The sequence below is a fragment of the Brienomyrus brachyistius genome, chromosome 4 (genome assembly GCF_023856365.1).
Source record: "Brienomyrus brachyistius isolate T26 chromosome 4, BBRACH_0.4, whole genome shotgun sequence".
Lineage (NCBI taxonomy): Eukaryota > Metazoa > Chordata > Actinopteri > Osteoglossiformes > Mormyridae > Brienomyrus > Brienomyrus brachyistius.
The window spans coordinates 10,120,107-10,242,002 of record NC_064536.1 but is presented as its reverse complement, the minus strand read 5'-3'; the positions used below and the strand labels follow the sequence as shown (position 1 = coordinate 10,242,002).

The 121,896-nt window shown below is 45.6% G+C and overlaps 3 protein-coding genes and 2 long non-coding RNA genes across 16 annotated transcripts; 3 read left to right on the top strand and 2 right to left on the bottom strand.

Moving 5' to 3' along the window:
- Positions 1–8,032: 8,032 nt before the first annotated feature.
- LOC125739800 (CMRF35-like molecule 5) lies at positions 8,033–18,985 on the top strand. The gene is made up of 3 exons (XM_049010259.1): positions 8,033–8,075; positions 15,635–15,934; positions 18,238–18,985. The coding sequence occupies exons 2-3, from the start codon at positions 15,754–15,756 to the stop codon at positions 18,588–18,590; spliced, it is 534 nt and encodes a 177-aa protein (XP_048866216.1). The 5' UTR covers positions 8,033–8,075; positions 15,635–15,753; the 3' UTR covers positions 18,591–18,985.
- A 991-nt stretch (positions 18,986–19,976) lies between these two features.
- LOC125740256 (uncharacterized) lies at positions 19,977–24,515 on the top strand. Its single transcript, XR_007397486.1, has 4 exons — positions 19,977–20,115; positions 20,599–20,693; positions 23,717–23,788; positions 24,291–24,515. It is a non-coding gene; the product is annotated as an uncharacterized LOC125740256 (long non-coding RNA).
- Positions 24,075–89,421, bottom strand: LOC125740248 (tripartite motif-containing protein 16-like). Of its 10 annotated transcripts, XR_007397480.1 has the most exons (8): positions 88,790–89,421; positions 84,350–84,445; positions 83,548–83,781; positions 83,217–83,376; positions 82,672–82,731; positions 73,665–74,805; positions 73,122–73,295; positions 25,674–25,889 (listed from the first exon to the last, which is right to left on the bottom strand). XR_007397480.1 is itself a non-coding variant. In XM_049011155.1 (7 exons), exons 1-7 carry the CDS (start codon positions 89,378–89,380, stop codon positions 30,219–30,221), a joined length of 1,677 nt encoding a protein of 558 aa, XP_048867112.1. In that variant the 5' UTR covers positions 89,381–89,421; the 3' UTR covers positions 29,906–30,218. The 10 variants fall into 10 exon arrangements, 9 of the variants coding, with proteins under 9 accessions (XP_048867115.1, XP_048867112.1, XP_048867113.1 ...); XM_049011155.1 differs by lacking the exons at positions 25,674–25,889; positions 73,122–73,295; positions 73,665–74,805; positions 82,672–82,731; positions 83,217–83,376 and adding exons at positions 29,906–30,754; positions 40,323–40,382; positions 40,913–41,072; positions 41,244–41,396 and having other exon boundaries at positions 83,701–83,781; XM_049011158.1 differs by lacking the exons at positions 25,674–25,889; positions 73,122–73,295; positions 73,665–74,805; ... (3 more) ...; positions 84,350–84,445; positions 88,790–89,421 and adding exons at positions 24,075–24,299; positions 40,323–40,382; positions 40,913–41,072; ... (1 more) ...; positions 45,041–45,136; positions 48,766–49,410.
- On the bottom strand, positions 29,906–120,912 carry LOC125740250 (tripartite motif-containing protein 16-like). Of its 3 annotated transcripts, XR_007397482.1 has the most exons (7): positions 120,281–120,912; positions 114,682–114,777; positions 113,881–114,114; positions 113,550–113,709; positions 112,944–113,003; positions 103,058–103,664; positions 29,906–30,145 (listed from the first exon to the last, which is right to left on the bottom strand). XR_007397482.1 is itself a non-coding variant. In XM_049011162.1 (6 exons), exons 1-6 carry the CDS (start codon positions 120,869–120,871, stop codon positions 95,247–95,249), a joined length of 1,209 nt encoding a protein of 402 aa, XP_048867119.1. In that variant the 5' UTR covers positions 120,872–120,912; the 3' UTR covers positions 94,386–95,246. The 3 variants fall into 3 exon arrangements, 2 of the variants coding, with proteins under 2 accessions (XP_048867119.1, XP_048867118.1); XM_049011162.1 differs by lacking the exons at positions 29,906–30,145; positions 103,058–103,664 and adding an exon at positions 94,386–95,314; XM_049011161.1 differs by lacking the exon at positions 29,906–30,145 and having other exon boundaries at positions 102,697–103,664.
- Positions 65,257–79,711, top strand: LOC125740254 (uncharacterized). Its single transcript, XR_007397484.1, has 4 exons — positions 65,257–65,334; positions 74,756–74,811; positions 75,093–75,147; positions 79,260–79,711. It is a non-coding gene; the product is annotated as an uncharacterized LOC125740254 (long non-coding RNA).
- Positions 120,913–121,896: the final 984 nt, after the last annotated feature.

Sequence of the window (121,896 nt, the reverse complement as noted above, 5' to 3'; positions counted from 1 at the left end):
TGCAGCACGGCTTCTCTCCCTCACAACTGCTTATGGGCAGACGATTACGCACAACCCTTCCCCAGACGTCTGGTAACTTGGACCCTCTGTGGCCAGACATTCAGGAGTTCCGGCAAAAAGATCGTCAGGTACGGCAGAAACAAGCACAGCACTACAACTCTCGGCATGGATGTCGTCCACTTCCCAAGCTCCACTCTGGGCAGACGGTCTGGCTGGCGGCAGAGAAACTGCATGGATCTGTCGTGGGTCCAGCTCACACTCCAAGGTCCCACTTTATGGAAACTGAAAGTGGGGGATTGTTTAGAAGGAACCGTAGGCATTTATGGCCCTCGGGTTTTGTTACTAGATCAGGGTGGCATAGTAAAGCTCCTGAAAGACTGAACTTGTGAAAAAAAAACAGAAATAGGAGAAGTGTGTTAAATGATTATTTCTCTGGATGTTATTGATGACTATTCCTGAGAGGGTAGGATGTTTTATTGGTTCTTTTCCAATTACTTAGTTACATGTTCTTCATGTAATTCACATGTTTAGATACAAAGGAGAATGTAGGATTATATATTCTTTGGGAATAATCACTTGGCTAAAAGGGGGAGGTGTAATGAGTGATGAGTACTACAATTCCCAGGATGCTTTGTAAGGGTCTGGGGGTTTTGCAGAAATAAAATGGTTACCTGCATGTTGGCAGTACAGGGTCTCTGGTCTCATCAATGCCTAACATTACAGGAACCACAGGTACAGCAGTCCTGTCAGACCCCAAAACAGGATGGACAGGTGGAGGGTCAACAAGAACAGGGGCACAGGATGCAGAAGACAAGGAGAGATACAGGCGGGGCAGAGTAACAAGACAAACACTGAGGTACAAAAAGGAATAACATGGGGCATCCAGGGAAGCCAGGCAAAGACTCGGGGCTGGGGACCCTCCTAGGCCCCTTTCCAGGTGAGGCTGAACTCCGCCGAATCACAGGACCAGAGGGTCTGAGAGGGCCAGCAGGGCTGGAGGACGTGAGGGGTTGGGGGGCGATGAGAGAACCGCAGAGCAGTAGGGCAGCAAGGAGACAACAGGACAGGAACAGGAAGATGGCAAGGGACATACAGGGCAAGAGCAGAGACTGGCAAACCCTCTCTGGGAGATAGATATTCAGCCTGTTGCTTTCTTGGACTCCTGTTTATACTGGTGACCACCCCAGAAACTGGGACCAGAGTAACCGGAGTCTGGGATGAAGGAGGGACCCGAGGGCAAGTCCAGAGGGTTGCAGTCCAGCAGGACTTCCTCTGGATCCATCTTCTCTGGGCTGGTGGCAGCCTGCAGGCATGTGCCAGTGGGACGTCAGGATAGAAAGTGGGCACCAGCAGGCCGTCAGGAGATGAGGTGGGCGCCGGCTGGACGTCTGGGGAGATTGAGGTGGGTGCTGGCCAGGCATCAGGGGACAGCGAGGTGGATGCTGGCCGGACATTATGGAGCAGTGTGGCAGGTGTCGGCTGGTTACCAGGGAACCGTGTCAGATTCTATGAGAAGCCTAGAGGCAACCAAGGCCTCACCTGTGTTGGACACTGTGGGTGCGGCCTGAGCGGCCCTCTGGGCAGGGAGCCTTAAGTGTGGATGTAACGACTGCAACGGCTGGCTCTCCTGGGCCAGATACTGTAGATGCAGTGTCTTTCAATCACGAGTGCGCTTCCCTAACCATTAAGTCACCACTGCTCACTACTATGTGTACTATTAAAAGAGGCAGTAGTGTCTTCTCCAGGCAGCTGACAAAACGTTTCCACATTTAATTGGACGAAGGACGGTAGAAAACATCTGTATTGTGTGCAATACAGATAAAACCATGTTGAAGCAAAGTCCGACCTCTACTGTGGTCCAGCACTCTGACAACCATAGAACTCGGAGTGAAGCCTGTTCTTCTGTGTTGGAGAGCTTTGGGGAGCCAGCGATCACATCCTCAGCGAGCAGGGGGACCACAGTAAATCCCGGAGTAGCATCATGTTGTCAGACTTCAAGCGACAATGAGGAGGCAGGTCGCCCCACGGCGAGCGACATGGGGCAGCTTCAAATCTCCTCCTGCAGGTGGTTTCTCCCCCCCTTTTGTTCCGCTGTCTGCCTCTCCAAGGCCCGAGCTTTCACACAGGTCACACAGTATTTAAAACAATCTCTTCTTGCCTAAGGCCTAAGACATAACAGACCCAATATGCCAACCTCCCGGGCTGCCAATGTCCAATTTTACTTCCACACAAGAAACAGGTGTCCGGCGAAGTTGATCAAAAGGGGGAATGGAGTCCCCTAAACTAACACACAAACACACACACACACCTGTGCCCCACCACACTGATCCCCACACAAATATACTGCACAAGGTGAAAGTGTGAACACCACCACCCCAGACCAATCAAATCTTAGTCAGACAGATCAATAGAGGCAGCCACTGGTATGCAAAAAAACGGAAAACAAAAAGAAAATACCCCAATCTAACCAAGAATCAGAGTGTTGAAATCTATGAAGAGGGCAAACAATGAGTAACAGAATACAGGCCGTCACTCTGTATCAGCCCCAAGCAGAAAGAAAGGGCGGCCCAAAGTCTGTTAAGTCGCAAAACTAGGGAATGAAACGGCTCCAAATGCAGGAAAAGGGGCGGCGATCCTTGTCCAAGGTGACAGTAACGCTGCCTTGTCTTGCGAGAGGAAGTAGCATGAAGGTACGCTGCTAACGTTAGCATTAGCAAACCTAGCTGCCTAGCAATGTTAGTGTAACGCGTCAGTGTGATTCCACTACTTTAATGCGCTGTTAATGTGATCACTATGTAACCTTTAGCCCACTGTTACTTTCCTTAATTATGTTATTATACAGGACAGGTCTGGCCGGGGGAGCAGACGATGATGCAGCACATTGCCGCAACAACCACACGTCCAAACTGCTGGAAATCCCGGCCGGCGACCCCCCAGGCAGACACACGGTCGAATCCCACCTTTATTATAATTACTTTTATATGCAGTAATTAGTAATTAGTAATTTTTAGTAATAACTTGCACAAGGTTGCTGGCTAGTAACATTATCCGTTGGCTGAATCAGAAATAGCTGTAGTGCTACGATGCTGGATTGTTACAGGGACTGTGATAAATGCAAATGCTTACACCTCTATTCTGATTGCGTTAAAAATCAAATGTTTTTACTCAGATTTCATCCATTTGGTGATGTGCTCTTTATACTATACCAAGTTTTCCTAAAAGCAGATTTTTTAATGTCAAAAATAGAGCAGCGCATTGAATTGTAATGCCTGTATCTTGAAAGGTAGCGTGTTGCTAGACTCTCCGATACACAGCTCTATGGTCCATACAGAGGAGATGAGGAACATGCAGTCTGCTAAGTCACGTGGTTACCTTTCGTTAGGTGGCTACGTTTACATGCCTTAACGCAATTAAGATGTTTTCATGTAAACAGAATAATCGGGGAGCTCATTTATAAAGGCGTCGTGTGACTGAAAAAGACGAGAAGCATTCATACATACATTTATAGGGAGATTTTGGGATTTACAAAGAAAAACATTTTCTGAAAAAGATGCACATTTTGTGAACGAGGTTGAGAGATGCTGTTTCGACAGGATCCTGTAGAGGGCACTGTGTATGCTAAATCGAAGGCTCCAGGAATGTATTCGGCATTTATAAGCATAAGCAATAATAATTCAAATATTTGTGGCCACATGGCAATTGGCTCTGAGATTAAACAGTTATTTAAAATGAATTTGTTTAAATTTGCAAACTGAGTTGTATGCTGTGTTTGAATGTTCAGATTATTATTATTATTAGATATTTCACTGTGTATTTTTCAACTTAAAGCCCTCTGAAATAGGCACTCTTTCATTAAGACTGACTTACAAACAGGGACGGATTACGGACCGGGCCAGCGGGGCCGCTGCCCAGGGGCCCTTGGGGTGTAGGGGGCCCGTGGGGCCCCTAGCCCAAAACAATTTGCAACGCTTATCAACAATGCATTTTCGTTTGTCTATTTTAGAGGGCCTACATTCTTTGATCCTCTGTCTACAAGGGCCCCTGACCCTATAGGGAGGGCGTTTGGCTGCCAAGGGCCCTTGAATCGTGGTCGTGGTGCTGGTGGTGGTGGTGGTGGTGGGGGGGGGGGGGGGGGACCCTCGCGAACGTTTTGCCCAGGGGTCCACACAACCCATAATCCATCCCTGCTTGCAAACAATGTATTTTCTGCCCAGGTTAAAGGCTTCTTCTCCACACTTCCTGTACGGGGGATAGTGCTCACAGCGGCACATGCTGTGCAGTTTACAATAAAGACATTTTTTTAAAAAAACAAAATAATGTATGAAAAAATGATTAAGCTGTCGCACCTACATTTATTTCAAATACGAGTTTCACAAATATCCCTGTAATGAAAACAGTGAAATTACCCAGGTTTAATGTGATATTTTATTTGTAACACATTTGTTCTCCAAACTTCTACATTTTGAACCTTTGGCCACAAGATCTTCTTCTTCCTGCCAGGATCTTTCCTTTCCTTTGATCCTTGGTTGTTGGAATCTGCTCTGCTGCTTGGAAGTTCCCTGGGGAGTTAGTGTTGGGGGGTTCTGGTGGAATGTGACCATCGGCAGCCATGGGCTGGATAGCGCTGTGGTGCTCAGCCTGGCTCTGTGCCCTTCTAGTGGCTCTGTGCCCTTCTAGTGGCTCTGTGCCCTTTGTTAGCACAAACATTTTGCACACATGACGTCACCATGCACATAGTATTTCTCGTATTTTACAAAATACAAAAACACTGATCAAAGTCTTTAGAAAAAAACATTTTATTTCATAAACTGAGTCAAATATGAATCATAAAATACAATTTTACAATTAAAATACTTTTTTTGAACACATGCCTCAGAAATTGGACAAGCACTTAAATGCAGCAGACAACCGAACTAACAAAGAGGCAGATGTGACACAAAAGACAATTAACCAATAACAACGGTGCAGGGAAAACAGGCAACAGGTGCAGTAACTTATACTAATGAATACAAGACTAGGGAAACTCCCAGAAACACTGAAAGTAAGAAACATCCGTCCATCCATCCATTTTCCAAACCGCTTATCCAACTGGGTCACGGGGGGTCCATAGTCTATCCCGGAAGCTATGGGCTCGAAGTAGGGAACAACCCAGGATGGGGGACCAGCCCATCGCAGAACACACTCACACACCATTCACTCACACATGCACTCCTATGGGCAATTTAGTAACTCCAATTAGCCTCAGCATGTCTTTGGATTGTGGGGGGAAACCAGAGTACCCAGAAGAGACGACATGGGGAGAACATGCAAACTCCGCATACATGCAACCCAGGCGGAGACTGTCAGAGGTGTGAGACAACAGTGCTAACCTGCTAACCACTGCACCACCATGCCGCCCCGTTCTGTCATACAATCTTTTCTTACCCTTAACTTATCCTACCTTAGTCTTATGCACTCCTATGGGCAATTTAGCAAGTCCAATTTGCCTCAGCATGTATGGACACATGTGTGTGGACACATGTAACCCAAGCGGAGACTCAAACCTGGGTCCCAGAGGTGTGAGGCAACAGTGCTAACCACTGCACCACCATGCCACCCCCTTGGACATTTAAATCACAACTTGTAAAGCAGACCTTCCAAATAAGGGATACACAGAAAAAAGGGATACATTTCCATTATTTATTCAATGAAAGTAATTTCTCTCTCAAAAAACAGAAAATCTGGTACAGTATGTGCAAAAGTATGTAGCTTCTGGCACCTCCTTTTGCAGCCATTACTTCAACCAAACGACTTCTGTAACCATGAACCAGTGTCTCACATTTTTGCCCACTACATCTGGCATGTACAATGGGATTGAGGTCCGGATTTTGACTGGGCCAATCCAGAGTGCAAATCTTCTGTCTTAAGCCATTCCTTGGTACTTATGCAGGAATGCTTTGGATCGTTGTCTTGTTGCAAAGTCCATTTCCGTCCCAGCTTCAACTCCCTGACGGATGGCAGGAGATTCAGCTCAAGAATTTGCTGATAGGCTTGGGAATTCATGGTTCCCTGGATAACATGGAGTCGTCCAGGTCCAGAGACGGAAAAGCAGGCCCAGACCTTCACATTTCCCCCAACATGCTTCACTGTTGGGAGGAGGTTCTTTTCTTGATATGCTGTGTTGAATTTTCTCCAAACATGGCATCTATGATTGTGGCCAAATAACTCAATTTTGGACTCATGTGTCCAGAGAGCGGACTTCCAGAAGGCTTCTGGTTTGTCCAAGTGCTCTCTGCCAAAGTTTAAATGGGCAGCTTTGTTCTTTCTTGAGAGCAGAGGCTTCGTTCTAGCAGCTCTCCCATGAATGCCATATCTATTTATTTTTTGCCTGATTGTAGACACATGTACATTTATCCCAGATGCTACCAGAGAGGTCTGCAACCCTCTGAAGGTGATGTGTAGGTTGGCCTTTATCTGAATTATTATTTTTCTGGTGCTTCTTGGTGAAAGTTTTGATAGCCGTCCACTTCTGGGCAGAGTTGTGGTGATGCTGTGGTGAAGAGTGTGATGCTGAGTGCCCTCCATTTGTAAATGATTTGTCTTGCATTGCATGGATGGAGCTGGAGTCTTTTGGAGATGGTCTTGGAGCCTTAACCAGACTGATGGGCTGTCACCACCTTATTCCTGATGTCCTCAGATGTCTCCTTTCCTCTCAGCATTGTTGATCTGTGTGCTTTATGCTTTGGCATGACAGTAGTTTGGGTTGGTTTCTTCTCTCTTTTAATCAGTGCTGCTCAAAACCTGTCCTAATGATGTCTCATTTGATTGGTCTGCTTAATTGACTACTACAGTACCCACATGTGCCTGAGTCTATTACCTACACATACTTCTGCACATACTCTGATTAAATGTTTCACGTAGTCTGCTGGCTATTTACACAATTCCCTTAAAACAGGTTCATTGGAATTGATGAATATAAACCTAATATTTCATATATAAAAACTGATGATGATAAAACAAGAAAATCATGGTAAAACAATAAAAAATCTAAACTACTCAAGGGGTTCACAAACTTTCAAGCACCACCATATTCAAGCAATTTATATACTCATTTGAAAAAAGAAGAAGCTGAGGTCCTCCTGCTGTAAGTTTGAAAAGCCTTTGCTTGTTAACACTTGCTACATGCCCACACTTTTCGATTAGTGCTACAGCCAAGCAGACCATTCGGCTGGTGCTACAGCTTACAGCAGGAGTGCCTCCACTTCTTTAGTGTTTCTCAGATGACATTCAAAGCCCCAACTTGGTGAGCACCCTGCATGTTTATGAGGATTGGTAGTATTTCTCTGAGCCAGGGAAGCAAAACCTTTCTCTTTGTTTAGTATCATACAATCATTTGTTACATTTATGTCTTTAGAAATGCACAGGATGCAGCAATGGAAAAATTATTCTACTAGTGTTAAAGCACATATACTAGGTTTAAACCACATATATAGGTATAAACCAGTTGGGAATCCTAAATTTATTGTTAAATTTAAATGGATACGTTTTAATAAAGTAAAAAATTTTTGTTAAAAATATGGCATTACTGTCAAATGAATTATATAATGTTATTATTATATATATTGTATTATATGCTTATATACACTTAATGTTCTCTTTATGTATTGCTTGTGGTAAAAAATAATCTAAATTGTATTTAGATTTAGCTTATATAAAATTATATTTTCTAATAAATGTAACAAAGAAACAGATAGACGTTGAATTACTAAAACAAACTGTCATGAATGAAGGCAGTATGCTGCCGAGTTTTTAGTTAAATTTGGATTTTCATGTCAGCTCCTTCTCTTTCACTGGGATCACAAGAAAAATTGTTTCATATTACAGAGGTCCACTGTTTTATTCAGTATAATTCAAGTGAAACGGGTTAAATATTTATATATGCATCTTCAATATAAGGCAACGGGAAGTTTTCCTTTATGCACTCATAGCGTGTGAAAAACACATATTCTCGGAGGCTCATAATAGGTGCAGGAGACCTTCCTGTTAATCTTTTCTCTTTTAAAAAACATGTAACCATTTCTCTTTTGTTTTTGCAGGTGTAACCTTGGGCTGCAAGGTTACGTAACCCCGACTACGCCACCAGAGGCCCTGCCCCTCAGGACTTCAAATTAACCCCACGACTTCCCTTCGCATGAACACACAGAGACGCATATCCCAGAATTAAAACAATTTATTAACAATAATTTAAAACTGAACCCTCCCAGTCAGTAAACAATTACCAGCATATGACACCACTAAAACACACAAACGGGGTTGAGAGCAAAACTCAGGTGCTGGTGGTCCAATACTATAATCACGCCTTAACCCCTTAGCCAGCCAGGGAAGGTGCTTACCTGGAAGAAGAAAAAGAAGGAAGGGGAGACACCACACACATACCCCCCAAGGGCACACACATCCAAGTGGGAGTTAATATCAAAATCACAGCAAACCACATCCTGGAGTTAATACTTCTCACTCACCCCACATTCACTCCATGCAGTGCAAGAATACAACCTCCAACCCCCAAACTCCAGCACCACATTCACTGGCTCTCCGCTGTAAATGGGGAAGAGACTAAACTACCCTCCAGACCTCCTACTATACCAGCCAGCACCCAGTTAGCCCCGATAACCACGCCCCCCCCCTTATTCACAACAATGCCGGTACAACGCACATAATCTTACAAAACGAAATCAAAACCAGGCAAAACAGCAGTGACCAGCTCCTGAGCATCAGCATGGACCCGGACACACTTGTCACCCCGAACCCAGCCTAGGAAGAAGATCAACAGCCCTTACATACCCGGAAGAGAACAGAAATGCACTCAGCCACCCCGTCCAACCCCTATTACTCATTACCTTATGCCGCAGCCGGGACACGGAACCAACCGCTCACCACCATTTCCGTCGCTCGCAGAAGTATCGCGGCAGCAATCGAACCTCCCCCACTAGCGGCTTCCCACCGCTTTTATCCACGCTGATCCCAATTAAGACGCCATCATGAACCGCCCCCATTTACCTAATCAGCGTCTCATGCATACCGCCGGATACGGGATCCGCGGATGACGTCATCCCTAGCGATCACCGGTTACATTCTACCCCCTCCATTTGAATCGACGTCCCGTCGTTCCCACTCCCGTAGCCACCCCGGGAGACAGACAAGTCAATCCCTAGAAGCCCCAAGACTCCCCTCCGAGGGTTCCCCCGCCAAACCCAGTGCCCCCGAGGTTACAGCCCCAATGCTAGTGCTCACCACAGAAGCTGGAAGGCGATGTGGATTAGAATGTTGCCCCGCCGTTACCCGAGTGCTCCGGCGCAGGGCTCCAGCCTCAACCCTGGCAGATGGACTATCCAGAGGCCAACCACCTCCTCCTGCAACCGAGCTAGGGTCCTCAACCCCAAGGTCAACTTCCTGTACCCCAGTGGAACAGGGCCTAGGCAGTGCCCTTGTCGACTCCCCCTCAGACACCCCTGGCACAGTCACGATCACCCCCGAAACTGACCCTTCATCATAATCGGCCATGTCTAGCCGGCAAGGATCCCCAAGCCCCGGTCCCCTGGGTTCCTCCCTGGGCCCCGGGGGCGGATGCCTGCTCTGCAGAACACACTTCATCATGATCCGGTGTACCTGCTGTACTTGTTCCAAATCCTGAAGGGGTGCCACAGTATACACTACTCCCCCAGGCGCAGGCGCTCGCAACACTTGGTACACCACTGGGGACCAAACATCCTGGATTTTATTCCGGCCCCGCACTGAATGGTTACGCAAATGCACCAATTGACCCACCTCCAAAGGTGCACACAGGGCCCTTGAATCATGCCTTGCTTTCCGATGGTCGGCTGCACGTTTCAACTTCCCCTGGACGCTACTAAATGCCACCTCCAGGGGCCTCTGATGTTCTTGCACCCACTCACACATCATACCCCTCCACGGGTCCGACCTCCGACCCAAGAGAAAATCCACAGGTAACTGAGGTTCCTGACCAAACATCAGGAAGTGTGGAGACTCACCAGTAGTCTGATGTAGGGTCGTGTTATAACTAAACACCAACTGTGGAAGATACTGTGGCCAGTGGCTCTTCTGTTCTGTCGACAGGGTGCGTAATAAGTTATGCATTGTGCGATTGAAGCGCTCGCACTGACCATTCCCTTGTGGATGATAAGGGGTAGTGCGAGTCTTCTGGATGTTATACAGATCACACAACTGATGAACAATCGCACTCTCAAAACACCGACCCTGATCAGAATGGAGCCTTGCTGGAACTCCAAAACGATAGAACCATTCCCTGAGGAGAACACCAGCCACCGTAGAAGCTCGCTGGTCCCGAGTGGGTATAACCTGCGTGAACTTGGAAAATACATCAGTTAATACCAACACTTGTTCCAACCCATCCCTAGAGGGCTCCAAAAATGAGAAGTCTATGGCTAACACTTCATTTGGCCTATTTGCTAGCAAATGGCCCATCGGCGCTCATCCCTGTGTCTGAGAAGACTTAGCGAGCATACAACGCTCACACTGCTCACACCATTCCCTAATGTCCTTGGCCATCCCTGGCCAAAAACACCTCTGGCGGACCAAAGCCGCTGTCCGCTCGTTGCCCTGATGTCCCTGGGCATCATGCAACTGGTACAACACCTCTTTCATTAAAGATGCCGGGAGTAGGAATTGCAACCACCCCTCTCCCCCATCCGGCCTAAAGACCCTACGGTGCAGGAGACCATCTGCCACTGTGAGGCGGTCCCACTCCCGCAACAACAGTCGTGCGGCAGGCAACAAACCCTCTCGTTCTGCTTGACTCGGCTTACGTCCTGCCTCCCAAAAAGGAAGAACAGCACTAATGGTAGGATCCATCTCCTGAAGCTTCCTCAACTCAGCCGAGGAACGCTGCGGGAGCACTGTCATAGCTGATTGCGTCACCGGTGGCACCCTTCCCGAAATGGCCTCCTGTAGAGGGGATGGCAACACACCTTCCGGGAACAGGGATACCAAACTCTCAGAATTAAGCTCTAGTTGTTGCCGCGACAGCGCATCAGCATTTCTATTCGTCCTGCCAGGCCTATAGCGAACCGAAAAATTAAACGCTGCCAGCTCAGCCACCCACCTCTGTTCAGTGGCCCCCAACTTGGCAGTGCTCAGATGGCTTAAAGGATTATTATCGGTCCACACTACACACTGCTGGCCCCATAAATATTCCCGGAATTTGTCGGTCATTGCCCACTTCAACCCCAAAAATTCCAGCTTCATAGAACTGTACTTCCTCTCAGCTGGATTGAGGCTCCGGCTAGCATAGGCCACAGGACGCACCTTTCCCTCCTGCTCCTGTGAAAGCACAGCCCCTAGTCCATGATGACTAGCATCCACCTCCAAAATGAAAGGCAGAGAAAAGTTTGCAAAAGCCAGAGTCGGAGCATTAATCAGTCGTACCTTCAGCTGCTGGAAGCTCTCCTCGCATCCGTCTGGCCACACCTCCGCCAACCTCAATTTCTGGCCCCTACGACCCCTACCCCCCCCTTGTTCTGCTACCAGGCGATGTAGGGGGCCCGCCAGTCTGGCAAATCCCTCTACAAAGCGGCGATAATAACTGGCGAAACCCAGGAAAGACCGCAATTCCTGGATGTTCCTCGGCCTAGGCCAATTTGCTACTGCAGACACCTTCTCCGGGTCGGTAGAGACGCCATCCCGGGAGATCCGATGGCCAAGGTAGCGCACCTCCTTCCCAAAAAAGCAACACTTCTCCAGATTAGCCTTCACTCCCTCCCTCTGTAGTCATCCCAACACCAACTCCAGACGCTTCAGATGTTCACCTGCATCAGAGGAAAAGATGATAATATCATCCAAGTACAACCATAAAGACTGCCCATTCTGATCCCCAAAAATCCGTTCCATCAATCGCTGGAATGTACTAGGCGCATTACACAACCCAAAGGGCATTCTATTAAACTCGAACAGCCCAAAGGGGGTACAAAAAGCTGTCTTCGGACGATCACTCTCGGTTACAGGGATTTGATGGTATCCACTCGACAAGTCAATAGTGGAAAACCACTGAGCCCCGGATAGAGAGTCTAATGTCTCCTCGATGCGAGGCAGGGGAAATGCATCCCTACGGGTTTTGCTGTTCAACTGCCGATAATCCACACACATCCTCAAGCGGCCATCCTTCTTTTTCACCAGCACAATGGGAGAGGCAAAGGGGCTGCAACTTTCCCGAATAACTTGACTATCTAACAATTGATGAATATGAGCCCTCACAGCCTCATAATCCGACGGGGGGATACGTCTAAACCTTTGTCTGACCGGCTTATCATCCATAAGGGGAATATCATGTGACAGGAGCGTAGTACATCCCAAGTCACCCTCCGATGACGAAAACACTCCAGCATATTGCCTCAACACACCCCTAACACGTTCCTGCTCTACTGAGGGCAATACTGACAGGTCAAGTCCCTGAATTTGCTCCAACACTGAATGGTAAGCACCCATATGGGCATTCACAGAAAGGGTTACCCCACCCAAGGTACTCCCCTCCCCAAGGGGCTGATCTACCGGCCCCACCTTCTCTGTCACCCCGGGAGGCAGACTTACTACTTGGGCCTGTGTCACTATACCCACTGGACAGCGCGGATAAAGAGTGGCCATAGTTTTGTTGACATTCAAAATGGGAACATACACAGTCCCCTTGGTTACTCTGAGGAAAGCCGGAAGGGGCAACAAACTACTTGGAAGCTGCCGAGCGGCACTGGTGGGCTCAAATACAACTTCCCCTAAAGCCCCACCCAGCTTTTCGGCACAGGTTGCTGCCACAAATTTAACTGTTCCCCCAGGTATATAAATAGCCTTTCGTCCTCTTACTTTTACCAATCCCCTGGAGGGAGGATCATTAACAGGAGCTTGCTGGCAAAACTGGAACGCCTCCTTCCACCGTTGAGCCTCTAGGCCAATGGTGGAACCATCAAAGAGGGCTGAACCATGCTGGACAAATAATTCAGTATAACATTCCCTGATCACATTCATCCCCAGCACCCCTGGTGTACTAGAGCCACCTGACCCAGGAGGATCCCTAACCACCAACCAGCCCCTCTTTGGTAGATGTTTACCCAAAACCTCAACTGCCAACTCAACATAGCCCACATAAGGTATTTCAAGACCATTTGCCGCCTGTAAATGCAACCAATTACACTCCTTCAATTGGCCCTGCATATGCTCCCGGAAAAGACTCTCCGGTAGTGTTGACACCATTGACCCTGTATCTAACAAACACTTCACCCCTACCCCCCCTACTTTAACAGTTACTGTAGGGCACTGGCCTACCAATGAGGAGATGGCCTGACTTACCGGGGTAGGCCGACAGGAGCCAATGTTGCCCCCTTCCAATGAGTGGCTCAGCACATTGGAGGGGCCTAGTTTTCCGGAGGCTGGGACGCAACACCGGCCTGGCCAGCAGAAACCCGGAAACCTGACAACTCAACCTGCTGACACCTACGACAAATAACAGTACCGGAGCGACTCGGGCCCCTCGGCTGCTGCGAACCTGATAGGGCCGAAACACTTTAGGTCAGGAAATTCAATTGCTCCTGGTGTTTTAGCAACATTCTCTTTAGCTCTGCTAACTCTACACCAGTAGGTGCAGGAGGTAAAGACTCAACCTTAGGTGGGGGTCGAGTGTAATGCATGGCACACAGTGAGGGCACAGAATGACTCCTACCCCTCCCACATTCACTGGGCCTCCCCTCCCGCTCCCATCGGATGGCTTCGGCCCGAACATCAAGCATGGACAACTGGGGGGCCTGGCGGACAAAACGCTTCAACTCCCTACGCAGAGCTGGATCATACACATACTCCACAAACTGATCACGCAACAACATATCTGAATTAGGGACAGAATCAGGAGCACGTTGTAACACTTTATCCATCAATGAACAAAGAGCATGAGAATATTCCTGCAATGATTCCCCCTCATGTTGTTTACGTGAAAAGAAACCCTCCTGTAACTCAACATAGGACTTAGCACAACCATACAAGTCCTTCAAAATGGCAGCGATCACAGCAGGGTCCTCCCTTTCAGCCCTACTCCGATACCGAATTTCAGCCTTAGCCTCCCCATCTAGATGATCATACATAAAATAAGCTTCCTCCAATCCATTCAGATGTCGGGCCCTCACGCTAGCCTTTACCTCCTCCAACCATTCATCCACCCCAATCCCAAAAGTTCCCCGAAACACTGGGCACCTCCGCTCCCTGGGAATATACAACCGTTCCATCCCAGTGTTAACCAAATGCCCGTCAGTCCTCGATGACCCGCTGGTGCTTGGCTGTACGGTGGTATGCTCCCGCCGAAGATGTTCATTCTCGGCCTGCAGCTGTTGCACCAAGTCCTTAAGTCCTTGAACCTCTTCAGACATGGCTCCTCCCCACACTGCAGGATATAACACAATTCCAGCCCCAGCTGGTACAGGTAATGTCCCTCGATGGGCCACTGCTGTTTTGCCTACCAATCTCAAATCAATCCACTAATAACAAACCAAAAACTGGAATACTTGTCTCTGGTAAGAAGATGCAAAATCCTGCCGACTACGCCAGATTGTAACCTTGGGCTGCAAGGTTACGTAACCCCGACTACGCCACCAGAGGCCCTGCCCCTCAGGACTTCAAATTAACCCCACGACTTCCCTTCGCATGAACACACAGAGACGCATATCCCAGAATTAAAACAATTTATTAACAATAATTTAAAACTGAACCCTCCCAGTCAGTAAACAATTACCAGCATATGACACCACTAAAACACACAAACGGGGTTGAGAGCAAAACTCAGGTGCTGGTGGTCCAATACTATAATCACGCCTTAACCCCTTAGCCAGCCAGGGAAGGTGCTTACCTGGAAGAAGAAAAAGAAGGAAGGGGAGACACCACACACATACCCCCCAAGGGCACACACATCCAAGTGGGAGTTAATATCAAAATCACAGCAAACCACATCCTGGAGTTAATACTTCTCACTCACCCCACATTCACTCCATGCAGTGCAAGAATACAACCTCCAACCCCCAAACTCCAGCACCACATTCACTGGCTCTCCGCTGTAAATGGGGAAGAGACTAAACTACCCTCCAGACCTCCTACTATACCAGCCAGCACCCAGTTAGCCCCGATAACCACGCCCCCCCCCTTATTCACAACAATGCCGGTACAACGCACATAATCTTACAAAACGAAATCAAAACCAGGCAAAACAGCAGTGACCAGCTCCTGAGCATCAGCATGGACCCGGACACACTTGTCACCCCGAACCCAGCCTAGGAAGAAGATCAACAGCCCTTACATACCCGGAAGAGAACAGAAATGCACTCAGCCACCCCGTCCAACCCCTATTACTCATTACCTTATGCCGCAGCCGGGACACGGAACCAACCGCTCACCACCATTTCCGTCGCTCGCAGAAGTATCGCGGCAGCAATCGAACCTCCCCCACTAGCGGCTTCCCACCGCTTTTATCCACGCTGATCCCAATTAAGACGCCATCATGAACCGCCCCCATTTACCTAATCAGCGTCTCATGCATACCGCGGGATACGGGATCCGCGGATGACGTCATCCCTAGCGATCACCGGTTACACAGGCACTAATGGTGAGAAGAGACGTATAAAGATAACAGTTCAGAAAGAAGAGAATGTGATCATTCCATGTTTCTATGATAATAAGTACACTGATTATCGGAAAAAAAGGTGCAGGGAATTAATGACAAATTGTATTTCTCAAGGAGACGGTTTGTCAGTCACTGATTCCCCTGATCAGGGTGTCTTCACAGTGACCATGAGGAGCCTGCAGAGTGATGATTCTGGCTTATACTCATGTGCTGTACAAGCTGATGGGGAAATCAGAGCAGTTGGCGATTCATATAGCATTACAGTCATCAATGGTAATATGTTCTTAAAATGACATTTAAATTGTTTTAGATATGGAATAGGCATAAGGGGGGTGATCCTGCCATCAAGCACTTAAGTCAAAAAAGCACCTAAAAAGTTACGCACTTTTGAGTTACGCGTATTCTCCCCTCCTCAGCGTGGACATGCCCACCGCACTCAACCTGAAGGAGAAGGCACGGCAGGGCAGGAAGCATAAATCTATGCTTAATAGGGTAGAGGGGTGAGATTTAAGTGACAGTCACTAAAAACCGGTTTGGAATAATACATCGCAGAATAAGTATATCAGCTTAAATTTAAGCTTGTTTTACCTATGCAGTTCACTGCATTATTGTTCTATCAGCCAGACATTCTAAACTTTCAGTCCATGCTATTAATGATAACATGTTTAGGCATATTTGCTTGTTTATTTCAGAATTGTTCTGAATGAAGAGGGGAAAAAGCTGAAATATATGGATTCATTTTTACAATAAGGGTCATTCCTCTCAAACTCATTACCGTCAATTTACCGACCAATTTTTTCTCATTTTTAAAATTAGTTTGATGTCAAACTCACAAATTTTTGTCTAAAGTCTTGATTGTGATTGAATTATCAAAATTGAGTGATTTTAAAACATTTTTGTCACAGCATGAAATGGGGAAGCGGGCACAGGAGTCCAGGGAATCGGGTGAAAACAGGGTTTATTACGGAGGACCGACTCGGGGATACAGAGCAAAATGCAGTACTGCCCTCAATGACCAGACTGGGGAGACACTCACAGAAACTCACTTAAATACACCACAGCAATTAACATAACTTGAATCCGCTTATTACAAGAGGATTCCTCATGAGGTAAACGAGGGGGTTTGGCACAAAGGAGGATCAGAATGATCAAGGCATGAAAGTTTTCATGAAAATATCAGTTCTAATGGGGACGGCATGGTGGTAAGGTGGTTTGCACTGTTGCCTCACACTTCTGGGACCCGGGTTTGAATCTCCGCCCAGGTGACGTTTGCGTAGAGTTTGAACTTCCGGTGAAACATTTACCAGCAAAGAATAGCAAATAAAAATATTACAAATATTGATTTTTGGGGCGGCATGGTGGCGCAGTGGTTAGCACTGTTGCCTCACACCTCTGGGACCCGGGTTCGAGTCTCCGCCCGTGTCACATGTGTGTGGAGTTTGCATGTTCTCCCCATGTCGTCGTGGGGTTTCCTCCGGGTACTCCAGATTCCCCCCACAGTCCAAAGACATGCTAAGGCTGATTGGACGTGCTAAATTGCCCATAGGAATGCATGCGTGAGTGAATGGTGTGTGAGTGTGCCCTGCGATGGGCTGGCCCCCCATTCTGGGTTGTTCCCTGCCTCGTGCCCATTGCTTCCGGGATAGGCTCCGGACCCCCCGCGACCCAATAGGATAAGCGGTTTGGAAAATGGATGGATGGATGGATGATTTTGCATGGCGCATTCATAATATAAATGGAGTCAGAACCAGACAAGATAGTGATGCAACAACGATCCTAATATCTCACTTTCAGAGCTTTCAGGCGTGTCAGATTGAGAGTTATTGTAATAAAACGGAGTATGCTGTTTGTAAGATGTGCAAAATACTTACAATGTGAATGCATTGCGATAGACCGGCCATGTGCACTGAGTATAAGGTGAACAGTTGTATATCAACAGCAATATGTACTTGCTTGTCGAGTTAGAGTTGTACAGCAACAGAAGACTGCTGGTGTGTTTGGTTAGAATACGTGCCTGGTGAGTGTGGATTCAGTTACAGGGAGTGTTGCTGCATGGTTGTAGTTGTGTGTGTGTCTGGTCTTATTGTGACTTGGTGGAAAACCATAGCCTAGCTGATTAGCTAGGTTTGCAATCTTAAAACCATCCCTTCATTGGGATGAAATGGAATTTTTTTTTGTAAGAGTGGGACAGGACAGGAGTGAAAATCCACTCTAATACCTCTAATACAGCCCTCAAGAGGACATGCACTTACGTGTACTTAAGTCAGTGGCTGAATGCACTTAAGAGTCATTTACATGCAATATGCCCATATTTTTGTGTTCATCTGGCCAAAATGTGTAAATCGCCTAAGTGCACTTAAGTAGATGGTAGAATACGCTGAAGTTAAAAAACACGCAGCTTTGCACTTTTTTGACTTAAGTGCATAGGAGAATCAACCTCAAGATAAATAATTCCATGTTAAACAGTACTGAATTACCAAAAGTAGTCATAAATCCACATGGAGATACAAACAAAGATATACAGACACATTTTAACCGCTGCAGATAACATGTATCCATTCTGTCTCTCCGTTAAGGTTCTCCAGATCTGTCAGTGAGGGACATCATGGTGAATGGTGAGGAGGGCGGTACTGTCACTGTACAGTGTCTCTACAGTGACAAAGACAAGTACACCAGGAAAACATGGTGCAGGAGAAACATGGAGAAGCCCTGTTTACAAACATGGAGCAGAACTTTCGACAGAGACAGAACTAAACTGCATGTCAATAATGTACAAAGAATAATGACTGTGACTCTGACCAGACTGGAGATGAAGGACACAGACTGTTACTGGTGCGGTGTGGGAGACTTAAACTTCCCCGTTCATATTACTGTTTCTCATCAAACACAGAGTAAGCTAAACGCTGAACAAAGCATGACTCTCAAATAGATATGATAATAATGTTACACTGATTGACTATCAATTTAATACTCATAAATAATATTCATATTTTAAATCTATGCTAGGGTTCCTTCGAGTTGTCCAGTTTCCCCCATAGGCCATAAAGTTGTCACAGTGAATTGGAGTTACCATATTGTAGGTGTGAATCTGTGAGTGAGTGTGTGTACATGTGCCCTGTGATGGGTTGGCACTCCATCTTGGGCTATTATGTGCCTTGCGCTCTTAGCTTCTGGGATAAGCTCCAGCCTCTGCAACAGGGCCGGCATCAGAGTGGATCTACCGGGCTGGCATCTAACTAACTATGGGGGGGCACTATCGATCGTGAACTATATTCATATGAGCGACACTAGAGGTTGACAATTTTTCGTGACTCCCGTGGGTCACGGGATTCCCAGCAATGTTCACGTTAGCTGCCATCAATAACAAAAAAAGACCCAGACAGGCGGTCAGTCATCATAACAGCTCCCTACACTGTCATGCCAACCTTATAATCACAGGACTAATGAAAAGTAAACAAGCACCTTTCATATGCATCCCTTGTGATGCATAAAACGCAAACGCAGTGCAATGATTCGTTCAGACTGAACGCAGGAACATCTTACCGTTGATTAGGCTTCCCATGAGTGACGCAGTTCAAACTCCATCGGGGTCTCAACTTTGTTATTTATTTTTTTACACACCCTTATGAAATGAGGTTGCGCAGTTGGATGACTCGCCACCCTAATATGACCGCTGGCGGCTGAAAATTCTATTTTATCATATTTTCCGTGCGAAAGTCAAATGCCGCACCAAAGCAACATCCAATCAGCACCAACTAGCCTACATTCTTTCAAGTGAATTTATAATATGACAAAAATATTTGAAACCGCTCTTTATTAATTTTGTGAATGTTTACGTGTTTAATATCTGAAAAATAATTAGATATAAAGATTAATATTTTGGAGCCTGTGTTGGTGGGTGCTGGAGCGTGTGTAGGGGGGTGTGGCGACTCGCTAGGGGGGGCAATGCCTTCAAATGCTCTACCTTGACGCCGGCACTGCCCTGCAATCCTGCATCACAAAATGTGTATGGAAACACGGATGAAGAGAAATTCCACAGTATATCACCGAAAAACTGCTCTTTCATAGGACGTTTTTTGCATTTATCTCAGCATTGACTTGCTGTGGGAATAGCAGGGTAATGCTCTTATATTTGCATCGCACTGACACATTGAGCATCCATCTCCTGCCTCCTTATACTGATCAGGGGTGTGAGGGAGCCTGAAGCCCATGCCAGACAGTGCACATATAGGGCACAAAGCTGGAGTGTTTCACTAATTCTATGTAATCATGTCATATTGAATAAACTCAGAAATACTGAACTGTGTTACAGCTACTAGAGGTCCAACGACTCTGATCACATTGACTACAAACATGCCAACAACATCACCAACAGGATCTTCAGCAGTTCCATCTTCAAATGACTTGATACCTACTGGAGCCAGAAATGGGAAACACACAACGCATTTCACCAGGTGCAGTGAAAAAAATACGAAAATTAATCTTATGCCAATATTCAAGAAAAATATAATGTATGAAATATAAACAATGTGCGTAATCTAAGTTAAAAGCCAAGATTATGCCTTTTTTAAGTTATGCAATATTCATACCATCCATCCACTTTCCTCCATTCAACCTGGTCTGGGTCACAGTGGCATCGGTCTAAACATCTCTTCCAGCATTCATTGTCTTTAATAATATGAGTGTATAGTTCATAGGCATAGACCACAGTCAAGTGTATAGTGCATAGCCACAGATGAAGCCCATCCCTCGACCAAAGTGTAAGGGAACAGACCCACAGCAGGCCAGCACCTCTCACACAAGGCAACTACAAATGAATAACAATAACTTCAAAGACCCAAACACAATGTTCTACAAATATTCACATATTGATAGAAGAACCTGTTAGCCTGTGAAGCTAATTACCCACCACGGACATTTATTTAAACATTTTGCAGTTTGTCTCTGCTGAAAATTCTCCTACCATCATGTGGATTTCTACTGCTTCTTCTGCTTGATGTGATGGGAACCTGGAAGCTGTGGCAAATGCGGAGTAAGTATTTCCATCCATATTTTACACTTCTTACCCAGTACAGTGTCATTGAAAGCCTGGAGCAATAAGCCATGCAAAGAGTGATAAAAATATCTCCACCCAAGAAACAGAAATGTTATGGGCAATATTTTTCTATTTAATTAGATACAGATGATGCAGATTCACATTATGCACTTTAATCCAGGCCATTATCCACCAGAAATATCAGCCACAATAGACACAGAAGTTGGTATGAATTTGTGCAGAATGATTCTATTAACTTTATTACAGAGAGAAGAACAAGAAAAGGCAACAGAGTAAGTTAACATCTCACTGTGATACATGGATGTAATTTAAATTACAATAGTTGTGTGTTTTGAAATTTTTAATAAGTTTATTTAATTTTTACTGCCTTTACTTCTGATATTATTATACTCAGCATCTTGTTGCTTGCTGTTCAGCTTTACGCATTAGCATCACTGAAGAAGGCTGTCAGTGACAATGGCTGTAACAGTATTGTTTTCTGAACTGTGACAGTATAATTTTCCTTAGATGGACACACACCATAGTGATGAATTTATATTCAGCACTGTTGCCATTAAAGGTACCACACAAAGCAATTTTTTGTGTTTTTAATTATACTCTGGTGTCTACAGCCATGGCCAAAAGTTTTGAGAATTGAGTTTTGAGAAATTGAGTATTGGTTTTCACAATGTTTGTTGCTTCAGTGTTTGTAGATCTTCATGTCAGATAGTGTGGTAAACTAAAGTATAATTACAGGTATATCAGAAGTGTCAAATTATATCATAAGTGTCGAATTATATTAAGTTTGTGCAAAAAGTCAATATTTGCAGTGTTGGCCCTTTTCAAGACCTCTGCCATTCACCCTGGCAGGCTGTCGATAAATTAACAGGACATAAATATGTATAACACTAGAATATGCTATGTACAGTGCATAATACTTGATAATGATAGTATGTTACTGGTTTATGTCATTACAAAAATGTAGTTTTCATCATTATTTTACAGTGTATTCTTACTCCTTCTACTTTGCCACATGTAACTGTAATACTGTCACATCAGCAAACTCTCAACATCGTTCTTAGCATTGTAGCAAGAGCATTGTACTTATTTTGTATTTCGGTCAACAAATGATGTTAAAATCCTAGCTTCATCCGGCAGCTTTTTATCAAGAACTCCAGTGAGCAAACTGAGCAGCTCATAAGTGCACAAGCCTCTTGCCAATTTCAGTATCACAGTGTGCATAATGTTGTTTAGTACTTCCCTGCTAACCTGGTCTACAGTATGTTTCCTAAATGCATAGTTGCTAAAAATGTTAGCAACTTCCATAGTTGGAACCATGCAGCCAAATGATTTCAACTATTTAAGTTCCTAATGGGGGCTTTTGGGAAACATACCCCTAAATAGGATTTATATTCTTAGCCTACTAGTAATAAATAACCTTACATCAATAGCTGTAAGTATATATTTTTCTGCTCACTGTGGGTGCATGCCCCTCGAGAGAGAAAAAATATGTTGCAGGTTGTGCAGAATCAATTGGACTTGAAAGTGGGGTGTATATGTTAAGTTTGGGGGTGTAGGTAAGACTGTGATGCAACTGTCGTAACCAGGCTGGATGCAGGGAGCAGGAGCACGTTGGACTGGGTAGTATGGGATTTAATGGGGAATTGGAGCAGGAACATGGAAACAAGCCAAAAATACACAACACCCCAGCAGACTACACACAAACAAACAAATTTATTTTTGTATAGCACAGTATCACGACATAACATCGTCTCAAAGCGCTTTACAGCATCCTCACCCAAAGCCCCCAGTGAGCAAGCAAAAGGCGACAGTGGCAAGGAAAAACTCCCAAGAAGGAAGAAACTTTGGGAGGGACCAGACTCAAAGGGGGAGCCCATCCTCCAGGGGCCGGCAGGGAGAGTCAAATAGGAGAGATGGTTAAGTGCCAAGTCACACTGTCCAAATCATAAGATGTGGAAGATGACACAGGCAGAACGGCGAGCTAGATGCAGGGACGTCATTGGTAGTGGCGACGTCACATGTAGCAGGGTGTGCTGGACATCTTGGTAGATTGAGGTCTCCAGGCAGCACCCCCCAGGAGGAGTATGGGAAATAAAATGTACAATTAGTTAAAGTAGAGGAGGCTATAGGCAGTGCTAACAGCTAGGTGAGTGCAATATGAAGTCCAATGTACAAGCTCCGGCAGATTTGGCTATGGCAGCATCAGTAGGAGGGAGAGGCAAGTGGGAATGCAGGCATGGGGAGTCCCTGAAATGTCAGCACTCCAATTCCACAAGGGATTCTGAAGCCAGAGTGACAGCACTGACAGTCCAGTTTATCCAAAGCCAGTGGCACCGATCCCCACCCAGCTCTACACCTCACACTATAGGTCTGACTGGGAGTGAGGAGTTAGCTGGAGCTAGAACTAGTGTCCCTATACGCTAAACTAAACAGGTGTGTTTTTAGTTTAGACTTGAATATTGAGAGTGAGCCTGAAACCCGCACATCTGGTGGAAGACCATTCCACAGCTGAGGAGCTCTATAGGAGAAAGCTCTGCAGCCTGCCGTGCCGTGCTGTAGACAATCGGACTTCAATGGCAGACCTAGGGAAACGTACTCGAATGCGGAACAAAATACACAGAACTAATCGGAAATTACACGAAACGACTGGTAAATGCGGGGATTTCACACGAGGTTAACGAGGGGGCGTGGCACACAGGAGGATTGGACGAGCAGGGCATGACAATAACAGTCTAGGATTTTTGAATCAGCCTGTTTTACTACCTTCTTTTGCATGCGTGGGATTCATTTTTGAAAAGGACAACAACAGTGTTTGAGATTCCCAATATGTCAGTTCTATGCACTGAACCCTCCTTATTCAACTATGCCGAGGTTAAGTCATACTTTCATTGTATAGCACCTTTGTGGCAAATTGCCTATCAAACATTGCAAGCACACTTTGATTTGTCCTTCATATGAATTACATAACAAACCAGCTTCCTTCTTTTCTGCTTTTCCAGCCAAAACCACAGCAGCGTAATGACTCTGGAGATGAAGTGAGCTACAACTCTTTAGCAATCTAACTCAAATAGGTGAGTTAACTGCACTGCCCTCTAGCTGTCAAGCACACGATCGCACTGATGAATTAGTATCATTGTATTTAAAACTTGTGAATGCTACTGTCCATAAATGCTGGTGAAAATCAACTTTACAGTGAATGAGCCAGAAAATCCTCAGATACACACAGAGTCAGGTTCCGATATTATATGTAATCATACTGTAACCTGTGTAGCATCAGCTTTTGTCCTCTGTCTTTCTTTTCCAGGCTTTTTGGGTGATTTTATTGCTTTAATCTTCTATTAGGACAAAATTGTCTCTGACATCTTCTTGAGACTGACTTAGATGATGCTGCCTGTTTTAGGTCTCAAAGAAACAGAAAAATATTTAGATAATGTTCAATTTATGTATAAAATTAACAACGAAGGGAAAATGGACTTTCACGAGACACCATGGTTTAAACAGTGATGTAAGTGTGTTACTTTATTTGTATTTCTGTGTCCTTTAGGTGACCTTTAACTCCCTGTCTCTTCATAGGAGTCGTGACTGAAAAGAGGAAAATACAGAGAGATCATGATTCACCAAGAAGGAGCCTCACCTTATGTATTTTTTTGATGTGGTCATATTCCAAAGTTGATTATACATGTACTGGGCACAGTTATGGACCCCTGCATGTCACTCCCCCAACATGCTGACCTTGTGTTTAAAATGGCCCAACAGCTCCTGCACCTTCCACACAGGCTTATGAGTTTTAATTTTGGTCATTTATTGGTTCTGTCCTCACCATTAATCTGACATGCTGGTAAATCTCTCTTATTGTTAAACTCAAATCAAACGTTTCTCAGGTTGTTAATCAGGCCAGATAACAGAAGCAGCTCAGCTTTCACTGCCTGAGTTGTTCTCCCTTGATCAGTCTCTAGGAAAGACACCCTTATGATACAGGACTCACTGCACAACCCAGTTTTATGTGTGAAAAACGGCAACAAAACCATGTGCAGGTTTGGCAGGAAATATCAGGCGAAACATCAACACAAGCAGATGCCTTACATATTAAATGGATGGGAGCAGAAAGAGCTGTGGGCATAAACGGACTCAGACCCGGGATGGTTGGATTGTCAGGGGTGATTTATTAACAAAGAGCACAAACAGGAGAGAACAGAACAGAAAAGGAGAATGAAACACTGATGCAGAGCCGAAGCCGGCGTGGTGGCTGCCACAGGATCGATTCCTCCCCCCTTAGCCGGCGACCCACCTTATACACCCACCCCCAGGGGAACAAGTGCACCACGTCTAAATTAGACAGGGGGGAGAGAAACAAACACGCCGCCAGTAGAGGCAGCAGCACAGAATGTGGAGCTCGTCACTAGAGGGAGTCAGAATCCACCTTCCCATTGTGTTCGGGGGTATATCTGTATTACTGCAGTGCCACTGTGAGTGTATTGTGGGTTATATTGTGGCTGAGAATCTTATTCCTAAACTGTGTGGAATAAAAAAAGGACTATATATATATATATATATATATATATATATATATATATATATATATATATATATATACACACAGTACTGTGCAAAAGTCTTAGGCAGTCACATAAACTTTAAATGATATCCATGTTTAAACGTATGTTATTATGTCTGTGTTATTATTTGCTCTTAACCATTTCAAAATCTCTCCTAAAGTCATCCCAGTATTGGCAGTATTTTCAATATACTCATGTATTTTTTGACATGACCACTAGCACACCTCATATAGCTAATCAATACCTCAGTGACTTTTCAAAACTAGTTTCATTAATTGAGCTGGTGGTGAAATTGAACAAATACATGAAATGGCCGAGGTGAACCTGAGGAGAGGTTTAGGAACCATATTGGTGTTCATCTAGCCATCCAACAAGATATCAGTAACTTTTTTGAAAACATAAGAAATTCCTTTTAGTTTTTTTGTTTTGCTCATAATTTGCATATGTTCTAATATTAAATTTTGTTTTTCATACTGAGAAAATATAAATTTACTACCCAGATAAATAGCTTTAAACATTTCCTATGACTGCCTAAGACTTTTGCACAGTACTGTATATATCTCAGGATTCCTAATGAAACAGGATGTATGTGTTTTTTCTGATAAATGGTAATCACCTACACTATTTCATGATGATCAGGTGCTTTTCTGTTGTTGTTGTACTAACGTTATTTATTAAGATTTTATGTCATTTATGTTTACTTAGTTAATGTATGATTAATTTGATTATATCATTATCTTTACTAAGTTACCTCAGGACCGCTGTAGGTTTTTAGTTAATAAACTGGCTGCCGTCTGCCGCCCCCTGCTGGCCAAAGCGTCGCCGCTGCGATATCAGGCTGCTGCGCTCAGTGAGCAGAGAGAGCGGATTAAGTCTGTTACTCAGTTACGTTCTGGGCAGCGCGGAACCGGGACATTAATGGGATAGAATAGGAAGCCTTTATTGTCAGTGTACAGGTAGCACATACAATATATAGATTAGATTAGATTAGATTAGATTCAACTTTATTGTCATTACACATGTATAAATACAGGGGCAACGAGATTCAGTTTAGCATCTAATCAGAAGTGCAAAGAGCAGCAAGTGCAATAAATATAGTATGTGATATGTATGGTTAAATGCAGTATGCACAGTTAAATGCAGTATGTACAGTTAAGAGCACAGTGAAGGTGGGAATAGATATATAGATATATATAATAATAGACTATAATATATATATATACACAGATGTACAATATACAGACATACAGATGCGCTATGTATGTGCTGTGATACTATAGGTACTATAATATATATATACACAGATGTACAATATACAGATATATACAGATGCACTATGTATGTGCTGAGATACTATAGGTACCATAATATATATATACACAGATGTACAATATACAGATATACAGATGCCCTATGTATGTGCTGTGATACTATAAGTACTATAATATACATATACACAGATGTACAATATACAGATATACAGATTCACTATGTATGTGCCGTAATACTAAGAGTGCTATAATATATATATATATATACACATACATAGATGTGCAATGTACGGGTGTGTTGTGTGTTTAGCGGGGGACTGAGTTCAGTAGTGTGACCGCTGTGGGGAAAAAGCTGTTCCTGAACCTGCTGGTTTTAGTCCGAAGGCTCCTGTAGCGCCTTCTGGAGGGGAGGAGCTGGAAGAGTTTGTTGGCTGGATGAGAGGAGTCCTTAAGGATGTTGCGTGCTCGGCGTAGACATCTCTTCTTGTGGACATCCTCAATGGCAGGAATTGGAGTCCCTATGATTCGTTGGGCGGTTTTTACCACCCGCTGCAGTGCCTTGCGGTCAGTTACAGTACAATTCCCATACCATGCTGAAATACAGTTGGTCAGGATGCTTTCTATCGCACAGCGGTAGAAGTTGCCCAGTATGTCAGCAGACAGTTGGTTCTTTTTCAGTGTCCTCAAGAAGAAGAGGCGCTGATGGGCCTTCTTGACCAGGCTGGAGGTGTTGGTTGTCCAGGACAGGTTCTCTGAGATGTGTGTCCCCAGGAATTTGAAGCTGGAAACCCGTTCAACAGCCATGCCATTGATGTGGATGGGGTGGTGGGTGTCTCTCTTCTCCTTCCTGAAGTCCACAATGAGCTCCTTGGTTTTGGAGGTATTCAGGAGCAGGTTATTATCAGCGCACCATGCAGCTAGGTGTTTTACCTCTTCCCTGTAGTCAGACTCATCGTTGTCACTGATGAGACCGATCACCGTGATGTCATCTGCAAACTTGATGATGGAGTTGGATCCATACATAGGCCTGCAGTCATGGGTGAAAAGGGAGTAGAGGAATGGGCTCAGCACACAGCCCTGTGGAACGCCAGTGCTGAGTGTAATGGTAGTAGAGCAGTTATGGCCTGACCTGACATGCTGGGGTCTGTCGGTCAGGAAGTCCGTGATCCAATTACAGATAGAATTGTTAATACCAAGATCCCCAAGTTTAGTGATCAACTTAGAAGGGATGACTGTATTGAATGCTGAGCTGAAGTCAACAAACAGCATTCTTGCATAAGTGTTCTTATTGTCCAGGTGTGAGAGTACACAGTGAAGCGCTGTGGATACAGCATCCTCTGTACTCCTATTGCTTCGGTAGGCAAATTGGTGAGGATCCAGTGTGAGGGGCAGGCATGTCTTGAGGTGTGCCAGGACCAGTCGCTCAAAGCACTTCATAGCTATAGGCGTGAGTGCTACAGGGCGGTAGTCGTTCAGGCACATCGGTGATGAGTGTTTCGGCACTGGCACTATGGAGGTGGTTTTGAAGCATGCTGGTACTGCTGCCTGGGCAAGGGACAGGTTGAAAATGTCTGTAAAGACCCCTGTAAGCTGTTCAGCACATGCCCTAAGCACACGTCCAGGAATGCCGTCAGGGCCAGCAGCCTTACGAGCATTGATACGGCTCAGTGCATCATGTACCTCTGTGTGGGTGAGTGTGAGGGTATGGCAGTCATCAGAGTGTGGGGTTATGGTGGACTTTTCCTTATTGTCCTTGTCAAAACGAGCGTAGAAGTCATTCAGCTCATTAAGGGAGGACACGTTCATGGCTGTCTGTGTGGAAGTGCTAGGCTTGTAGTCAGAGATGGCCTGGATGCCCAGCCACATGCGACGGGGGTCAGAGTTGACAAAGTGCTCCTCCACCTTCAGTTTGTAGCTAAGCTTGGCCTTGTTGATGCCCCTCTTCAGTTCTGCCCTGGATGTACTGTAAGCCTGTGCGTCACCTGATCTGAAAGCTTTGTTACGTGCCTTTAGCAGAAGTCGCACTTCCCTGTTCATCCATGGTTTCTGATTTGGATACGTTGTGATCTGCTTCTCTGTAGTAACACTGTCAATTGTGGTGCTGATGTATTCCAGTACTGAGTGTGTGTAACAGTCAATGTTTATATATGAGTCGAAGGTGGCCCGAGAGGCAAACCTGCTCCAGTCCGTGTCCTTAAACCTGTCCTGGAGTGTAGAGTCTACCCCCGCTGGCCACACTTTGATGGTCTTTACTGTTGGTTTCACACGGTTGATTAGTGGTGAGTACTTGGGGGTGAGAAACAAAGAAAGGTGATCTGACTGTCCCAGGTGGGGGAGGGGTGTAGCTGTGTAGGCCCCAACAATGTTTGTATAAACATGATCCAAAGTTTTATCCCCTCTGGTATGGCAGGATACATGTTGGTGAAATTTAGGTAGCACTGTCTTTAGGTTGGAGTGGTTGAAATCCCCTGCTACAATAAATGCAGCCTCGGGGTGAGCAGATTGTTGTTTGCTAATGGCTGCATATAGTTCTTTCATAGCAAGCTTAGCATTAGCATCCGGTGGGATATAAGCAGCTGTTATTATAGTGGAGGTGAACTCCCTCGGCATATAAAATGGTCTACACTTAACCATGAGATACTCAAGGTCAGCTGAGCAATGTTTTCCAACAATGACAGAGTTCGTACACCAAGCCTTGTTAACATAAATGCACAGTCCTCCGCCTCTTGTCTTACCGGAAACATCAGCTGTTCTGTCCGCCCGGAGAGTTTGGCGTCCGACTAGCTCAATAGCATCGTGAGGTATACCACTGTGTAGCCATGTTTCCGTAAATATTAGGATGTTACAGTCCATAAGTCTCCTGTTGTCGGTGATCCAAAGTCGTAACTCATCCATTTTGTTCACCAGGGACCGCACATTAGTGAGGAAAATAGTGGGTAAGGAAAGCCGATGTGGTGATAGCCTTAGCTTAGCTGTTAGTCCTCCGCGTTTCCCCCGCCTTTGTTTACGGTCTCTGCGCCGTCTTCGAGCACTTCCGGTCGGCCGAGTAGCCTGCAAAGCGTCGGGTGTTCTTCTTATCTCAGGGATGAGACGAAGGCTACTGATAAAACAGTCGGAGTTGTGCAGATCTATATCCAAAAGCTCTTGTCGGGTGTAAGATGTAAAAGCGAAGCTGTTCTGAATGAACTGACCCGAAATGAGCAGAAATATAACTGCTATTTTGCAAAATCTGAAGAGACGCTGAGCCTCGCGTGACGCACGCGCCGCCATCTTGGTCAGAAAAAGACAGATATATAGACAGAAATATAAAATATACATATAGAGGGGAGGGGAAAAGCTCCCCCCACTCATCAGGCTTAGATTTCATTAAATTTTATTTTATTCAGAATCAGAATTAACTCTATTGGTACAACTGCATGTACTATGAATTTGTTTTGGCAGTTTAGGTGCATTTACAGACAACATAGAACATAAGTCAGAGAAAAAGAGTAATTTTCCATGTTTGTTCAGCTTACAGAACCCAATTACTTATTTTATTAACATACGTCACACTTCAGACAGAGTAAAAATGGTTATACTGGTTATAAAGCAGAGATTTTAGCTTTTTGCCACGGAGAAGCAGCGACATGTGACACTCTGATACGGTAAAAATGATTCCTCCAGCACACAGTGAGCTATCCCAGCATGCACAGCGACACAGAGGAGTTTCTATAATTAACCCCAAACCCAGGATAGAGGGGTTCAGTGAATGAGGAGGTGAAGCTGTACAGGAGGGTCAGTCCATTAGAGGAGACTCTGTAGAAGGACAGAGTACCAGCCGCCCGGTCCAGATACACTCCTACTCTGCGGGAGCCTGAGGGCTTTATGCGTATGACAGTCTGTTTATTATTGTGCCAGACAGAGTAACTGTCAGGAGAGCTGAACAGACTCCATGACTTTTCATTGGCTCCAAGCAGACAGTCAGCACTCCATCCTTTCCTCCCGATTCCTTTATAAGTCACTGCTATCCGGACTCCATCTCCACTCCACTCAGCCTCCCAGTAACAGCGACCAGTCAGACTCTCTCTGCATAGAACTTGGTGATAGTAGTCAAATCTCTCTGGATGATCAGGATATGGCTGCTCTGCCCCCCGTGTCGCCTTCCTGTTCCCCTCTGACAGAGACAGGACTCTGTTTGCTGTGTTGGGGTCCAGCGTCAGCTGGCAGGAGTCTGTAGGCAAGAGGAAGAGCGATTAATCCCATGACGAAGCCCAGCATCTCCATCATTATCACTGTCACACCTCACACACTCACTCACACAGAACTCGCTCCAATACACACATTTTATTCCCAATATACTCATGTAGCCGCCCGAGTCTGCGGCGCTCCGGCTGCCCCCTGCGCTGTGAGACAAGCCGCGCTGAGAGACTCGCTGGGGCCGAACTGCACTTTAGCCTGCGCTCTATTATTCTGTACGATGCATAAAATATAAAAAGTCAAATATGTGAAATACCTCAGGAAATGTTGGACGCCCGCGCGACGCCGGCGGGAAGACGCGCCAAAATGATGCGCGTGTTAAATAGGCTTAATTACAGGTAAATAAAATTACAAACAGCATTCATCAAACATATTAACCATAAAATTACACAACAAAGATTACCACTAAAAGTGAGTTTGTTTTTAGGTCATAATATGAATTTCTTTTAATCCACTTTGGACACACACCTCTCTCCAGCAGCGCGCCGACGCGACGCTCCCAACGCGGACGCATCTCGCTGGTTCTCCGCAAAGCGCATCACTCGCGTATTACACCGCGTATGCGTACATGGAAACGTTCATATTTCTCTGGTCAAGCTGTGTACTTTGCACATGCGCACGTGTCCTATTTAAGTATTATTAGTAAATTATTATTCTGATATTCCCTGCACACGTACTACAGCCGCGAGGTCTGTGTATGTTTCCCTACGTTTTACAAATTCAGAGCGGCAGTTCACGGGGCTGCCAACTTTGATCAACTGGCTGGCGTGAGATTGTCATTTCGGGGCAAGTCTGCACACATATGCATACGCATTTATATGTATGTAACAGTTTTATTACCTTGAAAATTGGCTGTAGGGTTTGCAAACTACCCCAATCCTCATCAAAATCATCTATGTTGGCGTTTGAAGACAGATCTGGAGTGCGGCAGGCGGTCGTCCGCGGAGGAGTAAAATGCATCATAAAAGTTCAGACACGCACGTCCGCCTGTACGCGCGCGGAGAGGTACCAGTCTGGCCGCCACGTGTTTTCTGTGTAGATTCCGGCTGAGTCTGCGCGCCTACATGAAGATTACAAGACGCATGCGCGATGTGCAGTACCACCAGAAATTGGGGTGGCAGTATGGTCACGTTTTGTCACGGAACATTGTCTTTACATGCGGTACAGATAGTATTAAAGTAGCATCTGATTTTTTTAAGAATGAGTGTCCAGAAGAGTTGTATATTTTCAGAGACAAGAAAAAAAGTATTCCGAACACTATTGTGTCCTTCTGTTGAAAGCGTCTTCAAAATTTAATGGCAGTATAAGTTCCATGTGTCATGTGTACAAGGTACAATGAAATTCTAACTTGAAATTCTTACTTGCCCACTTTCATAAGCAGCGTTATTTTTCAATACAGTTTCATTCATTCATCCATCAATTTTCTGCCACTTATCTAATATATAACATATATTCTATATATAATGTTGTATATATTATATATAATATCTCAGGGTATATTTAATATATAATCTCTGGCTTTCCCCCCTGGCCTCCTCCAGGTTGGACATGCCCTGAAAACCTCCCCAGGGCGCCGTCCAAGAGGTATCCTAGAACCATCAACTGACTCCTTTCAATTCGGAGAAGCAGCGGTTCTACTCTGAGCCCGGATGTCTGAGCTCCTCACCCTCTCTAAGGCTGAGCCCAGACACCCTGCTGAGGAAACTCATTTCTGCTGCTTGTATTCGCAATCTCATTTATTCGGTCATCACCCAGAGCTCATGACCATAGGTGAGAGTAGGAACGTAGATCAACTGGTAAATTAAAAGCTTCACCTTCCAGCTCAGTTCCCTCTTTTTCCAAATTGCTGCACTGTGATCAAGACTCCGAGATCAAAGTCAAATTGAACTTTATTGTCATCTGCACCATATATAAGTATAGAGAGAGATGAAATGGCGAAGCTCAGGGCCCACAGTGTAAACATAAACTTAGTCCAATATAGAAAACAAGACAAGACAATGTGCAAAGGACTTACAGGACAGTGCAACTGAGGAAGAGGAGTAGATGTGCAATATTGGGTAATGTGCACTATTGGGTAATGCACAATATTGTTAGAACTATATTAAATATATGATGTTTTTTCTGTAGTCAGTTAGACCTGAATTCACCATCATGTACACTGTAACAGCCTGAGTTCACAGTGCAAAACAGTGTATGATCATAGTAGTAACAGCAGTAACACGTCTAATATTTCTAACTACCGAAAATAGGAATAGAAGCAGAATGATGGAGCAGACAGAGAATAATGGGGATTCTTATTATTGCCCCCATGTCAGAGTGACAAAGTGTTAAGTGCAGTGCAGCGCTTATGGGTCGGTCTGTGGCCTTTAGTTGTGGGGTAAGGGGGGGTTCAGACAGTGATGAGGCAGAGTGAGGGATCCTGGGGGGCAGCCTGGTGTTGAGGAGCCTCACAGCCTGGGGGTAAAAACTGCCACGCAGCCTGGCAGACCCGGCTCTGATGCTGCAGTATCTTCTCTCAGGTGGCTGGAGTGTGAAATGACCATGTGAGGGATGTGATGGGTCCTGCACAATGCTGCAGGCCTTGCGGACACTGCGTTTGCAAAATGCGGCTTGTAGAGAAGGGAGAGGCATCCCATAATGTTCTCTGCTGTCTTCACTACTCTCTGCAGGCACTTGTGGTCAGATTTGTTGCTGCTGCCATACCAGATGGTGATGCAGTTAGTCAGAACACTTCCGATGCTGCCTCTATAGAACATGGTGAGGATGGGAGGGGAAGGTTTGCTTATTTCAGCGCCTCAGGACGTTTAGTCTTTGCTGGGCTTTCTTGAATAAGGATGTGGTGTTTTTTTGTCCATGTAAGTTCCTAAGTTATGTCCACACCGAGGAACTTGGTTCTCCTTACAATCTCCACAGCAGTACCGTTGATGCTGAGTGGGGTTTGGGCAGGTCATGTCCTTCTGAAGTCCACAATCATCTCCTTTGCCTTGTCAACGTTGACAGATAGATTGTTGTCTCTACACCTTGTGGACAGACTTTCCACCTCTTCTCTGTATGCTGATTCATCTTCTCTGTTTATCAGTCCCACCACAGTTGTATCATCCACAAACTTGATGATGACAGTGTTGGACGTGTTTCAGCCCATACATACTGACTGGGGCGTCTCTGTCAGGAAATCCAAGATCCAGCCGCAGAGAGTGGTGTTCAAGCTTAACCCCCTCAGTTTTTGAGGGACGTATTGAAAGTAGAGCTGAAGTCTATGAATAACATCCTGACATATGTGACTCTCTTACCCAGATGTATCAAGGAAAGGTCACGGGCAGAGGTTACGGTGTCCTCAGTAGACCTGTTGGACCGGTATGCAGATCGGAGAGGGTCTAGAGAGGTGGGAAGATTGGTCTTTATGTATTACTGCCATGACCAGCCTTTCCAAGCACTTCATGATGATTGACATGAGTGCTACAGGGCAGTAGTCATTCAGGCTAGTCACTGATGGCTTCTACAGCACTGGGATGATGGTGGTTAATTTGAAGCATGCTGGGACAGACCACTGGCTTAAAGAGGTGCATTCTGTGAGGACACCAGCCAGGTGGTCAGTGGTCAGCATTCTCTCAGCAAGTATGTTGTCAGGTCCTGCAGCTTTGCGTAGATTGACTCTGGATAGAAGACTTCTCACATCTGCTGTGGACAGACAGAGTAGCTCCTCACTGGGAGGGGCGGGGGGGGGGGTGTGGTGTTGGCTCCTTATTCTGTACAAAAAAGTTTTGTAGCTCATCTGGATGGGAGACATCACCGCCACTGATGTGTAGCTCGTAGATCGTGATTGGCTGAATGCCCTGCCATATACGGCATGTGTCTTTGGTGCATTTAAAGTGTTCACTGATCCTCTGTGCATGTGCCTGATTGGCTATCCTCATAGCTCGGGACAGGTTGTCTCTGGGCGTCTTGAGGGCAGCCTTGTCTTTAGATCTGAAAGCTGCATTTCTGATTCTTAGCTGTGTGAGCACTTCCCTCGTCACCCAGGGCCTTTGGTTGGCTGTCGTTGTCATCGATCACAGAGTTTATATACTCCTCCAGGTTGATGGCGTCACCATTTATAGCAGCCTCCTTAAAAATGTCCCAGTCAGTAGATTCACAGCAGCCTTGGAGAGCTGAGACGGCACCAGCTGGCCACACTCTGACTGACTGGTTTGTTGTGCTTCAGCAGGGATTTATACACAGGAACCATGAACACAGTGACATGGTCTGAGTAGCCGAGGTGGGGGGGGAAGGGCCTTGTAGGCCTCACAAACGTTTGTGTGAACATTGTCCAGACAGAGTCTCCCTCTAGCTGGGATGTTCATATATTGGAAGAATTTGGGGAAAATTGGCTTCATATTTGCCTGATTGAAATCTCCAGCAATGATGAAAAAAGACTCTGGATTAGACTGTCTGTTCCCAGCGATTTATTATTTTTTAAGCAATTTATTGCTGCAGACATCTCAGTTAAACCAACTGGGACGTCACAAAGTTCACGATCCACATCAGTTATTCCTGTGATGTTTGAGAAGAAATCAAAAATCTTCGATCAAGACTCCTGACATACAAATTATTGAAGAACTCAGTTGAGAAGTTGGCTATCTTGATGTCATCTGCGACATTTCCATAAATCCTCGCCCGCATAATGCTGTTGTTCCTGGCTTGCTGTCTTTCTAGCCTAAAGAAATAGGCTCACCTTGTTCAAGCCATGTAAGAACTTGTAAGAGTTCTGCTCACCTTGTTCAAGCCATTTTTTCCACAATCTAACAAAGGCTCCTTCTGCCTTATGTCTATATATAATCATCCAATTTATTCTGTAAGTCACGTCCTACATTATTTTCTGTATCAGTCAGACGACTGACTGGTTTGCAGGTTAAAGCAGTTAATCTCATTTATAATTTTCTTTTCTTCATCTCTTCCGATTCGCACCAAGTCACTACTAAACCTTCTGACAAATTTTGCTACATCATGTTATTATTACAATACTTTATTCTGTATTGGGTCTGTTCCAGTGTAAGTCAGTTAATTATTCTATATTTAAAATAGCTAATTTATTTCTCAAGATTGAACTGTTTAATATCCCGTTTGAAGATATTTTATATCCAGTAGATGATGACAAAGATTGCATGTTCTCCCCATGTCGTTGTGGGGTTTCTTCTGGGTACTCCGGTTTCCCCCCACAGTCCAAAAACATGTTGAGGCTAATTGGACTTGCTAAATTGCCCGTAGGAATGCATGTGAGAGTGCATGGTGTGTGAGTGTGCCCTGCGGTGGGCTGGCCCCCCATCCTGGGTTGTTACCAGCCTCGTGCCCATTGCTTCCAGGATAGGCTCCGGACCCCCCGCAACCCAGTAGGATAAGCGGTTTGGAAAATGGATGGATGGATGGATAGACGATGACAAAGATTGCATGTTCTCCCCATATCGTTGTGGGGTTTCCTCCGGGTACTCCGGTTTGCCCCCACAGTCCAAAGACATGCTGAGGCTAATTGCCCATAGGAGTGCATGTGTGAGTGAATGGTGTGTGAGTGTGCCCTGCGATGGGCTGGCCCCCCATTCTGGGTTGTTCCCTGCCTCGTGACCATTGCTTCTGGGATAGGCTCCGGACCCCCCGCGACCCAGTAAGGATAAGCGGTTTGGAAAATGGATGGATGGATGGATGGATGGATAGACGATGACAATATGGATATATGGATGTCAATGGCTCGGTGGTCAGAAAATGGTGAAGGTATAATGTTTGTTTAAATATTTCATAATTCATTAGAAAGAAGCCAAAAATCAGTTTGTGACTGATTTGAAAAGGTCCTATTGTTTTATCTCTTGTTTAATCTCTTCCATCATTTTTTTCTTTTTTCAGAACCTGTCATCATGACTATGTATAGTTATTGCTGTCACTGGATGATTAAATAAAACCAGACAGTAGTAAAACTGCATGTAGTTCACACTACATGGTAAACAAAACAAGTCGGTTTGCAGCTCTAATCAAAGCGTGTTCTTCAGAGCGCCATCTTGACTCCCTCCTCCTTCTACATTTAATGCCACAACCTCATACTAACAAGTGAGACTGGAAACGAAGGAACCGACCAAGATGGTTTTCTCACACTGCCCCCTGGTGGACATGACCTTCAATCCTCCAGATAGATGTAAACTACGCACGCAAGTGTAGTCATGTCATGTGAAGTCATGGCCCTAAAGCACAGACTTAGGAGATGTTCAGTGTCACAGCCAGTTTGGGGAAGACTGCGGGTGCCGTCTTAGGACAATATTAATGAAGCAAACGTGAAGGAAGCCCCCCGGACCTCACTGCCCATAGATACCGTAGCTCACACAGGATAAGGATGCAGATAAAAGGCCTTGATGAGCTCTTACTGTGTGATACCAAAAGTTCCTGCTACCCAAACAAAGCGAGGGCAGCTTTCAGCATTACAGTGCATGATGACATCTAGGACAGACTGGGCCCTTACCCCCCCCCCCCCACTTATTTTGTTTGGATCCCCTGCTGTAGCTACAGCCCACACTAGGCAGTGAGGAGCAGCCCCAGTGTCAGCCATTCCTGCTCTGACTGACTTCAGGGGGAACAAAGTGCATCAAAGCCCACAGCTACTCTCTCTCATCTGACTCCAGTTGTGTGTCACCTACACACTGGGTCAGACAATGTGTTTAATACATTAAACTGATCTTTACTGAATATCAGGTCTGTGGCTGGAAACTCATTATTAATGACTGATTTTAATATCAAGATAAACCTTGATTTTTATGCGTTAAACTGAAATGGGGTCAAATGAAAACTATGCAGCAGCCCTGATCAAACCAGCTACTCCTACTTGCCCTTTATCAGTGAAACTAGATCACTGATCAAGAGACTAGGAAAGGAGGTGGAGCAGCTGCCTTATTTAATTGGTTTGAATTATTTTTACAAGTCAGGCACTACTTTCTGTCAGAAGGGTAATTGTGAATCTGAATGAACAGAAATTACATGTGGAGTTCCTCAGGGGTCTGTTATTGGCAGTGGGCAGTGATGGCTTAATGGTTGTTGGCTTGAATCCCCGACCAGCAAGGCACCGCTGAGGGACCCTAAGCAAAGCATTGCTCTCTGGGCGCTGAATTAGCTGCCCCTTGTTATGTCACATATGGGTTAAATGCAGAGGACACATTTCGGTGTTGTACACTGTGTGCTGTGGTGTGTCAACACTGATCACCAATTAGAATTATAATCCTCACTGAGCCTCTTTGTTCAACATCTACATGCTTCCATTTGCTCAGATTACGGAACACTATAAAATCTCTGGAACACTTAAGGCCATGTTGTTAGTAATTAAAAAAATTCACAACAAATAATAATCCATTGTAATGCGTTATAATCATGGCTTTAAATATTTATCAAAAGCCATAACACATTATACGCATGCTTATTATGCATAATGAATGATTTCTGAAGCTCTCATCTTTAATGCACTATAAATACCTTCATAATGCATTATAATGATCGGTATAAGCATTAAGGATGCTTTGTATTGCATTATAAAGATATCTATAGTGCCTTATAGATGAGTGTGTCATAAAGCATTCATAAAGCGTTATAATCATGGATATAATGTGTTATTGTCACGGGCGGTGGGTACGTGGGTAATGCGCACGGACAGGCGAGCGAGCAGGAAGCAGGCAGGCAGAATAAGGGGTAAACGGGGTTTAGTCAAAGGACTTCGGACGGGAAACATCAGACGCCAACTAACATCAATGACAGACGAAGGACTCAGGCAAGACATCGACTCAAATAGACAGGATTGATCAAAACAACAAGACACAGCTGGGTACAATTGGGGAAGCACACGTTGATAATCGGGGGGCGTGGCACACACGAGGATCGTACGAGCCGGGCGTGACAGTTACAGTATGCTTTTTATAAATATTTATAGCTGTGTTTAGAATGCCTAATGAGTGCAGTATAATTAAGCAATGACATATGAGAAGATACTCCGAAATGTCATGGCTGTGATTCGGTCAAAGTCACAAGGCTGTAGGCCACCACAAAAAAAAAAATAAATAAATTTTATAACGTCAGTGCAAGTGGGAGGGGCCATCGCATCCAAACCGTCCGCATTGCTGGATAATTCAGTCAATAACCAATATAGTTTTGTCTAATATTTATGGTGCCAGCAGTAAAACAACTAGCCAGCTTATTATCGTAACTTTGCATTGTAAATGAAAACCAGGTCTAACATATAAAATATTGTGTGAGATCATGAGGCAGATTGCAAAGTTCAGTTACCGGCATCTTCAATTGCGCGATCATTAAAAGGACAGTTGGCGGCTTATAAAAACTTATTCTGGAACAGAAAAGAACAAATCCCACAAAACGGAATACATATGAACCTTTACTCTCACTGTCACCTATGTTCATTTTTAAAACTGGTGGAGACGCAGGCAGGTTCTGAAAAGGCATCAAGTGACAACCAGCCCAGCACCGGCTCCATGTTGGTGGAAATGAGGCATCAGTACAGTGTTCCCAGGTCCTGCCCAAGGTCTGTTTAAAATCCGCCCTACGGAAGCTGAAACCAGCACAATAAGAGAGAGAAAGATTTCTCTCTAAACCAGATACGGAAAAGCTTGTTCATGTGCTTATTTCCAGCAGGCTAGACTATTGAAATGGTGTCTTTGCAGGTCTTGGTAATAAATCAGTCAGACAGCTGCAGCTCATCCAGAATGCTGCCACCAGAGTCCTCACTAACACCAAGGAAGTGGAGCATATCACACAGCTCCTTAGTCACTGCACTGGTTTCCAGGGCATCACAGGATTGGTTTTTAAATATTATTACTTGTCTACAAGGCACTAAATGGCACAAATTTTCTTGAACCTTGTGAAGCATCCAGACCCCTGAAAGTTTACTCAGTGTCCCAGAATGAAGACCAAGCAGGCTGAAGCAGCTTTTAGTCTCTATGCTCCCTGTCTGTGGAACAAGCTTCCTGAAGACCTGAGGTCTGGTAACACTGTCAGCTCATTATAATCAGGGCTTAAAACGTTACTATTTGCTGCAGCTTTTCAATAAATTTAATTAGCAGGAGTTTCGTCATACGCTGCTTCTATAATGTCACTTCTTTTTAGTTAACTGTTTATTTGTTTTTTGGGCTTTTAGACTTTTTTAAATTGTTTTTTAAATTGACAATGAATGTGTTTATAAGTCCCACACCAAAGTTCCGAAGTACCGAAAAAGTACCCCAGCTGCAATGGTGCTTTTGGTACTGGAACTTCTGGTACTGGTACTCGACCGGAAGTCAATGGAAAAGGGAAAGAACCAAAAGTACCATACCTGGTGCAGTGGAAAAGCACCCTGAATAAACTTGCCTTACTTTGCAATTGGATTCAAAGTCCACTGAGATAAACAGCTCATGTATATGTGAAAGACCAGGAGGCAGCGGGAGAGAGAAACAGAAGCTCCACTAGCAGAAGAAAATGAAACATAATAAAACACAGTAAAACACACTCCACCTCATACAGGGAGAGAGAAGCGTGTGTGTGAACAGACTCACAGTGTAAGAATTCTGCTCTGGTCCTGGGCACTAATACCGGTAGGACGGTGTCTTTGGTAACTAGAAGGAGACAGAGAGAAACAGGGATGTGAGTAAAAGGAATTTACTTGTGGGAGATGGACTTCACTCACTGTGGAGATAACAGCAGTGGGGTATTATCATTATGAGGGACAATAATAGGCATTTTAACAAACTGCAAATCATGGTAAATTACACATAATACAGATTTTTGGTTTCTATGATGTAGAAGAAACATGTCTTATGTGATTTTGCACCCTGTAGAATGTGAAGCTCTTTCACCAGTTATCACAAAGATTTAAACTTATTGAAAACAAACTGACTTGGTCACACAAATGTGAGACTGACTGTACTGCATACTCTCTCTGCATGGTCTACATAAGGGGTGGCCAATCTTACCCAGTGTATGCACAGGTCTTTGGGGTAACCTTTAGGTCAGCTGTTCAACCCCAGGTGTGAGACCCTTCAGCCAATCAGTCCTCTAATTAGTAGCCAGCAAAAGCAGCCCTTTCTGGGTAAGATTGGCCAGCCCTGGTCTATATTAACATGAACAGACTAGAAAATGTATTAACCTGGGTGATGGATCTCTGCCATTTTCATTCTGCAAACATTCTCCAGTTGATCTTTCAGTTCAGAAACCACCTTCCTCAAATTCCCAAAATCAGATCTTGGACTGACAGAGATTCTGGGTCCAAATCCAGCTTCAGGAGTGACAGGAAGAGCCTGGCGCCTCTACAGACACACAGTCTGATTAAACAGCTTCATCAACACAAATGTGTATTGCAATCTAATTAACAGAACTTTTAACATCTGACAAATGACAGACTAGTTGAAATACAAATGACAATATGTGTCCATTTGAATACTCTGGTTTCCTTATTGCCAAAGTAGCTGTTCTGTTACCTGGAGGAAATGGATGTGATCCTCTGTGTGTGAAAGCTGCTCCAGCTCAGAGTGTCTCCACTTCAGTTCATCGATCTCCTGCTTCAGTCTCTCCATGTCTCCATCAGCCTTACTCACTGCAGCCTTCTCCTGATCTCTGATCAGCTTTGTCACCTCAGAGCGTCTTCTCTCAATGGAGCGGATCATCTCAGTGAAGATCCTCTCGCTGTCCTCCACTGCTGAGTGTGCTGAGCTCTGTTGGTGACACAGGGAGTAGAGGACAGTAAATTGGCCACTTTTGAGACTCCAGAGAGCCTCATTGTATAATAGAGATGTGAGCTGACAGGAGGTATAAAAACAGCACAGGGCTGGGGTTTGGAGCGTCACCATGCTGGATGCCTCAGGTACTGAAACCCAGCCAGCACTGATTGGAAATGATCACTCATTAAGCTCAGACACTGTCAGCTACAGGGATTTGGCATCTGGTAGCTGTATGGGGCAGGTTGGTTGTCACCATTAGGTCTCAGTTTAATAGGTGACTTTTTTAGTGTTTATTTGCAATACGCTGGTTTGTGAAAAGTTGCATTTTTCTCAAATGGGCCTTTTATGGTATTTTTTTAAATAAATAAGCTACTACTGCTGCAACACTTGGTTAAACTCTGTAATCTGGCAACTTTATCCCACTGACCCAGAATAACCCAGAGCAGCCTTAATTTGATTAATCCGCGCAAGTCTGTAAATCGAGGTGATCTGGGCGGCGGCCAAAGGCGGGGACCTTGGCGGTCCGATCCTCAGCTGCAGAAGCTAGCTCTAGGGACATGGAATGTCACCTCTCTGATGGGGAAAGAGCCTGAGCTGGTGCGCGAAGTTGTGAAGTTCCGGCTAGATATAGTCGGACTCACCTCGACGCACGGCTTGGGCTCTGGAACCAGTCTCCTTGAGGGGGGTTGGACCCTTTTCCACTCTGGAGTTGCCCGCAGGGAGAGGCGCCGAGCGGGCGTGGGCATACTTATTGCCCCCAGGCTGGGTGCCTGTACATTGGGGTTTACCGCAGTGGACGAGAGGGTAGCCTCCCTTCGCCTTCAGATGAGGGGACGGGTCCTGACTGTTGTTTGTGTTTATGCCCCAAACGGCAGTTCAGAATACCCACCCTTTTTGGAGTCCTTGGAAGGGGTGTTGGAGAGCGCTCCTCCTGGGGACTCCCTTGTTCTGCTGGGGGACTTCAATGCTCACGTGGGCAACGACAGTGAGACCTGGAGGGGCATGATTGGGAGGAACGGCCCCCCCGATCTGAACCCGAGCGGTGTTTTGTTATTGGACTTCTGTGCTCGTTACGGACTGTCCATAATGAACACCATGTTCAAGCATAAGGGTGTCCATATGTGCACTTGGCACCAGGACACCCTAGGCCGCAGTTCGATGATCGTGTCGTCGGACTTGCAGCCGCATGTTTTGGACACTCGGGTGAAGAGAGGGGCGGAGCTGTCAACCGATCACTACCTGGTGGTGGGTTGGCTCCGCTGGTGGGGGAGGAAGCCGGCCAGGCCTGGCAGGCCCAAGCGTATAGTGAGGGTCTGCTGGGAACGTCTGGCGGAATCCCCTGTCAGGGAGAGTTTCAACTCCTACCTCCAGCAGAACTTCTCCTATATCCCGGGGGAGGCGGGGGACATTGAGTCCGAATGGGCCATGTTCCGTGCCTCCATTGTGGAGGCGGCTGACCGGAGCTGCGGCCGTAAGGTGGTCGGTGCCTGTCGCGGCGGCAATCCCCGAACCCGCTGGTGGACACCGGTGGTAAGGGATGCCGTCAAGCTGAAGAAGGAGTCTTATCGGGCCTTTCTGGCCTGTGGGACTCCAGACGCAGCTGACGGCTACCGGCAGGCCAAGCGGGATGCGGCTTTGGCGGTCGCTGAGGCAAAAACTCGGGTGTGGGAGGAGTTTGGTGAGGCCATGGAGAACAACTTCCGGACGGCTTCGAGGAGATTCTGGTCCACCATCCGGCGGCTCCGGGCGGGAAAGCGGAGCAGCATCAACACTATTTATGGTGGGGATGGTGCGCTGCTGACCTCAGCTCGGGACGTTTTGGGTCGGTGGAGGGAGTACTTCGAAGACCTCCTCAATCCCACCGACACGCCTTCCGATATGGAAGCAGAGTGTGGGGACTTGGGGGTGAACTCGCCTATCACGGGGGTGGAGGTCGCTGAGGTGGTCAAAAAGCTCCTGGGTGGCCGGGCCCCAGGGGTGGACGAGATTCGCCCAGAGTTCCTCAAGGCTCTGGATGCTGTGGGGCTGTCCTGGTTGACACGCATCTGCAGCATCGTGTGGACATCGGGGGCAGTGCCTCTGGATTGGCAGACCGGGGTGGTGGTCCCCCTCTTTAAGAAGGGGGACCGGAGGGTGTGCTCCAACAACAGGGGGATCACACTCCTCAGCCTCCCTGGCAAGGTCTATTCGGGGGTCCTGGAAAGGAGGGTCCGCCGGATTGTCGAACCTCGGATTCAGGAGGAGCAGTGTGGTTTTCGCCCTGGCCGTGGAACAGTGGACCAGCTCTATACTCTCAGCAGGGTTCTGGAGGGTTCATGGGAGTTTGCCCGACCAGTCTACATGTGTTTTGTGGACTTGGAGAAGGCATTCGACCGTGTCCCTCGGGGGGTCCTGTGGGGAGTGCTCCGGGAGTATGGGGTACCGGGCTCCCTTTTAAGGGCGGTTCGGTCCCTGTATGACCGGTGCCAGAGTTTGGTCCGCATGGGCGGCAATAAGTCGGACTCGTTTCCGGTGAGGGTTGGACTCCGTCAGGGCTGCCCTTTGTCACCGATTCTGTTCATAGTTTTTATGGACAGAATTTCTAGGCGCAGCTGGGGCGTTGAGGGCGTCCGGTTCGGTGACCTCAGGATTAGGTCTCTGCTTTTTGCGGATGATGTGGTTCTGTTGGCCTCATCGAACCGTGACCTTCAGCTCTCACTGGAGCAGTTCGCAGCCGAGTGTGAAGCGGCTGGGATGAGAATCAGCACCTCCAAATCCGAGACCATGGTTCTCAGCCGGAAAAGGGTAGAATGCTCTCTCCGGGTTGGGGATGGGGTCCTCCCCCAAGTGGAGGAGTTTAAGTATCTCGGGATCTTGTTCACGAGTGGGGGAACGATGGAGCGGGAGATCGACAGGCGGATCGGTGCGGCGTCAGCAGTCATGCGGGCGCTGCATCGGTCTGTCATGGTGAAGAGAGAGCTGAGCCAAAAGGCGAAGCTCTCGATTTACCAGTCGATCTACGTTCCTACCCTCACCTATGGTCATGAGCTATGGGTAGTGACCGAAAGAACGAGATCGCGGGTACAAGCGGCCGAAATGAGTTTCCTCCGCAGGGTGGCTGGGCTCTCCCTTAGAGATAGGGTGAGGAGCTCAGTCATTCGGGAGGGACTCAGAGTAGAGCCGCTGCTCCTCCGCATCGAGAGGAGCCAGATGAGGTGGCTCGGGCATCTGATTAGGATGCCTCCGGGACGCCTCCCTGGGGAGGTATTCCGGGCATGTCCCACTGGGAGGAGACCCCGGGGAAGACCCAGGACACGCTGGAGAGACTATGTCTCTCGGCTGGCCTGGGAACGCCTCGGGATCCCCCCAGAGGTGCTGGACGAAGTGGCCGGGGAGAGGGAAGTCTGGGTCTCCCAGCTGAGGCTGCTGCCCCCGCGACCCGACCCCGGATTAAGCGGGAGATGATGGATGGATGGATGGATGGATGGAAGTCTGTAAATCTGCAATCTGTTGAATCTGAGAGAAGATTCAATATGATCACAAGCCAGCTGTTATCTTCTCTTCAGGTTCATACTCACTGTGAATGAGGCCACAGCCTCTCTCAGCTCCTGCAGCTCCTTCTCTCTCATCTGAATTCTCTGCTGAAATTTCCTCTGCGTTTCATCCATTTGTTTCTATAGATAAGAAAAAGATGATAAAACAAGTTTCTTTCATTAGCTGAGATCACATTCATCAATCATCCTGTCCAGGGTGGACCCCAGCCTTGGGCCCTATGCTGCCTGGGAAAGGCTCCAGGCACTCCCCCTGACCCTGACCTGGATTACCGGTTAAGAGATGGATGGATGGATGGATGCATGGATGATAGATGGATGGATGGATAGATAGATGGATGGATGGATGGATGGATAGATGGATATTCGTAAATGATTTATTGACTGTAGGTAGGATACAATGGACATAGACCCTTTGGTCCTGTTTCCACCTGGTATTAACATGCGTCCTGGGTGATCCAATCACAAGTGGACAGCGCTAATTACCCAGGACGCATTGAAGATGCATTGAGATCCGATCACTCAGCCCACATTGGGAGGTGGTCTGGGCTGCATATGGCCACATTCTTATAGCAATGTGAAGGCGAATGTGTCCTGGGCTGCACTGCAGGACCGGCTACTCAACTGACGTCCTATTAGATTGATGTCAGATCGCATGTCAGTTGATAATGGGCCACTGTGTACTAAACTGCACTGTGAACAGCAAGAATGCATCTTTTCTCCTGCGATACTGAAACCTCTGAATCTGCTGGGAAGTTGGTTTAATTCGTATGGGAACTGTGTCAAAGTGGTCATTGATGTGCATCATTGATGTTCCATGCAAATTCAGAAAGGAAAATGTGTAAAATGGGATTTATTAAAGATGCTTCAGAATTTGCACAGATCATATATTTAATGTGCATGTTGGGGCGCAGCCTGGTGCAGGCAGGGAAACAAGGTGACGATGCACTTAAAAGCTCCAAGACAAAGGGATTTAAGGAGACTGAACCAAACTGGAAAGACACACAATAAAGTAACAACAAGGGGTCAAAACTCACCAGGGAAAAAGTAGCTAAGAAAATGACACGTAGACTAACAGAGGGAATGGGGCAGCTAGTGATGTTAAGCTTGACACCATCCATCTATCCATTTTCCAAACCACTTATCCTACTGGGTCGCAGGGGGTCCGGAGCCTATCCTGGAAGCAATGGGCACGAGGCAGGGAACAACCCAGGATGGGGGGCCAGCCCATCGCAGGGCACACTCACACACCATTCACTCTCACATGCACACCTACGGGCAATTTAGCAAGTCCAATTAGCCTCAGCATGTTTTTGGACTGTGGGGGGAATCCGGAGTACCCGGAGGAAACCCCACGACGACGTGGGGAGAACATGCAAACTCCGCACACATGTGATCCCGGCAGAGACTCGAACCCAGGTCCCTGCACCACCATGCCACCCCAGCTTGACAACAAACAAAACGATTCACTACATTCTGAAGCACAGCTTGAAGGTTTCCTCCATTCCACCCTGAACACGTGACCATGGTCATCTGAAGCTTCTTTCTGCACTCAACCATGTGACTTTGGAAACTGAAAATGTGGCACAATCCTCATTACCGGTTTCAAACCTGTTGTACAGCACATATTTCGCAGTACACACACACTGCAGCATAAGTTTTAATCATCATAATAATTTAATAATAATTCATTTAAAATAATGTATTAATAATAATAATAATAATAATAATTATTATTATTATTATTATTATTTGTCATTATTGTGTCCAAGGTCAAGTTTATTTGTATGAATACATAATATCAGATTTGGGTGAGGGTATTACCCAATAATCTGTATAAAATATCCCATATAGAGACCAAGAAACAAATGATTGATGAGGCTTTGGTCAATATGACTGTGAAGGATTCACAACCCTTCACCATAGTGGATGATGCTGGATTTAGGGAGGTTGTGGGGATCCTGGATCCAACCTACATTCTCCCATCCAGGCAAACATGAAAGGGTTTGGTGACAGAAACATTTAAGATAGAAAAAGAGAAAGCAAAGGAAGAGGTGAGAAATGCCAAAGCAGTAAGTCTAACATCTGACATGTGGACATTCATACATATGGAAGCTTATTTAGCAGTCAAATGCCATTTTATAAATGATAAGACTGAGCTGTCGATCGTATTATTGGGAGCAGGAAAATTCCCAGAGTCTCATTCTGCAGAAAACATGGCTGCAGTCGAGGAAGCCTGATGGAGGAGTGGGGAATACAGAATAAAGTCTGATAGCTCACACTGACGCTGCACAAAATGTGATTGTCTGTGTCAGACACACAACTGCATTACAGGTTTCTGTAGCCAATCTAATGCACTGAGACGAAGCTTCATTATTTATGTCAAAGCTGCTCCACGCTTTATTAATATTAGTGAAATGTGCCGGTAAAAATTTACAATAATGTAAAATTAAAGCATGTAGGTAAGAATGTGTGTTCAGTAGCCTAGAAAATGGATGTGTGAATAGAAACATATAATAACAGTGTAATTGTTTATATAGTTTTATGTTAGGATGTCCGGGGGCTTGAATTCCTGGTTAAAAATTCAGTCCCACTCCAGCCCTGACTACATTTACTTCACTTGTTCCAAGTCAGACATATAATTCAGCATATCAGACAAAACAATGAACCTCTTTGTTAATATTTTCATAAATTTTGAGCTTCACTGGTTATCATTAAAAGCCAAAATATTATCCTTTGGCAACCAACACAATGCATTAAAGGCTGAACCCTTTACCCTTGAATAGAAAAGTATTAATCTACGTATATCTTAGTACCGTTAGTAGTTAGTAGTGTTGATGTAGGTAAGGTAAGGTAAGGTACGGAGGTAAGGAGCACACACTGAGTACAGTGCCTTACCGCACCCTCCACACGACGAACCACCTCAGGGATGAGAACCTGAGTGCAGCCGTGCAGTGGGTGACACCTCAGCACCACACCAGTCCCAATGGAACAGTGTGAGTTTTATCCAGTGGCTGCAGTGCCAATCCTGCAAAAAACCTCTTGATGCAGTATAAAAATGCATGGCGATAATGTGAAAAGTTAAACTTTATTGTGAAAATATTCTTTTATAATTATGATTGTCTAATGAAAATCGCAACATTATTACAAAATTTAAATCAATACGTAAATTGTACAATTACAAAATGATACATAGAAGACAAGTGTTATTATGAAATATACCTTTTCTGAAATTATTTTAAAATAAAATGATACATTATTGAAATATTTTATTTAATTTTTGGTATACTTATTTATTTTATTTTGAGTATCATGGCGTTCCATACAAACATCTTAAAAGCCTTAAAGGGCACCGCCATCTTGAATTCTCGGTCAGGGTTGTGTAGATTCCTCTGACTTCAGTGGCCTGTACTACTGTGGCCCTAGTGAGGTCTTCTGTACTATGAAGGGTTACTGGCTTCTCGGGGTAACTTGTTGGATTTAAGTTACCACAGTTTAAATGGACTTCATATTCGTTCACTTACATTTTTCCCAGATTACCTTAAATCCGACAAGCTAGTAACCCCGCTAGTAAGACCGGATAAGCAGGTCATGGCAACTTTACCGAACCAGACTTGTTCTGAGTGTTTCATAGCAATTACACTAACATGTGTTAAGACAAAATTCATTTATTTAAAATGAACTTTTAGATAATAACAATAATTGATACTTTCACTGATCCATTTGGGGAAATTCTTTTAAATTAGCCTGACCTGTATCTCCGCCCTTCCTGTAGCAGCTGAGACTGTAACATGGCCTCTGTGTTCATCCATCACACACAGCAGACAGATACACTGCTGATCGGTACGGCAGTAGACCTCCAGGGGTTTGTCATGGTGGGAACAGACCTTGTCCTTTAGATGGCCGATGGCATCAATGAGCTTGTGCTGTTTTGCTTGGTGGAGTTTATTGTGAAGCTGCAGGTCAGTTTCACAGTAGGAGGCCAGACACACCAGGCAGGACTTGACAGCTTTGTGTTTTCTCCCAGTGCAGACGTCACACTCCACATCTCCAGGTCCAGCATACTGGTCAGTGGGAGTAGCTGCTTGTAGTCCAGTCTTCTTCAGTTTCTCCACCACTTCAGCCAGTATCGTGTTTCTTTTCAGAGCAGGTCTGGGTGTGAAGGTCTCTCTGCACTGGGGGCAGCTGTAAACTCCAGCATGATCCTCCTGATCCCAGCAGCTCTTTATGCAGCTCATACAGTAACTGTGTCCACAGTTGATAGCCACTGGATCCTTCAGTAGATCCAGACAGATTGGGCAGCTGAACTCGTTTACATCCACTGCAACTCTGGCTTCTGCCATTTTACCACAAACAGTGAAAGGATTCAGTTTCGTTTTCTCTCACAGTCGTCTGTGTGTGACAGTGGGAGGAATTTCCTGCTTCTCAGGCTTCAGCAGGTGTGGTTTTGGACTGAGGCCAGACTGAGAAGAGCAGACTGGGCAAATACTGGATCTGCAGTTTATGAACAAAATAGTACATTATACAAACTGTACCCAAAGCGAGCATTTATTTATCTTTTATGAGAATAATAGTTACTGACCTTGTTTTTCTGTAAACAAACTATAATCCTACTCTTTGATTTTGTACAGTAGATAGAAATTAGATATAAAGGTATAAGAGAGCAGATCTACTGAGAATGAATTTCTGTGTCTGTCTAGAAACATGTTTGGGATCATGTGGTTTCAGGTGAAACATGCAGGGATGTGCAATTATAGACAGACTGTGTCAGGATTAGACAGAACAAGCTTTGACAAGTGCTGTCAATCCACAGATTTGTTTTTTACATTATTCTATATATAATATTCATGAAAATAAAGTGTGTAGCACATATATGTCATTTCTTCCTTTTCTTTCTGTGTGTTTGTGCTGGGAGTGTATTTGTGTCAGGAAGGAGAGTCAGGTGACCAGGTTCAGAGTGATAATTTTAATCATCCAAAATAATTCCATACTCTAATAATAAAAATGTATTCTAGATATTCATTGAACACTATTAAGTTAAAGTCTTACATTTAAGCCAAAAGTTAATGGACCAGCTTCAGCCATCCCCAGGAATAGAAAGATCATATATAGAAAAAGTATCTAACAAATTCCAATAACCACTTATCCAGTACAGGGTTATGGGACACACACATCGCAGGAAGCACAGGGCACAAGGCAGAGACACCCTGGATGGGATGCCAGTCCATCACAGGGCAAACACTCACTCACGCTGAGGACAATAAAGAGACACTAATTCACCAAACTGCATGATCTTGGACAGCAGAAGGAAGCCTGAGGAAACCCACAGGAACACAGGCTTTGTTATTCATGCGAGCCAGGACACACCGCCAAACAGGGTTAGCTCCTTTTGAAGTGTTGAGAGAAAAGCCGATGCACCGACTGGTGCAGCCTGGGACCAGGTCTGTGCCAATTGGAGGAATCCAGAGGGAGAGCCGCCACGAGCTGTGAAACCGCTCGAACCAGGGAGCTGGATTTTGGTTCGTGACCTGAGGAGGAAGGGATGGAACACACTGAGATGGAGGGGACCACACCAAATCTTGATGGTGACCCCTCACGCAGTGAAAGTGGAGGGAATCGACACCTGGGTTCATAATGTCCACTGCAGACGTGTGTCCAACCCTGGTGGTTCTTTCGAGACTGGCCCCTGAGAGGGTCACAACTGTGTTGCCTTTCATTGATACCCATTTTTGTTGTGACTATTATATGTGGGATCAGTGCTATTTTGTGATGGAGAACTGTTGTTTCCAGCTGTGTCACCCACTGTACTGGAAGTAAAATTAGACTTTGGTAGGCCACTTATTCTAAGTGACTCTCTGTGTTATCAGAGAGGTTGATTTATACTTTTCTACCACACAGCCAACGCCAGGAACAGAAAAAGCAAATAATGGATTAAATATCCAACAAATTCCAATAACCGCTTATTCAGTACAATTGTATGGGATACAATCGGTAGCCTATCACAGGAAGCACAGGGTACAAGGCAGGGACACTCTGGATGCTGAGAACAATTTAGAGATACTAATTTACCAAACTGCATGATCTTGGACAGCAGGAGGAAACCCACAGGGACACAGGGAGAACGTGCAAGCTGTACATGCAGAACCAGGAGTGGGAACCACACCCACAAGCCTGGAGGCGTGAAGTAAGAGCACGATTGACGACTGACTTTAAGAATGTTACCTTACAGGATTTACCCGTTTCTGTGCCCTGTACCTACAGTAAGGAGCTGTGATCTCTGTTCCTTCAAAGCAGACATACTCACTCACATATGATTACAGTTCTAGTACATAGCAGATACTGTTACCGAAAGTGGTGAACAAGTGAGGCAAACATGACACTGCAAACATGACAATGCAAACATGCCGTTGTCAAGGTGCTGCCTGGGCATTAGTGCAGCTAGGCTGGTATTTCTGGGCTCCACAGACATCACTGGTGGTTGGTGTCGTGGTCACCGGGATGAAAGGTATTTGTCAGGCAACAAACAGGGACTTACTGGGATCAGGATGGGAGGCTATGGAACCGGCAACACATAAGGCACAACATCAGTGATCAAATGGGGAACACAGGACCAGGAAGCACTTAAATGTAGGACTAATGATGGAACAGACTGGAGGCAGCTGGGAGTGTTTAACACGAGGGCTGGAACGAGACGTGAGACCAACAAGCAGCAAACATGGCCTGTTAGAGCCACGTCAGGGAGGAGGCAGGACATTTAATTACATTTTTATATAGCGCCTCACAGAGTCGTCCCAAGGCACTTTACATAGATGTGTAGTCATACATTAGAACATCATTAAAGAGAGTGATACACAAGGGGAAAAAGGAAAGAAAGATATTAAATAAAGAAAGCCAGATGACAACGGAGGAGAGGAACCAAAACCCCCAAGTAAGGAGATAAAACAGATCTCTGGGGGTCCATGGACAACTGGCTGCCCAACCCCCCCAGGCAGACTAATATTACTGAGAACAGAAAAGAGTGGAGCTGCTTGCTAAAGGCCAGGTGTGAGGTGTGATTAAAGTCTGTCAATAAGCCTGTTCTCCACGCTGGCCTGTGTAGGGTGACACTCAAGGCTGCACCCAGGATGACACAGTTAGCAGGTCCCATTCGCAGTGTCACCCTTCCATGGGACTGAACCAGGACTCCAGCTCAGATGGTGCCCCCCCCTGGGCAGCACCTGGAAATGTGGGGAGGCAGACAGCATGGATGGTCAGAACATGCATTGACACATAAATGGACAGGCATAGTGGATAAAAATGGCATTGCTTAATGTGACAGTACCCCCCCAGCCCACCCCACCAAAAGCATGTGCTCCGGCCATGAAGTCCAAGGGGGTTAGACAACAGGGATGGAACCGGACTGGACACTGGACTAGACAGGGGACGACAGAACAGATGGTAGACAGGACAAGGCCAGACAAGACTAGACAGAACACTAGACAGACAGCAACACCAGACATAAGAGCAGTTGCAGGACACCACTAAGGACATGGAGCGGATAAAGGAAAAGCTAGGAACCACAGGTACAGCAGTCCTGTCAGACCCCAAAATGCGACGGACAGGTGGAGGGTCAACAAGAACAGGGGCACAGGATGCAGAAGACAAGGAGAGATACAAGCAGGACAGAGCAACAAGACAAACACTGAGGCACAAAAAGGAATAACATGGGGCATCCAGGGAAGCCAGGCGAAGATTCGGGGCTGGGGACCCTCCTAGGCCCCTTTCCAGGTGAGGCTGAACTCCGCCGAATCACAGGACCAGAGGGTCTGGGAGGGCCAGCAGGGCCGGAGGACGTGAGGGGTTGGGGGGCGATGAGAGAACCGCAGAGCAGTAGGGCAGCAAGGAGACAACAGGACAGGAACAGGAAGATGGCAAGGGACATACAGGGCAAGAGCAGAGACTGGCACCCCCTCTCTGGGAGACAGACATTCTGCCTGCCGCTTTCTTGGACTCCTGTTGATACCGGTGACCCAGAAGCTGGGAACAGAGTAACCAGAGTCTGGGATGAAGGAGGGACCCACGCAGCAGGACCCAGGGCAAGTCCAGAGGGTTGCACTGCAGCAGGACATCCTCTGGATCCATCTTCTCTGGGCTGGTGGCAGCCTGCAGGCATGTCGGACATCAGGATGGAAAGTGGGCACCAGCAGGCCGTCAGGAGATGAGGGGGGCACTGGCTGGACGTCTGGGGACATTGAGGTGGGTGCTGGCCAGGCATCAGGGGACAGCGAGGTGGACGCTGGCCGGACATGATGAAGCAGTGTGGCAGGTGTTGGCTGGTTACCAGGGAACCGTGTCAGATTCTATGAGAAGCCTAGAGGCAACCAAGGCCTCACCTGTGTTGGACACTGTGGGTGCAGCCTGAGCGGCCCTCTCTGGGCCGGAGCCTTAAGTGCGGATGTAACGACTGCAACGGCTGGCTCTCCTGGGCCAGATACTGTAGATGCAGTGTCTTTCAATCACGAGTGCGCTTCCCTAACCATTAAGTCACCACTGCTCACTATTTTGTGTACTATTAAAAGAGGCAGTAGTGTCTTGTCCAGCCAGCTGACAAAACGTTTCCACATTTAATTGGAACGAAGGACAGTAGGAAACATCTGTATTGTGTACAGACTTCCAATAAAACCATGTTGAAGCAAAGTCCGACCTCTACTGTGGTCCAGCACTCTGACAACTATAGAACTAGGAGTGAAGCCTGTTCTTCTGTGTCGGAGAGCTTTGGGGAGCCAGCAGTCACATCCGCAACGAGGGGGACCACAGTAAATCCCGGAGAAGCATCATGTTGTCAGACTTCAAGTGACAATGAGGAGGCAGGTCACCCCACGGCGAGCGACGTGTAGTCGGCGGGATCCTTTTCTCCAGAGCACCCCACCTCTGCGGGGTTCAGCACACTCACTCCATTCCAGAGGGCCCTGAGGATCTCCGCTATAGCTGTCACACCCTCACTTGGGAGTCCGGGGAGAGGGCGGCTATGCCCTCCGTCAGAGATGGGCCATTCTCTCTGGGGAAAGATGTACTGCGGCCTGAACCAGCGACATTAGGTATGCTTGACACATGCAGCAGTGATCGGCTGTAGGGACCTGGGAAATCTACTGGGGCTCGTCGAGTTCTGTCATTCTGTCGGGTGCCAGGATGAACGACTCTGGGAGCTGGTGTTGTCAGACAATAAACTGGGATTTACTGGGATCAAAATGGGAGGCTAGGGAACGGGCAACATGGAGGGCACCACATCAATGGGGAACACAGGGCCAGGAAGCACTTATACAGGAATAACAAGGGAACAGACTGGAGGAAGCTGGGAGTGTTTAACATGAGGGATGGAACGAGACGCGAGACCAACGAGCAGCAGGCATGGCTTATTAGAGCCACGTCAGGGAGGTGGTAGGACATGACGGTTGGGGCTATGGTTAGGGTTAGGATTAGGCTTAGGTTTAGAGTAAAGTGTTTGTGGCAGAGAGCGGTCAGTAGTACAAGGACACGACTACACCACCTGGGGAATTTCACCACAGGAAAAATTAATCTAAATTAAGAACACACAAGTTCATTTACTGATTGGAGCTGGACGTGTTTGTACTATTGACAGTTTGTTGAAAATATAAAACCAAGAAACAAGACAAGTGCTTTAGCATCAGCGACCTTAAAAAATTAACCAGCAACCAGCCTTTGGCCACTGGCTGACAAAACCCAAGCAAGAAACAGGTGTCCGGTGAAGTTGATCAAAAAGGGGAATGGAGTCCCCTAAACTAACACACACACACACACACACACACACACACACACACACCTGTGCCCCACCACACTGATCCCCACACAAATATACTGCACATGGTGAAAATGTGAACACCACCACCCCAGACCAATCAAATCTTAGTCAGACAGATCAATAGAGGCAGCCATTGGTATACAAACAAACGGAGAAGAAAAAGAAAATACCTCAATCTGACCAAGAATCTGAGTGTTGAAATCTATGAAGAGGGCAAACAATGAGTAACAGAATACAGGCTGTCCCTCTGTATCAGTCCCAAGCAGAAAGAAAGGGCGGCCCAAAGTCTGTTAAGTCGCAAAACTAGGGAATGAAACAGCTCCAAATGCAGGAAAAGGTGCGGCGATCCTTAGCGCGTTCCAGGGCTCCCAGCACATCGCCGATGTCCCACCGAGGATCAGGAGCTTCAAGCCGCGGTTGTTGGGCGACATCGGACCGGCCGAGGACAAGACAAGACTGACGGAAAAGAAAAACTGACGTAGGCAACACAGCAGCCACAGTGCAGGTTCAAGGTATTTTATGTTGCCTGCAACGAAACAAACACAATGAATCACTAAAAAAAAAATTAAAACAATTTGGTTTAGAAAAAAGGTGTCTGACAAATCTGCTGGAAGAGGCATAAACTGAAGCTGATGAGCAACTGAAACTGTAATCCTGGCAACATCCGTAACTACAATTAAAACACATTAAGCAAAGCAACTGACAAGTAGCTATAGGCCTAGTCACTGGAACCACTGGAGCTGCAACACAGACACGCAGAGAAACATGGCAATATAAACTATTACCATTAGCCATTAAAATCAAGCAGAGGATTAACACTAATTAAAACAGCAAAACCTCCCACCAAGACACAGAATAAGTGTGAACCTCAGCCAGCATGCCAGTGTACCACGGCAGACCACTGCGGTGCGGAAGGGGAGTTACCGGACCGGGAAACGCCAATGACGCCTCCACACAATAGGGGTCCCCACACACACTTACCGGAAATAATCAACAAGTCCTACCCGCAAAATTTCACACTGCTACAGTTGGATGGCCCTGGGATTTTTATCCATGGCAAATATGAATCATAAGATACAATTTTACAATTAAAATACGTTTTTGAACACATGCCTCAGAAATTGCACATCCCTGATTGTGCGTTACTTTCATGCTGCCTTGAAACTTTTGTTTTCTTCACTGTAGCCCTCTTTGAAGACACCCTGTCAATGTTAACTTTCATCTTCTGCAAGTATTAGAATGTGTTAAACACTGTGCAGTTAAAAAAAAAAAAAAAAAAAAAAAAAACTGAAAATGCACAAATATGGCAGCGTGAGATGATTGCACAGGTTTACCTGAGCTATGCACTGGGCCGGGTTGTACAAGAGGCAGAGATTGTTGGTGGTAGATTTCTTGACTTCCAGACTGCTCCGGTCACTGACAGGCAAGCAAGCGATCACGGATCCTGTTAAGGATGACCATAGCAAGGACCTTACCCAGCAGGCACTGAGAGCAGTGTTATCCCCCTGTAGTTGCCACAATGCAGGCGATCACCCTTCCCTTTCCAGATAAGGACTACAAGTCCCGTTTTCCAGTCAGTTGGGATGACGCATGACTCCCAAATGGAAGCAAAGATTGCCTGCAATACCAGGAGGACAGCCTTACCACCAGCCTGGAGAAGTTCACCCCGGATACCACAGATCCCTGCGGCCTTCCCTGCTCCCAGCTGATTCACCACCCATGCAAACTCAGTGAGACTGGGTGGTTCACAGCTGATTGGAGGATCAGCTTTGAGAACTGTGGAGCCAGAGATGTCCAACATCCTAGCTGGAGGGTCAGCTTTAAACAACTGCTCAAAGTAGCCGGCCCAGCGGGTCACAACTGCAGTGTCACCCGTAAGGACCGTTCTGTCACCCTTCCTGACTGCAAGCCTCCGAGGAACAGATTCAGATGTGCGTAATGCTTTGATTCCTCTGTAAGCAGGACGTGGGTCACTAGGCCACAGATGGAGTGTCACCTGCTCGCAGATTCGTCTAACAAATGCCTCCTTATCTGCCTTCGGAGCCTCACAGCCGTCCTTCTCAGTTCCACTGAGAGTTCATCACGAGTCAGGAGTCACACCCACGTCTGCAAGTTCCTCACACAAACTGTGTGCAAACTCATGAGAAACAGCCTGATCTTGGAGTCTGGCTAAGTCCAGCCTCATACTCGTAGTAGGTGATCCAGCCTACTGGATTTAAGCTAAATCTTCAGATTAGCAACAACGAGTCTGTGATCAGAATTCACAAACTGGCCACTTCTGTAGACTCTGCAGTTCGGCAGGAGCCTCCAGCGTCTGCCCACAAGAACGTGATCGATCTCCTTTGCTGCATCACCAGTATTGGAGTACCAAGTCCAATGATGCGGCTCAGGGCGTAGGAACCAGGATCCAGCCACCCACAGCCCCAGAGGAGTGTCACCTCGTGGGCACCCTTCAACCACCGAGCGAATTTGCGATGGATTTTTTATCTTATTGGGCTTATCCTATTGGGTCCATAGTCTATCCCGAAAGCTACAGTATGGGCACGAAGTAGGGAACAACCCAGGACGGGGGACCAGCCCATCGCAGAACACACTCACACACCATTCACTCACACATGCACTCCTATGGGCAATTTAGTAACTCCAATTAGCCTCAGCATGTCTTTGGATTGTGGGGGGAAACCAGAGTACCCAGAAGAGACGACATGGGGAGAACATGCAAACTCCGCATACATGCAACCTAGGCGGAGACTGTCAGAGGTGTGAGACAACAGTGCTAACCTGCTAACCACTGCAGCACCATGCCGCCCCGTTCTGTCATACAATCTTATCTTAACTTTATCATAACTTATTCTATCTTATGTCATACAATCTTATCTTAACCTTAACTTATCTGACCCTAGTCTTAAAATATGTCATCGTATATCATACAACATTATCTTAACCTTATCATAACTTATTCTATCTTATGTTATACAATCTTATCTTAACCTTATGTTAACTGATCCAATATATTTTTTTAAATATTCCCTCCACCACCCCCCCTCTAAGGAGGACTATTTTATTTATAATTAATCTAATCCTATGTTATGCAATCTTATCCTAACCATAACTTATCCTACCTTAGTCTTAACATATGTTATTGTATGTCATGCAACCTTATCTTAACCTTATCATAACTTATCCTATCTTAACTGATATGCTACCTTATGTTATACAATCTTATCGTAACCTTATGCTAACTAATCCTATTTTTTATATATAATCCTTCCACCACCCCCCCCCCCCCTAAGGAGGACTGCTTTATTTATAATTCATCTAATCCTGTGTTATACAATCTTAACCTTAACGTAACCTATCCTATCATAATCTTATTCTATGTTATCTTATCCTATCTTTCTTATCTTAAGCTATACAATCCTATCTTATTCTTATACTATGTTATCTTCCATCCATTTTCCAAACCGCTTATCCTATTGGGTCGCGGGGGGTCCGGAGCCTATCCCGGAAGCAACGGGCACGAGTCAAGGAACAACCCAGGATGGGGGGGGCAGCCCATCGCAGGGTTGTACAAAAGGCAGAGATTGTTGAAATAGTTCTAAGGAACAATGACATAGGATTAAGAGAAATACAGACAGCTGTAACTGAAAACACCACGATGTACAGCAAACAGTCAGCATTTGTTTTATCATTTTAAATAAAAGACGTTATATATACAAAATATTAATTCTGTCCAAGGTTAGAGGTGTGCGTATGGACGAGTCAATATAGGCCACAACATGTGTGCCCCCACATATAATAGGTATATAAAGACCCCCGTCTAAATGTGCCACATGCAGCATCATTGCGGCATACAGTATTTACCTTTGTTTGAGGACGGTGTGTGTGGCCAAATATGAAGAGAGGGAGTATTTAGAGATCACAGTGATTATTTTCCCAGTGATGATTTGGCCCTGGAACATACCAACAGGAACCGACAGATCAGGGATCCCAGCCCATTCTCAGTTCCATTAAACCTTAGGCTGTGGCTGGTTTTAACCGACTATCAACACAGTGTTTTAATTTTCTCTAGTGTGGATGTTTGGGCCAACATTATAGTGCAATTTGCAACATTGTCCGGCTCCTAATGCTGTCTGCGCTCTTGTTTGCACGCAAACACGCTGCAAATAGTACTAGAACTACTGAGCTTTGTATGTTCTGGTGGACTGGGCTGGTGGCTCCCCATCCAAGTGTCCCCTGGTGGGGCCCCTCATGTGGGGGGGCTGTTGTCCAGGTGCTGAAATATATGGAATTTAAATACTGTCCATCTCTTTACAAAAGCAGTTTCGATCTCTGATGCTAGAACTACTAAGCCTGCGCAAATCTCCGTAAATTCCCTAGAACTATTTAGCCTGTGCAAATTTGCGCAGGCATTCAGCTCCATTGTCCTCCTGCTTTTGTTGTGCAAACGCACTAACTACCTGTGAACCCTGGCACATCTGCATTTATTTATTCAGACTCCTGACTCAAATCCATGGCAGCCCAGACCTATGTGTGTGACATGGTACCTTCACAAAAGCCTGCCATATCTATACAAAATATTCCACACACTGACAAATAGGTAAGACACACATTCACAAAATATATGGAAACACAAGTGTTTTATTTATAAAAAATAGAGTGAAAACAGAATGAAAAGTTGCTAATAGAATGAAATGAATAGAATGAAAATATACTAACACATCAGTCTCCAATGTATGTTTGTACACAAATGTCATAAGCTGAGTGTAGTCATGGTCCATGGTTGATAACATGCTCGTACACGTACAGAATGAAATAATGACGTTTCCTTTTGATTGGCCATCACTGAATTATAAAACCAAAAGTGAATTTTGTTTTTCTGTGATCTCTCATGCTTTGCATATTCTCTCCTCTGGCTGTTCATGTAAAAATAGCAAAAATTTAAAAAACAAAAAATGTATCAGTCCCTCAGTTCCAGGTTCATCTCTTCATCATCTTTATGTCTTTTGTCTCAGTGGTTACTCTCCCACACAGTCTGTCTGTCTGTCTGTCTGTTTCAAAGTCTGTGTTTGCAGCGTTTGCAGACCCAGTGACCAGCATCCCTACATTTGGAGCAGGTGATTTTGTGACACTTTACGCAGGCAAACCTGCTGCGGTTTCTGTTGCAGCTCTCTTGTACCTGGCACTGAGTTGTCTGTACAGGTCCTGTCACAGCAGCAGCAAACGCTGCAGCAGCCTTCCTCTCTGTCTCCATTGCCTTTTGCTGCATGAATCAGCAACGGAGTTCCTCGGCTAGAAGCGCAATCAGAGAGCAATTGGCACTTCTGGCAGCGTTCCATTGACATGGCAAGTGATGACAGACTGATACTGTAATCAAGGGGCTTTTGTTGGCGTTTCAATGGTATGGACAGCTCAAAGGTCAGCCAGTTAGCACATCAATTTCAATGTGAGGGCAATTGGCACTTTGGCAGCATTCCATTGACATGGCAGTATGGCAGACTGTATGCAATTAGGCCGGCTTTTCACAACATATAAATGCTGTAGGAGTGGCCAAAAGGTGTGACGCTGTCCACTATGACTGTATGTAAGGGAGTGGCATTGTTGTTTGCATAACTACAGCACAGTGCTGTGCATAAAAGCAGACCGACCGAGGCGGGAGAATCATTTCTTCTTTGCATCTCTGCAAACGCACATCAGGATGGCCTCCGCATCACTGCCATGCAGGAAGAGCCTCTCCACGCCACAGGCTTTGGCCCTGCTTCAGGAAATGGACGCAGCAGACTCTGACGGAGGCGAGCATTCGTTTGCCCGGCAGCTTGCTGATGCCTCATCGGAAGAGTCTGAAATGGAGATGGAAGAAGAACCCGACATGCCTCCACGGAAGATGCGCCGTGGTACCAGGAAGCCCTGTCCGAGTCAGACGGCAAAAGACGGCACTGTGTGGGTAGAGGAGGACATTGGAAGTGGAACGCCCAGTGCATCAACACATCGCTCGCGCTTCACTATGTGTGCTGGACCCACAGAGTTTGCTAAGGTTTGTCATTCCCATATTACATATGATACTTATATAAACCCATGTATTATTTATATAAACCCATTTAGAGTGAGGTTCATGTAAATTTACCATTCCCTATTTGTTTATCTTCCAACAGCGTAAAATTACAAGCGTGCTCCAAAGCTTCCTCTGCCTGCTAGACGTGGGAATGCTGCAGACCATCACAGAGTGTACAGTCCATCAAGCCCGCAGAACAGAGCCGGACTGGAAGCTGGCAATTAATGAACTGATGGCATTCACTTCTATTCTGTTTGTGAGAGCGATCATGTGTCCCGTTGGTGCCATTACAGATTGCTGGTCGGAAAACTTTCTGGTGCCAGTAATCAAAGAGACAATGTCGCGAGATAGATTCATTTCAATTATGCAACACCTTCGATTTGATGACAAGGACACACGAGTAGAACGGTTGAAAACAGACAGATTTGCTGTGATCTCTGACATCTGGACACGCTTCACTAAGAACTGTGCGGAGAGTTTCACTCCAGGAGAACACATGACCATAGATGAGCAGCTGTTCCCGACAAAGGTTCGTTGTCCATTCACGCAGCATATCGCATCCAACCCGGACATATTTGGGATCAAGTTCTGGATGGCGACGGATTTGGAGACCAAATACGTCTGCAACGTGTCCCCTTACTTGGGAAAGGACCCCAGTCGTCAGAAGGGGGAGAGGCTGGCAGAGAACGTGGTCATGAGCCTGTTGGAGCCATTTCTGGATGATGGGAGAAATGTCACAATGGACAATTTCGTCACCTCACTGTCACTGTCACACAGACTGCTTCAGCGCAACACGACTCTACTGGGCACAGTGAATAAAGTTCGCCATGAACTTCCTCTATTGCCGCGCATGTATTCAGTAAGAGCAGCAACACACAGGTGGCCAATAGCTGTATTTTACCACATGCTTGACCTGGCGTCGGTAAATGCCTACGTTCTGTACAAGGCGTGTACAGGGTGGAAAGGCAAAAGAAGATTGTTCCTGAGTCTTCTAGCCAAGGAACTCCGTTGCCGATTCATGCAGCAAAAGGCAATGGAGACAGAGAGGAAGGCTGCTGCAGCGTTTGCTGCTGCTGTGACAGGACCTGTACAGACAACTCAGTGCCAGGTACAAGAGAGCTGCAACAGAAACCGCAGCTGGTTTGCCTGCGTAAAGTGTCACAAGTTCACCTGCGCCAAATGCAGGGACGATAGTCACTGGGTCTGCAAACGGTGCAAACACAGACTTTGAAACAGATGGACAGACAGACTGTGTGGGAGAGTAACCACTGAGACAAAAGGCAGAAAGATGATGAAGAGATGAACCTGGAACTGAGGGACTGATAATATTTTTTTTTTTACAATTTTTGCTATTTTTACATGAACAACCAGAGCAGAGAACATGCAAAGCTGGAGAGATCACAAAATTCAACAAAATTCACTTTTGGTTTTATAATTGAGTGATGGCCAATGAAAATGAAATGTCATTATTTCATTCTGTACGTGTTATCAACCATGGACCATGACTACACTCAGCTTATGACATTTGTGTACAAACATACATTGGAAACTGATGTGTTGGCATTTCATTCTATTCATTTCATTCTATTAGCAACTTTTCATTCTATTTTCACTCTTTTCTTATAAATAAAACACTTGTGTTTCCATATATTTTGTGAATGTGTGTCTTACATATTTGCAGGTAAGTCAGTTTGTGGAATATTTTGTATAGATATGGCAGGCTTTTGTGAAGGTTTCCATGTCACACACATAGGTCTGGGCTGCCATGGATTTGAGTTAGGAGTCTGAATAAATAAATGTGCCAGGGTTCACAGGTAGGAGCAGGAGGACAATGGAGCTGAAGGTCTGTGCAAATATACGCAGGCTAAGTAGTTCTAGGGAATTTACGCAGATTTGCGCAGGCTTACTAGTTCTAGCATCAGAGATCGAAACTGCTTTTGTAAAGAGATGGACAGTATTTCAATTCCATATATTTCAGCACCTGGACAACAGCCCCCCCCACATGAGGGGCCCCACCAGGGGACACCGGACAGGGAGCCACCAGCCCAGTCCACCAGAACATACAAAGCTCAGTAGTTCTAGTATTATTTGCAGCGTGTTTGCGTGCAAATAAATGCAAATGTGCCGGGGTTCACAGGTAATTAGTGTGTTTGCACAACGAAAGCATGAGGACAACGGAGCTGAAGGTCTGAAAAAATATGCGCAGGCTAAGTAGTTCTAGGGAATTTACTCAGATTTGCGCAGGCTTAGCATCGAAAACTGCTTTTGTAAAGAGATGGACAGTATTTCAGTTCCATATATTTGTGCATCCGGACAACAGCCCCTGTTGGGTATTTTTCCCCTTAATATATGCTGAAAACCAACCAGTCTCTGAACACAGAACAACATGGACAGCTGTGATGACTTTTTACTTGCTGCAAGGGAAGTCCGGTCCTGACTTCGAGGTGTCAGCCTCTCAGTCAAACTCAGCCAACTTCGAAAGAGGAACTCCCCTCGCAGTATCTTTTATTGAGGTACACAAACAGGATATGCAAATAACATTCAACATTGTTTATCACCATGTATGGGGTGGAAATATTCAAGCAACAGTTCTTAAGAAGTGTTATGGCTAAATTAAGATCAAGCTGCTGCAGGGTGTTGTTTCCAAGAATGGCATCTAGCAAAATGACAATAATAAAAGTACATATTTCTCTAACAGCCCCCCCCCCCCCCCCCCCGGCTCAGTGTGTGTAAAAGGTGGCCGAATCCCATGCGCCCCATCCCAGGTGTATCACGGCTAGATGGGCTGTATGGATAACTGAGGTGCATTAAAATTGGGTGAGCAGGCAGGGAATGAGCACCCCTCCCCACTGGCAGACGATAGATCCCTACATGCCCCACCCGCCCCAAGGCCCTAATGTTGTATGATGACTATTCTGCAATTAAGACTGAGGGGCAGCACATTGGCCAATGGTAGGGCCTGTGGGCCAGGCCATGTGGCGTAACCCAGCCCCCTGGACATTCCCATCTCTGGACCACTCTGGCAGCCCTCAGCCCCCCCTCCTCCTGGTGACCAGGACCAGGGAAGCATGGCCCCACTGCATGCGGCAGGCACCCCCCCGGCAGCCAGCTCGGCACCCCATCCACGGAGCCTCGGCCCCAGACCCGCCCACACCGGCATGGCGGTGCAGACGAGCCCGACGGCCTCCCCATCCCACATCCACCCGAGTGCATCCCTACCCAGCAAGATGAGGCCCCCGAACCTCCTATGCCACCCCCCAGGTCAGACCTGTAACCATTCAGGGACAGTGACCCCCGCCGGTGGGGCACCAGAGACCTGCAATAGCCAGGACGCCCGGCCCCAGCCCCAAGGCTGGAGTGGCGAAGCCCCATTACAGTATTAGTGTATGTTATATATTAACCATTTCAGCTCTGTCCATTTTTGACCCGCTTGTGCTCGGGGAGTTACCTGCCCCGCCTGTGCTTGGGGAGTGTTTTAGTATCCCTTGGGATTCAGGCTTATTGCATGATATGTACATGAGTCAGCAACAAGAGTCAGCTGTATATCTTTCCTTTCAGCACATTCTGGGCTATTCATACAGCGGGAAAATGAGTATTGAACACGTCACCATTTTTCTAAAGGTGCTACTGACATTTAATTTTCACCAGATGTCAATAACAACCCATGCAGCCCACACATGCAAAGAAATCAAACCTTAGATGTCCATCTGCAAAAGGTTCCATCTCCATCCATCCACTGCAAGACAAACCATTTACAAATGGAGGGCACTCAGCGTCACACTCAACTTATATTGTTTTTTGTTGTACATCCAAGAATGTAGTACTTAGAGTATTTCCTGGGAATGTATCACCGAGCTTAAACCTGGCTCAACTCAATGGGGGACAAGAATGTTATTGCTGTAGTGCTGATGCAGCCCCTGAACACACAGGCATCACTATTGTAAAATGATCTTGTACGGCACCCGAAGACAAGGATGTGATCTTTGTACCAGTTATATGCTCTGTCAGGACTCCCGGGGAGTCAATAAGAAGTTGAGTGGAGAACGAGTCTAACAGACATGTGATTTTGTTTTGTTTTGATTATTATTTTTATTTAATTGTTTACTAATTATGTGAGAAACAGAGAATAGAAGTGCAGAGACAGAACAGATCATATATGTTAACGTTTTACAGTATCTTCGCTAAAATGTTTTGCATGTATGCATATAATCACTCTCAGGAATTCATAGTTTGAAATTAATGCATAACAGCATCCACTGTCATTCTTAAGACGGTAAAAACTGTCTGTATGAGTATGTAGGGTCCGTGTGAGATGTGGTCGTGCAACAGGAAGTCAGAGTTATTCACCAGAAAGCACATGTTACTGAGCTATCAGGTCACAAGCTATGAACTGTTTCAGATGAGAAACACTGTGTGGTGCAAAGATGATTGTAGGATTCTTCTACATTTCTGTCATTGCTGTTTTATCAGGTAAGATTCTGCCTTAATACCAGAATAACTTTTTTCCTTCAGTAACAATAATATGTAATACAGACAAATCTAATAACAACTAAAATGTTTAAATAAAATCAATTTAAATGATTTATCTTGCTGTCAATTTCATGGATAAAACAATGCCGAGAGACAGCCCAAGCAGGGGGGCGACACCCCCCCCCCCCCCCCCCCCCCAATAGCCAATTGCTATCTGCTACAGAGTCAAGTGGATAATTTTGTGATTTCCATTATTTTCATCAAGAAAGGTATTAATGTAGGGATTTATTAATTTTTGCATAGTTAGTATTTTGTAGTAGAGTGTAAAGCTATATAATACAATGGAATACAGGCAAAAATATACATTGTAATTTGTACAATTTGAATTTTTGCATTTCAATAATTTTCCAGTTTTTCAGTTATAATTTTCCATAAATGTCATAGTGGTGTTTAAAAATAACAGTGTAAATCTTTTCTATAGTATTTTCATTCTATATATTATGTGTCAATGTATCTCTAACCGCTAGTCCTACTGGGTCGTGGGGCGTCCAGAGAGTATTCCGGAAGCAATGGGCACGAGGCAGGGAACAACCCAGGACAGGGGGGCAGCACATCGCAGGGCACACTCACACACCAGTCACTCACACATGCACACCTACAGGCAATTTAGCAACTCCAATTAGACTCAGCATGTCTTTCGACTGTGGGGGGAAACCGGAGTACCTGGAGGACACGACAGAGGTAGAACATACAAACTCTGCACACATGCGACCCTGGCAGAGACTCAAAACCGGGTCCCAGAGGTGTGAGGCAACAGTGGTAACCACTGCACCACCATGCCGCCCCTGGGTTATCAACCCAACTATTAGAAAACTTACATTTCCCCATTTCACCGCCAAGTGGCTACTAGCTAATTTCAGAGGCTCTGCTAATATCAACACGTTAGATCACCCTGACTCAACTGATTTAAAAGGCAGAGGAATGGCATCAGCGTCACGCTGATAGGCTATTAATTCTGACTCAGGTCCTACTAGCGAGTATATTAAATACTTTTTATCTAGATGAAGTTAAAACACGTAGATAAATGGGAAACTCATAATATATTGAGGTGGACGATGAAAAATTTACTACCAAGTCAAATTCCATTTACTACCTTTTAATGCCTTTCAAGGGCCTTAATTTTGTCTGATTCCATTTACTACGTTTTACTACCTTTTACTACAGTGCAGACACCCTGTATTATATCCCTCGTTTCTTCAAGTTCAGGATGCAGATTTCTGGATGCGCCGTCTCTCTGCACTTCTCCCTCAGCTGACGTGACACTCGGGACCGTGTACTAGTCACGCTCACCCACAAGTAGCTAGCACGCAGTGGTCATTTATTTATTTATTTATTTATTTACTGCGATGGGCTGGCCCCCCATCCTGGGTTATTCCCTGCCTCATGCCCATTGCTTCCGGGATAGGCTCCGGACCCCCCGCGAACCAGTAGAATAAGCGGTTTGGAAAATGGATGGATGGATTTATTTATTTATACCGATCCATCCTGGTTGTCCGTGCCGATATTCCCAGCTGATCTCCCCCGCAGCTCCACATATCGCCGCTCTTCCGCAGCCAGGTGAAACGTGCAGCTGATCCTAAAAATCCTGATCCTGACTTGCCCTTCATTACTTTTGACACAATGTATAATGAACACAAGGGACTCCGTCTGTACGTAGTTAGATCGTGTTTAGTACAACAAGCAAGATACTGCATACAAGACACAAAAGCACTGTGGGGAACAGAGCATCATGGGAACTGTAGTCCTACTACTATATAAACTAGTACACCTCTATACGGAGGCGGCATTACGGGGCTGCGAGACGGCGCTGCTCAGCCGAGAGGAGGCATGTCGCAGTTTGTAAAGCCAGCTGGCCTAGAAGCACCTAGAGGTGGAGGCCCAGAACATGCAGGAGATCCGCGAGCGGTTAGAGAAGGAGGCCCATTCGGCACCACTGGGAGAGGCCATTCACCTGGAGCAGGAGCAGGAGCAGCTATGCAGGGCCGTCTGACCCTGCATGCAGGAGGCCCCATGGCAGGACCTGTCTGTCGCACAACATCAGGGCCCCTCTAAGTGGGGTAGAGAGAAGGGTCAGTGCCAGGAAGAGGCTGCACTGCCAGCAGTGTGCTGGCTGTCCCCAGAGAAGGGAGCCTGGCTGTGGGTGTCATTGGGTGTAGGGTACCCCAGCCAGGTGAACCCCCTGGAAGCAGTGTTAGGTCCCCTTAAGGCACGGAAGAGGAAAGGTCGGCGCTGGGGAGGATCTGATACACCAGCAACGCCCAGCAGCTAACCCCACCTGTGCTCGGGGAGTTACCTGCCCCGCCTGTGCTCGGGGAGTTACCTGCCCCACCTGTGCTCGGGGAGTTACCTGCCCCGCTTGAGCTCGGAGAGTTACCTGCCCCGCCTGTGCTCGAGGAGTTACCTGCCCCGCTTGAGCTTGGGGAGTTACCTGCCCCTCCTGTGCTCGAGGAGTTACCTGCTCTGCCTGCGCTTGGGGAGTTACCTGCCCCGCTTGTGCTCAGGGAGTTACCTCTCCCGCCTGTGCTCAGGGAGTTACCTGCCCCGCCTGTGCTCGGGGAGTTACCTGCTCCGCCTGTGCTCGGGGAGTTACCAGCCCCGCCTGCGCTCGGGGAGTTACCTGCCCCGCCTGCGCTCGGGGAGTTACCTGCCCCGCCTGCGCTCGGGGAGTTACCTGCCCTGCCTGTGCTCGGGGAGTTACCTGCCCCGCCTGCGCTCGGGGAGTTACCTGCCCCGCTTGTGCTCGGGGAGTTACCTGCCCCGCCTGCGCTCGGGGAGTTACCTGCCCCGCCTGCGCTCGGGGAGTTACCTGCCCCGCCTGCGCTCGGGGAGTTACCTGCCCCGCTTGTGCTCGGGGAGTTACCTGCCCCGCCTGAGCTCGGGGAGTTACCTGCCCCGTCATTGGAGGCGACGCACTGTCAGCTGCCAGCGGACTCCTGGGACTCGCTTGGGAACTGAGGTGGGGACTGGGGGAGGTGGTCGCCGGGACGGTCGACCTCTGAGGAGGGGGCAGTGTAGCACCGGCAGGGTGCATGGCCCAGCATGCCCCACATGGACTTGTAAATAGCCGTTGTTGTACTGTGGTTGTTGTTAATGGTTGCATTTCCCTACTGTCGCGCTTGTGTTTGCCCGTATCTTGTGTGTACCCTGTACGATCCTCGCGTGTCCTTAGCCTGTATAATTCTCCCACTGTGTGTGCAGCTTACAGTTCGGTGTCTGACACCTTTGCGTTTCGGCTGTGTATATTTGGTTTAGTGTTCGTTTGATGCCTGTTATAGTCCAGCTAAGGACTGCTATTAAAGGGCGTGTTTTCCCCGGCAAATAAGTCTCCTTGTCCTTCTCTGCTCCCGCGATGCCTCGGTCCGCCTGGCATCACACTACACAATAAATAGTCCCCTAAATAATAAATACTTTAATACAAATTCAAAACTCCCCTGTCAGCGTTTCCTTAGGAAATTTCCTTTACCAGGGAGAAGGCTCCCAAAACTACATTACCCAGTATCCACCTGGGCTCAGGTCCTTCGACAAGTGACTTTACCCTCCCATACTCACCAGAGTAATAAACAAAACTTCATCAATCACCAATAACCATATTCCACTTGGCAACCTGAAATATGACACCAATACTGGCCATTTTTCTGTTTAACCACATACAGAGATTTCAAGCGCAAAACAAGTAAACAATAAACCTATCAACCCAGGTCTGTGTTCTACTTCATTGCATAAAACAGGCAGGTCCAGGTACACCTGCTCACGTGTGTATTGCGGTGTGGTGTTAACTAGATAGTTGCAACATAGCAGAGGTACAAAAAGATTTGGTAACTTGGTAACGAGTACGGATCACGTACAGCAGCCTTGTGGAGTTTCTGTTGGTATCTGTTATCCTCCCACAGTCCAAAACATGGAGCTAAGGAAAGCGGCTAATCGTCACTCTTGCTCAGTGTTACATCTCTTTGGATCTGGTCATTGTGCACTTGAACATTTGATGAACGGTGTGTAACCACCACACTGTGGTTCTTTCAGGTCAAATCTATACCTGACTCAATTATCTTATTTCCAAGAGGTCCTTATCCTAGGGGTTTATATAGTTTTTCCCACCATGACCTTAATTCTTTAACCCCATGTTGGATAAACAGTATATCAATGTGGAATAAGTGTGTCATCTGTTAATTAACACTGTATTTATTGTATTACTGTATTCACAATGAAGATCACTAGAGTATTGGGATAGCAAGATGCAGTGCAATATTTGGATTAGCAAGGCTCCCCACCCCCCTGTACAGGATAAGCAGTAATGCAGGACGGCTCCACACTGTCCCAAAGAAATGGCGCTCCAGCTCCCTGCAGGACTGCAGACCAGCTGCTCTCACTTCACGCCTCCAGGCTTGTGGGTGTGGTTCCCACTCCTGGTTCTGCATGTACAGCTTGCATGTTCTCCCTGTGTCCCCGTAACAGTCTTAGACTAATAAAAGTCTAAAAGGACACAGAGATTCATTCTCAGTATAACTTCTCTCTCCTACCAGTTTGTCTTCTACATCATTTCTCTTTCCATGCATTTTCATATACTGTGTCCTATTCAGGGTTGTGGGAGACTGGAGCCTGTAAGATGCCCAGCATGGGGTGCCAACCCATTCCGGGGCACGCTCATAGTGACAGTCACGCTCATAGTGACAGTCACACTCATAGTCACACTCATAGTAACAGTCACACTAATAGTGACTGTCACACTCATAGTGACAGTCACACTCATAGTGACAGTCACACTCATAGTCACACTCATAGTGACAGTCACACTAATAGTGACAGTTCCACTCATAGTGACAGTCACGCTCATAGTGACAGTCACACTCATAGTCACACTCATAGTGACAGTCACACTTATAGTGACAGTCACGCTCATAGTGACAGTCACACTCATAGTCACACTCATAGTGACAGTCACACTAATAGTGACTGTCACACTCATAGTGACAGTCACGCTCATAGTGACAGTCACACTCATAGTCACACTCATAGTGACAGTCACACTTATAGTGACAGTCACGCTCATAGTGACAGTCACACTCATAGTCACACTCATAGTGACAGTCACACTAATAGTGACTGTCACACTCATAGTGACAGTCACGCTCATAGTGACAGTCACACTCATAGTCACACTCATAGTGACAGTCACACTAATAGTGACAGTTCCACTCATAGTGACAGTCACACTCATAGTGACAGTCACACTCATAGTCACACTCATAGTGACAGTCACACTAATAGTGACTGTCACACTCATAGTGACAGTCACGCTCATAGTGACAGTCACACTCATAGTCACACTCATAGTGACAGTCACACTAATAGTGACAGTTCCACTCATAGTGACAGTCATACTCATAGTGACAGTTCCACTCATAGTGACAGTCACCCTCACAGTCACAGTCATAGTGACAGTTCCACTCATAATGACAGTCACCCTCACAGTCATACTTTTGAACGAGCTGGTAACTTCAATTCACCTTTTTTGGGCCGTGGAAGGAAACCGGAGTATCTGAAGGGCCAGTAGGCAGAGCAGGCGAAGGCATTTAAATACCTGGGCACAGTTATGGACGCCTGCATGTCATTCCCCCAACATGCTGACCTTGTGTTTAAAATGGCCCAACAGCTCCTGCACCTTCCACACAGGCTTATGAGTTTTAATTTTGGTCATTTATTGGTTCTGTTCTCACCATTAATCTGACATGCTGGTAAATCTCTCTTAGAGTTAAACTCAAATCAAACGTTTCTCAGGTTGTTAATCAGGCCAGATAACAGGGGCAGCTCAGCTTTCCCTGCCTGAGTTGATCTCTTTTGATCAGTCTCTAGGAAAGACACCCTTATGATATAGGACTCACCGCAGGACCCAGTTTTATGTGTGAAAAACGGCAACAAAACCATGTGCAGGTTTGGCAGGAAATATCAGGCGAAACATCAACACAAGCAGATGGCTTCCATGTTAAATGGATGTGAGCAGAAACAGCTGTGGGCAGCAGAGGGCGCTCCACTCAGAGCACCGAGCTTCATGGGAGGAGAGCAGGGTGTGTGTGCGTGTGTGTGTCTGTGTGCATGGGAGTGTGTATGTAAATGTGTGTGTGTGTACGGGTTTGTATTTACCGCATTTGTGAAGAACAAATATATCAACAATGTCTCAAAACCTGGGAACCTGGGCTTATGGGAACATTTTTCAGCTCTCTACAATATAATCTTCAATTTTATAAAAATCTATGAATGCAATCAAACAACGAAATTAGCCAAATTAGTCTTATATTTTGTTTGGTTACTTATGGTTCATGTTAGAGCTGGATAAAAGATATAGTTACCTTAGTTAGGATTAGGGGTTTGCCCAGAGGAATGACAGTGATAGTCAGTCCTGTGACTGTGAAAGGACAGTTTACATGCGTGTCACACGTGTGTCACAGTAACTGGGCACAACTGTGATAATTTGTATGCTTTTGGAGACAAAAATGTCTGTGTTTGCGTCACCAGAGGGATAAATTTCCCTGTTTGCATGTGTGTCACCGTCTGTAAGTGTATCACAGATGTGAGAGAAATGCTTGTGCATATAGGCTGTAAACCCTCATGCATTTCAGTCTCTGTGTTTCGTTCCGGCTGCTGTCAGACGCAGCATAAACGGACTCAGACCCGAGATGGTTGGATTGTCAGGGGTGATTTATTAACAAAGAGCACAAACAGGAGAGAACAGAACAGAAAAGGAGAATGAAACACTGATGCAGAGCCGAAGCCGGCGTGGTGGCTGCCACAGGATCGATTCCCCCCCCCTTAGCCGGGGACCCACCTTATACACCCACCCCCAGAGGAACAAGTGCACCACGTCTAAATTAGACAGGGGGGAGAGAAACAAACACGCGGCCAGCAGAGGCAGCAGCACAGAATGTGGAGCTCGTCACTAGAGGGAGTAAGAATCCACCTTCCCATTGTGTTCAGGGGTATAGCTGCATTACTGCAGTGCCACTGTGAGTGTATTGTGGGTTATATTGTGGCTGAGAATCTTATTCCTAAACTGTGTGGAATAAAAAAAGGACTATATATATATATATATATATATATATATATATATATATATATATATATATATATATATATATATATATATATACAGTACTGTGCAAAAGTCTTAGGCAGTTACATAAACTTTAAATGATCTCCATGTTTATTTAAACGTATGTTATTATGTCTGTTATTATTTGCCCTTAACCATTTCAAAATCACTCCTAAAGTCATCCCAGTATTGGCAGTATTTTCAATATACTCATGTATTTTTTGACATGACCATTAGCACACCTCATATAGCTAATCAATACCTCAGTGACTTTTCAAAACTAGTTCCATTAATCAATTAAGTGAGCTGGTGGTGAAATTTAAAAAATACATGAAATGGCCGAGGTGAACCTGAGGAGGTTTAGGAACCATATTGGTGTTCATCTAGCCATCCAACAAGATATCAGTAACTTTTTTGAGAACATAAGAAATTAATTTTAGTTTTTTTTTGTTTTACTCATAATTTGCATATGTTCTAATATTAAATTTTGTTTTTCATACTGAGAAAATATACATTTACTACCCAGATAAATAGCTTTAAATATTTCCTATGACTCCCTAAGACTTTTGCACAGTACTGTATATATCTCAGGATTCCCAATGAAACAGGATTTATGTTTTTTTTTCAGATAATTGGTAATCACCTACACTACTTCATTGATGGTCAGGTGCTTTTCTGTTGTTGTTGTACTAACGTTATTTATTAAGCTTTTATGTTATGTTTACCGCGACCCAATAGGACAAGCAGTTTGGAAAATGGATGGATGGATAGTTAATATATGATCAATTTGATTATATTATTATCTTTACTAAGTTACCTCAGGGGCGGCATGGTGGTGCAGTGGTTAGCACTGTCGCCTCACACCTCTGGGACCCGGGTTCGAGTCTCCGCCTGGGTCACATGTGTGCGGAGTTTGCATGATCTCTCCGTGTCGTCGTGGGGTTTCCTCCGGGTACTCCGGTTTCCCCCCACAGTCCACAAACATGCTGAGGCTAATTGGAGTTGCTGAATTGCCCGTAGGTGTGCATGTGTGAGTGAATGGTGTGTGAGTGTGCCCTGCGATGGGCTGGCCCCCCATCCTGGGTTGTTCCCTGCCTCGTGCCCATTGATTCCGGGATAGGCTCCGGACCCCCCGCGACCCAATAGGATAAGCGGTTTGGAAAATGGATGGATGGATGGAAGTTACCTCAGGACCGCTGTACTGTAGGTTTTGTGTTAATAAACTGTCTCCCGTCTGCCGCCCCCTGCTGGCCAAAGCGTCGCCGCTGCGATATCAGGCTGCTGCGCTCAGTGAGCAGAGAGCGCGGATTAAGTCTGTTACTCAGTTACGTTCTGGGCAGCGCGGAACCGGGACATTAATGGGATAGAATAGGAAGCTTTTATTGTCAGTGTACAGGTAGCAAATACAATATATAGACAGAAATATAAAATATAAATATAGAGGGGAGGGGAAAAGCTCCCCCCACTCATCAGGCTTAGATTTCATTACATTTTATTTTATTCAGAATCAGAATTTACTATATTGGTACAACTGCATGTACTATGAATTTGTTGCGGCAGTTTTGGTGCATTTACAGACAACATAGACCATAACTCAGAGAAAAACAGTCATTTAGCATGTTTGTTCAGCTTACAGAACCCAATTACTTATTTTTTTAGCATACATCACACTTCAGACAGAGTAAAAAGGGTTATACTGGTTACAAAGACAGAGATTTTACCTTTTTTCCACGGAGAAGCAGCGACATGTAACACTCTGATAAGGTAAAAATGATTCCTCCAGCACACAGTGAGCTATCCCAGCATGCACATCCACAGGGAGGAGTTTGTATGAACATAAAACCCAGGATAGAGGGGTTCAGTGAATGAGGAGGTGAAGCTGTACAGGAGGGTCAGTCCATCAGAGGAGACTCTGTAGAAGGACAGAGTACCAGCCGCCCGGTCCAGATACACTCCTACTCTGCGGGAGCCTGAGGGCTTTATGGGCATGACAATCTCGTCATTATTGTGACAGACAGAGTATCTGTCAGGTGAGCAGAACAGCATCCATGACTTGTAATTGGCTCCAAGCAGACAGTCAGCCCTCCCTCCTTTCCTCCTGATTCCTTTATAAGTCACTCCTATCCGGGCTTCATCTCCACTCCACTTAGCCTCCCAGTAACAGCAACCAGTCAGACTCTCTCTGCACAGAACTTGGGGGTAGCAGTCAAATCTCTCTGGATGATCAGGATATGGCTGCTTTGCCCCTAATGTCACCTTCCTGTTCCCCTCTGACAGAGACAGTACTCTGTATGCTGTGTTGGGGTCCAGCGTCGGCTGGCAGGAGTCTGTAGGTAAGAGGAAGAGCGATTAATCGATTGATAGCGATTGATAAATGTCGTGTATAAGGTACAATGAAATTCTAACCTGAAATTCTTACTTGCCTACTTTCATAAGCAGCGTTATTTTTTAATACAGTTCCATTCATCCATCGATTTTCTGCCACTTATCTAATATATAACATATAATCTATATATAATGTAGTATATATTATATATAATCTCTCAGGGTATATATATATATAATAATATATAGAGATTATAATATTATATATAATCTCTGGGTCTGCCCCCAGGCCTCCTTCCGGTTGGACATGCCCTGAAACACCTCCCCAGGGAGCCGTCCAAGAGGTATCCTAGAACCATCAACTGACTCCTTTCAATGCGGAGAAGCAGAGGCTCTACTCTGAGCCCGGATGTCTGAGCTCCTCACCCTCTCTAAGGCTGAGCCCAGACACCCTGCTGAAGAAACTCATTTCTGCTGCTTGTATTCGCAATCTCATTTATTCGGTCATCACCCAGAGCTCATGACCGTAGGTGAGGGTAGGAACGTAGATCAACTGGTAAATTAAAAGCTTCACCTTCCAGCTCAGTTCCCTCTTTTTCCAAATTGCTGCACTGTGATCAAGACTCCGAGATCAAAGTTAAATTGAACTTTATTGTCATCTGCACCATATATAAGTATAGAGAGAGATGAAATGGCAAAGCTCAGGGCCCACAGTGTAAACATAAACTTAGTCCAATATAGAAAACAAGACAAGACAATGTACAAAGGACTTACAGGACAGTGCAACTGAGGAAGAGGAGTAGATGTGCAATATTGGGTAATGTGCACTATTGGGTAATGCGCAATATTGTTAGAACTATATTAAATATATGATGTTTTTTCTGTAGTCAGTTAGACCTGAATTCACCATCATGTACACTGTAACAGCCTGAGTTCACAGTGCAAAACAGTGTATGATAATAGTAGTAACAGCAGTAACACGTCTAATATTTCTAACTACCGAAAATAGGAATAGAAGCAGAATGATGGAGCAGACAGAGAATAATGGGGATTCTTATTATTGCCCCCATGTCAGAGTGACAAAGTGTTAAGTGCAGTGCAGCGCTTAAGGGTCGGTCTGTGGCCTTTAGTTGTGGGGTAAGGGGGGGTTGAGGCAGTGAGGAGACAGAGTGAGGGATCCTGGGGGGCAGCATGGTGTTGAGGAGCCTGACAGCCCGGGGGTAAAAACTGCCACGCAGCCTGGCAGACCCGGCTCTGATGCTGCAGTATCTTCCCTCAGGTGGCTGGAGTGTGGAATGACCATGTGAGGGATGTGATGGGTCCTGCACAATGCTGCAGGCCTTGCGGACACTGCGTTTGCAAAAAGCGGCTTGTAGGGAAGGGAGAGGCATCCCATAATGTTCTTTGCTGTCTTCACTACTCTCTGCAGGCACTTGTGGTCAGATTTGTTGCAGCTGCCATACCAGATGGTGATGCAGTTAGTCAGAACACTGCTGATGGTGCCTCTATAGAACATGGTGAGGATGGGAGAGGAAGGTTTGCTTATTTCAGCGCCTCAGGACGTTTAGTCTTTGCTGGGCTTTCTTGAATAAGGATGCAGTGTTTTTTTGTCCATGTAAGTTCCTAAGTTATGTCCACACCAAGGAACTTGGTTTTCCTTACAATCTCTACAGCAGTACCGTTGATGCTGAGTGGGGTGTGGGCAGGATGTGTCCTTCTGAAGTCCACAATCATCTCCTTTTCCTTGTCAACGTTGACAGATAGATTGTTGTCTCTGCACCTTGTGGACAGACTTTCCACCTCTTCTCTGTATGCTGATTCATCTTCTCTGTTTATCAGTCTCACCACAGTTGTATCATCCACAAACTTGATGATGATGGTGTTGGACGTGTTGCAGCCCATACATACTGACTGGGGCGTCTCTGTCAGGAAATCCAAGATCCAGCCGCAGAGAGTGGTGTTCAAGCTTAACCCCCTCAGTTTTTGAGGGACATATTGAAGGTAGAGCTGAAGTCTATGGATAACATCCTGACATCTGTGACTCTCTTACGCAGATATGTCAGGGAAAGGTGACGGGCAGAGGCTACAGTGTCCTCAGTAGACCTGTTGGACCAGTATGCAGATTGGAGAGGGTCTAGGGAGGTAGGAAGATTGGTCTTTATGTATTACTGCAATGACCAGCCTTTCCAAGCACTTCATGATGATTGACATGAGTCCTACTGGGCAGTAGTCATTCAGGCCTGTCACTGATGGCTTCTTCAGTACTGGGATGATGGTGGTTAATTTGAAGCATGCTGGGATAGACAACTGGCTTAAAGAGGTGCATTCTGTGAGGACACCAGCCAGGTGGTCAGTGCATTCTCTCAGCACTCAGCCAAGTATGTTGTCTGATCCTGCAGCCTTGCGTGGGTTCACTCTGGATACAGTACTTTACATCAGCTGTGGACAGACAGAGTACCTGGTCACCGAGGGAAGGGGGGGGGGGGTGTCGGCTCCTTATTCAGTCTTCAAAAAAGTTGTTTAGCTTTTCTGGAAGGGAGACATCACCGCCACTGATGTGTGGGTTGGGCCCGTAGATCGTGATTGGCTGAATGCCCTGCCATATGCGGTGTGTGTCTTTAGTGCATTTAAAGTGTTCACTGATCCTCTGTGCATGTGCCTGATTGGCTATCCTCATAGCTCGGGACAGGTTGTCTCTGGGCGTCCTGAGGGCAGCCTTGTCTTTAGATCTGAAAGCTGCATTTCTGATTCTTAGCTGTGTGAGCACTTCCCTCATCACCCAGGGCCTTTGGTGAGCTGTCGTGGTCATCGATCACAGAGTTTATATACTCCTCCAGGTTGATGGCGTCACCATTTATAGCAGCCTCCTTAAAAATGTCCCAGTCAGTAGATCCAAAGCAGCCTTGGAGAGCTGAGACGGCACCAGCTGGCCACACTCTTACTGACTGGTTTGTTGTGCTTCAGCAGGGATTTATACACAGGAACCATGAACACAGTGACAAGGTCTGAGTAGCCGAGGTGGGGGGGGAAGGGCCTTGTAGGCCTCACAAACGTTTGTGTAAACATTGTCCAGACAGATTCTCCCTTTAGCTGGGATGTTCATATATTGGAAGAATTTGGGGAAAACTGGCTTCATATTTGCCTGATTGAAATCTCCAGCAATGATGAAAAAAGACTCTGGATTAGACTATCTGTTCCCGGCGATTTATTATTTTTTAAGCAATTTATTGCAGCAGACATCTCAGTTAAACCAATTGGGACGTCACAAAGTTCACGATCCGCATCAGTTATTCCCGTGATGTTTGAGAAGAAAAAATCTTCGATCAAGAGTAATGACATACAAATTACTAAAGTACTCAGTGCAGAATTTGGCTATTTTCTTGATGTCATCTGCAATATTTCCATAAATCCTCGCCCGCATAATGCAGTTGTTCCTGACTTGCTGTCTTTCTAGCCTAAAGAAATAGGCTGTGTTCTGCTCACCTTGTTCAAGCCATTTTTGCCACAATCTAACAAAGGCTCCTTCTGCCTTATGTTTATATATAATCATCCAATTTATTCTGTAAGTCACCTCCTACATTATTTTCTGTATCAGTCAGACGACTGACTGGTTTGCAGGTTAAAGCAGTAAATCTCATTTATAATTTTGTTTTCTTCATCTCTTCCGATTCGAGCCAAGTCACTACTAAACCTTCTGACAAATTTTGTTACATCATGTTATTATTGCAATACTTTTTTCTGTATTGGGTCGGTTCCAGTGTAAGTCAGTTAATTATTATATATTTAAAATAGCTACTTTATTTCTCAAAATTGAACTGTTTAATTTCCAGTATGAAGATATGTTATATCCAGTAGACGATGACAAAGATTGCATGTTCTCCCCATGTCGTCGTGGGGTTTCCTCCGGGTACTCCGGTTTGCCCCCACAGTCCAAATGCATTATAATGGTCAGTATAAGCATTAAGGATGCTTTGTATTGCATTATGAAGGTATCTATAGTGCCTTATAGATGAGTGTGTCATAAAGCATTCATAAAGCGTTATAATCATGGCTATAATGTGCTATGCTTTTGTAGCCAAGTGGGGAAAATTGATCCCTTTGCCCTATTGGTTCCCCTGTGTTTTGGGTGGGGCTTAGCGCTATATAGAGGGTGGATTCGGTTAGGTATGGTGCTGACGCAGTTCCTGTTGCTGGCGGTGGAAGTAGCAGCTGTGCTGTGAGTGGGCAGGGGGTTAATTGGTTTCCGTAACCATCCCTTAGCCATTGGGTGCGGTATACTGATCGCATGGTTGGGGAAATGCATGCCGCTGGGGAGTTGCGTCCTGTTGCTGTTGGGGAGGTGGTGAAGGCAGCCCCAGCAGTGGTATAAGTCTTCCGGTTGGTGGTAGGTATATCGGGGAGATTAGCGGGGTATTTAGTTGTTAGCGTGGCCTGTAAGTATTTTAATATATTGCAGGTTTACTGGGGAACGTGGACCTCGCCGCTGTTTTGTCTGTCTGGTTACCAGTGATCGACATCTGTGCATCCTGTGGAGAACGTGGATTCGTGGGGGTGGCCAGAGTGGGACTGTGGTGCCAGGAGTTGCTCGGAGTGCTGCTATTCCGCTGCCGATTGCGGCATCTAGTCTATGCATATACTGCCTCAAGATTTTGTATTTTGGTTGTTTGGTATGCTTTATTTTATTGCATGTATTAATTATTTGTGTTTGGTTTGGTTTGTTAATTTATTTTGATTGTGATTTTGTATTTATCTTGGGGGCGGTTAAGCAGGCCTAGCGGGGTAATGGAAAGCGGCGGTACCCTAATAACCTGGTGTTTTGTTCCCTCATCTGTGTTCCATGGCTAGTAGCCTTGCGCAGCACCCGCCTGGTGTATGGTGGACGTCACCTGTGTGCGTGTGCTGTAAAGTCACCGGTCTTGGTGTATTACGCTGTGTGCGGGGTCGATGGCAGGGATTGGGTGCCTACGGGGTTTTAGATTTATGGTGTGGACTACTGAACCTTTGCATTGAATGTAATAAAACAAATAACTTTTACTGGCTCGCGTCTCTGGCCCTTTCCGGTGATTCGAACCTGTGTGCTGTTTTGAGGGTTGGGGTGTTAGGGTCCCCAGGGCGGTGTCCCTGGGGTGGCGTAGTCGGCTACTCATAGGGAAAAAAGGGGTATTGTAGATCGCTAGGCCACACTTTTTTATAAATATTTATAGCTGTGTTTAGAATGCTTTGAGTGCAGTATAATTAAGCCTTGACATATGAGAAGATACTCTGATATATTATGGCTTTCATTCGGTCAAAGGCACAAGGCTACAGGCCACCACAAAAAAAAAAAAAAATAGTTCTAATAATATCAGTGCAAGTGGGAGGGGCCATCGTGTCCAAACCGTCCGCATAGCTGGATAATTCAGTCATTAACCAATATAGTTTTGTCTAATATTTCCGGTGCCAGCAGTAAAACAACTAGCCAGCTTATTATCGGAGTAACTTTGCATTGTAAATGAAAACCATGCCGCAGGTCTAATAAATAAAATACAGAGTGCAATAAGAGACAGAGTGAAATGGGTCATACTTTGAAAATATTTTTTTCAGTTTAGCAGCTTATAAAAACCTATATTCCAGAAGAGATAAGAATAAATCCAACAAAACGGAATACATATGAACCTTTACTCTCACTGTCACTTATGTTCATTTTTTAAACTGGTGGAAACACAGAAGGATAAAGAGAAGGATTTCTCTCTAAACCAGATACGGAAAAGCTTGTTCATGTGTTTATTTCCAGCAGGCTAGTCTATTGAAATGGTGTCTTTGCAGGTCTTGGTAATAAATCAGTCAGACAGCTGCAGCTCATCCAGAATGCTGCCACCAGAGTCCTCACTAACACCAAGGAAGTGGAGCATATCACACAGGTCCTTAGTCACTGCACTGGTTTCCTGGGCATCACAGGATTGGTTTTTAAATATTATTTCTTGTCTACAAGGCACTAAATGGCACTAATTTCCTTGAACGTTGTGAAGCATCCAGACCCCCAAAGTCATCTGGCAAAGGTTTACTCAGTGTTCCCAGTGTCATGCCCGGCTCGTCCTACCCTCTCGTCGGCCATCTACCCCGCGTGGATTCCCCGTGTTCATCAGCTGTTTCTTGCTGTTGTGATTAGTCCTGTGTATTTCAGTCCTCACGTTCGAGTAAGTTTCCCCAGTCCTGTCATTCGCGTTGCGGGTACGTTCCCAGATTCTAGACTCCAGTTCCAGTTTCCTCGCTCTGTGTCTCCCCAAGTCGTGACACCCAGAATGAAGACCAAGCAGGCCGAAGCAGCTTTTAGTCTCTATGCTCCCTGTCTGTGGAACAAGCTTCCTGGAGACCTGAGGTCTGCTAACACTGTCAGCTCATTATAATCAGGGCTTAAAACGTTACTGTTTGCTGCAGCTTTTCAATAAATTAAATTAGCAGGAGTTTCGTCATACGCTGCTTCTATAATGTCACTTCTTTTTAGTTAACTGTTTATTTGTTTTTTGGGCTTTTAGACTTTTTAAAATTGTCTTTTAAACTGACAATGAACGTGTTTGTAAGTCCCACACCAAAGTTCCGAAGTACCGAAAAAGTACAGCAGCTGCAATGTGTCATGACCTGCGTGTCCAGTCCTCGTGTGTGCCACACCCCCTAACCACCCACGTGTGCTTCCGCGATTCTGATCACCTGTTTCCTGTTATTTTCGGCTTGCCTTGTGTATGTCAGTCCGCGTTCAAGTCAGTTTCCCCAGGTCTGTCATTAATGTTAGTTTGTCGCCGTCTGCCCTGTCTTTCCATTCCCTTCAATAAAACCACATAACCTGCACCCTTGCCTGCCAGCCTCGTCTTTACCCGCTGCCTGCCAGCCTCGTCCTTACCCGCTGCCTGCCAGCCTCGTCCTTACCCGCTGCCTGCCAGCCTCGCCCTTACGCGCTGCCTGCCAGCCTCGTTCTTACCCGCTGCCTACTAGCCTTGTCCTTACCCGCTGCCTGCCAGCCTCGTCCTTACCTGCTACCTGCCAGCCTCGTCCTTACCCGCTGCCTGCCAGCCTCGTCCTTACCCGCTGCCTGCCAGCCTCGCCCTTACGCGCTGCCTGCCAGCCTCGTTCTTACCCGCTGCATACTAGCCTTGTCCTTACCCGCTGCCTGCCAGCCTCGTCCTTACCCGCGACCTGCCAGCCTCGTCCTTACCCGCTGCCTGCCGGCCTCGTCCTTACCCGCTGCCTGCCAGCCTCGTCCTTACCCGCTGCCTGCCAGCCTCGTCCTTACCCGCTGCCTGCCAGCCTCGTCCTTACCCGCTACCTGCCAGCCTCGTCCTTACCCGCTGCCTGCCAGCCTCGCCCTTACGCGCTGCCTGCCAGCCTCGTTCTTACCCGCTGCTTACTAGCCTTGTCCTTACCCGCTACCTGCCGGCCTCGCCCTTACCCGCTGCCTGCCAGCCTCGCCCTTACCCGCTGCCTGCCTGCCAGCCTCGCCCTTACCCGCTGCCTGCCAGCCTCATCCTTACCCTCTGCCTGCCTGCCCATCTACCCAGCGATCACAATACAATGATACTTTTGGTATTGGAACTTCTGCTATTGGTATTTGAATAGAAGTTAGTGGAAAAGGGAAAGAACCAAAAATACCGTATCTGGTGCAGTGGAAAAGCACCCTGAATAAACTTGCCTTACTTTGCAATTGGATTCAAAGTCCACTGAGATAAAAAGCTCATGTAAATGTGAAAGACCAGGAGGCAGCGGGAGAAAGAAAGAGAAGCTCCACTAGCAGAAGAAAATGAAACACAATAAAACACAATAAAACACAATAAAACACAATAAAACACACTCCACCTCATACAGGGAGAGAGAAGCGTGTGTGTGAACAGACTCACATTGTAAGAATTCTGCTCTGGTCCTGGGCACTAATACTGGTACGACAGTGTCTTTGGTAACTAGAAGGAGACAGAGAGAAACAGGGATGTGAGTAAAAGGTTTTTACTTGTGGGAGATGGACTTCACTCACTGTGGAGATAACAGCAGTGGGGTATTATCATTATGAGGGACAATAACAGGCATTTCAACAAACTGCAAATCATGGTAAGTTACACATAATACAGATTTTTGGTTTCTATAATATTGTAGAAACATGTTTCATGTGATCTGGGTTTTGCAGCCAGTAGAATGTGAAGCTCTTTCACCAAGTATCACAAAGATTTAAACTTATTGAAAACAAACTGACTTGGTCACACATATGTGAGGCTGACTGCACTGCATACTCTCTCTGCATGGTCTACATCGGGGTCTGCTGTTCAACCCCAGGAGTGAGACCCTTCAGCCAATCAGTCATCTAATTAGTAATCCAGCAAAACGCCACAGACAGCCCTGATTGGCCAGCCCTGGTCTATATTAATATGAATAGACCAGAAAATGTATTAACCTGGGTGATGAATCTCTGCCATTTTCATTCTGCAAACATTCTCCAGTTGATCTTTCAGCTCAGAAACCGCCTTCCTCAAATTCCCAAAATCAGATCTTGGACTGACAGAGATTCTGGGTCCAAATCCAGCTTCAGGAGTGACAGGAAGAGCCTGGCGCCTCTACAGACACACAGTCTGATTAAACAGCTTCATCAACACAAATGTGTATTGCAATCTAATTAACAGAACTTTTAACACCTGACAAATGACAGACTAGTTGAAATACAAATGACAATATGCATCCATTTGAATACTCTGGTTTCCTTATTGCCAAAGTAGCTGTTCTGTTACCTGGAGGAAATGGATGTGATCCTCTGTGTGTGAAAGCTGCTCCAGCTCAGAGTGTCTCCTCTTCAGTTCATCGATCTCCTGCTTCAGTCTCTTCATGTCTCCTTCAGCCTGACTCATTACAGCCTTCTCCTGATCTCTGATCAGCTTTGTCACCTCAGAGCGTCTTCTCTCAATGGAGCGGATCATCTCAGTGAAGATCCTCTCGCTGTCCTCCACTGCTGACTGTGCTGAGCTCTGTTGGTGACACAGGGAGCAGAGGACAGTAAATTGGCCCCTTTTGAGACTCCAGAGAGCCTCATTGTACAATAGAGATGTGAGCTGACAGGAGGTATAAAAACAGCACAGGGCTGGGGTTTGGAGCATCAACATGCTGGATGCCTCGGGTACTGAAACCCAGCCAGCACTGATTGGAAATGATCACTCATTAAGCTCAAACACTGTCAGCTGCAGGGATTTGGCAGAGACTGGTGGCTGTATGGGGCAGGTTGGTTGTCACCATTAGGTCTCAGTTTAATAGGTGACCTTTTCTATGTTTATTTGCATTACGCTGGGTTGTGAAAAGTTGCATTTTTCTCAAATGGGCCATTTATGGTATTTTTTTTAAATAAATAAGCTACTACTGCTGCAACACTTGGTTAAACTCTGTAATCTAGCAACTTTATCCCACTGACCCAGAATAACCCACAGCAGCATTAATTTGGTTAATCCGCACAAGTCTGTAAATCTGCAATCTGTTGAATCTGAGAGAAGATTCAATATGATCACAAGCCAGCTGTTATCTTCTCCTCAGGTTCATACTCACTGTGAATGAGGCCACAGCCTCTCTCAGCTCCTGCAGCTCCTTCTCTCTCATCTGAATTCTCTGCTGAAATTCCCTCTGTGTTTCACCCATTTGTTTCTACAGATAAGAAAAAAGATGCCAAAGCAAGTTTGTTTCATTAGCTGAGATCACATTCATTAATCATCCTGCCCAGGGTGGACCCCAGCCTTGGGCCCTATGCTGCCTGGGAAAGGCTCCAGGCACTCCCCCTGACCCTGACCTGGATTACCGGATAGGAGACGGATGGATGGATATTCATACAGTAAATGATTTATTGACTGTAGTTAGGATACATTGGACATAGACCCTTTGGTCCTGTTTACACCTGGTATTAACATGCATCCTGGGTGATCCAATCACAAGTGGACAGCGCTAATTACCCAGGATGCATTGAAGATGCATTGAGATCCGATCACTCAACCCACATTGGGAGGTGGTCTGAGCTGCATATGGCCACATTCTTATAGCAATGTGAAGGCGAATGTGTCCTGGGCTGCACTGCAGAACCGGCTACTCAACTGACGTCCTATTAGATTGATGTCAGATCGCATATCAGTTGAGAATGGGCCACTGTGTAGTAAACTGCACTGTGAACAACAATAATGCATCTTTTCTCCTGCGACACTAAAAACTTTGAATCTGCTCGGAAGTTGGTTTAATATTGGACTGTTGTGACCCATTCATATGTAAACTGTGTCAAAGTCTGCATCGTTGATGCTCCATGCAAATTCAGAAAGGAAAATGTGTAAAATGGGATTTATTAAAGATGCTTCAGAATTTGCACAGATCATATATTTAATGTGCATGTTGGGGCGCAGCCTGGTGCAGGCAGGGAAACAAGGTGACGATGCACTTAAAAGCTCCAAGACAAAGGGAATTAAGGAGACTGAACCAAACTGGAAAGACACACAATAAAGGAACAATAAGGGGTCAAAACTCACCAGGGAAAAAGTAGCTAAGAAAATGACACGTAGACTAACAGAGGGAATGGGGCAGCTAGTGATGTTAAGCTTGACACCATCCATCCATCCATTTTCCAAACCACTTATCCTACTGGGTCGCAGGGGGTCCGGAGCCTATCCTGGAAGCAATGGGCACAAGGCAGGGAACAACCCAGGATGGGGGGCCAGCCCATGACAGGGCACATTCACACACCATGCACTCACACATGCACTCCTACGGGCAATTTAGCAAGTCCAATTAGCCTCAGCATGTTTTTGGACTGTGGGGGGAAACCCCACGACGACATGGGGAGAACATGCAAACTCCACACACGTGTGATCCAGGCAGAGACTCGAACCCGGGTCCCAGAGGCGTGAGACAACAGTGCTAATGACTACACCAATAATAATAATAATAATAATAATAATAAGGGGCGGCATGGTGGTGCACTATTGCCTCACACCTCTGGGACCCGGGTTCGAATCTCCGCCTGGGTCACATGGGTGTGGAGTTTGCATGTTCTCCCCATGTCGTCGTGGGGTTTCCTCCGGGTACTCCGGTTTCCCCCCACAGTCCAAAAACATGCTGAGGCTAATTGGAGTTGCTGAATTGCCCATAGGTGTGCATGTGTGAGTGAATGGTGTGTGAGTGTGCCCTGCGATGGGCTGGCCCCCCATCCTGGGTTGTTCCCTGCCTCGTGCCCATTGATTCCGGGATAGGCCCCGGACCCCCCGCGACCCAATAGGATAAGCGGTTTGGAAAATGGATGGATGGATGGATAAGGGGCGGCATGGTGGTGCACTGTTGCCTCACACCTCTGGGACCCGGGTTCGAATCTCCGCCTGGGTCACATGGGTGTGGAGTTTGCATGTTCTCCCCATGTCGTCGTGGGGTTTCCTCCGGGTACTCCGGTTTCCCCCCACAGCCCGTAGGACTGCATGTGAGAGTGAATGGTGTGTGAGTGTGCCCTACGATGGGCTGGCCCCCCATCCTGGGTTGTTCCCAGCCTCGTGCCCATTGCTCCGGACCCCCCGCGACCCAATAGGATAAGCGGTTTGGAAAATGGATGGATGGATAATAATAATAATAATAATAATAATAATAATAATAAAGGGGGCGGTGAGTGGCTCAGAGGCCTAAATATCTGTGCCCATGACTGGAAGATCGCTGGTTTGAGCCCCCGCCTCAGCAGAACAGTCATATGTCCATGGGCCCTTGAGCCCCACGACCCAGAAGGATAAGCGGTTAGGAAAATAGATGGATGGATGGATGGATGGATAATAATAATGATAATTAGTCATTATTGTGTCCAAGGTTCAGATTTGGGTGAGGGTATTACCCAATAATCTGTATAATTTTCCCAGTATAGAGACCAAGAAACAAATGATTGATGAGCCTTTGGTCAATATGCACAACCCTTCACCATAGTGGATAACACCGGATTTAGGGAGTTAGTGGGTATCCTGGATCCAACCTACATTCTCCCATCCAGGCAAACATGAAAGGGTTTGGTGACAGAAACATTTAAGATAGAATAAGAGAAAGCAAAGGAAGAGGTGAGAAATGCCAAAGCAGTAAGACTAACATCTGACAAGTGGACATTCATACATATGGAAGCTTATTTAGCAGTCAAATGCCATTTTATAAATGATAAGACTGAGTTGTCGACCGTATTACTGGGAGCAGGAAAATTCCCAGAGTCTCATTCTGCAGAAAACAAGGCTGCAGTCGAGGCAGCCTGATGGAGGAGTGGGGAATACAGAATAAAGTCCGATGGCTCACACTGACGCTGCACAAAATGTGATTGTCTGTGTCAGACACACAACCTGCATTGTACATGCACTGAGTTTGGCTATGGATCAGACACAAGGACCCAATAATATCAGATCCAAGGTAAGACAAATTCTGTGTGACCTACTTCAGAACCAGTAAACTGCTAGAGAAAGGCTTTGTGAAATCCAGCAGCAGATGGGCAGACCCACTCTGAGAATAATTACAGAAGTGTAAACCAACTGGAATATCACCTATTCAATGCTGCGATGATCACATGATCAAGGAGAGCCAGTTGGAGCTGCATTGGTCACTCTGAAGACAGAGCTCACATAGCATAATGACACTGGCCACACTGCTGGGTCCAGGATATAAACCTGCAGGTTTCTGTAGCCAATCTAATGCTCAGGCTGCTGTGAAACACCTTATAGCAGAGTGTGTGTCCAGCATTAGATTACAGGAGGCCCAGTAGAACCCATCCACACCAACATGCATCCAGCCACCAGAACCAGAGCCTGGAGGAACTTCATCTGGTACTGCAATGCACACCAGTACTGCAACCTTTCACATTTTAATCTGAATGTTCAATTACACTGAATTTGGAGGTACAATTATTATTGCACAGTACAAAATGCATAGTGTATATAATGACTCATGCTTTGTCATTTTAGTTCCAGGTCTGCGGGATCTTCTGGACAGTGATGGAGGGAGAGCAGACGTGTCAAGAGTTCGACAGCAGATGCTACTGTGGAGGTTCGGCACGTCAGTGACCCAAATATACTGCATTCTGAAGACCCTTTGCAGTTCTGGGATTGTGTTGTATATCCACACTTATATGAACTTGCAATACAGTTTATGCTCTCCAGCGACCTCCGTTCCACATTAGTGGGTATTCTCTAAAATGGGAGAAGTTGTGAATAAAAAAAACCAACAAATACTGTTACTTTACAAAAATCTTTAGTCCCCTTCTTGAGTTACAAATGCACTCCTTCCCAGTTAATTCAAAGGTTGCCCAATCCACAAGACATTGTACTGGCCAACTTAACCAGTACATTCACGTTCATAAAGCACTACAGACCACTTGAATGTTTGCCTATTTGTATATATTCTGATGCACGACACTCAGTCAAAATGAGCTGCTATTTACATATTTGACCACCTAGTATCATTAATGTTCACCATTTAGAAAAGCTTCGAGTACTGAACCATTTTTCGCCAGACTTGCTTCGGAAAGCTTTGTTTTTCCATCACTATGGGCAACTAAAGGAAGAAAACCAGGAAAAACAACCAGGTAGAGAAACAGGCTGCAAATAAAGACAATGACCTAACATTTCACCACCAACACACAAACAATGGATAAACAATAAATAGGAGGACAAGCATTTAGATACAACAAACAATCAAACTAGCAAAGAGACAGATGTGACACATAAGACAATTAACCAATAACAACCCTTTCCCTGTCCCTGGAGGGGTTACTAGCTTGTCAGGGTAACTTGTCGGATTTAAGGTACCACAGTTTAAATGGACTTCATATTTGTTCACTTACATTTTTCCCAGACTACCTTAAATCCTTAAATCCATTCATTTAAATCCTTAAATCCATTCATTTAAAATGAAGTTTTAGATAACAATAATTGATACCTTCACTGATCCCTTTGGGGAAATTCTTTTAGATAGAAAGGGGAAATTCTTTTAAATTAGCCTGACCTGTATCTCCGCCCTTCCTGTAGCAGCTGAGACTGTATCATGGCCTCTGTGTTTATCCTTCACACACAGCAGACAGATACACTGCAGGTCGGTACAGCAGTAGATATCCAGGGGTTTGTCATGATGGGAGCAGACCTTGTCCTTCAGATGGCTGATGGCATCAGTCAGCTTGTGCTTCTTAAAAGCTGGAGACTCATAGTGAGGCTGGAGGTGAGTTTCACAGTAGGAGGCCAGACACACCAGGCAGGACTTGACAGCTTTGTGTTTTCTCCCAGTACAGACGTCACACTCTACATCTCCAGGTCCAGCATACTGGTCAGCAGGAGTAACTGCCTGTAGTCCAGTCTTCTTCAGTGTCTCCACCACTTCAGCCAGTATGGTGTTTCTGTTCAGAGCAGGTCTGTGCGCAAAGGTCTCTCTGCACTGGGGGCAGCTGTAAACTCCAGCATGATCCTCCTGATCCCAGCAGCTCTTAATGCAGCTCATACAGTAACTGTGTCCACAGGGAATAGCCACTGGATCCTTTAGTAAATCCAGACAGATTGGGCAGCTGAACTGGTTCAGATCCAGTGCTGAGCTGGCTTCTGCCATTTTACCACGAACACTGATAGGATTCAGTTTTATTTTCTCTCACAGTCGTCACAGTGGGAGGAACTTCCTGCTTCTCCAGTTGCAGTAGGTGTGGTTTTGGACTGAGGCCAGACTGAGAAGAACAGACTGGGCAAACACTGGAGTTCATAACTAAAACAGTACAGTATGCAAACTATACACACAACATATATTTATTTAGCTTTCATGAGAATAACTGTTACTGACATCGTTGGCCGTAAACAAGCCATAATCCTACTCTTTGATTTTGTACAGTGGATAGAAATTAGGTATAAAGGTATAAGAGAGCAGATCTACTGAGAATGAATTTTTGTGTCTGTTTAGAATCACGTTTTGGATCATGTGGTTTCAGGTGAAACATGCAGGGATGTGCAATTATAGACAGACTGTGTCAGGATTAGACATAATAAGCTTTGACAAGTACTGTGTAGGATCACACATGCACATATTACCAAGCTTAAATTCCAGGTGGCCTGAGACAAGACCTACCCTGGTACGAGAGGCACACATCGGCGTAGGACTCAAAGGGGGGTTTGTGACCCCACACACACAGATAACAAGGGAGGCCTGCACTCTAACTTTTATTGCTCAAAGTTTTAACGACCTACAGATAGCAGAGTGGATCGCAAGGACAGGGGCCCCTCGACTTGGCACACAACCCCCTCCCCTCACATCCTGCCTCACATACCACTCACCCAGCACCCCATAGAAAGTTTTAAGTTTGGTTTTTTTTTGAATACCCTGTATAGTACGTTGCTTATGATCGCCAGTCTCTATAAGCAAGTCATGTTTGTGTGTGTGTCCTTAGACATTCTCAGTTTTGTGTGCCACCCTTATAACCATGTTCACATAGTGTCAATTATTTTACCCCTCACACTTAAACACTTGTATAAATTTGAATAAATAAATAGGTATAGCTACCCCTGCATATATGTTATACCAGAATAATCTTGGAAGTTGAATAGTCTAACCAGGGATCTTAGTGTGTCTTAACTTTCAAAGATTCTTTTTCTTTGACTGACTAACCCCCCCCCCCCCTTTTATTTTCCACATTCCTCAGCAGCCCTTATCTGATCTTTGTATCCTACCATGCCTATCTAAGGGTAAGATGTGCTTATGACATGAGAATATGTCATATAATGTCTGTATGAAGGGTATACATCTGATTGAGGTGCAACCTAGACCACCTAGTCCATGTACTGGTGTGAGTAATATAACATAATGATATAATATAAGTAATCATTAATTAATCATTACAGATGGTATTCGGTGTGAACCGCTAGGCTGGTATGGCATGTTTGGTATCAAACCGACGGAAAATCACTCCAGTTTCTGTTAGGTTGAAGAAACTGTTATTAATCATTTGTTATCATTTCTGTATAATCAGCAATGAGTGTAAATATGTATATACGTTATTTTGTTTTTCTCTAACCTCATACTTTAGATTATATTAATCATAGCATTTAGTTTACACGTATCCTGAGCACGTGCTTAAAAGTTGCCCACCTGAGTAAAACCAGAACTTCCTCTTGTTACTAACATATTTCTTTCTTTGTTCTCACTTCAAGACCCCTGCTCCCCATTGACTATAAATAAAGGTGCCAAGGGGAACCACCCTTTGTAACACATTCCTTTGTAGCGCATCCTGCAGAGAGTGTGGTTACCCTTGTGCAAGTAAAACTTTAAAGTGTGTTGTCCCGTAATTAATAGTGTGTGCAGAGTTGGAGTGTAAAGCTTTGGCGCTTTCTCCAACATATATATGATTTGGAGTGTAAAGCTTTGGCGCTTTCTCCAACATATATGATTTGGAGTGTAAAGCTTTGGCGCTTTCTCCAACACATATATGATTTGGAGTGTAAAGCTTTGGCGCTTTCTCCAACATATATGATTTGGAGTGTAAAGCTTTGGCGCTTTCTCCAACATATATATGTTTTGGAGTGTAAAGCTTTGGCGCTTTCTCCAACACATATATGATTTGGAGTGTAAAGCTTTAGCGCTTTCTCCAACAGTTTTCAAATCTGGTCAGTGGTTACCACAAAAGTGGATATATCAAAAGTTACACCAGCCTAATGAAAATCATCATTACAAGAGAAATTAGTCTGGTCATAAATCCAAAAAGGACTGATACAGACCCCCTTCCGAAAGCCCGCCAAATGGATGGTCAGGCATTGGTCCAGGACTCGAATTCCTGGTCAGTCCTATTCACGAACTTAACACTATAAAACCTTGCACCTCAGAACAAAGCCAGGAGAGGAGAAACAAGCAGTGTTCTTGAAGCCCGTCAGTGAAGATCCAACTGGACAGAGAACTGCAACTCAGCCCAAGCTTCACCAGGAGAGAAAATCAGAGGGACTCCACTCCTACAACCGCTGCAAACACCGCACCTCCCTGAGTGCCATCACCCATCAGCTCATCGGCCACTGCAACCAACTGCCAAGACCCCCCCCCTTTCCTGCATCCAAGTAAACAAACTTCCTTTCATTTCTAACAACCTAAACTGTCCTATTCACCTGCTATATTACTTTAGGGTCGTATTTCCACAGACTGCTTGCTTTGCAGAACAGTATTTTCCCTTTTAAGGTTATTCATTTTAAATCTGGTTATTGCATTTTCATGATTACATTATTTGTGTTTATTCCGGTATTTCGTGTCTATTGTTTGTGTTAGGTGTAATGTCTGTCTTGTGTTAGTTGTAGGAATAAATGCATGTCTTTTACACAACTTCAGCCTCCGTCATTGAGTGCTCACAATAGTCCCTGCCTCTGTGCGATCTGGCTACTATGCTCTGAAACCTCAAACTCACCTGAAATATCGCGAGACTCTCTCTCATCGGCCGTGAGGGGAGCTTCGCTACCGATCGTTTACATTACCTGGTGACGCAGCTCGCTGGACGAGCCTTCTAACTCAGGTTATTGAGCGACACTGGTTATAAGCGAATCCCATTTAAGTCTCACATTAACAGACTCACGGGGATTCACAATTGAGTTTGAAGGAGCCGACCATTCAGCATAACAATTGGCTAATAATCAGCATTAAATAATAATTAATTAAAAATTAATTAATTTCAAAACATATTGGTGGAGATATTAAAATTTACCTGAGCTAATAATTCCTACAACTGTGAATGCACAGATTCCTTCAAAGCAGATATACTCACTCGCATATGGTTACATTTCTAGTACTTAGCAGATACTGTTGCTGAAAGTGGTGAACAAGTGAGGCAAACATGACACTGCAAACATGCCGCTGTCAAGGTGCTGCCTGGGCACTAGTGCAGCTAGGCTGGTATTTCTGGACTCCACAGACATATCATTGGCGGTTGGTGTCGTGGTCACCGGGGTAGGAAGCACTTAAATGCAGGACTAATGAGGGAAAAGACTGGAGGCAGCTGGGAGTGTTTAACACGAGGGCTGGAACGAGACGTGAGATCAACAAGCAGCAAACATGGCCTGTTAGAGCCACGTCAGGGAGGAGGCGGGACATTTAATTTCATTTTATATAGGCTGTCGATAAACTAACAGGACATAAATATGTATAACACTAGGGATATGCTATGTACAGTACATAATACTTGATAATGATAGTATGTTGCTGGTTTATGTCATTACAAAAATGTACTTTTCATCATTATTTTACAGTGTATTTAAGTTCCTAATGGGGGCTTTTGGGAAACATACCCCTAAATAGGATTTATATTCTTAGCCTACTAGTAATAAATAACCATACATTAATAGCTGTAAGTATATATTTTTCTGCTCACTGTGGGTGCATGCCCCTCGAGAGAGAAAATATATGTTGCAGGTTGTGCAGAATCAATTGGACTTGAAAGTGGGGTGTATATGTTAAGTTTGGGGGTGTAGGTAAGACTGTGATGCAACTGTCGTAACCAGGCTGGATGCACGGAGCAGGAGCACATTGGACTGGGTAGTATGGGATTTAATGGGGAATTGGAGCAGGAACATGGAAACAAGCCAAAAATACACAACACCTCAGCAGACTACACACAAACAAACAAACAAACAAACAAATTTATTTTTGTATAGCACAGTATCACGACATAACATCGTCTCAAAGCGCTTTACAGCATCCTCACCCAAAGCCCCCAGTGAGCAAGCAAAAGGCGACAGTGGCAAGGAAAAACTCCCAAGAAGGAAGAAACTTTGGGAGGGACCAGACTCAAAGGGGGAGCCCATCCTCCAGGGGCCGGCAGGGAGAGTCAAATAGGAGAGATGGTTAAGTGCCAAGTCACACTGTCCAAATCATAAGATGTGGAAGATGACACAGGCAGAACGGCGAGCTAGATGCAGGGATGTCATTGGTAGTGGCGACGTCACATGTAGCAGGGTGTGCTGGACATCTTGGTAGATTGAGGTCTCCAGGCAGCACCGCCCAGGAGGAGTATGGGAAATAAAATGTACAATTAGTTAAAGTAGAGGAGGCTATAGGCAGTGCTAACAGCTAGGTGAGTGCAATATGAAGTCCAATGTACAAGCTCCGGCAGATATGGCTGTGGCAGCATAAGTAGGAGGGAGAGGCAAGTGGGAATGCAGGCATGGGGAGTCCCTGAAATGTCAGCACTCCAATTCCACAAGGGATTCTGAAGCCAGAGTGACAGCACTGACAGTCCAGTTTATCCAAAGCCAATGGCACCGATCCCCACCCAGCTCTACACCTCACACTATAGGTCTGACTGGGAGTGAGGAGTTAGCTGGAGCTAGAACTAGTGTCCCTATACGCTAAACTAAACAGGTGTGTTTTTAGTCTAGACTTGAATATTGAGAGTGAGCCTGAAACCCGCACATCTGGTGGAAGACCATTCCACAGCTGAGGAGCTCTGTAGGAGAAAGCTCTGCAGCCTGCCGTGCCGTGCAGTAGACAATCGGACTTCAATGGCAGACCTAGGGAAACGTACTGGAATGCGGAACAAAATACACAGAACTAATCGGAAATTACATGAAACGACTGGTAAATGCGGGGATTTCACAAGAGGTTAACGAGGGGGCGTGGCACACAGGAGGATTGGACGAGCAGGGCATGACAATAACAGTCTAGGATTTTTGAATCAGCCTGTTTTACTACCTTCTTTTGCATGCGTGGGATTCATTTTTGAAAAGGACAACAACAGTGTTTGAGATTCCCAATATGTCAGTTCTATGCACTGAACCCTCCTTATTCAACTATGCCGAGGTTAAGTCATACTTTCATTGTATAGCACCTTTGTGGCAAATTGCCTATCAAACATTGCAAGCACACTTTGATTTGTCCTTCATATGAGTGACAACATGTTTGGAAATTACATAACAAACCAGCTTCCTTCTTTTCTGCTTTTCCAGCCAAAACCACAGCAGCGTAATGACTCTGGAGATGAAGTGAGCTACAAATCTTTAGCAATCTAACTCAAATAGGTGAGTTAACTGCACTGCCCTCTAGCTGTCAGGCACACGATCGCACTGATGAATTAGTAACATTGTATTTAAAACTTGTGAATGCTAGTGTCCATAAATGCTGGTGAAAATCAACTTTACAGTGAATGAGCCAGAAAATCCTCAGATACACACAGAGTCAGGTTCCGATATTATATGTAATCATACTGTAACCTGTGTAGCATCAGCTTTTGTCCTCTGTCTTTCTTTTCCTGGCTTTTTGGGTGATTTTATTCCTTTAATCTTCTATTAGGACAAAATTGTCTCTGACATCTTCTTGAGACTGACTTAGATGATGCTGCCTGTTTTAGGTCTCAAAGAAACAGAAAAATATTTAGATAATGTTCAATTTATGTATAAAATTAACAACGAAGGGAAAATGGACTTTCACGAGACACCATGGTTTAAACAGTGATGTAAGTGTGTTACTTTATTTGTATTTCTGTGTCCTTTAGGTGACCTTTAACTCCCTGTCTCTTCATAGGAGTCGTGACTGAAAAGAGGAAAATACAGAGAGATCATGATTCACCAAGAAGGAGCCTCACCTCATATATTTTTTTGATGTCGTCATATTCCAAAGTTGATTATACATGTTCACTGTATACATCACCATTCAGTTAAATCTCAAAAACCTTTATATTCAATTATACTTTTTAATTTTAGCTTATCTCTTACATTTCATTGTAAGGAAGAACTATGGTTTTGTACTGCTTTTTTGTAATAAAGTGTAGTATTTTATTACAGCACCATACAGCTGATCCTGAAATTCCTGATCATGACTTGCCGTTCGTCACTTTTGACACCATGTATAATGAACACAAGGGATTCCGTCTGTACGTGGTTAGATCGTGTTTAGTACAAGAACCAAGATACCGCATACAAGGCACAAAAGCACTGTGGGGAACAGAGCATCATGGGAACTGTAGTCCTACTACTACATAAACCAGTACACCTCTATACGGAGGCGGCATTACGGGGCCGTGAGAAGGCGCTGCTCAGCCGACAGGAGGCATGTCGCAGTTTGTAAAGCCAGCTGGCCTAGAAGCACTGTGAGCTGCTACAGGTGGAGGCCCAGAACATGCAGGAGATCCGCGAGCGGTGTGAGAAGGAGGGCCATTCGGCACGGCTGGGAGAGGCCATTCACCTGAAGCAGGAGCAGCTATGCAGGGCCGTCTGACCCTGCAAGCAGGAGGCCCATGGCAGGACCTGTCTGTCGCACAACATCAGGGCCCCTCTAAGTGGCGTAGACAGAAGGGGCAGTGCCAGGAAGGGACTGCACCACCGGCAGTGTGCTGGCTGTCCCCAGAGAAGGGAGCCTGGCTGTGGGTGTCATTGGGTGTAGGGTACCCCAGCCATGTGAACCCCCTGGAAGCAGTGTTAGGTCCCCTTAAGGTGCGGAGGAGGAAAGGTCGGCGCCGGGGGGAATCTGATACACCAGCAATGCCCAGCAGATAGCCCCGCCTGTGCTTGGGGAGTTACCTGCCCCGCCTGTGCTCGGGGAGTTACCTGCCCCGCCTGTGCTCGGGGAGGTACCTGCCCCGCCTGTGCTCGGAGAGTTACCTGCCCCGCTTGTGCTCGGGGAGTTACCTGCCCCGCTTGTGCTCGGGGAGTTACCTGCCCTGCCTGCGCTCGGGGAGTTACCTGCCCCGCCTGTGCTCGGGGAGTTACCTGCCTGCCTGTGCTCGGGGAGTTACCTGCCCTGGCTGTGCTCGCGGAGTTACCTGCCCCGCTTGTGCTCGGGGAGTTACCTGCCCCGCATGTGCTCGGGGAGTTACCTGCCCCGCTTGCGCTCGGGGAGTTACCTGCCCCGCCTGTGCTCGGGGAGTTACCTGCCCTGCATATGCTCGGGGAGTTACCTGCCCCGCTTGTGCTCGGGGAGTTACCTGCCCCGCCTGTGCTCGGGGAGGTACCTGCCCCGCCTGTGCTCGGAGAGTTACCTGCCCCGCCTGTGCTCGGAGAGTTACCTGCCTGCCTGTGCTCGGGGAGTTACCTGCCCTGGCTGTGCTCGCGGAGTTACCTGCCCCGCTTGTGCTCGGGGAGTTACCTGCCCCGCATGTGCTCGGGGAGTTACCTGCCCCGCTTGCGCTCGGGGAGTTACCTGCCCCGCCTGTGCTTGGGGAGTTACCTGCCCCGCCTGTGCTCGGGGAGTTACCTGCCCCGCCTGTGCTCGGGGAGGTACCTGCCCCGCCTGTGCTCGGAGAGTTACCTGCCCCACTTGTGCTCGGGGAGTTACCTGCCCCGCTTGTGCTCGGGGAGTTACCTGCCCTGCCTGCGCTCGGGGAGTTACCTGCCCCGCCTGTGCTCGGGGAGTTACCTGCCTGCCTGTGCTCGGGGAGTTACCTGCCCTGGCTGTGCTCGCGGAGTTACCTGCCCCGCTTGTGCTCGGGGAGTTACCTGCCCCGCATGTGCTCGGGGAGTTACCTGCCCCGCTTGCGCTCGGGGAGTTACCTGCCCCGCCTGTGCTCGGGGAGTTACCTGCCCTGCATATGCTCGGGGAGTTACCTGCCCCGCTTGTGCTCGGGGAGTTACCTGCCCCGCTTGTGCTCTGGGAGTTACCTGCCCCGCTTGTGCTCGGGGAGTTACCTGCCCCGCTTGTGCTCGGGGAGTTACCTGCCCCGCCTGAGCTCGGGGAGTTACCTGCCCCGCTTGTGCTTGGGGAGTTACCTGCCCCACTTGTGCTCAGGGAGTTAACTGCCCCGCTTGTGCTCGGGGAGTTACCTGCCCCGTCATTGAAGGCGACGCACTGTCAGCTGCCAGCGGACTCCTGGGACTCGCTTGGGAACTGAGGTGGGGACTGGGGGTGGTGGTCGCCCGGACGGTCGACCTCTGAGGGGGCAGTGTAGCACCGGCAGGGTGCATGGCCCAGCATGCCCCATATGGACTTGTAAATAGCCGTTGTTGTACTGTGGTTGTGTCGTGGTTTTTTCTCCTTCCCCGCCAAATCAGAAGTCAGAAGTCCGCTTGTGCAGTATCCAGAATTCAGTCTTTATTGCAACAAAGAAGTTACAACCAAGGCTGGACACGTAAAAGTGTGTCCAGTACTGTTTTACACCAATTTTTATATAAGTTCTTATCATTTAACAATATCTCGTCACTTAAGCATCATCATTCCTTCAGCCATTCACAATAATTGTTTTTTCCCATAATCCACACCCCTAGGTGATAAGTTTGTCCGTCATTTCTTTTACCGTTTGGTCTCTCGGCTGAACATAATGTTGGCGTGAGCAGCTCTACTTGGGTTTTTTAAAAATGCTCAGCCGTGAACTTCGGGTGAACTCAGGCGAATCTCTTCCTTCAGTAGTAAACCTAGGCAGTTTCAGCCTTTTACACATTGTCTAACTAAAAGGTTGATAATACATTTGTCCTTTAACATTGTGATAAAATATACGTTAATAAAAGTGAATATTCATAGATTCAGGACTAATATAAAGTAGCTAACAGAATCTCAGACTAACAAAAGGTGCAAATACATACTCAGTTAATTACGTTGTTTTGATTACATTATAATGTTTATATTGTAATGATTACATCATGGATATTTGACATACTTTTTAATAATATCATAATACTTGTATTCTATGTTATATAGTGCTAAATAATATTCCATAGTTGTTGTTAATGGTTGCATTTCCCTACTGTCGCGCTTGTGTTTGCCCGTATCTTGTGTGTACCCTGTACGATCCTCGCGTGTCCTTAGCCTGTATAATTCTCCCACTTTGTGTGCAGCTTACAGTTCAGTGTCTGACACCCTGGCGTTTCGGCTGTGTATATTTGGTTTACTGCTCATTGGATGCCTGTTATAGTCCAGTTAAGGACTGCTATTAAAGGGGGTGTTTTCCACGGAAAATAAGTCTCCTTGTCCTTCTCTGCTCCCGCGATGCCTCGGTCCGCCTGGCATCACACTACACAATAAATAGTCCCCTAAATAATAAATACTTTAATACAAATTCAAAACTCCCCTGTCAGCGTTTCCTTAGGAAATTTCCTTTACCGGTGAGAAGGCTCCCAAAACTACATTACCCAGTATCCACCTGGGCTCAGGTCCTTCGACAAGTGACTCGACCCTCCCATGCTCACCAGAGGAATATACAAAACTCCATCAATCACCAATAACCATATTCCACTTGGCAAACTGAAATATGACACCAATACTGGCCATTTTTCTGTTTAACCACATACAGAGATTTCAAGCGCAAAACAAGTAAAAAATAAACCTATCAACCCAGGTCTGTGTTCTACTTGATTGCATAGAACAGGCAGGTCCAGGTACACCTGCTCACGAGTGTATTGCGGTGTGGTGTTAACTAGATAGTTGCAACAAAGCAGATGTACAAAAAGATTTGGTAACTTGGTAACGAGTACGGATCATGTACAGCAGCCTTTTGGAGTTTCTGTTGGTATCTGGTATCCTCCCACAGTCCAAAACATGGAGCTAAGGAAAGCGGCTAATCGTCACTCTTGCTGAGTGTCACATCTCTTTGGATCTGGTCATTGTGCACTTGAACATTTGATGAACGGTGTGTAACCATCACACTGTGGTTCTTTCAGGTCAAATCTATTGCTGACTCCAATTGTCTTATTTCATATACTTTTTCCCACCATGACCTTGATTCTTTAACCCCATGTTGGATAAACAGTATATCAATGTGGAATAAGTGTGTCATCTGTTAATTAACACTGTACTTATTGTTTTACTGTATTCACAATGAAGATCACTAGAGTATTGGGATAGCAAGATGCAGTGCAGTATTTGGTTTAGCAAGGCTCCCCACCCCCCTGTACAGGATAAGCAGTAATGCAGGACGGCTCCACACTGTCCCAAAGAAATGGCACTCCAGCTCCCTGCAGGACTGCAGACCAGCTGCTCTCACTTCACGCCTCCAGGCTTGTGGGTGTGGTTCCCACTCCTGGTTCTGCATGTACAGCTTGCATGTTCTCCCCGTGTCCCCGTAACAGTCTTAGACAAACAAAAGTCTAAAAGGACACAGAGATTCATTCTCAGTATAACTTCTCTCTCCTACCAGTTTGTCTTCTACATCATTTCTCTTTCCATGCATTTTCATATACTGTTTCCTATTCAGGGTTGTGGGAGACTGGAGCCTGTAAGATGCCCAGCATGGGGTGCCAACCCATTCCGGGGCACGCTCATAGTGACAGTCACACTCATAGTCACACTCATAGTGACAGTCACACTCACAGTCACACTCATAGTAACAGTCACACTCATAGTCACACTCATAGTGACAGTCACGCTCATAGTGACGGTCACACTCATAGTCACACTCATAGTGACAGTCACACTAATAGTGACAGTTCCACTCATAGTGACAGTCACACTCATAGTGACAGTCACACTCATAGTCACACTCATAGTGACAGTCACACTAATAGTGACTGTCACACTCATAGTGACAGTCGCGCTCATAGTGACAGTCACACTCACAGTGACAAACACACTCACAGTCATACTTTTGGACGAGCTGGTAACTTCAATTCACCTTTTTTGGGCCGTAAAGGGAAACCGGAGTATCTGAACGGCCAGTAGGCAGAGCAGGCGGAGGCATTTAAATACCTGGGCACAGTTATGGACGCCTGCATGTCATTCCCCCAACATGCTGACCTTGTGTTTAAAATGGCCCAACAGCTCCTGCACCTTCCACACAGGCTTATGAGTTTTAATTTTGGTCATTTATTGGTTCTGTTCTCACCATTAATCTGACATGCTGGTAAATCTCTCTTAGATTTAAACTCAAATCAAACGTTTCTCAGGTTGTTAATCAGGCCAGATAACAGGGGCAGCTCAGCTTTCCCTGCCTGAGTTGTTCTCTTTTGATCGGTCTCTAGGAAAGACACCCTTATGATACAGGACTCACCGCAGGACCCAGTTTTATGTGTGAAAAACGGCAACAAAACCATGTGCAGGTTTGGCAAGAAATATCAGGCGAAACATCAACACAAGCAGATGGCTTCCATATTAAATGGATGGGAGCAGAAACAGCTGTGGGCAGCAGAGGGCGCTCCACTCAGAGCACCGAGCTTCATGGGAGGAGAGCAGGGTGTGTGTGTCTGTGTGCATGGGAGTGTGTATGTGAATGTGTGTGTGTGTACGGGTTTGTATTTACCACATTCGTGAGGAACAAATATATCAACAATGTGTCAAAACCTGCTACATTTTAGCTTATGGGAACATTTTTCAGCTCTCCACAATATAATCTTCAATTTTATCAAAATCTATGAATGCAATCAAACAACGAAATTAGCCAAATTAGTCATATTTTGTTTGGTTACTTATGGTTCATGTTAGAGCTGGATAAAAGATACGGTTACCTTAGGTAGGATTAGGGGTTTGCCCAGAGGAATGACAGTGACAGTCAGTCCTGTGACTGTGAAAGGACAGTTTACATGCATGTCACACGTGTGTCACAGTAACTGCTATACACAACTGTGATAATTTGTATGCTTTTGGAGACAAAAATGTCTGTGTTTGCGTCACCAGAGGGATAAATTTCCCTGTTTGCATGTGTGTCACGGTCTGTAAGTGTATCACAGATGTGAGAGAAATGCTTGTGCATATAGGCTGTAAACCCTCATGCATTTCAGTCTCTGTAAGTGTTTTGTTCCGGCTGCTGTCAGACGCAGCATAAACGGACTCAGACCCAGGATGGTTGGATTGTCAGGGGTGATTTATTAACAAAGAGCACAAACAGGAGAGAACAGAACAGAAAAGGAGAATGAAACACTGATGCAGAGCCGAAGCTGGCGTGGTGGCTGCCACAGGATCGATTCCTCCCCCCTTAGCCGGGGACCCACCTTATACACCCACCCCCAGGGGAACAAGTGCACCACGTCTAAATTAGACAGGGGGGAGAGAAACAAACACGCCGCCAGCAGAGGCAGCAGCACAGAATGTGGAACTCGTCACTAGAGGGAGTAAGAATCCACCTTCCTATTGTGTTCAGGGGTATATCTGTATTACTGCAGTACACAGTATTGTGCGAAAGTCTTAGCCAGTCACATAAACTTTTAAAAATGATCCCCATGTTTATTTAAACCTATGATATTATGTCTGTCAAACTGTGTTTGCCCTTCACCGTTTCAAAAATCACTCCTAAAGTCACCCCAGTATTGGCAGTATTTTCAATATACTCATGTATGTTTTGACATGACCACTAGCACACCTCATATAGCTAATCAATACCTCAGTGACTTTTTAAAACTAGTTTCATTAATTAAGTGAGTTTGTGGTAAAATTGAACAAATACATGAAATGGCTGAGGTGAACCTGAGGAGAGTTTTAGGAACCATATTGGTGTTCATCTAGCCATCCAACAAGATATCAGTAACTTTTTGGAGAACATAAGAAATTCCTTTTAGTTTTTTTGTTTTACTCATAATTTGCATATGTTCTAATATTAAATTTTGTTTTTCATACTGAGAAAATATACATTTACTACCCAGATAAATAGCTTTAAACATTTTCTATGACTGCCTAAGACTTTTGCACAGTACTGTATATATCTCAGGATTCCTAATGAAACAGGATTTATGTGTTTTTTCTGGTAATTGGTAATCACCTACACTACTTCATTGATGATCAGGTGCTTTTCTGTTGTTGTACTAACGTGACTTATTAATATTTTATGTTATTTATGTTTACTTAGTTAATATATGATTAATTTGATTATATCATTATCTTTACTAAGTTACCTCAGGGGCGCTGTAGGTTTTGAGTTAATAAAATGAATGCCGTCTGCCGCCCCCTGCTGGCCAAAGCGTCGCCGCTGCGATATCAGGCTGCTGCGCTCAGTGAGCAGAGAGCGCGGATTAAGTCTGTTACTCAGTTACGTTCTGGGCAGCGCGGAACCGGGACATTAATGGGATAGAATAGGAAGCCTTTATTGTCAGTGTACAGGTAGCAAATACAATATATAGACAGAAATATAAAATATACATATAGAGGGGAGGGGAAAAGCTCCCCCCACTCATCAGGCTTAGATTTCATTACATTTTATTTTATTCAGAATCAGAATTAACTCTATTGGTACAACTGCATGTACTATGAATTTGTTTTGGCAGTTTTGGTGCATTTACAGACAACATAGAACATAAGTCAGAGAAAAAGAGTAATTTTCCATGTTTGTTCAGCTTACAGAACCCAATTACTTATTTTATTAACATACGTCACACTTCATACAGAGTAAAAAGGGTTATACTGGTTATAAAGCAGAGATTTTACCTTTTTGCCCCGGAGAAGCAGCGACATGTGACTCTGATACGGTAAAAATGATTCCTCCAGCACACAGTGAGCTATCCCAGCATGCACAGCGACACGGGGGAGTTTCTATAATTAACCCCAAACCCTGGATAGAGGGGCTCAGTGAATGAGGAGGTGAAGCTGTACAGGAGGGTCAGTCCATCAGAGGAGACTCTGTAGAAGGACAGAGTACCAGCCGCCTGGTCCAGATACACTCCTACTCTGCGGGAGCCTGAGGGCTTTATGGGTATGAGAGTCTGGTTATTATTGTGCCGGACAGAGTAACTGTCAGGAGAGCTGAACAGCATCCATGACTTGTCATTGAATCCAAGCACACAGTCAGCACTCCCTCCTTTCCTCCTGATTCCTTTATAAGTCACTCCTATCCAGACTCCATCTCCACTCCACTCAGCCTCCCAGTAACAGCGACCAGTCAGACTCTCTCTGCACAGAACTTGGGGACAGAAGTCAAATCTCTCTGGATGATCAGGATATGGCTGCTCTGCCCCCCGTGTCACCTTCCTGTTCCCCCCTGACAGAGACAGGTTTCTGTTTGCTGTGTTGGGGTCCAGCGTCAGCTGGCAGGAGTCTGTAGGCAAGAGGAAGAGCGATTAATCCCATGACGAAGCCCAGCATCTCCATCATTATCACTGTCACACCTCACACACTCACTAACACAGAACTCGCTCCAATACACACATTTTATTCCCAATATACTCATGTAGCCGCCCGAGTCTGCGGCTGCCCCCTGCGCTGTGAGACACGCCGCGCTGAGAGACTCGCTGGGGCCGAACTGCACTTTAGCCTGCGCTCTATTATTCTGTACGATACATAAAATATAAAAAGTCAAATATGTGAAATACCTCAGGAAATGTTGGACGCCCGCGCGACGCCGTCGGGAAGACGCGCCAAAATGATGCGCGTGTTAAACTAATAGGCTTAATTGCAGGTAAATAAAATTACAAACAGCATTCATCAAACATATTAACCATAAAATTACACAACAAAGATTAGCACTAAAAGTGAGTTTGTATTTAGGTCATAATATGAATTTCTTTTAATCCACTTTGGACACACACCTCTCTCCAGCAGCGCGCCGACGCGACGCTCCCAACGCGGACGCATCTCGCAGGTTCTCCGCAAAGTGCATCATTCGCGTATTACACCGCGTATGAGTACATGGAAACATTCATATTTCTCTGGTCAAGCTGTGTACTTTGCACATGCGCACGTGTCCTATTTAAGTATTATTAGTTAATTATTATTCTGATATTCCCTGCACACGTACTACAGCCGCGAGGTCTGTGTATGTTTCCCTACGTTTTACAAATTCAGAGCGGCAGTTCACGGGGCTGCCAACTTTGATCAACTGGCTGGCGTGAGATTGTCATTTCGGGGCAAGTCTGCACACATATGCATACGCATTTATATGTATGTAACAGTTTTATTACCTTGAAAATTGGCTGTAGGGTTTGCAAACTACCCCAATCCTCATCAAAATCATCTATGTTGGCGTTTGAAGACAGATCTGGAGTGCGGCAGGCGGTCGTCCGCGGAGGAGTAAAATGCATCATAAAAGTTCAGACACACACGTCCGCCTGTACGCGCGCGGAGAGGTACCAGTCTGGCCGCCACGTGTTTTCTGTGTAGATTCCGGAGTCTGCGCGCCTACATGAAGGTTACAAGACGCATGCGCGATGTGCAGTACCACCAGAAATTGGGGTGGCAGTATGGTCACGTTTTGTCACGTAACATTGTCTTTACATACGGTACAGATACTATTAAAGTAGCATCTGATTTTTTTAAGAATGAGTATCCAGAAGAGCTGTATATTTTCAGAGAAAAGAAAAAAAATATTCCGAACACTATTGTGTCCTTCTGTTGAAAGCGTCTTCAAAATTTAATGCCAGTATAAGTTTCATGTGCCATATGTACAAGGTACAATGAAATTCTAACTTGAAATTCTTACTTGCCTACTTTCATAAGCAGCGTTATTTTTCAATACAGTTTCATTCATTCATCCATCGATTTTCTGCCACTTATCTAATATATAACATATAATCTATATATAATGTTGTATATATTATATATAATATCTCAGGGTTTATTTAATATATAATCTCTGGCTTTCCCCCCTGGCCTCCTCCAGGTTGGACATGCCATGAAAACCTCCCCAGGGCGCCATCCAAGAGGTATCCTAGAACCACCAACTGACTCCTTTCAATTCGGAGAAGCAGCGGTTTTACTCTGAGCCCGGATGTCTGAGCTCCTCACCCTCTCTAAGGCTGAGCCCAGACACCCTGCTGAGGAAACTCATTTCTGCTGCTTGTATTCACAATCTCATTTATTCGGTCATCACCCAGAGCTCATGACCATAGGTGAGGGTAGGAATGTAGATCAACCGGTAAATTAAAAGCTTCACCTTCCAGCTCAGTTCCCTCTTTTTCCAAATTGCTGCACTGTGATCAAGACTCAGAGATCAAAGTCAAATTGAACTTTATTGTCATCTGCACCATATATAAGTATAGAGAGAGATGAAATGGCGAAGCTCAGGGCCCACAGTGTAAACATAAACTTAGTCCAATATAGAAAACAAGACAAGACAATGTGCAAAGGACTTACAGGACAGTGCAACTGAGGAAGAGGAGTAGATTGTGCAAAATTTGGTAATGTGCACTATTGTTAGAACTATATTAAATATATGTTTTTTCTGTAGTCAGTTAGACCTGAATTCACCATCATGTACGCTGTAACAGCTTGAGTTCACAGTGTAAAACATTGTATGATAATAGTAGTTACAGCAGTAACACATCTAAAATTTCTAACAGCTGAAAATAGGAATAGAAGCAGAATAATGGGGCAGACAGAGAATAATGGGGATTCTTATTATTGCCCCCATGTCAGAGTGACATGGGGGCAATAAGTGTTAAGTGCAGTGCAGCACTTAAGGGTCAGTCTGTGGCCTTTAGTTGTGGGTTACGGGGGGGTTGAGGCAGTGAGGAGGCAGAGTGAGGGATCCTGGGGGGCAGCATGGTGTTGAGGAGCCTGACAGCCTGGGGGTAAAAACTGCCACGCAGCCTGGCAGACCCGGCTCTGATGCTGCAGTATCTTCTCTCAGGTGGCTGGAGTGTGGAATGATCATGTGAGAGATGTGATGGGTCCTGCACAATGCTGCAGGCCTTGCGGACACTGCGTTTGCAAAATGCGGCTTGTAGGGAAGGGAGAGGCATCCCATAATGTTCTCTGCTGTCTTCACTACTCTCTGCAGGCACTTGTGGTCAGATTTGTTGCAGTTGCCATACCAGATGGTGATGCAGTTAGTCAGAACACTGCCGATGGTGCCTCTATAGAACATGGTGAGGATGGGAGGGGAAGGTTTGCTTATTTCAGCGCCTCAGGACGTTTAGTCTTTGCTGGGCTTTCTTGAATAAGGATGCAGTGTTTTTTTGTCCATGTAAGTTTCTCAGTTATGTCCACACCGATGAACTTGGTTCTCCTTACAATCTCCACAGCAGTACTGTTGATGCTGAGTGGGGTGTGGGCAGGTCATGTCCTTCTGAAGTCCACAATCATCTCCTTTTCCTTGTCAACGTTGACAGATAGATTGTTGTCTCTGCACCTTGTGGACAGACTTTCCACCTCTTTTCTGTATGCTGATTCATCTTCTCTGTTTATCAGTCCCACCACAGTGGTATCATCCACAAACTTGATGATGATGGTGTTGGACGTGTTGCAGCCCATACATACTGACTGGGGCGTCTCTGTCAGGAAATCCAAGATCCAGCCGCAGAGAGTGGTGTTCAAGTTTAACCCCCTCAGTTTTTGAGGGACGTATTGAAAGTAGAGCTGAAGTCTATGAATAACATCCTGACATATGTGACCCTCTTACTCAGATGTGTCAGGGAAAGGTGACGGGCAGAGGCTACGGTGTCCTCAGTAGACCTGTTGGACCGGTATGCAGATCGGAGAGGGTCTACAGAGGTGGGAAGATTGGTCATGACCAATCATTACTGAAGATTGGTCATTACTGCCATGACCAGCCTTTTCAAGCACTTCATGATGATTCACATGAGTACTACTGGGCAGTAGTCATTCAGGCTAGTCACTGATGGCTTCTACAGCACTGGGATGATGGTGGTTAATTTGAAGCAGGCTGGGACAGACCACTGGCTTAAAGAGGTGTATTCTGTGAGGACACCAGCCAGGTGGTCAATGCATTCTCTCAGCACTAAGCCAAGTATGTTGTCAGGTCCTGCAGCCTTATGTGGATAGAGTACTTCTCACATCAACTGTGGTCAGACAGAGTACCTCCTCACTCCTCACTCGCGGTGTCGGCTTATTCTGTACAAAAAAGTTTTGTAGCTCATCTGGATGGGAGACATCACCGCCACTGATGTGTGAGTTGGGCTCGTAGATCGTGATTGGCTGAATGCCGTGCCATATACGGCGTATGTCTTTGGTACATTTAAAGTGTTCACTGATCCTCTGTGCATGTGCCTGATTGGCTATCCTCATAGCTCGGGACAGGTTGTCTCTGGGCGTCTTGAGGGCAGCCTTGTCTTTAGATCTGAAAGCTGCATTTCTGATTCTTAGCTGTGTGAGCACTTCCCTCATCACCCAGGGCCTTTGGTTGGCTGTCGTTGTCATCGATCACAGAGTTTATATACTCCTCCAGGTTGATGGCGTCACCATTTATAGCAGCCTCCTTAAAAATGTCCCAGTCAGTAGATCCAAAGCAGCCTTGGAGAGCTGAGACGGCACCAGCTGGCCACACTCTGACTGACTGGTTTGTTGTGCTTCAGCAGGGATTTATACACAGGAACCATGAACACAGTGACATGGTCTGAGTAGCCGAGGTGGGGGGGGAAGGGCCTTGTAGGCCTCACAAATGTTTGTGTGAACATTGTCCAGACAGATTCTCCCTTTAGCTGGGATGTTCATATATTGGAAGAATTTGGGGAAAATTGGCTTCATATTTGCCTGATTGAAGTCTTCAGCAACGATGAAAAAAGATTCCAGATTAGACTGTCTGTTCCTGGCGATTTATTATTTTTTAAGCAATTTATTGCTGCAGACATCTCAGTTAAACCAACTGGGACGTCACAAAGTTCACGATCCACATCAGTTATTCCTGTGATGTTTGAGAAGAAATCAAAAATCTTCGATCAAGACTCCTGACATACAAATTATTGAAGAACTCAGTGGAGAAGTTGGCTATCTTGATGTCATCTGTGACATTTCCATAAATCCTCGCCCGCATAATGCTGTTGTTCCTGGCTTGCTGTCTTTCTAGCCTAAAGAAATAGGCTCACCTTGTTCAAGCCATTTTTGCCACAATCTAACAAAGGCTCCTCCTGCCTTATGTTTATATATAATCATCCAATTTATTCTGTAAGGCACCTCCTACATTATTTTCTGTATCAGAAAGACGGTTGACTGGTTTGCAGGTTAAAGCAGTAAATCTCATTTATAATTTTCTTTTCTTCATCTCTTCTGATTCGAACCAAGTCACTACTAAACCTTCTGACAAACCTGACAAATTTTGCTACATGATGTTATTATTGCAATACTTCTGTATTGGGTCTGTTCCAGTGTAAGTCAGTTAATTATTCTATATTTAAAATAGCTCATTTATTTCTCAAGATTGAACTGTTTAATGTCCTGTTTGAAGATATTTTATATCCAGTAGACGATGACAAAGATTGCATGTTCTCCCCATGTCATTATGGGGTTTCCTCCGGGTACTCCGGTTTCCCCCCACAGTCCAAAGATATGCTGAGGCTAATTGCCCATAGGTGTGCATGTGTGAGTGAATGGTGTGTGAGTGTGCCCTGCGATGGGCTGGCCCCCCATTCTGGGTTGTTCCCTGCCTCGTGCTCATTGCTTCTGGGATAGGCTCCGGACCCCCCGCGACCCAGTAAGGATAAGCGGTTTGGAAAATGGATGGATAGATGGATAGACGATGACAATATGGATATATGGATGTCAATGGCTCGGTGGTCAGAAAATGGTGAAGGTATAATGTTTGTTTAAATATTTCCTAATTCATTAGAAATAAGCCAAAAATCAATTTGTGACTGATTTGAAAAGGTGCTATTGTTTTATCTGTTGTTTAATCTCTTCCATCATTTTTTTTCTTTTTTCAGAGCCTGTCATCATGACTATGTATAGTTACTGCTGTCACTGGATAATTAAATAAAACCAGACAGTAGTAAAACTGCATATAGTTCACACTACATGGTAAACAAAACAAGTCAGTTTGCAGCTCTAATCAAAGCGTGTTCTTCAGAGCACCATCTTGACTCCCTCCTCCTTCTACATTTAATGCCACAACCTCATGCTAGCTGTCATGCCCGGCTCGTCCGCTCCTCATGTGTGCCACGCCCCCTGATTACCCACGTGTGCTTCCCTGATCGTCTCCAGCTTTGTCCACTTACTTTGATTAGTCCCGTCCTATTTAAGTCCTGGTCTTACCTGTTTCCCTTGTCTGTCATTGATGTTTGTATGCTTGAGATGTTTCCCAGTCCGTGCTTAATAAATCCCCAGTATTTCCCGTATTTGCCTGTCTGCCTGCTCCTTGCACGCCTTACCCGCACGATCGCCTGTCTGGTCAACCCTGATCGTGACACTAACAAGTGAGACTGGAAACGAAGGAACCGACCAAGATGGTTTTCTCGCACTGCCCCCTGGTGGACATTTAATCCTCCAAATAGATGTAAACTACGCGCACAAGTGTAGTCGTGTCGTGTGAAGTCATGGCCCTAAAGCACAGACCCCCCCGGACCTCACTGCCCATAGATACCGTAGCTCACACAGGATAAAGATGCAGATAAAAGGTCTTGACGAGCTCTTACTGAGTGATACCAAAAGTTCCTGCTACCCAAACAAAGCGAGGGCAGCTTTCAGCATTACAGTGCATGATGACATCTAGGACAGACTGGGCCCTAACCCCCCCGCCCCCCACTTACTTGGTTTGGATCCCCTGCTGTAGCTACAGCCCACACTAGGCAGTGAGAAGTAGCCCCAGTGTCAGCCATTCCTGCTCTGACTGACTTCAGGGGGAACAAAGTGCATCAAAGCCCACAGCTACTCTCTCTCATCTGACTCCAGTTGTGGGTCACCTACACACTGGGTCAGACAATGTGTTTAATACATTAAACTGATCTTTACTGAATATCAGGTCTGTGGCTGGAAACTCATTATTAATGACTGATTTTAATATCAAGATAAACCTTGATTTTTATGCGTTAAACTGAAATGGGGTCAAATGAAAACTATGCAGCAGCCCTGATCAAACCAGCTACTCCTACTTGCCCTTTATCAGTGAGACTAGATCACTGATAAAGAGACTAGGAAAGGAGGTGGAGCAGCTGCCTTATTTAATTGGTTTGAATTATTTTTACAAGTCAGGCACTACTTTCTGTCAGAAGGGTAATTATGAATCTGAATGAACAGAAATTACATGTGGAGTTCCTCAAGGGTCCGTTATTGGCAGTGAGCAGTGGTGGCTTAATGGTTGTTGGTTTGAATCCCCAACCAGCAAGGCACCGCTGAGGTACCCTAAGCAAAGCACTGCTCTCTGGGCGCTGAATTAGCTGCCCCTTGCTATGTCACGATGTCACATATGGGTTAAATGCAGAGGACACATTTCGGTGTTGTACACTGTGTGCTGTGGTGTGTCAACACTGATCACCAATTAGAATTATAATCCTCACTGAGCCTCTTTGTTCAACATCTACATGCTTCCATTTGCTCAGATTACGGAACACTATAAAATCTCTGGAACACTTAAGGCCATGTTGTTAGTAATTAAAAAAAATTCACAACAAATAATAATCCATTGTAATGCGTTATAATCTGTGACGCCCGCTCCGTCCGCTCCTCGTGTGTGCCACGCCCCCTAATTACCCACGTGTGGTTTCCTGATCGTGCCCAGTCGTGTCTTGTTCTCTGCTGTTTAGTTCAGTGTATTTAAGTCTCTGGTGTGCACTAACCCTTTGTCTGTCATTGATGTTTGTCGCTGCCTGTGTTCAGTTCGACCCCTGTCCCGAGATTAAACCCCGTTATTTCGTACTTTGCCTGTTCCTGCTCGCTCGCCTACCTGCACGCTCATCCAGCGATCGCGAGCGTCCCGTGACAATAATCATGGCTTTAAATATTTATCAAAAGGCATAACACATTATAAGCATGCTTATTATGCATAATGAATGATTTATGAAGCTCTCATCTTTAATGCACTATAAATACCTTCATAATGCATTATAATGATCGGTATAAGCATTAAGGATGCTTTGTATTGCATTATAAAGGTATCTACAGTGCCTTATAGATGAGTGTGTCATAAAGCATTCATAAAGCGTTATAATCATGGATATAATGTGTTATTGTCACGGGCGGTGGGTACGCGGGTAATGCGCACGGACAGGCGAGCGAGCAGGAAGCAGGCAGGCAGAATAAGGGGTAAACGGGGTTTAATCAAAGGACTTCGGACGGGAAACATCAGACGCCAGCTAACATCAATGACAGACGAAGGACTCAGGCAAGACATCGACTCAAATAGACAGGATTGATCAAAACAACAAGACACAGCTGGGTACAATTGGGGAAGCACACGTTGATAATCGGGGGACGTGGCACACACGAGGATCGTACGAGCCGGGCGTGACAGTTACAGTATGCTTTTTATAAATATTTATAGCTGTGTTTAGAATGCCTAATGAGTGCAGTATAATTAAGCTATGACATATGTGAAGATACTCCGATATGTCATGGCTGTGATTCGGTCAAAGTCACAAGGCTGTAGGCCACCACAAAAAAAAAAAAAACATTTTTATAACGTCAGTGCAAGTGGGAGGGGCCATCGCATCCAAACCGTCCACATTGCAGGATAATTCAGTCAATAACCAATATAGTTTCGTCTAATATTTCCGGTGCCAGCAGTAAAACAACTAGCCAGCTTATTATCGGAGTAACTTTGCATTGTAAATGAAAACCAGGTCTAACAAATAAAATATTGTGGCACTTGAGTGGCGAAGAGATCATGAGGCAGATTGCAAAGTTCAGTTACTGGCATCTTTAATAGCGCGATCGGTAAAAGGACAGTTGGCAGCTTATAAAAACTTATTCTGGAACAGAAAAGAACAAATCCCACAAAACGGAATACATATGAACCTTTACTCTCACTGTCACCTATGTTCATTTTTTAAACTGGTGGAGACGCAGGCAGATTCTGACAACCAGCCCAGCACCGGCTCCATGTTGGTGGAAATGAGGCATCAGTACAGTGTTCCCAGGTCCTGCCCAAGTTCTGCTTAAAATCTGCTTATCAGAAGCTGAACCCAGAAGCTGAAAGCTAAAACGTTACTGTTTGCTGCAGCTTTTCAATAAATTAAATTAGCAGAAGTTTAGTCATATGCTGCCACTACAATGTCACTTCTTTTTAGTTAACTGTTTATTTGTTTTTTGGGCTTTTAGACTTTTTAAAATTGTCTTTTAAACTGATAATGAACATGTTTGTAAGTCCCACACCAAAGTTCTGAAGTATCGAAAAAGTACCCCAGCAGCATTGGTGCTTTTGGTACTGGAACTTCTGGTACTGGTACTTGACCGGAAGTCAATGGAAAAGGGAAAGAACCAAAAGTACCGAACCTGGTGCAGTGGAAAAGCACCCTGAATAAACTTGCCTTACTTAGCAATTGGATTCAAAGTCCTCTGAGATAAAAAGCTCATGTAAATGTGAAAGACCAGGAGGCAGCGGGAGAGAGAAAGAGAAGCTCCACTAGCAGTAGAAAATGAAACACAATAAAACACAATAAAACACACTCCACCTCATATAGGGAGAGAGAAGCGTGTGTGTGAACAGACTTACAGTGTAAGAATTCTGCTCTGGTCCTGGGCACTAATACCGGTAGGACGGTGTCTTTGGTAACTAGAAGGAGACAGAGAGAAACAGGGATGTGAGTAAAAGGAATTTACTTGTGGGAGATGGACTTCACTCACTGTGGAGACACCAGCAGTGGGGTATTATCATTATGAGGGACAATAACAGGCATTTTAACAAACTGCAAATCATGGTAAGTTACACATAATACAGATTTTTGGTTCCTATAATGTAGAAGAAACATGATTCCTGTGATCTGGGTTTTGCAGCCAGTAGAATGTGAAACTTTATCACCAGTTATCACAAAGATTTAAACTTATTGAAAACAAACTGACTTGGTCACACAAATGTAAGGCTGACTATACTGCATACTCTCTCTGCATGGTCCACATCAGGGGTGGCCAATCTTACCCGCAAAGTGCCAGTGTGTGCACAGGTCTTTGGGGTAACCTTTAGGTCAGCTGTTCAACCCCAGGTGTGAGACCCTTCAGCCAATCAGTCCTCTAATTAGTAGCCAGCAAAAGCAGCCCTTTCTGGGTAAGATTGGCCAGCCCTGGTCTATATTAACATGAACAGACTAGAAAATGTATTAACCTGGGTGATGGATCTCTGCCATTTTCATTCTGCAAACATTCTCCAGTTGATCTTTCAGTTCAGAAACTGACTTCCTCAAATTCCCAAAATCAGATCTTGGACTGACAGAGATTCTGGGTCCAAATCCAGCTTCAGGAGTGACAGGAAGAGCCTGGCGCCTCTACAGACACACAGTCTGATTAAACAGCTTCATCAACACAAATGTGTATTGCAATCTAATTAACAGAACTTTTAACATCTGACAAATGACAGACTAGCTGAAATACAAATGAGAACATGCATCCATTTGAATGCTCTGGTTTTCTTATTGCCAAAGTAGCTGTTCTGTTACCTGGAGGAAATGGATGTGATCCTCTGTGTGTGAAAGCTGCTCCAGCTCAGAGTGTCTCCTCTTCAGTTCATCGATCTCTTGCTTCAGTCTCTCCATGTCTCCTTCAGCCTTACTCACTGCAGCCTTCTCCTGATCTCTGATCAGCTGTGTCACCTCAGAGCGTCTTCTTTCAATGGAGCTGATCATCTCAGTGAAGATCCTCTCGCTCTCCTCCACTGCTGACTGTGCTGAGCTCTGTTGGTGACACAGGGAGCAGAGGACAGTAAATTGGCCCCTTTTGAGACTCCAGAGAGCCTCATTGTACAATAGAGATGTGAGCTGACACGAGGTATAAAAACAGCACAGGGCTGGGGTTTGGAGCGTCACCATGCTGGATGCCTCAGGTACTGAAACCCAGCCAGCACTGATTGGAAATGATGCCTCATTACGCTCATACACTGTCAGCTGCAGGGATTTAGCAGAGACTGGTGGCTGTAAGGGGCAGGTTGGTTGTCACCATTAGGTCTCAGTTTAATAGGTGACTTTTTTATTGTTTATTTGCATTACGCTGGGTTGTGAAAAGTTGCATTTTTCTCAAATGGGCCTTTAATGGTATTTTTTTAAATAAATAAGCTACTACTGCTGCAACACTTGGTTAAACTCTGTAATCCAGCAACTTTATCCCACTGACCCAGAATAACCCAGAGCAGCATTAATTTGATTAATCTGCGCAAGTCTGTAAATCTGCAATCTGTTGAATCTGAAAGAAGATTCAATATGATCACAAGCCAGCTGTTATCTTCTCCTCAGGTTCATACTCACTGTGAATGAGGCCACAGCCTCTCTCAGCTCCTGCAGCTCCTTCTCTCTCATCTGAATTCTCTGCTGAAATTCCCTCTGTGTTTCACCCATTTGTTTCTACAGATAAGAAAAAAGAAGACAAAACAAGTTTGCTACATTAGCTGAGATCACATTCATTAATCATCCTGCCCAGGATGGACCCCAGCCTTGGGCCCTATGCTGCCTGGGAAAGGCTCCAGGCACTCCCCCTGACCCTGACCTGGATTACCGGTTAGGAGATGGATGGATGGATGGATATTCGAAAATGATTTATTGACTGTAGGTAGAATTTAATGGACATAGACCTTTGGTCCTGTTTCCACCTGGTATTAACATGCGTTCTGGGTGATCCAATCACAAGTGGACAGCGCTAATTACCCAGGACGCATTGAAGATGCATTGAGATCCGATCACTCAGCCCACATTGGGAGGTGGTCTGGGCTGCATATGGCCACATTCTTATAGCAATGTGAAGGCGAATGTGTCCTGGGCTGCACTGCAGGACCAGCTACTCAACTGACGTCCTATTTGATTGATGTCAGATCGCATGTCAGTTGAGAATGGGCCACTGTGTATAAACTGCACTGTGAACAACAATAATGCATCTTTTCTCCTGCGACACTAAAAACTTCGAATGTGCTGGGAAGTTGGTTTAATATTGGACTGTTGTGACCCATTCATATGGAACCATGTCATAGTGTACATCACTGATGTTCCATGCAAATTCAGAAAAGAAAATGTGTAAAATGGGATTCATTAAAGATGCTTCAGAATTTGCACAGATCATATATTTAATGTGCATGTTGGGGCGCAGCCTGGTGCAGGCAGGGACACAAGGTGACGATGCACTTAAAAGCTCCAAGACAAAGGGAATTAAGGAGACTGAACAAAACTGGAAAGACACACAATAAAGGAACAATAAGGGGTCAAAACTCACCAGGGAAAAAGTAGCTAAGAAAATGACACTAACAGAGGGAATGGGGCAGCTAGTGATGTTAAGCTTGACACTGAAAAAAAACTACATTCTGAAGCACAGCTTCAAGGTTTCCTTTGTTCCACCCTGAACATGTGACCATGGTCATCTGAAGCTTTGTTCTGCACTCAACCATGTGACTGCTTTGGAAACTGAAAATGTGGCACAATCCTCATTACCGGTTTCAAACCTGTTGTACAGCACATATTTCAGCACACACACAATGCAGCGCAAGTTTTAATCATAATAATTATTTATTTCAATAATTAATTTATTAATAATAATAATAATAATAATAATAAGGGTTAGGGTTAGCATGGTGGTGCAGTGGTTAGCACTGTTGCCTCATACCTCTGGGACCCGGGTTCGAGTCTCCGCCTGGGTCACATGTGTGTGGAGTTTGCATGTTCTCCCCATGTCATCGTGGGGTTTCCTCCGGATACACCGGTTTCCCTCCACAATCCAAAAACATGCTGAGGCTTATTGGAGTTACTAAATTGCCCGTAGGTGTGCGTGTGTGTGTGAATGGTGTGTGAGTGTGCCCTGCGATGGGCTGGCCCCCCATCCTGGGTTGTTCCCTGCCTTGTGCCCATTGCTTCCGGGATAGACTCCGGACCCCCCGTGACCCAGTAGGATAAGCGGTTTGGAAAATGGATGGATAATAATAATAATAATAATAATAAAGGGGGCGGTGAGTGGCTCAGAGGGCTAAATATCTGTGCCCATGACTGGAAGATCACTGGTTTGAGCCCCCGCCTCAGCAGAACAGTCAAATGTCCATGGGCCCTTGAGAATTGCGACCCAGAAGGATAAGCGGTTTGGAAAATGGATGGATGAATAATGATAATTAGTCAATTATAATTGTGTCCAAGGTTCAGTTTAATTGTATGAATACATAATAAATGATAAGACTGAGCTGTCGACTGTATTATTGGGAGCAGGAAAATTCCCAGAGTCTCATTCTGCAGAAAACATGGCTGCAGTCGAGGCAGCCTAATGGAGGAGTGGGGAATACAGAATAAAGTCTGATGGCTCACACTGACGCTGCACAGAATGTGATTGTCTGTGTCAGACACACAACCTGCATTGTACATGCACTGAATTTGGCTGTGAAGAAGAACATAGAACAGACACAAGTACCTGACGATATCAGATCCAAGGTAAGACAGATTCTGTGTGACCTACTTCAGAACCAGTACAACTGCTAGAGAAAGGCTTTGTCAAATCCAGCAGCAGATGGGAAGACCCACTCTCACAATGGTTCAAGAAGTGGAAACCAGCTGGAATATCACCTATTCAATGTTGCGATGATCACATGATCAAGGACCATGGTCACTCTGAAGACAGAGCTCACATAGCATAATGACACTGGCCACACTGTTGGATCCAAGACATAAAACTGCAGATTTCTGTAGCAAATTTAATGCTCAGGCTGCTGTACCAAACTAACAAAGAGACAGATGTGGCACATAAGACAATTAACCAATAAGAACAGTGCAGGGAAAACAGGCAACAAGTGCAGTAACTTATATTAATGAACACAAGACTAGGGAAACTCCCACAAACACTGAAAGTAAGAAACACTAATCACACACTAGGAATTCAACACTTAGAAAGTACAGAAACATGTGGAACATAATAAAACAAGGCACAAGCTTCACAAGCAGAACAGAGAACTAACAAACACTGGGAAGAATAGAAAAGCAATAATTAAATGAAAGAGGTGAGGTTGGTTCCTGACCTGCCTCAAACCCATGACCAGCTGGTCCCAGCCTCTATGTCACACACTCATCCCAATGAGCCAAATGCAGCCATGTGGGGAAAAGGAAGAACACACTAGGGCCAAAGACGATGAGAGGACAAAGGGGATGGACAGCGATGGCTGCTGGCCACACGGGGAAGAGACACAAGGACAGGCACTGAGATGAAGCTTCATTATTTATGTCAAAGCTGCTCCACGCGTTATTAATATTAGTGAAATGTGCCGGTGAAAATTTACAATAATGTAAAATTAATGCATGTAGGTAAGAATGTGTGTTCAGTAGCCTAGAAAATGGATGTGTGAATAGAAACATATAATAACAGTGTAATTGTTTATATAGTTTTATGTTAGGATGTCCGGGGGCTTGAATTCCTGGTTAAAAATTCAGTCTCACTCCAGCCCTGACTACATTTACTTCACTTGTTCCAAGTCAGACATATAATTCAGCATATCAGACAAAACAATGAACCTCTTTGTTAATATTTTCATAAATGAGCCTTGAGCTTCACTGGTTATCATTAAAAGCCAAAATATTATCCTATGACAACCAACACAATGCATTAAAGGCTGAACCCTTTAAACTTGAATAGAGAAGTATTAATCTACGTATATCTTAGTACTGAAAGACCTTATTTAACATGTGCATTTGTACTGTGTTAATGTAGGTAAGGTAAGGTAAGGTACGGAGGTAAGGAGCACACACTGAGTACAGTGCCTTACCGCACCCACCACACGACGAACCACCTCAGGGATGAGAACCTGAGTGCAGCCGTGCAGTGGGTGACACCTCAGCACCACACCAGTCCCAATGGAACAGTGTGAGTTTTATCCGGTGGCTGCAGTGCCAATCCTGCAAAAAACCTCTTGATGCAGTATAAAAATGCATGGCGATAATGTGAAAAGTTAAACTTTATTGTGAAAATAATCCATCCATCCATTTTCCAAACCGCTTATCCTACTGGGTCACGGGGGGTCCGGAGCCTATCCCGGAAGCAATGGGCACGAGGCAGGGAACAACCCAGGATGGGGGGCCAGCCCATCGCAGGGCACACTCACACACCAGTCACTCACACATGCACTGTGAAAATAATATTTTATAATAATGATCGTCCAATGAAAATTGCAACATTATTACGAAATTTGATAAAATATGTAAATTGTACAATTTTAAAATTATACATAGAAGACACGTGTTATGAAATGTAATACCTTTTATGAAATTACTTAAAAATAAAAGGACACATTATTGAAATGTTATGCCTGACCCGTCCGCTCCTCATGTGTGCCACGCCCCCTGATTACCCACGTGTGCTTCCCCGATTTGTTTCCAGCCCCGGATGATTATGTTGCCCTGCTTTAACGTATTTAAGTCCTGGTCTCCCCTCTTTCCGTGTCTGTCATTGATGTTAGTTGGTGTGCGATGTTCTCCTGTCCTGGTTCCCTTATTAAATCCCTAGTTTTGCCCCGACTTTGCTTGTTTGCCTGCTGCTTGCTCGCCGCACCCGCACGATCGCCGCTCTCCCCGCGCCTGGTCGTGACAATTTATTTTTTTATATACTTATTTACTTTATCTTGAGTATCATGACGTTCCGTACAAACATCTCAGGCGGTTTTGTTACCCTAAAATGTGCCAATAGCTTCGGATTTCTTCTTGTCCTTCCGTTAATGTTCAGCAGATTTTGCATACGGACGTTATTTACCCGCTGATTAAATTACTGCGGGAAAGTGAGATCCATTTACAAATGGATGGTTAAGATGGATGTGGAGAGAGTGGATGGATGTTAAGATGGAGTTAACATGGACGTGGACCAGAGCCTTTGACTCAAGGTGTTGTAATAGTAACAATAATTGATCCTTTCACTGATCCCTTTGGGGAAATTACCTTAACAACCCCCCCTGCAACTGGCACTCTGTAGGTGAGAGCAAGCTGACTGAAACGGGCCCCATTTCCAGCCTGGCTAATTGTTAGCCATTGTTAGCAATATCAGTTGGTAACAACACATTACATGATATTTTGCACACAAAAACACCATAGCAACACCAGGGACGGATTACGGACCGGGCCAGCAGGGTCGCTGCCCAGGGGCCCTTGGGGTGCAGGGGGCCCGTGGGGCCTCTAGCCCAAAACAATTAGCAACGCTTATCAACAATGTATTTTCATTTGTCTATTTTAGAGGGCCTACATTCTTTCATCCTCTGCCTACAAGGGCCCCTGACCCTATAGGGAGGGCGTTTGGCTGCCAAGGGCCCTTGAATTGTGGTGGTTGTGGTGTGTGGGGGGGGGGAGGGCTCGCGAACGTTTTGCCCAGGGGCCACACAACCCATAATCCGTCCCTGAGCAACACGTCCCCAGGTAGCAGCTATACAGTACTGTGTGTATGACTGATTTAATGAGCTAAAAATAAGATATAAGTGCTAATAAACAGTATAAAACTACAGCTTTAGCTTCTGCTGATAAAGGGCATGGCCATCTTGAATTCGGAGGTCAGGGTTGTGTAGATTCCTCTGACTTCAGTGGCCTGTACTACGAAGCTGGGTTACTGGCTTGTCGGGGTAACTTGTCGGATTTAAGGTACCACAGTTTAAATGGACTTCATATTCGTTCACTTACATTTTTCCCAGATTACCTTAAATCCGACAAGCTAGTAACCAAACAAGCAGGTCATGACAACTTTACCGAACCAGACTTGTTCTGAGTGTTTCATAGCAATTACACTAACGTGTTAAGACAAAATCCATTTATTTAAAATTTACTTTTAGATAATAACAATAATTGATACTTTCACTGATTCCTTTCGGGAAATGCTTTTAAATAGAAAGGGGAAATTCGTTTAAATTAGCCTCACCTGTATCTCCGCCCTTCCTGTAGTAGCTGAGACTGTATCATGGCCTCTGTGTTCATCCATCGTACAGAGATAACAGACACACTGCTGGTCGGTACGGCAGTAGACCTCCAGGGGTTTGTCATGGTGGGAACAGACCTTGTCCTTCAGATGGCCGATGGCATCAATAAGCTTGTGCTGTTTTGCATGGTGGAGTTTATTGTGAAGCTGCAGGTCAGTTTCACAGTAGGAGGCCAGACACACCAGGCAGGACTTGACAGCTTTGTGTTTTCTCCCAGTACAGACGTCACACTCCACATCTCCAGTTCCAGCATACTGGTCAGTGGGAGCAGCTGCTTGTAGTCCAGTCTTCTTCAGTGTCTCCACCACTTCAGCCAGCATGGTGTTTCTGCCCAGAACAGGTCTGGGTGTGAAGGTCTGTCTGCACTGGGGGCAGCTGTAAACTCCAGCATGATCCTCCTGATCCCAGCAGCTCTTAATGCAGCTCATACAGTAACTGTGTCCACAGTTGATAGTCACTGGATCCTTCAGTAAATCCAGACAGATTGGGCAGCTGAACTGGTTCAGATCCAGTGCTGAGATGGCTTCTGCCATTTTACCACGAACACTGATAGGATTCAGTTTCGTTTTCTCTCACAGTCGTCACAGTGGGAGGAACTTCCTGCTTCTCCAGCTGCAGTAGGTGTGGTTTTGGGCTGAGGCCAGACTGAGAAGAACAGACTGGGCAAACACTGGAGTTGGAGTTTATAACTTAAATAGTACATTATACAAACAATACCCACAACAGATATTTATTTAGCTTTCATGAGAATAATTCCTACTGACATTGTTGGCCATACAGTGGATAGAAATTAGGTATAAAGGTATAAGAGAGCAGATCTAATGAGAATGAATTTCTGTGCCTGTTTAGAAACATGTTTGGGATCATGTGGTTTCAGGTGAAACATGCAGGGATGTGCAATTATAGACAGACTGTCAGGATTAGACAGAACAAGATTTGACAAGTACTGTCAATGCACAGATTTGTTTTTTTACATTATTCTATATATAATATTCATGATAATAAAGGGTGTAGCACATATATGTCATTTCTTCCTTTTCTTTCTGAGTGCTTGTGCTGGGAGTGTATTTGTCTCAGGAAGGAGAGTCAGGTGACCAGGTTCAGAGTGATAATTTTTATCATCCAAAATAATTCCATACTCTAATAATGAAAATTTATTCTAGATATTCATTGAACACTATTAAGTTAAAGTCTCATATTTAAGCCAAAAGTTAATGGACCGGCTTCCGCCATCCCCAGGAACTCGGGAGCAGCCTGCAGGCATGTGCCGGTGGGACGTCAGGATAGAAAGTGGGCACCAGCAGGCCGTCAGGAGATGAGGTGGGCGCCGGCTGGACGTCTGGGGAGACTGAGGTGGGTGCTGGCCAGGCATCAGGGGACAGCGAGGTGGACGCTGGCCGGACATGATGGAGCAGTGTGGCAGGTGTCGGCTGGTTACCAGGGAACCGTGTCAGATTCTATGAGAAGCCTAGAGGCAACCAAGGCCTCACCTGTGTTGGACACTGTGGGTGCGGCCTGAGCGGCCCTCTCTGGGCCGGGAGCCTTAAGTGCGGATGTA

Excerpts from the sequence above, each read along its gene's own strand:
- LOC125740250 (XM_049011161.1), bottom strand. The coding sequence starts at position 120,871 with ATGGCAGAAGCCATCTCAGCACTGGATCTGAACCAGTTCAGCTGCCCA. Across the intron at positions 114,115-114,681 it reads AGGCTGTGGCCTCATTCACA|AGCTCAGCACAGTCAGCAGT; the intron begins GTGAGTATGAAC and ends TGTCACCAACAG. Across the intron at positions 113,710-113,880 it reads ATCACATCCATTTCCTCCAG|AGGCGCCAGGCTCTTCCTGT; the intron begins GTAACAGAACAG and ends GTGTGTCTGTAG.
- LOC125740248 (XM_049011156.1), bottom strand. The coding sequence starts at position 89,380 with ATGGCAGAAGCCAGCTCAGCACTGGATCTGAACCAGTTCAGCTGCCCA. Across the intron at positions 83,782-84,349 it reads AGGCTGTGGCCTCATTCACA|AGCTCAGCACAGTCAGCAGT; the intron begins GTGAGTATGAAC and ends TGTCACCAACAG. Across the intron at positions 30,755-82,671 it reads CAGAGCAGAATTCTTACAAT|ACTCCTGCCAGCTGACGCTG; the intron begins GTGAGTCTGTTC and ends TCTTGCCTACAG.
- LOC125739800 (XM_049010259.1), top strand. The coding sequence starts at position 15,754 with ATGACAAATTGTATTTCTCAAGGAGACGGTTTGTCAGTCACTGATTCC. Across the intron at positions 15,935-18,237 it reads TAGCATTACAGTCATCAATG|GTTCTCCAGATCTGTCAGTG; the intron begins GTAATATGTTCT and ends CTCTCCGTTAAG.